Source organism: Salarias fasciatus, chromosome 11, assembly GCF_902148845.1.
Source record: "Salarias fasciatus chromosome 11, fSalaFa1.1, whole genome shotgun sequence".
Taxonomy (NCBI): Eukaryota; Metazoa; Chordata; class Actinopteri; order Blenniiformes; family Blenniidae; genus Salarias; species Salarias fasciatus.
The window spans coordinates 9,287,407-9,427,742 of NC_043755.1; the positions used below are offsets into that span (position 1 = coordinate 9,287,407).

The window sequence follows — 140,336 nt, forward strand, 5'->3', positions numbered from 1 at the left end:
AAATAACACCATTCAGATCCGTAACCGTAGCTGTACAGCAGTAGCTGTTTCAGGAGGAGTACTAGTTTAGTAATAGTAGTCATGGTGTGGTGGTGGGGTTTGACCTCAGCTGTGGAGGAGAGGTCGTGACCTCAGGGGAAGTCGCAGGAGAGGTCGGAGGGAACACCTAGTGATTACCTCTCCCTCTCTCGTAGTCTGCAGTGGACTAACAGGCTGGTGTGCTGGCTGGAGAGCAGCTTAGGAAGGCTCTTCAGCGTCTGTTTAGAGTTTTCTGACCAACAAAAGGTTAAACATATGATGGGCTGCCATGTCTGTACCCGAGGACTCATGTGGAGAGAAAGAGTCATTACAGTCTTGTAATAACAACCATTAGATTCAATTCTATTTAAATAACACCAAGTTTAACACAATCACCTCAAGGTACTTTTACAGAGAAAAGCTCAGCTATTTGAGTACGCACTGACGGCTGTGGATAAGAGAAACTCCCTTTTCACAAGAAGAAGCCTTTGCAGAACCAGACTCAGAGGTGGAGATTTTCTGCTGTTCTAGTTTGGGTTCGTGTACAGAAAAAAGGACAGGACAGGATGGAGAAGGAAAGGAAACAGCAACACGTTGTCATAACAAACTTATTGTCTTAAATCCACTGCAGGAGAGTCAGACCATGAACTTCCAGTTCTGTTAGTAATGATATTAATAATAATTCATGTTATTTTCTCAGCATTGAATATAGACATCAGTTTGACTTTCAAAACATAATAAAATCTTTAAAATATTGATCAAATGAGTTGCCACAATAAAAAACTACAGAATGTAGCAATCTCTGTATTGTAATTCACGCAATCCCTCTCTGGTGACAAATGGAGTTGTTTATTCCAAATTCAAAGTATGAGTTTCTGGCAGGAACCCCAACTCCTCCCTGAAGATACTCCCTTTTTGGAAGGAGCTTATGAAACGATTCCACCAGATTAAGATGTTCTCATTTCCAGAGGCCTCACAGTTGAAGTTTCAGGTCTGTATGTACTCTACCTTAAATGACATGTTCCACTCTCTGCACTAAGACGTTATGATCAATGGTATTAACTACAGCACTGAGGTCTCACAGGACTGGAACAGAAACTAGTCCCTTCAGGACATGAGAGGATCAGTCATACTGGTATAGTGGTAGTGTTAGGAGTTAGTAGTTAGTGTAATACTAATAGCAGTAACAGTAATAATGCTGTTTCAAACTATTATTTTGATTGAATAAATGCAGGATGACTGCAGGTCAGCTCCTCTACAGTCCGACTGCCTTCAGTGTTTTCATTATTTCTAATAACCCGTCTGCAGGTTTTGACTCTGACGTGTTTATGAGAAAAATAAACAGATATGTCCCGCTCGTGGAGTTTACTGTCCGTGTTTACCGCTGTGTTGAGCTCTGCCGCTGAAGAAGCGGCTGATATGATGATCACCGGGTTCACTCTTTTCTGTTCCGTTCGCATTAAGCCCAGCAGCACATGCAGAGCGGCCTGTGACCGCTAGACCTTGTGGTTTTTCTTTATTCAGCTCAGAGATTTCACCTCACTAACTTTATTATGTTCCGAGCAATCCCTAAGCATTTGCTCTCTGAACCTAAAGTCCAAAGAGAGCGCACTCCCAGAGGAGGCGGCGAGGACTCGAGAGAAACCCGAGGGCAGGCTACCAAAATCAAAAGCACTTTTAAATCCACAGCCTGAAAATAAGGCCTTAAAGGGCATTTTTATTAGACGGCGAGGTGGCTGTGATGAATGGGATGCACTGTAAACATTTTCACAGGGGAACACTATTAATGGCGGAGCATATGACACTGGGAAGCACATAGAGAGGAGGAGATTTTTGTGTTGAAGGGTTTTTTTTTTTCTTCTTCTTCTTGCTTTTGAAGGTGCAGTGTCAGCTCACTTCCTGTGATTTCTGCTTACAGAGCCAGAAAGACTCGGTCACCTGGTAGGTCACAGCAAGGCGCAGGCTTCCTCAGTTGCATAGCGACGGCTTTCAATGTCATTGTGACGCTTTTAGAAACTCAACTTTGTGTATCGCTGTAAACAAGACTCTCCGGCGATGACCTCAGGGATACAAAAGCAAATCATTTCATGCTACCGGAGGGACTCGAAATTGAAACAAGACTGTGATGTCTAAACCACAGCGCTTGTCTGTAAACAGATTGCTGCTGCACTTGATATGTGAGGTTAGTTGGTTCAAATACACACACACACACACACACACACACACACACATACACAAACACACACACAAACAAAGGCAAACATGTTGTTGCACATTAGAGGATCACATCTTACTGTCCGTTCCGTGTATTACAACATATCAGAGCTGCACTGGATGACCACAAATCCTTGGTGGCCCCTTCATTCAGGAAAGCACACTTCATTTGAAAGTGAAAAATCAGTTAATAGACAGAGAGATGAGACATGAGCGATGTTTAGTCGAAACATCTCCTCATTATTGTTATTTATATTGCCTGTAGGACTAAAGAGATGCCATCAGCAACGTGGCAGCAGCAGGCCCATGCAGAAATTGGAATTGAGATGCTGTTTCCAGGCAGGTCCGCTTCTCCTATAAGGAGGAAAGTGCAAATTCAATTACTTATATGTGCATGTATCTGGCCTGCAGGCCAGGTTTCACAATCTAAATGGTAATCTGGAGCCTATTTATTTTTGCAATAGTAGCGATGTATTGGTGCCTTGTGAGGATGCGCCTCCGCTAACATATCTTCATTACCTCTTGGGACACTCGACATAATGAGTGTGTTTAATCCCCCGTAAATCAGTCACCACTTTGTTAGCGACATAAATAGAGCGTCACGTGGGGAGAAAAAAAACAGAGAGATAGCTGATGGTAATACTCCTTTTCTAATTGTTGATTTATTACACATGGCATTAGTGTTTTACAGCATCAGCCGTCTTCTTGCATCATAAAATGCTCAGCTTAAGCCGTGCTCTGCGGCTCGTTCAGCGTTTGTCCTCACAGCCTGCCTGGAATGAATAGCAGCATTCGTAGAATGCTTCAAGATGGACAATTGGTTGGAGTGTTTGTTTGCCTCCAGCCTTATCCTGCCAGTCTGAATACGCCGAGACATTGTTTTGATTTCAGGCCGAGCTACACGACTACCTGTATCAGATTGTCTATGAAAGGGGAAGAAAACTACTACACCCTGCCCTGCAATCTTCACCGGGCTGAAGTAAATTGCTTTCATTTTGGCTAGCTCTCCTTTGTTATAATGTGACAAGGCTACTGATTAGACGAGAGGGAGATCAATAAACTGTCAGGATTGTGGCTCAAAAGCAGCACAGGGAAATCAAGAGAGACTTTCTCCACCCTGTCACCGACTGGAGTTCACATCGAGCCTCCAGTTTTGGTGGTTAACGCTCGCATCTGAATCGACGCTTGGGAGTTTAATCTCAACAACCAGCAAGTTAGCGGCTGGGAACGGTATGGCTCTGCTTATGCTACAGCAACGCTTTTTTCCATTCATTCAGCCACATTAGCCGACGTTCCCATGCATTACAGGAGGTAGTTATTGTCATTTGTCATGTGTGCAACAGATGCCCTCAGACGTTCCTCTCTCCCTCCATATCTACCTGTTTGGAAGTAACCATTGTGTTCCCATTACTCTCCACCTTCATCTGACCTTTCCTATCTCTTTCCATACCTGCTTCCAATTCCAGGACTTCTGTCAGTATTCATATTTTCACATTTCCATCAATCCACTGGCAGGATGTTTAATTTCCCTGCCATGTCTTAGGATGTGTTCGCACTCACGCGCTTTCCTCTTTTTTTTTTTTTTGCCCCAAAGTTGTTGTATGCCAGTCTGGATGTAAAGCATCACAACAAGGGATGTAAGCAAAACACATTGTAGAAAGGCGTGCAACAAATATTGTGCAGCTTATCTTCCACAACAATGCTGGATGCTGGATCCAAATGTAATGCAATCCCTGGGGAATAAACGTGATGCTAATTTTACCAGCTGACAACCCTCCACTCAGTTATGGTCGATTCTCTGGTAATATATAATAATCAAATCAGCATTTGGAATACCTCGTCAATGCACAAAAAATGTGCATTTGCAGCAAGGTTAAGGAGCTTCTGAAGTGTTCTGAATTGTACCTATGAGTGTGTACTTGGAAGCAAACCTGCTCTGAAAACAGTAAACATGTTTGGCGTTCATCTGGATCTGAATGGTCACGTTCAGACTAACGCAAAATAAAGAGCAAAAAAAATCCAGTTGCATCACAGTATTGAGGTATGTTCACTTTTTTTTTTTTTTAATAACAGATTTCTGGATTTATCTGCTGTAGCTGCTAAATGAGGATCAACTGTCTTCCTCCTTAGTTTTGACGTGCTGCGAAGGTTCAGCTCTTGGTCGACTCAGTAACTCACCAGCAGAAAGACTATGACCACTTTACAAGACCAGTCATCAGCTCCCATTCACACACGCTTGAACTCACACAACGGCGCAAACTGCTGACTTGTAAACGTCTGCCCTCCCATTGGGATTTAGTATCAGTGTCTTGCTGAAGGACAGATTTCAACACATGGATGTGAAGAGGGATTGACTGAACCAGATCTGAATCATATCTACCAAACTGAAGTGAATGCACCGTATGCACCGGGCTGTAATGACAATAATCACAAATAAGTGCTAAAAAATTTTTAAAAAAAGTAACAACTGCAACCATTGATCAATAAATTAAGAAATGTAACTTTAACAAAAACTAACAATATTTTAATAAGAGACTGGGCATAATTATAGTTTTTCTCATTCCCAGAAGTTTATGCAACCGTCCATCCATCCATCAGATCTAACTATCTACCTTCCAGCTTACCTATTTTGCAAATAAATTGCAGATTTCCTCACAGACATACGGTGCAGGACACTAGAACAAAGCTTGTGTTCGAGTGTGCTGACATTCGTGAGTGTTTTTTCTGTCTGTTGTTCGTCAGTCTGCAGCGAAACAAGTGGGCCTGCAGCCGTGAGGCACCTCCAGCCACCAGTGTTGCAGCGGAATATTTTTTTCTTTCTTTTCAGTAGCTGTAGGGGGCTGATGCTCAATGACAGTGACGCTGATGGGATGGGGCAGGTGTCCTTTTGATGTCCTCAGCGCAGTTATTAACAAGTCATATTGTATGTGAAAACCAATCATAAAGGATAACAGGCAGTAATAGCTGTTGTCTCAGCATAATTGTTTAGAACTCGGGATGCACGGAGAGATGGGAGTGTTGAACGGCGTGCGCGGCGGAGACACATTGGTTTTGATGATTGTCCTTATCCAATGAAGGGGAAATGGAGCAGTGGGTTTCCATTTGCCACCCAATTAGGATTATTCACAGAGTTCAACTAGCATACACCTGAAAACAGCTTTTCATCAAATTCCAATACCCGTCATTAATAGTAAAGATACGGGAGACGCTAATGAATGTCGCAGATTTAAGACACATCCCTCCAGGAAGCAACAGCCAATCGCGGCGCAGATCTGTTTATCTATTAATGACTAGATAAGAGTCTGAGCAGTGCCCACGGCTCACGCTGTAAGTTTCGCAGGAATTAATCGGCGTGTGTAGTTCATTAGGCCTGAAGTGTGGCGAAGCCCTTTTCACACAACTGACACCTTTCAACGCGATCCTGTTAAACGTGCGACAGCTGTGGGTTTATTGCATGGGGAGGTCACTCTTGCTGTTGATCAAGCACGGCGGGGATACTTTTATTAAAGCATATTACCCAGGGAACACCGCCTTGCATGGAAACGCACCGCGCTCACCGCGAGCGCTAGTTTACGCACACAAGCACATCGCGAGACGCACAGCTGATGAAAAATACATGGGCTCCCGTTTGTGCGCTCCTGTAGAACGCACAATGGTTTGTTACGTGGAGATCTTTGATTATGAGATTCACGTGTGGCGTCTTAAAGATTTTCACAGAAAATTACACCACAAGAGTGAAATGGATTTGCGTGCATAATACCCACCTTTCGGATTATCCCCCCCTTTGAGACTTAAAGAGTTGTTGATAGAAAGCCCGGGGGGCACAAGACAGAGCCACTTCACTTTGATCCTGACAGAAAGATGGCTGCCTCCCAAAAATATCATCTCCTCACAGCTTGACCCACTTGTTTGCTCTTATCTTCGGCATGTTGAGGGGGAGTGAAATGATATGCTGTTGCCGGGAGAAATTGATTCTCAACCTTTTTTTTTTTCACCCCCCTCTTCTCTGTTATTCCTGCGACAGGCTATTTAGTAGATCCTAAGTGAAACGTGATATATACCAATTTGCCAGTGCTTTTACACCGCGGTGACTCGGTGCGAGTGAACGGATTATTAGCATGAGTACACCGGGATAATGCATGAGCCGCGCGGGGAAGTAGGCAGACGACGTCATTCATGTTGAGAACTGGTGGCAGATAAGAACGCGTCAGGCGAAATCACTGAGCCGGACATGCTCAAGACCCGGACAAGGTGACTTTTCATACGTCCGCGGATCCTTACACGAAAACCAAATAAATCCCATGTCTCGAGATGCAGCATTCAGATCAGATGATTTAAAAAAATAATAATAAAAAAGACCTTTACTTTTGTTTACTACGACCAACTTTGTCACTGCCACTGTTCCAGCTGTGTTGTTGTCACCAGCACTGCTTCTTACCCCGGCGGGCTTAATGACCCACAGCACAAGGCTGTGAAATCCAGAGGACACCGTTATTAGTCTTCCCTAATAAAGTCAGATTGTTTTAGTAAGAAGTCAGAATGTGTTTCTAAATACGGGATCCATTCTTCCGTTTGTCTGCCTGATGCGGATGCTCTTATCATCAACTGCAGAAACACTTGGTTATGATCTCAGATAATTGATTTCGCAATGAGTGTTCGCCTTGAAAAGACGCAGGGGTGGGGTGTTTTGGGGTGGGGTGGGGGGGCATCATTAAAAAATATTAAAAATGTAAACGAGGAAATCTTTTCGCCCATTTTAGTAATCATCTTTGTCTAAGTGTTCTCTTTTCCAGCATTAACAGGATTCCCTGTATTGTTGCGATTCGCACAATAAGAAATTGCAATATTAATTAAAAAAGCAAGGGGGGAAAAAATATGTTTTGTTTTGTTTGGGTTTTTCTTCACGTACAGCAAGGAAGGAATCTGAGTGAACAAGGACTGTGCCAGCGAGATAAGGTGTAGAGTCTCTTTTGCCGTCTTATCAGTATCCTCTGCAGTCTTAGTACTGCCACAGCTCCACTGGGAATTGACAATAACAGCCGAAATGTTTTTTTACCCTTGCTTTTTCTGCAGATGGATTTGTGGGATCTTAAAGTGTGAAAGCTGTTGCCAAGTCCCAGTATTAAACACTATCTTACCTCATTTAGTCAGAGAGAACTCCAGGAAACTCTAATGCATTTACTCAACTTTACAGGTGTCGCTGACATGGACGCATGAGTGGTGCATTTTGAATTCCCATCATTCTTTACTCCTGCTTTTTTTATTTATTTATTTTTTTTACTAATCCGAAGACTTCAAATGAGAATAAATGCACAGCTGAGATTGAAAAATGTTCAACGGAAAGGAGAAAGGTGAATTAATTTGGACAGGAACAGGAGTGGGCAGAAGTGGTAAACATTTGTATATGTTTCACAGTGTTGTGTAATATTTTAACGTCACTCTGTGCATATTCTTATTTCTGGCACAGCCACACAGCAGTGCGAATGTGCAAATGGAAATGTGTGGTGAGATGATAATGTTAATAAGAAATGCATTGCTGATCCGGCAGGAAACTGTACTTTATTTTAGCAGGAAATATTGTTGGTTTTGTCTTCATACTGTCAGCTAGTTTGAATATTCAGAGCACAATTTGCCAAAAACTAACAACGTGACAATGCAGCATTGTGCAAAAAAGCAGACGTTTGAAAAAAATATGATCATAAAGAAAGTGGTGCTAATCTTTAGTAACACAACTATGCATCAGTAAACACACTGATGCATTTTTGTCGATATTGTTCCTTATGTACAAAATAGCTAATATCACTATTAAAATACTGTTTATTGAGTGAATTAAAATGTTGGACATCAGAGGCTGTTGAAGTTAATTAAATGTGTTTAAAGGAGTTTCAATATCTCCTGATGCAAAAGCTGAAAACTTTAATGATCCTGGATGGAATTATGAAATAATAAATAATAAAACACACTGATTTGAGTACATATGATTATCATCATCATTAACAATCTGCAGCTGCTCTTAGCTTTAATACTATGACATTGTAACACTTTCCAACAGATTTGTGTCCGTTCACTTTGTTCCTAAAACTTTTGTTCGTAATGGACAAAAAGCAACACCATACATCTAACAGACAGCACCACACAGGCTAAAAAACTCTTAACAAGCACCAGAGATATTAAATGATTAATATCACCAGCGCAGATAATACAGTGGCTCCGGCTTCCCACAGTCTGCTTGCATTGCTCCTTTTTGTCCTTTGCGTGACACAGAACGCAGGACAGAGGGGCTGCAGAGGGGTGACTAATGTATCCAGGTGGGTCATGTCTAGCTGCCTGTATAATAAGCAGAATGGGATCAAATTTTGAAAGTGGAAACAGATCAGGAACAGTGGCCCACCCCCTGTGAAACTAATGTAATGACCTTGACCAGACTTGGAGCTCAGCTTTGGATTTTTTGCCAGAGGTTTCAGCAAGGTTATTTAGCTTAAGCTTCTTTTTTTTCCCCCTCCCTTCTTCTTCTGGGATGTCTATCAGAATGTATGAAGTCCAGAGCCGCGATGGTGAAAATCAAACTCCAGTCATTACTACAGCAGCATGTGACGCTAAACTATTGAGAGGCTGAATTGATGCAGTTGAAAAATTCTTCTTCACGACGCTTTATCTATTATTGACCTACTGACTGACCAAAGTGGCATATTCTCTGAGCACAATTGCCTGTGAAAAACAAAAAAGAAAAAAAAAAGAACTCAAAAATAAGGGTAGCATAGAAGTGAAATGAGGCATTCAAATGCCCCTCAGTACACAGCAGTGGATGCAGCCAGACGAGTCACACAGACAGCAGCGGCACAGGAGCACTGCTGTGGGAAACATTTCACAAACAGCTGCACAGTGCCATCTAGAGGAGCCTCGGGTAACACATGTGAGACAGACTGAAGGAAAAAAAAAAAAGAGGGGGGGGGGAAAAAGCCCAAAGTTTAGTCTCATGCAGGTGTCACCCACATTTCTGCAGGTGTGCATTCTGGGTATCAGATGGTGAGAGGTGATATCCGTCTCTCGCTCATGCACACACTCACATCCTCTCCAGGTGGAAAAAGAGGCAACATGTCACTGTGATTGCTGATTCTGTAACTAATCCCTCACTGATCCTATTTAGGGGGGGAAAAAAATGTGATGCAACCAAAACTGGAGCAGGGTTGCCTTTACCAGGGCAGATCTGGTCTGTCGAGAGGCAATGGCAGTAATAAATAAATAAATAAATAAATAAAATAAAATTATAGAGTGCCATGAAATGTGTCGAAATTGGGAAGCTGTCAAAATATTAATTCCAAAAAGTGGATGATGGTGAATATAATTCTTTGTCCTTCTCTGTTTAATCAGGAGTGTCCCCAGAAGCAGTGTGACATCTTTACCACTGCAGGTATACACCCTTCAGATATACGCCGTCATCAATTTTCCTGCCCACTGAGCACACATTGTTCATGTTCTGCACACCCTTGTCAGAAAAGTCAAACCTCGCTGTTCTATGGAAAGCTCATGTTTTCTTGCAGTTAAAATGTATCAGTTCACTTGACCAGATATGCAAAACACAACCTGTCACTGTGCCGAGAAATTTGAGAATATAGTCCAGGAGTAAACACGGCTGTTTTTCCCCGTTGAGTGTTGAATCTCATGCAGGATGTCCCTTCTGCACTGAAATCGATTTTGCAACAAAGGAATTGTTCAAACTCTTTCACAATTTCACTCAAGTTGTTGCAACCGAGTAAGATAGTGACTTTAAAAACAACAGGATGATGTGAATGATACATTTTTCCTGATTATAGGAGCTTTAAATTGACAATAAACATTTGATCTTGGGTTGACTGTAGAGGAAAATGTTTTTATTTTGGCATGAAATGAAGTCGAACATGGGATGAAAGTTTTCCTATTAGACAGCATACTTAATCATAACCACATCTTCAATGCAAGAAAAAAGCTAAAAACTGTCTGATGTCTGAAAAAGTGGATGATCACTGTGTTTATTAGCAGTTTAATAATAATACTTCATTCTGAGACCACGGAAGCTGCAGATAGCGTTTCTTTCGTGTTTCCCTGCACTGTGTTTACAGATGCTGAACATGACATTGAGCAACAGATAAATGAGCACAAATTCAAATGACTGCGAACGATGGGTTTTGCGTTGTTTGTGAGGGTCTGCTGTGTTTGTGTGGAGAGCGAGTGGGCGGGCGGTGGGTGGACGAAGTGAGGCGACAGCTCCATATACTACAGAAAAAAAATAAAAGGGGACAAAAACCTGGAGTGGGCCCCGGTTTGAATTAATTGCCAACACCTAAAGCAAACGCAGCCTCAATTTCACCACCTGATGATTACAGAGGCCAGAGGAGCTCCAGGAGCTCTTGTCTTCACTTTGAGAAGTTACAAAAAAAAGTCTTTCCTTCAGGGTTTAATGTGACTTAACCAATGTCACCATCAAATTATTCCACATTTAGATCCTTTTAGGACTGTAGGACATCAGTTTCAAAATGATTATATATGCAAGCGAGCATGTTTTGGGGGCTTAAATGTAATTCTGTCTCTTGAATTGGACTGCAGTTACTTCCCGGCGTATAGCAATTCTCTGCAGACAATCATTGCTACAAGACAAGCGCAAAAGGTCACTTTTTTTTTACAAGCGACTACTTGTGACCAAGTTTCCCGTGGTGAGGATTTGTGTTTGATACTGACAGCCGTCTGGGCCTAAACTGAAATGACACACTTATATTATCAATAACATCTTATTTAACATGTGTGAATGAGTGAGAACGACATTGAACGCCACAGCAAGACAGATCCATTCATATCACAGCTCTGCTAATACACGGATTGAGGTGAAACTTGGCACAGGCCATCATGTCCTTTAAAGGAGGATTGCTGATAACTTGAGATTTCCCTTAAAGCTTTCCTCAAGCACCAGTTAGAAGGTACGCACTTCCAGCGACATACTTCTGAATTTCAACCAGTTTCAGTAGACTGTACTTCCCTGCCTTTTCTTTTATTACCACAAGGAGGTTGACTTTTTTTTTGTTACTTTGAGTGAAATATGCTCACAAATGTATGATTTGATTGCATAGAATTCATTACAAATCTGTTTTTCATGATGTGAGTGATCCAGTCAATACAACTGGAACTCTATAATTGTACAAAACACCCAAAATGTATTAAAAAATGAGTCAAGGAGTCTCATTACAATCAGACTGAATGGAGTACAGTTTTCCATGAGAGGACGGATTTTGTTACACAAACAAAACAAGAAAGAAAGGCAAATTATCTACAGAAAAAAATCCTTAGTCAAAGGAGTTGAGAAATTAAATCTGCTTGGCATGAATGTTTCTAATGTCACTGTGACCATGTTGGTGTGCTGACGTTAGCATCAACCGCACTTATCAAATGAGCTCGAATGACTGTGAACTTGCTTGCGCTGTCCTTTTTATATTGCAGGATTGTACAGATAGCTGGTAGTTAAAAGACTGGTTCCCACTGATGGGAAATATCTTCGATCAATAAACCTCAGAGTGATTAAAGCAGTTAAGTGTGTAGATGTTGTTTAGCAGTATGGCTGTTGTTGGAGGTTTTCAGGCTCCCTGTGTGTTTGTGTGCATCATGAGAACATTTGACTTTTGATGAAACGCTCTTTGATTGGTCCATCATTGCAGATCCATGGTTCCAGACGGCTGGACGTGCTTCTGCTTATATAATGCAGCCTGACTGTGGTCAACCTTGTGGTTTAATTGCCTGGACGGATGACCTGGATAATATCATGTCCCGCGTCAGCATTTTCTCCAAGCAAAGGGACAGAATCACTTCACAGCGAAGGTATAATACAGAATAAACTGCTTTTTCTGGTGCATTAGTTTGCTAATTGGTGCAATCTGTTGTTAATGGTGCAAATCTTGACAAACCAGTTCATAGATTATCATAGATAAATGGTTATTTCTGAAAATTCTTAAATTTTCGGCAACGCACTTCCATCTTCAGAAAATCAGTTGTCGACGAGGCAGGTGTGTTACTTTCATGGGATTAATTACCTCAATTTAATGATGTTGTTTTTCTTTTAGTGAAACTTCAGTGCAAGTCACTTTTCTCCCAAAAGAGAGACTGCTTTTGAGACATCACGCAGAAATGTGACGGCTGATTTACAATTTAGAATAGGAGTTGCTTTTGTGTGTACTATACACACCTCCAGGCAACTAAATAATTACCTTTTAACCCTTTTTTTTTCCTGAAGGGGTTGGAAAAAAGTTCAATCTCGGAAGCAAATGGAAAGTCGACAAGGTTTGTATGTAAGCCCTTCTCATGGGTATTCAATGGATAGCCCAGCATTTGCAGTGTGCACCTCCAGTCAAGATGTTTCCACTGATATTCTGTGTCAGGTATATGTTGTTGTTTCATTTGCAGCATGCTTCAGGCTGTCCTTAAGGGAATACCCTTGTTCCTTACCCCTTGTGTCACTATCCCAGCGTGCACACATGCGGCATACTGATCAAACCCGTAAATCCTTCATAGTAGAACTTCCCCTTACAAAGTGCAGGCTCACCGACGTTTGCTTAAAGACAATATTTCATTTGTGACGAGTAGATTTCATAACCATCCGTTATGAGGACGGTTAGCTGGTGGTTCAAAAAGCGTCCAGCCATCACACAAAAAACAGACACATTTATTATCAGATATATTAAAGCCTGAACGTCTCCTGAGGGAGAAAAAAAAAAAAAAATCTGTCTGATCTCTGGCGGTGTTGCAGCTCATTTCAGTTTAAAGTGCACATTAACAGAAAGTCAATCTCTCCAACGATCTGGTGCCGTGAGTCTTATCTCTGAGCTGTGATGAAGATGGTAAATATCTTGGCAGTTTTAGGAATGTGGTGGATTCTGTGGTGACAGTCAGGTGTAATGAATCTAATGGTCTTATGGAAATTTGTGTCCGATGGTTCAGGGGTCCAGTCAACAGCAAACTTACAAGAGAACCTATGGAAGGGTATCTATATGTTATCTGTGTTTAAAGAAACAGTAAAACTGATGGATGTGTGTGCAATATGGACGTGTACCAGAAAAAAATAGATGCGAACCTGATATTCTATGCATTCCTGTGAAGGGTGATCTAACAGGATGATGCTAATCGATTAATATGGAACACATCATGTGATTGACAACATCTGAACATGTCCCTGCTGTGTCACCAGGGCTTGTGCACAAAGCTATGTATCATGTGTGATGCACTTGAGTTTGCATGTTTTCCTACCTGATCCTACAATCGGACGATGTTTTGTTAATTGTTGGCAGTCCTGGTGTATTTGGTTTAAAAAGTAATACTCAACAAACTTTTCAACTGGCATTTGACCCCTGAAACCAGTCAGCCTCCTCTTCCAAAAAGTTAGATTTGAATACACTTCAGTTTGAGGCAGATTTGGCAAAAGACTGACTTTTCACACTCTGTGGTGGAATCATTTGGAAAATTAATAAATTCAAGGATGTCATTTGGAATATGCTGAAGGATTTTTCTGCTTATTGTGGTTACATGTTTTACTTTTTATTGATTTTTTTTTTCCTTTAATGACTGCTGCTTTGGCAAAATCACATGGTTTGAATCAGACTTGTCTTTGAATATTATCATTAAAAGCACTGTATGGATGGGATGTGCTATCATAATTATTAAGACTTTGAATAAGTACATAAAATGTGTTATATGTGCATGAGGGCTTGTTCATATCTTGGCGTTTGCCCCATGTCAGCCTCCTGTGGACAGAGTGGTCACAGGGTGGATGGATGGATGGGTGTGGCCGTCACACTCACGGAGGACACAGGGTTTATTACACTCCTCAGTCCACAAAGTCATGAATTACATCTCAGGCCTCATATTCAGCTACACATTTTCCTGTGTGGCATCAGTCCAATCAAATACTATAAATGTAGCTTTAGATGAACAATTTGAAATCACACATTTTGTCGCTCAAACCAAGAGAATATATGCTGATTTATTATAAACACCTCAGAAGTTTTCATAAAGGCTGATTAGTCTCAACTACTGTGGGGTATTTTTTTGGCTGTAAACTATGGTGTAGAATAAGAAGCACTGTCATCAACACTCAGTGTTCCTGGGTTTGTTTTGGATATGTGGAGAAGTGAGACAGAGAAAACTGTCTCCTTGATATGCCAGATGTTTCCTCAGGAGCTTCTCCCATCGCCTCGGGCGAGACAACAAAGAGGCACAGAGAAGAAGTTCATCGAATCATAATGTTTCTTTCTCCTCGGCAGGCTCCTGCGACTTCAAGCTCGTTGAAGAGTCTGAGATTCAGCTGGAGAGTTGGAAAGTCATTTTTTTTTCTCCAGCAAAATAAAATTAACATGTTGTACGACTCAATTACAGTCATGGACTTTATTCAGGTGAGCAAACCTCCACCTGGTACTCGGTGTTGCAGCCTGACTTATAACTGGCGCTGGAAGATGTAATTATTTTTCTCTCTGCATGCTTCTCTTCAGTGGCTGCTTTGTGAGATATCTGGCTGATTTCAAACAATGGATCCGCTCAACAGCTTTACGTCGCCATGACCCCGAGTGATTTTATGAACTATCGTACCTTTAAGATCAGTGGATTTGGATTTATTCCCACAGTTCATAAAATATGTATGAGTTTAATTGGTGACTTGAAATTGCTGGTAAGTGTACATGTGAGTCTGAATGAGGGGATGCTAGTCTCGCTGCGCTCGCCCTGTGATGGACGGCCCATCTGTTCGGGCTGCGCTCTGCACTCATTGGTTTCGGTGTAAAGAAAAAGACGGATGGCTCGAGCTGTCCGCCGCAGAGAAACACACTGTCACCCACACTCCTGAAGCCAATTCAAAATGTCCACCGAGCCTAACATCTTTACACTGTAGGAGGAAGTCAGAGGAAACGCAGAGCATGGGAAGAACATGCAGACTCCACAAAGTACTGAACCAGAGACAGACTTGTAGTGACGTGCAGCACAAAGCATTTTATTCTATTGTGTCTACTTTACTTTTTCGATTATGATCAAGAAAATAAACATAAATAAGGGACCACTTCTAGGAGGTCTCTGTTTATTTGTGTATGTCCATGAAAACTAACTAATTTGAATAAAAACCAAAGCTTTAAATGTGTTCGGGACGCCTGGAGTTAAACAATGAATTTAAAAGTTATTGTTCATGAAAGATGTCGTCTCTTTAAAAATGGCACAAAGTTTGGAACCAAATAAGTAAAGTCTTGGTATTTTTGCTTCACACGCTCTTTTATGGAGGAACAAGACGTTTTTTGATGCGGTTCCTTCTCTTCTGCACTAATGAGTAACAGTTTAGTGCTGATACGAGCAACTGAAAAACTTGAGTCGCAAAACTTCACATAATGATATGGCTTCACTTCAGGAATCCACAGAACACAGAGTAACATCTCTCACTGTAACTCTCAGCGAGTCCAGACGTTTTCACTCAACTTCAAGAGTTTCTTTCGTATCAGGTTTGTCATTGGACAACTACTGTGTGAAGTGCACTCGACTCTGCTACACTGCAAAATGCATCAGTTAAAAAAACAAAAGAGCAATCCTGACAGCAACATTACTTTTTTTTTTGTTTGTTTCATTTTCCCCCTTTTTTTTCAAGCTGAGAGACTGAAGTACACCATATGGTTTCTGCATGTTGCAATCTGTAATTATTATGCCACAGCAGCTTCAGCGTTAGAGAGGACAGATCGCTGGATGAATGCATGATACACTAAGGGTAGCACCTCATTTTTACTTGCGAATCTCTTCCCCCGGCATGCCTGCGACACCGGTTAACTCAAGGAAAAATCTCCCACCTGCGGGTTCAGGAAGTCAGATTTACAGGCGGCATGTGCGTGCATTCAAATCGCAAACAGCGGGCCCGGTGCGGACTTCTCTCGGCGGACCGTTAATATTGTATGTCACCCACGCCGGCGTTATCGACGCAGCACGCATGCTCTAACGTGAAGCATGTCTGAGGGAATCAAAGCCGCAGCTCACATCAGATAACCAGGAGTTCTTCTGCTTAGCTTAGGGGAACTTGTGGGTTGACACAGTGCAGGTAAGTAGAGCTGAGGCACATCGTTCCTTTTTTCCTCTGCAGCTACCTCCTTATAAATATAGCATCAATAGAGAGCCTGTCTGGTGTTTTGGGTTGAGGAGAATGAAGCAACTCCACCTGAAGACTCAGTGATCTTAGATGAATGGAGTGTCATTCAGGGAATAAGCAGGGCAGAGAGGGTGGATCTGATGCCAAGTGCTGCAGCTGCTGGTGAAGGCCGTTCCTCTCAGCCTCAGTCGCTTTCTAAAGCTTAACCAATCTTTGTGCTCCTTTCGCACAGCTCTGTGCAGGAGCCTTTCATGAGCTGCTCCACTCCTGCAGAAAAAAAAAAAAAAGTTTAACCTCACTTGCCCCATGTTCTGTTGCGAGTATTAATTTTTCAGTCTTTGATCATAAAAAAAAGAAACAATTACGCCAACTGAAAGTCTGCTTCAGTAAAAATCAGGTAAAAAAAGAATGGCACCCCTAAATTGTAGTTTTAACATGAGTGACAGGCAGAGATATCAAAAATCTTCACATCCTCCACTCAGATACTTGTGCACCAAACGGCTGATTAAAGTAAAAGCATCAACTCAAATTCACTTCAGTTATAGTAAGGAAATGCAACTTTTGTATAACAATCTAGTGCAAAAAGACAAAGTAAACAGTGATTTGACATTTGATAGATTCACGATGTGTTTTTTTCAAAGAAATTTTCTACTTTTTCCAGCATTGGTACAGCAGCCTAATCATTAGCAGTTATTCAGTACATTACATTTAAAAAAAATCCTGGCTGGAGTTTATAACAATATGGATTCCATTTAAAAAGTTTTATTTGAGGAGGATTTCTTGGTCTTGGGATATAACCATTATTGATCACTCGTGTAACGAGATATTTCTGAAGTTCCCTCAGTATGGATTACCGCTGCTTTCGGCTGCTTTGATCGTTAAACACCGAAGACAAGTGAGCAAGTTTAAAGAATGTAAGGAGAAGAAAGTACAGACATGTATTCAAATGTATCAAGTAAGAACTGGCCACCTCTGGTGACGTGATTCCCTTTGGTTTTATCATCATAAAGATCGTTATTAAACGGGCAGCCGAATGCAGACATTGTCAAACCAGGGAGCGTTGATGGTGCAAACGTTGTGGATGTATTACAGCATATGCCACGCCGGTTTGATTTTTTCTAAAAAGTTGAGAAACATTGATGCCAGATAGTTTTAGAGGAGAAGCTGTTGAAGCCGAACTTCAGCGGTCCCTGAGAGAATGGTTTCTGACTGTGCACAGGTGGACCTATCAATCTCACGTCTGTTTACGTCGCTGCCAGATGTTAGCCGGCGTGACCGAAGCTTAGCTGTTTTACTGCTGTTTTTACTGTTATTGAGAGAAAGCACTAGTCCTGCACATTATTAAATATTTTTAATGGGTAGTAGAAAGGTTGGGAGCGCAAAATAAACTCAACTGACAGATTTTTTTTTTCATATATTTTAACAAACATGATGTGATAACTCTGATCCTACAATGATTCTCCGACAAATGCTTCTTCTTGGTTGACAGAAAGTTAGAAATATGATGAATTTCTAACAAAACTGATCCTTTGTGTGGTGTATTCATCTTTTGTGCCCGCTTCATCCAGATTAAAGCTGCAGAAAGCTGGAGCCAATCTCATACATTCCAATCCATATAGAAACAAATGCAAGCCGTGGTACATCTTCATCCAACTCAACGGACAGACCAACCTTCTGTCTTTAGATTTTTGAAAGAATTAGAAGATTTTTGCTTCACTGATCCCTCTTGGGGAAATCATTTCTCCACATTGAACCCATCCTATTTCAAAGGAGCTGTGGGCTGTGACGGCGCGCTGCCCGGGGAGCTGCTGGAGTTCAAGGGCCTTGCTCAAAACCCCACAGGGTGACTTGTCAACTGTGGGGTTTGAACCTTAGACCCACAGATCCTGAGTCCACTTCTCTAAAATCTAGTCTTCCCTTATAAATAAAACTCCTAAAGTTGAAAGAGGACACGCAAGGAAAAACTCACTTCACTTTTTGTTTCTTGACCCACTTACTTTACAATTGATTTTAAATTTTTTCTGATAGTAGATAATATTTATTACTGAAGCAAGACTGAAAATATTTTCAGAGAACAGTGTTTACTTCAGAGATGTGGTTATTATTGCTGTGAGTCAACAGCAACAATGGATGGATGGAAAAAGACGATTTTTATCCGATGTTTCTACCATTGCTCAAGAAGACATCTGAGAAATTAGAAAATGTCCGTGCCTGTGAAGCAGTAATTTTAAATTCTGTAAACAGAATGTGTTACAGCACATTTTATAAGTGTCTGCTTATTTATTTTTTATTTCCGTTGCAAACGCGCTCATGTATTTGCATATTTTCATGTGAGAAAACAAAGACGAGTTCAGATTATCCACACAAAAAGAGAAAGAAACCCTGTCTGGCTTCTCCGGGGACATTATTTTAATGTAGGTCCAGCCAGACTGAAGACAGAGACAAGGCCACACGGGGCGGGAAGTCGCAGGGCACAACATGACCAGACAAGACAGGTGAGCAGCAGGTCAAAGCGCAGCACATCACTGAGCAGGACAGGAGCCGCCATGCTGGGATGTCACAAGACCCGACTGGGACAAACCAGACCAGCAGGCTTATCGCTTCTGATTGCTGACTACAGCTGTTCTATTAGTTGTGTCTGCCTCAGCGTGAATCCAAAAGATGACGTATTTAGCGTCCTGTGTTATCAATCTGCAGCAGAGTGAACAATATCAGTTTGAGAAAGAGAGACAGCAGCACTGCTGCGGTTTCAGTGGAGTGTGTACATCACTGTTTGTTACTTTCTGTGTACTTGTGTTGCCTTTTCTTTTGCGTTATGGGGGCCACTCTGCTCCCGCTTGGCGTAATTTAATTACAGCGGACCTTGGCACGCCCGGGCAGTGCCCACGCAGAGCGGCGGAGAACGCCAGCCGGGAACATCCTGTCTGAGGCGACAGGAACATCAGATGCAACAGATGGCTCATAAATCATGGAGGTGCGTGCGCGCCGTCGACGGGAGGCCTTCCTCTGGAGAGCGCGCTGCGAGCAGGTGGGCAGAGGGAACATCAGCTCAGCAACATGAGCCCTGGATCCATTACCGCTGCGACTTGGTAACCGCTCGGTGCCACAGAGGCCGAATCAGGAGGGAAAACACACACAAAGTGTTTCCACTGTGCTGCGCAGTTCGCTTTCAATCTGCTCCTGTCTCGAGGTTTCAAATAGAGATTTTGCTCGGTGTGTACAAACGTCATTTAGTGTCTTGAACAGGGTGAATCTGGTCAGAGCTTCGGGAGCTTTAAAAAAAAAAAGTTACAATCTGAGCTACAAGATGCACCATATGGTGGAGTTCTCACCTCACACGCTGAGGCTAATTGTCCAAGATCGACATTCATGTATTATTTCCTGCTGGTTTTTATCCAACTGTTTATTTGGCTTATCTCACAGGAGCTCAAACAATTATATTGTCCGCCTGTAATTAATAAAATCTCTTCAGATTTATTTAAACACCAGCTAAGAATTATACTTCAAAACTACTAAGACTATTTTGCCCAAACATCTACTTTTTTCCCTTTTCTTTTCAGAGCTTGACACATAATTTGTTTCTACTTTGTTTCCTATATTCAGCTTATTTACAGGAAACTGCTTCTTTTTCACACCCCATTTACCACATTGTGCTATTCCAATAAGCTACATATTTCTCATTCCATTTTCTCAAGGCGCTTATGTTGCTTAAAAACCCTCAAAACCAAAAATCATGAATTATTCACAGTGACTGATCTTATGTGGTTTACTTTGAAAGATTCAGAAACATGAATCTTGACATTTTCTATTTTCAAAACTCACCTACATTAAAATAAAACATGACTGAACAACTTTCTATTCTACAGTGATTTTCCACCCAAGTCTACTGAAAAGCTTGACTTCACGTATCAACTTTCCCCCCCTCACTGTAATTTATTTATTTCTCTTCCCTGAGTTAATTAAGACGCCGCAGCATTAATTGATACTGATGTGCAATTCATTCACAGGAAAAGTAATTTCCTTTTTGATTGCTAACTGCTTTGGCTTCTAATCAACGCTTTGCTTTGCATTCAGTCACACGCTCCTGCCAACAAAAGGAAGCCTGCAGCGGGTAACAATACGCCACATTGATAACTGACAATGCTGAATCTGTTTATTGCTCTTCAAGTCAACCTGAAAGGGAGCTGAGACCAACTCTGGACTCACAATGAGTCAAAATGCAATGTGACACACAAAAATACATATCACATGTATGTATATATACATGTGATATGCTTGTTTTCTAAATTGTTGAGTTTAAATAACTTTAAATGGGTTATTTTCTCTCATGTGGGCAGCGACAGTGAGACCGGGAGGGGGTTGACTGGGTCGCAAGGCCTCCCTGATCTGAACCCGAGTGGTGTTCTCTTATTGGCCTTCTGTGCGAGCCACAGCTTGTTCATAACAAACACCATGGTCGAGCACAGGGGCGTCCACAAGTGCACTTGGCACCAGGACACCGTAGGTCTGAGGTCGATGATCGACTTGCTGTCGTGTCATCTGACCTCTGGCCGCGTGTCTTGGACACTCGGGTGAAGAGAGGAGCGGAGCTGTCGACCGATCACCACCTGGTGGTGAGTTGGGTTTGCTGGAACATGTACAAATGAGGTGCAAAAAAATAAATAAAACCCCAGAAATAAATAAAGGAATATGCTTTATAAATAAACTTGACCCCACTATTATAGCATACTAATCAAGTGTTATATATGACTACGTATTTTAGTTGTTTTTGAAGGTCCACATTCATTTGTTGCTATGTAGGTCATACAGTTGCACCAAACACATCCTGGTCTCACGAGCAGCTGAAAATGTGAGAAATGTGTGAAATTATGTTTTTGTTCCAAAGCAAACAGGTTTTAAAAGCCAGACATCCCCAGCTGGCAGGGAACCAGCCCTGCAGATATATTACGGTCATTTTATTCTATCAGACAATAAATATCTTCGTTATTGTGCCTTTAAGCAAGGAAAAACATGAATATGTATGCAGCGCGGCATGTTAATTATACCCAGGTCAAATATCATTTGCATACCGCTGGTGTTTGGTAGTTTGACGATACTTAGAGTAGAGGCTTCTCAAATCACAACGTTTGTTCATCCAGAGTCAAATAAACTGAAACTACAAGAAGAATAAATTTGATAAATGTCACCATAATGTTTTGAGTATTTTTTGGTTGTAACTGTTCTGCTTATGTGGCAAAATGTCTTCCACTGAAGTATGTCATTTTAGCTGATAAAATATATAACAGAATTTTTATTCATAGATATGATGGAATCATTAATAAGAACACAAGCCAATAATGAAACACTTTTTCACTCAATAAGCAAAACTGTTTCACTTGTGCATTATCTTTTCAAACTTAGCACTAATAGCAACAAGGCAGATCAATATCTTGATAGGAACACTTTTCCAGAGGAAGACTTTAAGTGACACAATGAACACCATGTGTAACCTAATGGAAACATTATTTACAGCTCAGTGGTAATACTGTATTTAATGGGAAGAACAACAGTTCAACCAGATATGTTGCTTTCTATGTTTTTGTTCTGTGTGTCTCATATGTGGCACACGCCTTTGTTCTTTACATTATTATCTTCTGAATGTCTAAATCTATCATGCAGAGATTCCACTCAAAGCTCCACCGTCAAACATGAAGCAACAGTAAAGCTTTTCATCTGATAAAAACCAGCCAGTGCAGCAGGACGGTCGCTGTTGATGGCAGTGTGTCTTGCATGTTTTTGAGGTTTTCATGCTCCGACACACTCCACCTGATGAATCTGTCATCATTGAGCTCGAAAAAAATATTGCGAAAAAGACACTCAATACAGCCGGATGTGATGGACTTGACTCGGTGTGAAGAACGAGGACTGGACAACACTGCAGTCTACGCTGAAGACCACCAACACCTAAAACTCCTGCTGCTCTAACCGGTTTAAGAACACACAGTCAGAATGCTGATGGCACATTTTGACAAGGAATAAATTTACTGCCATCATTGTCTCAGAGCCACTGTAATTGACTTTTTCTACTCGGTGAGCTCAGGAAGGTTGCAGCTTCGCCTGACAATGAGGAAACGGGGCCTCGGCAAAAGGTTATCACGTCCCCTTGTTCCACCTACCTCATCATTTGGGTCGCCGGGCAAGAAAGGCAGTGGCAAATGAAAAATTAAATATGATTTTCAATTAGTGACAGGAGGGAAACCCTTTGATAGCCGGATATGTGGCCGGATAAACAGACTGACAGATGATCTGATGAATAATGCACTAACAGACTTTATGAGTGAGATTGATTCCTTCTCAGATCAATACAACTCATACTTACCTTGATGTGAAAGTGCAGGTATCGCCATTCTGAATCAGAGCACATCGCGGCGCTCCCCGGGGAAGCCCACACTTCAGCGTGAAAAGACGAACTGAAATATTCAACATTAACTCCACTTGAAGCCAATGTCACTTGTTCTTCCCTCTCTAGCTGGCTTGAAACAGACACACACACACACATAAATACACACACACAATCCTGTGTTTGCATGCTAATTCCTGTGTGCTAAACACCTTTCCATCATTCCTCTGATGAAATCTCTAGGCGGCCAGATCCACAGTTGTTTGAATTGTTTGTTTGGAGTTTGTTATTCACTTGTTAATGAAACACAAATGCACACAGCATCTTGAAGTGATGTGTGGCGTGCTGTCATTCTCAGCCTGTAACCCAGAATAGGAACATCAAAACTGCAAAAAATCTCCAATGACAGCTTATCGCTTTGAGAGACGAAGGAGGATTAAAACTCTGCAAAGTAAAGATGAATGAGGACCGATTCTCAGCTCCAGTTTTGAAAGAATACTACTTCAACAACTGGGCTGTACATGGTTGACAGAGACAGCTGGACTGTTTACCGGTCTGTCTGACAATCTAGTCCAAAGTGACGTTTTTCAAAAGCGACGGGATTCTCGACCCAGGAGGAAGTCATTTTCTCTGCAGTTTACTCCAACATGGTTAAATTTGTCATCAGCTTGTGTGGATTGTTGTGAAATATGGCACAGACACCCGTCGTTGAGGATGAATTGTTTCAACTGTGGTGGTCCCGTGATGCCCACAACAGTACAGGTGTTTTCACACGAAGACACATTAAGGTCGATCAATCAAGGCTTGATTGGGTTTTTGTCTGTTTACTTCATAAACATGCAGTAAAAAGGTAACAACATGGGAAATGATGGTGTAGAAAAGGAAAATGTGGTACAACGAGCTGCACAAACACACCACTGAAGGGAAATTTCAGTTGTAGCCATGTGAGCATGAGGCTTCCCATGTGGTCACGGTCGGTAACCATGGAAACATGACGCCCCGCCAACTGGCGAAGCCTTCAGACCAGAATTAATACACAAACATCAATTTATATTACATGGTGGTCACAACCAAATGGACCTCATGGTGTACAGCATTCCTGTTATTCCCCCCTGGACCAAGATTCAAACTCCAATACAAGGAAATGTGACAGTAAAGCCAGAATATCTCAACTGCCTCCTGGTGGTTTGATTTAATGGAGGTCAGGTGAACTGTGTTGTCTCTATTAGCAGAAGAGCATAAACCAAGCAAACATTGAAAAGTTCTGCCCGAAAAAAGTTTTTGCCATTGTTGGTTTCTGTAATCTTCGGGGATTGTTGATCAATCTTGCATTGCTCCGAGCCGTGTTTTTAATTAGATTTTGAAAGTAATGAAAACGGCTCGTGAATCACGATTGACAACTGTTCTGAAAGCTTTCGTCTCGACTGATTGGCTCAGCTGTCTGGGAATCACGCTCTGATATCAGCCCTCCACCAGTCAGTCACTGCTTGTCAAATCAGGTTGAAACTGACATCCCAGAGCAAAATAACAGCAACAAAACATCATGCTTTCACTTCTATATAAACTATCAGCTGTTCCCATACCATGCAACCACTGACTTCATGTTTAAAATTAGGGAAATTCAACCAACATGAATTTGTGGCTAGTTTTGAATTTGGGATAATTGGTCTCTGTCTTTGCATTGTGGGGGAAGCGGGGGGGGGGGGGGGGGGGGGGGGGGGGGGGGGGGGTGTATCCACAAGCACAGACAGAACATTCCACTCTTCAGCTTTAAACCTGGACCTGCTCGATGTGAAGTGCTAACCGTAATTTCACCGTGTCGATCCCAATCTTGAAACACTTAATCGATGTTTCCAATTTTTACTTTTCACATTATTTGAAGTAAGAAATCAAAACCTGCTCCTCAAACTTTACAGCAACCAAGTGTCGTCTTCTTTTCATTCTCAAGTATTTTAAACTACCCAGTGCAATTTTTTTTTTTTTTTTTTTTTTTTGCACAGCTGAAAATGTGTTGTACAGTTTGCAACACTGCTGAATGACTAACTGCACCAGACATCTTTTTCCAGCCATTTGGGGGTAATTTGAAATGCTTTATCATACAGTGGCTGCCAAAGTGGCAGCTGTGATTAGGCTCCACTTTAAGACATCATGTATGGTGTTCACTCCGCAATCAAGGTCTGCTCTCAGTCTTTGTCTGCCATGTGGTTTTTTTTCTTTTTTTTTTTTTTACCTCAGCTACTCTCTTTTGTTTGCTTCGACAAATACGGAGCCTGTACGCGAGTTGTTCCACCGAATCGTTGATTTGAAATGCTATTTTTTTCTCTTTTGTTTTTTTTTTTTTTTCCCAGATACATTGTAATTGTAAGGCTGAATCAATTTACCACAACAAACAACCTGATTACAAGTGAGAGACGTGGGTGTATTATATTAGAGCACCTTGTTTTAGCCATTTAGATTTTAATTAATGTTATTTATTTTTTTTGAAACAGATTGATTGGTTAGACTTGGTCATACAGTGTACATGCATTGCTGCTGGTAACCAAAGCCTTGTGTGTGTGTGTGTGTGTGTGTGCGTGCGTGTGTGTGTGTGTGTGTGTCACTTCTCTCTTTCAGATCACGCTTTATGTTCCCTGGCTGCATCTTTGCATATGCTAATTTCAAAGCGAGTCAATTAAACGCCTCAGTAAACAAGTCTGTATCATATTGGTTTTAAATTTCAGCCTGTGAAAGGAGGCTATAGGTAACGCATTGTAACCACAGCATTATGAGCACAGGCAGCATAAACTTGATCGATAAAACCATGATTGAACTTCACATTTATTTCACTCGCGCCGTGCCGTGCGCCTCACTGTGACGTGTTGTCGGAGCTCAAGTCTGTTTTAGTGGAAGAGTATCTGAAGTTAAATATTCCTTTGTTTCAGATTTCCAGTGCAGACCTTGCACGAGTAGAGAAGTATCTCACCCCTCAGCCGGAAGACATTATACCAAGGTGAGAGCTGAGCTGAACTCTGCCATGCCAGGCCAGAGGCGGCGAAAATTCAACAGAATAAGCCATTTATAATGCATCATCCATCCGGCTCCGAACGCCGCAGCACCACTGCTTCCTGATACATTTTTTTCTTTGACCTGTGGATCTGCACCGACCTAGCAGATGGATATTCGGTCCTTGTTTATGCTGAGTGATGTTTGTTAGGATGTTGTTGCTGTTAAGAACACTGGTCCGTCAGAGTGACTTTTCATGCAGGTCTTCCAGCTGCATCGACATTTCCTGTCAGCACAGATAAGGCGCTGCTCCCACCAAGCTGCAGCCTGCTCTTGGAGTACATTTCCGCTGCATTTGCAAGACTGTCTCACTTCACTGCGAGGATGCCGGCCAATTAGAGACTCCAAATCTGTGTTATTCAGCACAACCCAAATGACTGTTGACGGCTGTTCAGAAGCCTATGGAGTGCGGGATTGAACTTCCTCTGAAAAGTTTAGGGGTTGGCTTCCAGATGGTCGACAGATCTGTTTAATGCACCGAAGAGAACCATGTGAATAGAATCACTCTCGCTACATGTAACACTAAGTATTACAAGAACAGTTTGACTGAAAATTCACTATCACATACAGTTGACGATTAATTTTTTAAAATCTATGTGTAAAATGTTGTGTAGGATTTATTTTGTTTGTCAGTAATGCATTTGCTTCAATAACCATTTACAATATCAGAGAGTACTGATAAATGCATGATTTGACTTTTGGATGTCACAGAATTTTTTTTTTTTTTTTTTGTGCAATCAAAATCATATATAAAGGTGGGATTTCAAGGTGCATGGGGAATGTGTTCAGTGGGTTAATTCTGGTTTTCTAATAACCCCATTTTCAAATTCCTTACATACTTCCAATGTAAAAACACACAACTTGTGATGTAATTATTCCATTAGAGGAGCCTATAAACCAAAGAAAGACGGGAGGTTCATTTCCATCGTTTAATAGGAGTTTATATAAAATGTTTTTCTGACTGTTTAATTGAACAAAAGAAACAAACAAATTAGTTGTTTACATTTTATTCAGGTCTTCAATCTACAGGAGTAAGACAAAACATGGACTGAAACTTTTTTACAAAACGTTATATAAACTACTACATCATGAACACTATGTTATTTGAGGTCATGCTGAAAATTTCAGGTCTCAAAAAAGTTAAAATGAAAAAAATCGTTATCTGGAGTTAAAAGATGTGGAATTAACCTTGTTGGAGGCTCGCAGTCTCAGTCTGAATCAGTAATCCAGCTTTCAGCATAGAAGCAGCCTTCTGGGTAGTGCTTTTATAAGAAAATCTGCATGAATTTAAATAAATATGATATTGTCTTTTGGTGGAATTATCCATTTTAAAGCCATGGACTTGTAAAGAATTAAGTGATAATTCAAAGTGAATTAAAAACAAAATAGCAAACACTAGATTTCTAAACAACTAGGTTGCATTAAAACAGAATCAGATGTGTGCTTTCATTGGGAATTTCTGCTCCCTGCACGTTCATGGTGTCTGAGCGGTAAAGCAGCACGCTGTGCCAGGTCTGGAGGCAGAAGGGCAGGTGGGTGCTGACAGAAACGGGTGCACAGACACTGTGAACAGAGGAAGGGAGCCAAGACCTGCCAAGCACACACAGACACCGGCAAGCCCCCAAATGACTTAACATATGGAGTACAGCTGAAAAATCCCCTCCACCCTTCTCCACCCGCCATCATCTCCTCCTTTTTTATTTTTTTTCCTGCCACACAGCAGCTCCATGAAAAACAGGCGCTGTGTGTTTGTGATAGCGAGTAGTACAATTTGAATATCTATTTTTGTAACAATGGCAAGTGTGTTCGGTATTCTCTGCAGACGTGCTAAATCATGCACCGATTCAAACTGAGCTCCTTTGTTGACGACACCTAATTCTGTATAATAAGTGAATCGGTGAAGCTTGTTCGCGATACCATTCTTTCCTGCATTATTAAAGACAGTCAAGTGATACCTGAGTTCTCGTTTCATAAGAGAGGCGCCATCCGGTTTACCTGGGATGCATGTTTCTCACGATGCGATCAATCCAGTCGAGTCGATGTGTTGCCCTCCGCAGCAGCTGTCCACCTCACATTAATGAAGCAGAGACCAATTACCACCCGGACCATCTCCCACCCCGTTCACTACAGGCGCACCACGTCTCCGCAGGCCAAATAAAGGAGACTCTGGGAGGAGTGCTTGACCTTGACTTGCCGTTACTCCACTTTTGTCAAGGCAGATTTCAAAGAGAGAGAGGAAAAAAAATACTTTCAGCAGCCCTTCTTTGCAGGCGAAAGTATTATTCGTCAGGTTTTCAGTGAGATAGAGATGATGGAGGAATCAAGGGACGGCAGCAATCTCGCAGATCAGCCATCAGGGCCTAAGCGCTGTCTGCCTATTTCATTTTTCTCTCTTTCTTTCAAGGCATTTTCCATCTCCTCCCCCCACCCACTCCCCCGTCTCCTCTCATTCCGCTACAGCGCCACTTGGTTCGGCTCGAATATAAGAGCCTCCAGAACTTTACCAACAACCATATCGGCGTCAGACGTGGCCTGAAGGACACATCCAGATGTGCAACGACATTCCCCACCGACTCTATATGCGCCGACATGCAGCTGATTCACAGCCAGCGGCGGGAAGCAAACACACACTCCTGGCTCCCTTTTTTATGAGGCATTCAAGGTCCAGGTGCAGGTCTCTCCCTCCCCTGCTGATTTGCTCTGGAGAGTTCATCCCTTTCTCTGCACAAACAAACATCACATTCAGTCCGATATCTCACCAGAACTTAACATGAGTTACATGAGGTGAGCCGAGGAGGAGACACGACAGGATCCTCCACCGGCAGATGATGCATTCGGCAGCAATGTGTGGCATCACCGTGACCAACTACAGTATTCATCACTGGTTGTGCTTTTGTGAAAACGAAATGCCTGCCACCATCTGTCACCTCCCACAAGTGCACGGCTCATGGTGGGGACATGCAGAAAGACAGTGAAATCTAAAGCGCCGGCGGACCGGCCGTGGATAACCCTTTAAGGACCGCATTAGTCCTGGAAGGGAGAAGAAGACGCTCAGTATCCGCAGAGGTATCACGGCCAAGCCTTTTGTTGCTTCTGCTGTTTTTATCTAATTTAATGCTGATTATATTCTCTTAAAGTGGTGCAGTTACTCTGGGCTGCTGACCTTTAATTTTAAAAGATGGCTTGGAATCATGTTAATCGTGTTTATCCTGTTAAGATTTAACCGATTCACCCGGGTGAACAGTAGCATTCACGGTACAGGCACTAAGAGGCAGCAGAAATAACCGAAAAATGACTGCAAGGAGCAGACAATACAAAAAAAATAACAACAACAACAACAACAACAAATGCTGCAAATGCAGCAGGTGTCTGAAGGCACCATTCAATCAAAAGAGAGCGTTGCTGCTCGCTTTAAGAGCTGAATCCCGGAACATTGCACCACATGCAAAACTGAAGGTTGAAGTATTTGGTGCCTTTCTGGTTTCTAACATAAACTAAGGGGTTGCAATGAAACTGTGCATCCATTTAAGTGTTAGCAACCCTAACAGGGAAAGCAGAAGCTAATAAATCAAAGGGCAAACTCATTCTTTTAATCGTCAAACATTTCTAGATAATCGCAGGGAATTTTGAATCGGAGCACATTCCGATACACATCTAGGACAAAGATGTGTTCAAAGTCACACAAAAAAGGTGGTAATTAAATGATAAGCCAGATATATTATCATACTGTCAATCCTTAAAGGTATGGGTGGAGGCAGATGAAAATATAGTGATATACTATGGAAAATAAATCCCACTCTTGAAAGAATTAATTGCGCTGTTCCATGACTGACATGAAGACAATGGTAAAGTCGGTTATACAATCCCGTCACTGTCTATAACCCTTTAAGTTCATTTTGACCTCTTAGATTTTTTTTAAAAAAGTGGTCTTTAAATAATAGTGTCAGAAATATTGTCTGTACATACACAAACTAGTAGGTTCCTGTAATACTGAAGGTTCCATTAAACAACAAACGAAAAAGAGGAAGCAGGCCGGAGTCAGTGTTTGTGTGAATATAGAGGAAGCAACAGACTGAAGCTGATGCACTTTATCATCATGTATTTGTACATTTTGTTCAGATGGCATTTCTGCCACTTTGCCATAATCGGCATCACGACCACCAACAGTTTAGGAAGGTCAAATCAAACCCCCATCATAAAGTTTTGTAAAAACTCGCATCTGCTGAGCGCTACGGGGACAGTTTGCTTAGAAAGCAGAAACACTGAAGAAGACAACATTGTTGATTCATCATTATTCTCTCCTGCCTTTCTCTTGACTAGCCTGTTTGGGTTTCTTGGCCCGTGTTGAAGCAGACATAGCTAATTAATCCCCAACAATGAGGCGAGCATGGTTTGGGACAGCGCCACGCAGAGTGAAATCCACCGCACTGACACGAAGCCTGACAGGTGACGCTGTCCCCAGCAAAAGCCGCCGCATGCACGCTGGAATCAGACGCAAGAGGGAATCTGTTTGTGAAATCACAGGGAATATTTGCTGACTGCTCCCTTTTGCTGTAATTGGTATGGAAGTTAAAGGAGGCATGCCTGTGGTGTCATTTTTAATTATGCTTTGGGCCTTACATTTCCTTGTTGTTGTATTTCTCTCATTTTGGAAAGCCTGCAGAGAGGGACAGATTGCGAGCGACCGTCTATGTTCAGTTAGTTAAAAGATGAGAGAGCCGAGCTCCAAAAAAGCCTGAATTAATTGTTGAGTGAAATCGCAGCCTCAGCATGTCTGGTGCAGGCACGGCTCGATAATGAATGTTGTATGAACAGGAGATGAATTGGAGGGCTTGCTAATGTGGTAATGTAGCAGCAAATGCTTTGCTTCCACTTGTACACACTCCTTCTCAGGCATTCTGCAGACATCTCACTCCGTTTGTATTTTGACTATTTCTTTCTTCTCTCTTTCTTTTTTAAGGAAACTGTTGCTTTTTGCGTGTGAGTTCCTCCAGGTTTTTCCCTTGCTCCCTTTGCTGATTACTATTCGTGTTTGGGAGGTAGCCTGAGCCCGACAGCTCAAACAGTTCAGCATCTGTTGTCCACAGTTGTGGGTGAAAGAATGGGGGAACTGCAATGAAGACAGGCAATCTGAAACAGAAGCCTGAACCTATAATTAAGACACTGAGTTTCTATGTGTGAATTTACAGTATATTAAAAATAAATTGTACTTAAAGCTTATGTTACGTTCAAACTGAGGTTTTCTGTGTAACTGGCAACAGTCAGCTCACAAAACATTAATGCATTCATCTTCTACACCCTGTTTGGAGGGACTGGAGCCAATCCCAGCTTAAAACGGCCAAAAAAGTAGGAAACACCCCAAACATGTCACCAGTTCATCAGAGGGCCAACATGGAGAAACAGCTAACCCCTAAATTCCACAGCGTCCGTCTGCGCTCCGCTCAGCTCAGCTCTGTTTTATTAAAACCCACAGCATGCGCTTTGCTCCACTGCGTCTCTGTTCCGTCCGGCCGGAGAAGCAGACAAGCGCATGCGCTATTTACCATCGACCTCCAACAGTTGAGCAATCTGGGCCCGCACTTGGATCTTTCTCTGTACATCCTTGTAGAAAGGATGACTGGGGTCATATAAAATGTTATGATTCTCCACTTCCAAAATCAGTGTCTCTTCATCCATGGTTGTTGTGCTTCAAGACGCTGAATTTCGTGCGACAGGATGTTGACATTCGGGCCATTCAGAATAAAATGCATACATGGTCCTGAATATGTATTTTGTAGAAAACACGAAATTTATGGACAATACCCTAAAAATAGGCCATATATGCAGCTGTGTAAACATTCAGAAACGTTCGACTATAGCTTGATTACAGGCAAAATAGAAGTTTGTCATACAAAACTTGATAGTGTGTTTTAATTTTTGTTTGCCTGCTTTTTAAAGTGTATATTTTAATCAGCATGGTATGTCTATTCGTGATATATCTGAAAATTAATGTGAGGACAAATAAAACGCCTTTAAACAGTTTAAAGTTTTTAATAAAAATGATTTTATTTTGTATAAAGCCGGAGGTTGTTGGAGTTCTCTTTCCTGTTTGGTGCGATCTGAACTGTGGAAATTTATGCGTACGGAGACCTGGACGAACCGGACCGGAGAGAAAAATAGACCTTGGCTCTATTTCGGACTGACAGAGCGGAGCAGAGCGGAGCAGAGCGGACCCAGACGGAGCCGAACGGAGGCTGTGGAATCAGCTACAGTCATTAAAATAGCAACGTATTTGTTGCGGCGGTCGGACCGGAACGGAGCGGAGCGCAGACGGACGCTGTGGAATTTGGGGGCAACTCATGCACACAATCAAACCGACAAGCAAATCTGTGACAGAATGTGTTCAAAGCGTCTGCAAAGTCTGATGATAATATGAGATAGAGGCATTGTATCAAATAATGATTAATATGATACACGTGAGCCTTTGGAGCTCAAGTATCAGAATGAGAATGTGTGCCATACAAAGATCTAGGGTCTTCTTGCTGTCGACTGATGGTTGTAGCATGACATCGTTTCATTTATATAGGATCTGTGTCATTTATAGTCTGAATGCATAACAATAAGCTGTGACCAAGCCATCAGCAAAATCTTGCACCTGTTAAAAAGAATGTGACTCAAAAACTTGTGAAAGTCAAAAAAAAAAAAAAAAAAAAAAAAAAAAAGGCTGTTGCTGTGCCCTCGTGTTAAGAATGACAAACACACTTTAATATTAATGCTCTTACTTTGCCCTCAGCCGTTCTTCTCAACAGGAAAAAAAAAAATCACTGTAACTGTATCACACATTTCAAAATAATAAAAGGTCTGTAATTCCTGGCTACCGGTCTCGTTGGGGTCTGCCATCTTGTCGTGAGGGACGGATTCTTTAAGATGTACTGACATGCAAAATAAATGCACTAAACCATATTAAAGATTACAAGCCTGCATATATTCTCATTTGTTATCTCTCCGTTGACTTGCACATATGAGCACGCGCGCACACACACACACACACACACACACACACACACACACACACAAATATGCCCACACACCACCACTGGAAAGACACTCTGGCAAGCACTGTTTACTGATATGCGGATTGGGTTTAAGAGCGGAACAGTGAGCATTTCAATCTACACAGTAAACACTCTTAATTGGATTGTGTGCTTATGTGCTTTGATGTGAATCCTCTAAGGACTGTATATTATTAGGCCTAATTGATTCTGATACATATTTACACGAGTTTGGAAAATTAGCCCAAAACAAATGGAGTTATTTCATCATGAATGGAACTGCGGGGCACTGCACGCCACAGTTTGGTCACAGCGACCATCTCCGGGACATTTTGTCACCGAGGGGTCAGAGTTGGCTTGGCAGCCCGGCGACGCCGCTCTGTCTGTGTCAACATCTTGCGGAAATGAGACCGCATGCCTCCCGCTACTTGCAAATGAGGCCCCGAGGAAATAGTGGCAGCCAAGTGAGGGTCCTCACCGTCACCCCGAGGTTGAGAGGTGGAGCTCTGACCTTGTATTCCATCACCTGCCTCTAGAGGGACGAATTCAAGTCATTTAACCTCATTTACACAAGATATCATGCAGCTTTAATGTTGCTTGATGTGTTCGCCAGCACAAGGTAAATGCAGCCACCATGCACCATCACCTCAGGGTGTATCAGACTGCTTAAATCTGTGTGCTTATCCACAGTTGCAAAGGACTGCAAGAGTCTAATAGCAAAGTTCAGGTCTAATTCACAACAAACAGATGGTCTTAAAATTGCAGGAGCACTTTAGGTCTGTAGGTTGATTGAAGGTTGGTGCCACTTTTTGCCGTTGCACTCCCCCGGGTGAGACTGGTGGCCAAAAAAGCAACAAAAAAAAAAAAACATACACACACCAGCTCTTTGGCCAAACAGGCATTCACACATTTGGTTTCACATCACCTGCAATTCAAATTCTATTACTTGCCATGTCACACTTCAAATAAAGCTCAGGCCTATTAATTACCAAAGTACGGGTTCAGGGTAAAGGTGAACGTGCAATTACAGAATTAAATCAAGCCTCTGTTTAGCTTGTCAGCCCTGACAGAAATAATTTGGGTGAATTATTAAACGTTTCCACTGCACTCAGCTGCACACACGCAAACATGGACGACTTTGTTGTGACTCATTTTCAAGAAACAGGAACTGAAATCTTGCACAATTTTCTCAGAAAAAACCTTTTTTTTTAAATGTACTTCAATTTTTCTTCAATTATTCATAAGATTATTCAATAATTATTATAACAAACAGTTAATTTGGACCATTCCTGCTGAATAAACTGCTCCGGTTGCTCCAGGTATAATACTTCCCAGTAATGCATGTTTCAATTTCCATAAATATTCTATAAGATTCCGCTCCGGGCCCATAAGAAGAGACTTCTTCTCTGGTGTTTTGTTCTTCGCTATTTTTGGATGCTTTCCAGCTGTCTTCGATCATTAACCTGCACGAGAATGCATAACCTACGACTGAGCCTGAGCTTTGTGACACTGGGCAGTATATTTCACCACAGGATGCTTTAATATTCTCATATTCTCACGATTTCACTGCGCTCCTCACGAATTTAAAGCACTTCATAGCAGCCTTGGTAAACCAAGGCTTACCCGTGCTTCATGACAGGTATGATGTGTTCTTTTCTTGAAAAGCTTAATTTTCACCTTGAGCAAAAAAAAAAAGCTTCGGTTTTGTCTAATTTATTTCCATGTTCTGGCCAGTCAGCATGCATTATTAAAAAGCCTTTTAATGTTGCAGGTTTACATATGTTTGCTATGTTCTTTGAACCTTTTCATAAAAAAGGTCAAACCTAATAAATTTAATTATTTGTTGTAATTATGGTAATCACCCATATATTTTTTTTTTCTGCAGTGAATTATGTGTTTTAATTATCAAGCTGTTCACACCCCACAGGTCTGATGTGATGATAAAATTATACTGAGAAAACAATGTAGATAATACTATGATTCACACTGCCATCTTTAAATGTGTTTTGCATCTCTGAAAGTAAAAAATATGCCGATGTCTTGTTTTTTTGTTGTTTTCTGCTGGAAGCAGGCTTTTAGCTAATTTCTTATAATGAAGCAATTTGCCAGTGGCTGACTTGACTCAGTAGTGGTTGGGTTTTTGGTTGCTAAGACAACAGCTGTCTTCAATTAGTAAACGAAGCTGAGGTGGGGTCTGACTGTTCACTTCATCTGCTGTCCAAGGCGCTGTGAGCCAACTTCAGCGTCATATCAGGAGGTTTACCCTGGCCTGACTGCAGAAATGTGTGTATTTCCAGTGGTTTTTCTCAGGTATTTTAAATCTGCGGCTAAAAAAACTCTCATTTTTGCTCAGAGTTGTGCTGTTTGGTTTACAGTCTTATTGTTTTTTTCTCCCACTTCTTTTGCAGCACTATTGTGCTCCACTCTGTGTCAGCTGGAGGTGTGTATTGTGCTAAAACAGCAAGAGGTAAGTAGTGTTCTTTGATTGATGACACTGCTCTCTCATAATTACCAATTAGTGAGTATATTTGACATTTCAAAACAATGAAACAACAAACAGTGCACAGCTACCACTTATTAATTGCTGCTCTGCTGCAGCCCGTGCAGCTGCCTTGGGTTTGGACTATCCTGGAGACCATGGAGCACCTGACCTGCTGGGACCATCTCATTATGGAGTGAATCATCAACATTTCGACACCAGTTCCTCTGCGCTGCATGAAAATCGGATGAACACGGCTTACTACAGTCCGAATCAACCAGGAAGAAGCCCCATTGGATATGCAGTACATGACCATGAAGACTCCAGGGGATTTGACAGATTTCCAACAAAGAAAATTCCATACATTCCAAATCAAAGTAAGTACGCCACCAACCAAATGCAAAGCTTTCCAACAGGACCGTCGTTCAGCAACTACAGACCACCAGCACCGGCTGAAGCCCCCAGCCAATCTGATCTTATATATGGCAATCCTCAAGATCACAGCAAGCCACTGCCATTTGTCTACGGTGATCCTGGCCTCCCTGTTTATGATTCTACCCCACAAATTCATGGCACTGCTTTCAAAGGACTTCCCCCGCCCCAAGGTACGAATCAGGACACTTACCAGAGAGGTCTGACGGGGTACGGCCCAGGAGAAGCAGCAATCCCTTTCTACGGTTCGTCTCACTGGTCGGCGGGTATTAGTCCAGTTCCAGGTGGTTGGGAATTCCCCACATTTCCATCTCATTCTGCTCAGTATCTGCAAAGAAGCCTCAATGTCAGACCCGTTGCCCAAGGAAATCCTATTTACAGGCATCTGGTTCAACCAAAATCAGGTCCAGTGAGAAGAACATGGTGATTTGTCATGTTGTGTCCCTCTGAGAAGTTAACAAGCAACAAGCATGTGGTACAAAAAATACAAAGTTTAGTAACTTATCTGCGAACAAGCTTTTGCACTCTTGTATCCTTGCCTGTAACTTTAAAATATGTCTCAATATGCATTTACTCTTGAATATAAAATTCAGAAATGGTTAAATTTCTCAGTGCCTCTTTTTTTCTTCCCAACCTTTCCTCAACATAAATGACTGACTGGGGTCTGGATGTTACCAGACTGCCATCTGTTGGTTCCTTTGCTCAGATACCCTTTTGGCTCTCACTGCCTCACACAGGTGCTGCTTAACAGAAGGTCAGCCTTTGACAAATCTCATAATCTGTTTACAATCTGTTGTTTGCAAGTACTACTTGTGGCTATGCTAATTTTCCAAATAGCTTTGTTCCTTCGGTAATTGCTTGTTTTACTGGCACGCTGGCGTTTGCAGTAAAGGCAATTAGTTGTCAATATGGTGTTTTAAAATTAGAATTTTGGATAACTGATTCATTTGACTAAAACATATACATACAGGTCCACTTTCTACATTCTGTTCAAGGAAACCTTTACCTCTCAGCTTTGACTTTCTGCCTGAAAGAGACTTTTGAATGTGTGAAATGGTGAGCGGATAAGGTTCTCCATTGATCGACCCATAAATCAATCAATCAATCAGGAGTGTGAAAGCAAGCCTGACACGAGCATTCACCCAGAACATGAATAAGGAAATAAGTGACAGATCAAAGTAAAGCAATCAACTATTTATGGGGTGTAGAATGGAACCCAACCATGCCATACATCATAAAAATGAGCTTTTAGAAGTAGTGGCATTGAGTTTGAGGCCTACCGCCACGTTTAATGTTGTCATGCGATATTTAGTCCTGTGAATAATGTCTGTGCTCTTCAGAGTATAGAAAATACATTTAATCCAAGTTTCAGTTTCTACTGATCTTTTCACACACATCATGCAACTCTTCTTTGCCCCCTTACCCTCAATCAATGGCTTAATGGCCCTCTTGCACTGTTTTTAAAAGGAGAGCAAAATTGAGTGTGGGTAATAAAATTAACTGTGCATAAACAAGTGAGCTTTGGTCAAATCAATTCAATAGAGAACAGTGGGGTTTTTTTTTTGTCGAACCGAAACTATCATTTTAACCCTAAATCACTGTGGATGTATTTTATTAAAATTAAACATTTTAGTATCATCAGAAAGCGTGGAAAGACGGCATCTTTAATTCACTCAGTATTCTACCATAAACACTCAGTTCAGCTCTCCCACACCTCCGAGTTGTCACCGGGTTAAATGATGTTAAGTTACTGTGTGTAAGTTCTTAGTTCTCAATTTATTTTAAGAAATAAACAAAATCTGTAAGCAGTACTTGACTTAAGACCTAGTTTCAAGATGTTACAGAATTTTATTCACCATTAAATTGATACATGAATAAATTCTTGTTTTTCACCACCTGAGCTATTTCGGCTTGTTTTGAGTAGTTTGCAGTGAAAATGCAGATGTTAAACAAATCCAACCTCCTATTATCAGTGAAGTCAGATGCACCCTCTTTTACAAAGAGCAGCATGATTATAGTCTAAATATGAATGACAGATGTCAGTAGCTTTATTTACTGGGTAATAGTCTTGGATGCCAGTGGAAAAATTCTCTGAATCACATGAATCTAACAGATGTTCGGCCATTTCAAGAATGATTTTTGGTGATTTTTGTCACTGATACAGTAATACTGTTGGACTGTTTAATTACTGACATTGTGAAGTGTTCAGGAGACTAAAATAGGCCTCGCTTCTAAAGTCACGACAACTGATCGGTTGCCCTTTGTTTTGCATTCCTTCCTTTTTTTTTTGGTGCACTTGATTTGCACTAATGAACTCCTGTAGCCTTTTAGAGTTTACCATCATGTATTCTGCAGGAGTTTGAGTCTGCAAACCAGAATATTCATGCTTTGGGAGGAAGAGCAATGTGCACAGCATTTTACCTTACTGTCCTCAGCAATGTCAATCTTTTGTGACTTTTTTTTTTTTTTTTAATGTGGCAAATGGAACAAAGAACTGAATTTAGCAGTTCTCCTGGGCACATTTAGCAATGAGCAGCAGCAAACAACACTGTCAACAAACACGATGAGCAGTTGTTCCCCTTGGGGTCCTGTTGGTCGTTTTGTTTTATCGTTGACTGAAGTCCTCTGGTTTCAGACGCCGGTGCGGGCATCTTCAAGTGAGTCTACCAAAATGGTCAAAGGACTCATTTAGTTTTTATTTCAGCTGGTCCACAGACTGACACACCGTAAAAGTTTATTGAGCCTTTCGAGAAAGTTGTACAGCTCAACTTTACTGCTCATGTTGTTGGCTCTGGGCTACTGAGCTTTACAAGTATTCTCTAAAAAGAAAAGTCTTAAAAAAAAAAATCCTGAGGTATGGATATGAACTGTTATCTCATGCATATCGCTGAGGTATGGTGATACAGCCGAAAGCCAATTCCAGTTTGAGCATCGTTCTGTTCTGGTGCAAACAGATGTTTGTATGTTTATTGGATTTTTTTTTTTTCTTTCTTTTTTTTTTTTTTTTTTCCTATTAGCCATTTTCTACTGAGCGGCCTGCTGAGGAAGCAGCATCTCCACTGCAGAGAGAAAGAGATCATCAACAAGGCCATACCTCGGTCCTGGGATTCCCTCTTGACCCCTTGGAGGTGGTGGGAGGGAGTATAATGATGGCTCGTCTTTAAAAAAATGGGGAAACTCATCAGTACGTGTGTTTACAGCAGGGCAGGGCCCCATATTTCCTTGTAGATGTCTTGCCTTTCTCTTGGCTCACAGCATAATCTTTCAAAGGAGGAGATTTTAGCCATTTCATCAAACCACCCCTCAGCTGATATAGTTCCTTCGGTTTGCCAGTTTTGCAACACTATCCTGCAACCATACATCAGTACTGTTCTGTTTGTTTAGTCTGTCAACTTTAAGCCCAACCTTCACCAGCTTTATCAAAAAATATGCTCACTGTATTGTGTTATTAAGTTTTTTTTATATTGTTTCTATTTTTTCTTTTTTTACTGTCTTGTGCTGTTGCAACATTGAAATTTTCCCCACGGTGAGACACAAAGGATTATCTCTTTTTGTGCTTCAGAGGAAAACACACGTCATGGCCACCAAACAAGATCGATATTCATGTAAAAGCAACTGATCAGAGTGCAGGTTACTTTTTAACTGCATTTCTTTCACTGTCATCTACTCTACTGAAGTCCATATATCTTTATATTTTCCCTTTGAAATTATGTAACATTTTAAATCCCTCTCTGCAGTTACATACATAGTGATTTCCATTATTTTAACCTTGTGAATAACAAAAACCCAGTGCTTTTCATGACATTCGCCACAATTCAGTTACCAGCTGTGATTAATAATGATGTGTCTGTCAATCATTAAAACTTTTAATGTGAAAAATCCTATATTTCTTTCTGTTAAATGCTTCAAACATATTGCACCATGATCAAGCATATAGGTGGAAATCCCCTGGGGGAAAGACAGGCCTGGACCTCTCATTCTTTGGAGGAAAAAATGAAAAGCGCAGTAACTTCAGACACAAATAAAATGGCTCTTCATAAAATGTTTTCTTTACCATAACTCTCAGCCACGACTGTTGGCTTTCTTCACATGAAATCCTGCTCAGTTTCACTTCTCCATCCTGACACCCACTGTGGTCCACGCCTCTGTTACAGTTGATCTGAATCATACGTGACTTTAAGTGTGCTTGTTCCGACTTCACCACGGATAATAAATCCCACTGTGGTTTTGCTTGGTCACAAGTGTGTTAGACTGCCAAATGGTGTCACACACGGTTTTCCTTTAAAGCCGATTGCATTTCTTTAACACGAGCCTGGAGAATATGGTGGCTCATAATGTGTGTATTTCCTCCCGGTGTTTCTTTTCCCCTCCTCTTGTTGTCCCAGACGATGGTCTCGGTGAGCCCTCTATAGCCTGCCAGCGCAGCTGACCTGTGGTAAGGGGGAAATCAATAGTCAATTCCATTTTGCAGCCAGCGTGTGACAGGTACTAGATAGGAGTGGATTGGGTGCATGTAAGGAGCAGGAGCGTGAGTCAGAAGTTGTCTCTCTCGCTCCCCCCCTTTTGTGCACACGGCGTTTCACAAGCTCCACTGACCCCCATCCTCTCGGTGGACGCAGCGGTGAAACACACGAAGGCCGCGATCTTTAGTGTACAACAGCTTAGGGATATGTAGATGCATTAGGTAACATCAATACGATTGTGTTTATATGGAACAGTCTTGCAGTGCACTCAGGAAAACGCACGGTGCATTTGCAGTTAATCCTTCATAGGATCCAGTGGTAAAACACTTCAATCTTGATTTTAGTGGCCCATTTATCCATCCTTTTTTCCTACAACTTCATCCAACTCAGGGCGCTGGAATGAATTCCTGCTGACTGGAGGTGGGCTGCACCCTGGATAGTTTGCCAATGCATCTAACAGCTCATCATGTATCTAATTGTTCAGTACAAATATGGACAGGAACAATTTTGACCAGCGAGGTCGTGCATTGCTTTCATCCAGCTGAAGGCATAATGATACCGTATGAAACAACCTCCCTGAGAATTTGGTTTTTCAATCAGTTATCCAGTCTGAGGCTGAATGGATTGGGTCAGGGTTAAAATTTGGTGCAGGTATCAATTAACAGCATTGAAGCTAATGCTAATAGGAAGTTAGTGAGCAACTGCAGTTACTAGCCATTTATTTGAAGACTAGTGGATGTGGTTCACCAGCTAATGCAAATAAACTCCTTACTATTTCAATTATTTCGAATTCTTCATGTCTCAGTTATGTGGACACAGCTGTGATCAAACATGCTGCTGTGACTCAACCACCAATTTGGTGTGTGATTTTAAGGATTTCTTATTTGGGAGGATGAAACGCTATAATGTGGAAAGAAATGGATTCAGAAACTACAACTAGAAGAAACAACAATTAAACAAATGAGATAAACAACAAATAATGAAAAGGTAAAACAGTATTTTAATAAATCAGCATAATTACTCAGGGACCAGGCTGTATAGTGAGGGTGAAATGTGTTTTGCACATAATATTCAGGTACTTTATTATGTGGCTGCCTTGTGAGCGGCTCTGCTCATTGAGAACAGATAGAGCTAATCAGTTCCTGAATCACTGAGGTTCATGATGTGACTCTCTGAACTTAATCAGATCCTTTCAGTCCTCTGAGTGGCCGTTGTTAAACTCCACAAAGTATATTGTGCTTTATTATTTTTCATTTATTTGTCCAGTAAGACCTTAAAAGGAGACCCATCAGTTTATGGTGACATTTTGATTTCCTGGACACAGAAGAGGAATAGTTCCCGTCATTATTCAGTATCAGGGACTGAGTAGCTGGTGGTAATGTAGGGTTAGCATAGGTTTGAATCTGTGTGGAACTTGCATGTTCTCCCTGAGGTAACTAATAATGCTGGATTTGCTTTGAAAGTGAGTGTGTGTAGTGGTCTGTATGTCCTGTGAAGGACCGGTGGCCATTCCAGGGTGTATTCTGCCTTCTCCCAGAGACAGCTGTGATTGGCTGCAGTGGAGAGTTGGAAAGATGGATTCTCAAGTTAGTTTGTACCATTGATTGTTGAGGAAGGTTTATTTATGAATAATAAAGCATGCTGACTGTTTTGAGAAGCCCATTTGAATTTGTCTTTAGCTAGATGAAGGTATTATTGTTGTACAAATTGATTTTCTATCGATACAGAGAATAAACACCCTGAATATATTAAAATTATAGAGCACAACTGAGTAGACTATAATTATCATGTCAGAATGTGAAAGTCAGCCAAGTGTCCACTTATTGGAAATCAACATATAATCACCCAGGCTACATTTAATGTTACTTATATTCAGTGTTGGAAATAAAGTAATGCAATACTGTAATGCCAGTATTCTGCAGTGACATGCTAGTTATTGATCAGAGCCAGAGATGCATCAGCAGTCACTAAATCAACATTATCTGACTTTATAAGAGCTGTGTGCTGTTGGGAGTTTATCTCAGCTGTTTACTTGCTTCTTTTTGGTTTTATAAATCTGTTAAAATAAAAAACAAGTGTAATGCATGACTGCTGAAAATGACACACCTCGTTTGAGGGGACAGGTCCAGTTGAGAATATCAGATCTCAGTAGAGAACTTGTTAACGCCAAAAGACCAGAATATCCACAGTTTGACTTCCAGCTCACTCGTTTGACTCATGCAGCTGATTTTAATGAATCACTTATGAGACAGACAGACCCACCAACTAATGGCTGCACAGCTATTGTTTCACATTATGTGCAGATTGTTGAAACACTGTGTATAAGAGAGATTCAATTAAAAGTGACGCTTGAGTGATTTTTCTGAGTGACGAGTTTTTTTTTTTTTTTTTATTGTAGCAAGTAAAGAGACTCCAAAACTTTCTGATGAAGAAGGCAAAGAGGATGAATGCTCCTAATTTTCTCACCGGGGACTGCACTGTTTTAATTAAAGAGAGGAGTAGAACTGGTAAATGATGAATGTCTTTCCTCATACGGCACACTTCTACTGCTTCAGCAGTCTGACGCTTTCACCCAGACGGTGCTCTATGTGTCCCAATAAATAAAGTGGTTTGACTCACTAGTCCTATGATCTAACTACAGGTTTGAATGGCATTTGATGAAAATTGTTCTCTGTCCATGACTCTACAATGCACCTTTTAGAAGTTTGTCTAGCCATACACTTCAACGCCGCAAGGAAAAGAAGCTTTTGCAATCAGTTATTAAAAAATATCAGTGTATAGAATGATCTGTGGCCTCTGAAGCTATTAATGCCCTCTTTAACAAAAATAAGTCCTTGTAGGCGTTTTACATAATCATTGTCTGTGTCTGGCAGTGGCTTTCTTAATTTTTTACGAAATTCCTTTACAGTTGCAGAGATGTTAGAGGCTTTTTTTCTTGCATGCATTGCCAGGTTCTGCCCCCCGCCGAATTTTAATTAAAATCTGGGCTTTTGACTGGGTCATTGCATAACCTTCCATTTCTTCCTTTTTTTGAGCCGCTCCTTAGTGGATTTTCTCATGTGCCCTGGATCATTATCCCATTGAAAGGTCCTCCTCTTGTTCAACGTTTCAACAGATGGCCTTATCTTCAAGAGCTCCTTGAATTGGATGCCGAATTCCGAGCTGAATCGGCGAGCGAGCGCGGGCTGGCCGGCCCTGAGGCGGCGAAGCAACTCCACAACCATAACATTTCCTCTGTCATGCTTCACAGTTGCTGCTTCACAGTTGGTATGAGGTTCTTCTCCTGAAAAAAAACACTCCTTCAGTCTGTGCCAAGCATATCTCCTCTAGCCAAGCAACTTTATCTTTGATTTATTCATCCGGAGCATATTATTTTCAAAAGGCTCGGTCTTTTTCTGTGCGTCTAAATGTAAATTGGTCTTTTGGTCTGACATCCGTGCGATTCTGTTTTAAGTAAAGTACAAATCCAACAAGTATTTTCCTTCAGTATTTAATCATAAGCATGCTGTATTGATATTTGATTCACAGGAGAGAGAGGCAGCAGGGGAGGTTTGCTCAACGTCACAGACCTGAATGTATCCGTGAGCAGGAGTCATGATTGCGGCGTGTTTGACTGCAGTTAGCCACAGCGGCTCTCCGATACGAGATGATATATCCGGCGGTGGCTAATTTGAGGTTCGTCACATCTCTAATGTGAGTAAAAATCTAAAGCGGAGACAGTGTTCTATTAAGTACAGTACAAGAAGCGTAATCAAACCCGGCAAAGCTTCATCAGTTCGACTTAGCTTCGGGGCTCTCAGCTAATTTTACTGCTCACTGAAACGTAGCATGTAATACCCAGTGGATGGAGAACGCTTCGTTCATTACTGCTGATTAGGAAAAAAAGATCAAGCAAAATATGTCAACTCATGATAACCAGTTAATGTATTTTTAATTAGTGCCGGCTTTTCTTCTCTCCTGCTGATTCCCATTCAAAACCCCACCACTGCGCACGTTTAATTCCTCCTCCAGCGGCCTCTTGATTAACAGTTAGCTTCCATTATGCTTTTGAGGGCGGCGGAGTGACCGAGCGGGGATGCAGCTGTTAGATTAAAAGTTGAGTGTTTGAGCTGGCTGGCTCGCCTCGCACGCCAGCCGAAACAAGGCCTCGGCCGCAGAATCATTTTACCATTTAATAAGCTAATAAACGTGATATAGCAACTAGTTTTTGAGTGCCCTTGGCGGGGGGGGGGGGGGGGGGGGGGGGGGGGGGGGGGGGGGGTCAAGGCGCGGTTTACAATCCCATTTAAGAGCTTGTTCTATTACCATGCTGACAAAGGCTTAGACAGGCTCAGGAAGGGATATGAAGAATTTCTCAAGCAGCCTTGGTGATACAGCAGATCAGCAGATTTGCTACTTGAGAGGTCAAACTCAGCATAGGATGGGGTCAGCGTGAGTGGGAATCATCCCATTCTCATGGAGAAAAGGATCCCTCCAGTCACATTGTTCGGTGTTTGACAGCTGCCATGATAACTCTTTGTGGTGAAACTGGTGAATATTACTGATACCTTCACACGCCACCAAGTGTAGAAGTAACAAATTATCAACATATTACTGTACATACGCAGTATTCTTTTGTTTTTTAAGGTCAATTCTTGTTTTTTTTTCCTCCTCCAAGTATGGTATTGCCCTCATGTGTGAGTACAATTTACACATCACAGTAACTACAATTCCAGTTTTATGTTTTATGCAGGGAGTGGCACACATTGGTGTATTGGTGAAGCACTCTTACTGAGTGAAAAGCTGTGTTCTCCCTCGGCATGCATGAGCTTCCCCCAGGTACTCTGGTTTCCTCCTGCAGTGAGTAAAACGTGTTTGTGGGCATTCAGTGACTCTCAAGTGTTTGCAGGTTTCAGAGTGAATGTTTTTGGACTGGTGACTTGTCCCTAGTGTACCCTGCCAATCTGGTGGATTTTATACAGGGAAGTTGAGTCGATGGCCTGATAATGCACTTTAAAAGTAAATTACATTTTGTAAGGTTACAATACTAAATTTTCTTGTGATTTTGTTCAGTTCAATCAAAGACGGTAGTTTCACTTTCGTGCAAATTTCCTGTAACATTTAAACCTCAGTCTTGTGCTACTTCAGCATTCACAACATAAATGACTGGTTGTTTCTTTCTCTTTCAGAATATAAGATTTAAATCAACTTTTCAATTATATTCCAAAAAAACAACTCTGAATTCAAACAGTCCTCTGTTTCTCTCCCACGACTGGGCCCCATCAGTCATGTGTTTCTTCCTGAAAATTAGTGAAGTTTCACAAATCCAAAACAAGGATGTTGCTGCTGCCGCGGCTGCTTGGCGAGCGCACGCAGGAGTCCTCCAATCTGAGCTGCTTTGAGCCACACTGTCTCATCTGGCACTATGAGGGCCGATGAGAGCCTCTTGTCTTTCTAGGTCTGCTGCAGCTGCTGTGCGGTGAGTGGCAAGCCTCTCTGATGGCTCTCCTTTATCTTCACATCAAGCGATTTGCTGCTCCTTTCATTTTGATACTTGTGCTAGATTGAAAAGGAAAACTTCACAAAAGTTTTTTTTTTTTTTTCTTTTCTGAATGACACCAATTCAAGTTGGGTAGGTGCATCCTTGTATGCGGGACTGAGCCCTCATAATTTTATGAAAACATAGACCTCCTGTGGTTTTTCTGACCATTGCAAATGAGCATGTTATTTGCAGGATTTAGATTATACATCTGTTGAATTGATACAGACAGTTTCGTGTTATACTTAAGAAAGGATTCAAAATCATTTCAACCCTTAATGACACTCACTAAAATACATGTAAATGGGAAATTTTAATGCAAATCTGATCTAGGATATTTCTATATCAAAAAATTTTAAGTCAGTATTGAAAATTGAAAATTACGTGCCAACTGTGATATTGAATGTCTTGTAAAATTATATCGAATTGAACAAAATCATACTTTTCCTAAAATATTTAGTTAAAGAATTCCCAAAATGTGCTTTAGTTCAGGAGTAAATTACTTCTGATCTACAATGCTGTCTTATTTACAACAGTAAATTCTGATAGACTACACTAGATATAGCTTTCTAGACATATTTTGTGTATTTTTAGACTATATATACTTCAGTTGCTGTCGTTTTCTCTGTACAGTTGTTTCCAATGTATATGTACAAGCAGAGTTTTTTTTTTCCATTTAAGTAATCAAGTATGCACTAGCTTGTGAATAGGAGATGCTTTCCAAAGGGAATTTTTAAGGTAGTTTCTTATAAACCCTACAGTGTTTATAAGAAATGCCACAAAACAACTATTTCAATATGCAGCTCAGCATGTTTCCGATCTTCTGATATTTGCTTTCACTTTGCCATTGTCATTTCAGAAGAGAAAAAAACAAATGTATGTATTGGGTTGTATTCTATGTGCTGTGTTGAATGAAACATGTATGGAACGTCTAAAAAGTTATGATTTCTCATGTTTTTTCTGCTCAAAATGACCCATTTGGGTGAAAGGATCAAGTCTTTGAGATCACTTGAGAATTCGTTTTAGGCTGTTTTAGAAAAACTTTTTTAAGTTCTGACAAGGAAAAGAGGATGTGAAAATGATTGCACTGCTCTTTTTGGATTTTGGGAGTTTTATAAATGCTGACCGAAATGTCAGTTTGTCTGAGTTCTAGGGAACTATTAGCATTATTGAAAGTCCAGGTAGCAAAAAGAAAGTATTTTATCTCCTTTGAAAAATGTTTGTCTAAAGAAAAACCTTGGTATGAGAGCCGAAAAAGGGGAAACGGTGGTGAGTGTGTCATTACATTGTGTGTGAAGGATATTGCTAAATCCTGAAAGGGGACGTTTTGTAACCCCCCCAACAGCAACGGGAAAGGAAATATACCAGCCTCGAGCAAAAACATTTCCTTACACACAGTGATGTGACTCACTGTGGCACAACACACACACACACACACGCCCACAAATGATTCCAGCTCCAATGTAATATTTACATCTGGGTGGCAGGAATATAATTAGCCAACAGACAAAGACAAACCAAACTTCGTGTGTGTTGTTGTCATTTTAAGTATGTCATTTTGCCTTTGTTGACAAAATACACTCCAAGTTTAATTCTCCTTCCTGTTCTCCCCTCTCTCTCTCTCTTTTTCCCCCCCTTTTGTCAGAGCCACTGGCAATTACCTATTAGTTGTAAGCAGAAAGTCTAAAAAGGAAAGTCGGGGAATGGAGGCCTTTTTGCACATCGCTGATAAGAAACAGGGAGAAATTCCATTTCTCTCTCTCATTAAAAAGCGCAGACTTCACCAAATTGCCAGTTTTGTGGACTGAGGACAAGGATCTGACAGTTTGAGTGATGGTTGCAAATTATTCAAATTATAAGAAATACTTCCTCATCTTTGGAGGCTGTTGCAATTTGTCAGTCTAGACCTTAATTTTCTGCCCGTAGGTGAAATTTTTAATCGACACCGGACCGGACCGTGAGACTGGGCTGCTAGAAATCTAATTTAAAAAACATCTAAATGTATGTCTTTAGCCAAAACAATAAACTGACACGCGCTCAGGAATGCGTTTGTACCTGTAGAAGTCTTATCGGGACAACGGACTCATCGACAAAATCAGGCAGAAGACAGAATTTTTCCACAGACCACAGGAAGTTTCTCAATGCCGTGGTCTCACTTGCTTATTCCAGTGTATGTGCTTATACGTGCATGTGTGGGCGTGACGTGTGTGCGAGTGAACGTGGCAGTGTGAAATGTATCGCTGATGGAGAAATCAATAAGGGTCATCTCCCACACTGTCAGATAACACACGCAAGCGGTCCTCCCCCGCTGAGTTTTTAGTCGCATTTAATGATTATACATTTAGCCGCTAATGATGTTATCTGTTAGAGATATCAGTGTCACAAAGCAATGCATTGTGAGATTGATCTGCCGCAGTAATAAAAAAAAGATTTATAATACTTGATGCTACACTTGATTGCAGGTGGATTGTGGGGTATTTTGCAATCTTATTGTCTGTTCATTAGCTGCCATTGTGGAGCGCCATTTAAAAGGTGGAATATTTGTGGAGAAGGCAATGTCTTTTAATATTCAACAGTGGTCTATAAATCAAATGTGCATTCATCCATCGATGACGTAGGACAAAATGGTCTTGCCCAAGATTCATTGAATCCTCTCAATGATCCCATCAAAACTTCCAAAAACCTGGTTTAATACTCTTGATTCTTGTGACCAAGATGGATTAGAACTACCATATTTTTACCATTGTAACTGGAGCTAGACCAAAAAGAGCTAACCATTACTGTGGTTATTTGTAAATATCCACCTATTTCAACTGATAAACCTAGTGTACTGTGTTATGGCAATTTTATTTAATAAAGGGCTTCCGCCGGTGAGTTCGTTTTGGTATCTTTTATTATGCTGTACAGCTGAAGTCACGCAGTCAACAGAGTAACAGAGTGAGTTCTGCCCTCGCAGGGGCGTGCAAGCCTCTAATAACTAGGGATGTGCGATACCACTTTTTTTCAGACCGATACCAAGTACGAGTACTTCATCTTCAGTACTCACCGATACCGATACTTGCATACCGATACTTTATACACATAAAATTTAAAATAATGCAATGAGATTATTTTTGAAAATGAATTTTATTTCCAACAAAAAGGCAGCCCAGCCACTATGTTTAAGTCCAAAATAATAGTCTGAAAAATAAAACAAGCAACTGAGTTTGCACTTATTTAAATGAAATTAAGTGCAAGATAAAACAATTTCTCTGAGTTTTACACTTTACATAAACTAAGGTTTTTAAATGTACTAATTTGAATGATTTTTTTATGAACTAAAGTCAAAGATAGAAAAACCCCTGAGTTTAAAGAGTTGCTCGTGTTATTTGTGCTGCTCTCGGATCTCTGCTCTTCAGTTTCTCGGTCTTCTGCAGAGTCTGCCGTCGAGTTGCTGCCGGAGTTTTCTTTTTTTCCAGCACAACAGCATCAGACTCTCGTCCACAAGCTTCGCCATGAGGTGTTTAAACAAATTACTAGTGGTAAATGAACAACATCGCGCACCTCCTTTAGCAATTTTAGCATTGCAGAGTTTGCATTCTGCAAAGCTCGGCTCGTTTTCACTTATATAACAGAATTTCCACACCGGCGGTTCTGGTGAGACGAGCAGCCGTTCTGGATTCATTCCTGTTGTCTCTGCTCTGGATGAGACCCATGGAGAAGTCAGCCCGCTGCAGTGTAGCCCTGCGCCTGTCAGCGCTCCAGAGAGGAACTTCTTCCTCTTTCATGTTTGTCGGCAGCTTGCATCCCATTCGGTTGCACTACCGCCAACTGCTGGTGAGGAGGGCTTACTACGCGTGGGGTTTTCTTGCCGTGAGTATCGGCGGCTGGTATCAGTAGCCTTCACGAGTACCCGATACCTTGAAATAAGGCCAGTATCGGCCCGATACCGATACCTGGTATCGGTACTCGCACATCCCTACTAATAACTATCTGCTACGTTCACTCCCAGGGGCCTTGACTGCACCCAGCCATAGGCTGGACACAGGAAGACTCCCACGAGTGCCCGCAGCTGCTACGCTAAGATTATCAGGAAAAGTAAATTCTAGACAAAGCATTCGCGGTTCCCCACACATCTGAGTGTGTGAGAGCTACGGGTATTTATAACAAATAAATCTAAGCACTGCAAAACAGTTAAGCATGCACTCAATAGAAATTTCCACCACAACTGCAATGTTGTTCAGTCATCTTTATCCAAACATAGCATTGTTACAGGGCAGGGTGAAGGAAGAGCCCACCTTCAATAGGTCACAATCACGTCAAATTGGCATCAGTTAACTATCTCGCCAGATCTCTTTTATGAGACTATTTCATGTTGTTCTTCGCTGTACCGCATTCAAACTGGTCAGTGTTGATTTAAAATGTATCTCCCCTGCATTACAAATAAAGCTTTCAGCACCAGCAGATCAGACATTATAAAAACAAGATAAAATGGGTCTGCCAATTTCTATACATCAATAATAAAACTCACTCAAATAATTCTGAACTCACATGCGACTCATGATTAGAAATGTGTCTTTCCACAGTGAAATAAAAAAGTAATAAACAGTTAGCAGCTGTTAGGGTGAATAGAATGAAGAGTATGAAGCCTGTTAGAGGTTTCAGATTGTTCAGATTTATCTCGGTGTAAGCTGTGTACATGGATGGTTTTGTACCACAGCTCATTTTGTCACAGTGATCATGATCGCCATCATCTTTCAGCAGCTCCTTTTTTTTGGGTAGATCATAAACAGAACATCACACCAGTTCTGCTTTCCCTCCACTTCCTGTTCCTGCTAAAATACAAGACAAAATCTGTCTCCTCACCCATTAGTACCTCCATGGAAACGTCCCTCATCGTTTCAGTGAGTTTCTAGCTCCACATAAGACCACCTGAGGGTCCATTTAAAAAAAAAAAAATCACTATTTATTGACATGTAAATGTGAAGTACACTACTACTACTACTACTATCCTCATTTTATCATGCTTTACATTTGATTTGACAAGTTTTAAGCAGGATGCAAATCAATCCTCTGGCTTTAAGTCACATTCTTATTACTTCACTTGTGATTTTTCTTAATCATTCCACTTATTCTATTCCTATCGTCCATCCATCTTTACAGTTACATCCATTTTAGAATTATGGAGGGTTAGAGTCTGATCCCAGCCAACATAAATCACAAAAAGGCAAACACTGATATTCATTCTTACAGTGAAACTTTAGCTTTGGCGCACAGATTCCTCACAAAAGGCCCCCAAGCCTGGACTTGAACTATGGACATTCTCACTGTGAGGCGGTGGTGCAAACCACTACATCACAACAACACTCCCAGGTTTACTCACAGTTTTTCCTAAAGAATTATGAAGAGTAGCTCGTAACTCCAACGCAAAGCCCAGAACATTTTCCATATTAAATGTTTCATGCTTCCTCTACACTCACTTTATTCAAGTTGATAGAAAATACTCCTGCCGACTCAAAAGTCAGAATACCCCTAGGACAAGCGTTAGAAAAACAAAATTACATTTTTTGTTTAATGTGTTTTATTGTGCATGACCCTCAATTTATTTACTGTTACTGAACAAATCAATTGTTTCAACATCTTTTAAACTGTTGTGTCTTTGTTTCCGCACAGCACTGAGAGAGAGAGACACACACTCCTGCTCTGAAGGCATGTCAACATTTTGTTGATGGTGCTTCGTGTCGCAAGCGGCCTGAATTGTGTGATTTTTTTAAACTCCCATGCTCGTGTAATGGTGAGTATTCTCCAAACCCCAGCCTTCAAAACTCATTTTGAGTTTCCTCACACCTGTGTTGGTAATGTGAAATCCCGATTGAGTCTGAAATTTAAGTAGCAGGTTGTTGACTTAATATCAGAAGTACAATATGTCTGAGAATTGCTTCCATCTGTTAGGCCTACGAGCTCCCATCCACTGCTCATTATACACGGCCAATCAGCGATGGGGCGCGTGCCCAGCAAGGCTAGCTGCCGTCAAACAACTGGCAATCGCAATTTCCCTGCCTCCTCAGAGGAGTTCTCCTCTACTAATTGAAAAAAACGTAAAAACAAAAACAAAACACCTGATTATGGTCCGTCTAAAGAGAATTCTCTTTCATTTTCCGTCAGCTTGCGTCGCTATGTGCTGACACATCCCTCTGTGTGATCTTGCTACATAAAATATGGAGCCAAGCTGCTGTAGATGGGGAGTTTTATTATTCCTGAGTGTGCCCTGCGTCAGTTTTTGGATCTGTTATCCCTGTATTCTACAAACACTGACAGCATTGCAAGTTTCAGCATCAAATACATACTGTTTATCCTGAAATATTATGTACATCTCATACAGACACTTGAAACAATCCATGCTGATGATGTCTTTTGAAACAACAGACATCAGAATTCTAAATTCCTTCATCACACAAAACTGTCGAGTTTCTTGGAAAAGGAATCGCAATTCAAATGCTGTTCTGATTGTGCATCAAAGCTTGTAATTTAGGAATAATCCAGTGTGTTTTGGCTGTCTAACAGGTTGTGTCATCATGATATCCTCATGGGTGCCTGTGATTGTCATGCTGGGGATCTTTGTGAATGGAGCAAGGAGTGGTGAGGAGGAAGTCATAAGACTGATGGAAATACCTGCACACTTCTCGTTACACCTTGTTTCCTTTGGATTAGAGACTTGGGAAAATGAAAAATAGGTTACATAGAAGTAGGATACTTTTCAACACTGTTTCAGAGGATTTCATGGTGTTGGAAGATGAGCCATGCAGCAATTTTTTAATGTTCAGTGTCAGACTTTTTAAAGTTTTTCACATTGTAGGTTATTATTGTCAATGAATAGTATAACTTTTCTTGTGCCAGTTTTGCCAGTGTATTGCTTTTGATGTGAAATTTGAGGGAAATCTTTACATACAGTCTATAAATTGTCATAATTTTTGCATTAAATCTTGGTTAAACTAAATAATTGTCAGCTTCTTTTCCAGTTTAATCCTGTTAATGAAGATGTCTTCTTATGAATTAACTTCAGGACAAAACTTAACAACTCTTTCCGCCTTTATGTTTCATCCATACATCCCTCCACCCATTCGTTCCTTCACAGAGAATGTCACACGGCCATGTGCGACGCTCCAGACGTCCAGCTCGGTGGTGCCCATTGGATCGCCTGTGACAGCCACCTGTGTTATTAGTGAGGATTGCCCTCTGGCCGTTGGACAAGCTGTCCATACAGAGTGGCGCCTTGGTGATCGCTTAGTTCCCAGCAGCCCCGTGGCCAATACGAGCGGCAGGGTGTCCGAGGCTGTCATACCAAGCTTCAATCACAGCAGGGCTTTTCTCACCTGCAGCATCCAGGGCTCTCCTCCTCAAGTGGTCGCCGGCGTTGAGATCCGAGCTGGATGTGAGAACCACTAAAACTACTTCTGCATGTTTGCCTGTTAATTTACTACACTGTGTTTTCACCAGTTATTCAGTAGAATGTGAGAATGTTTGGACACTTCCGTTCTAAATAGCAAATGACTAAATAACAATGGCTGCAACATTAGTGTGAAGAACATGAAAAGAAATACAAGCAATAATCGTATTTTCTTAATATTGAAGTGTATGTTTGTTTATATTTAAAGTGTCTAAATTGGGTTGAAGATTATTAAATAAAATCATGTTAACTCGAATGAGAGATCTTATGTGCTGAAAGTAGCACTTTCAGGAACACTATTTTTCACTTTTTTTATCCAAATGTGGAGATCTATAGAATTGTTTTTGTTTTTTAATCAGATTAGTTTAGATTTATCACAAATATTTGATTATCATGTAAATAAAAATATAAGTTTGCATTTGCTAAGATGCGATTTTTGACCGATTTGGCAACTTGAGTCAATATTTATGAACTCAAATTTTACTAAATATATTAATTACAATAATTTATATAATTTAATCAAACACACAATACTGTGCAGTATAAAGTCTAAAGAATATTTTATTCAGATTAGGGCTGCCAATCGATAAAAATATTTAATCGCAATTATTCGCATGATTATCCATACTTAAAGCAGAACTATGCAACTTTTTACCTCAATAAATGTTTTCAGAATCCCTGTGGGGGTAAACAAAGACTTGGCACGGTGATTCGCCGGTCCCTCCACTCCCCGCGGTCTGTGTCCTGAAAACAGTGCTTGCAACTTTCAGAGGATCCGACCCGACTACATCTCGCGAGAACAAACCTGCTTTATGGCACTCATATGGGAGTACAAGGATAAAAGCACGTAAAACCCCCTTAGGTGCTCACGGATGGCAGAACCAAAAGAAAGAAAAAACTTTGTCTAACGAGCGGAAAAAAAGGAAACGGGAGTGGGACACTCTCTGCAAGCGGGGGTGGGGGTGGGAGTGGCGGCGGGTGATGCGGAGAATGTTTACGACAGTGAGCTTTCACAGGAGACCAGTAGGGGGAGCGCTAAAGCAAATCTTGCATAGTTCTCCTTTAAAGCTCGTGTCCAGAGTTTCCGTTCATTTCCAATGTATGTATCATTTTTTAACAGAGCTTAAATGTGTTAGTCTGGTTCAATACTATAATATAATATTAGCATAAAGCAATATAAAAATTTATTTTTGAGCCCCGCCTTTGTCTCATAGACCCCCATGTTATCCGAAAAAGCGCCGGTCAGCTTCAGCCAATAGATTTTGAGCTTCCACTTTGACATGCTGTCAATCAACCAGTGTGGCAGCCAGAGAGCACGCGCACTCGCCCAGGCAGAGGTGAGTTAGCTACGCAGCAGCCGGCCCCGCTGACCTCGGATATATCCATTGTCGGCTAAACATGCACTGCAAATAGCTAAACATGTATGATGCTTGCAAACTCGGAGGCACTCATTTTCACCCGACAGATAATGCGCGTGCACAATTAAAGGGGCGTGGCTTAGTCACTCAGAAAGCAGAGGAAGGCGGAACTTCGAGACGTTGGATTAAAAAAACTCATTCTTTCTAAACTACAGACATGAGCTATAACTCTCGATTATTCGCAAATTGATCACACATTTTTATAACTACTCTAAATGTACATTGAAGGGAATTTTTTCAAGTTCTTAATACTCTCATCAACATGGAAGAGGACAAATATGCTTGCCTTATGGAAAGGCATATTTACTGTTGTTGCTACAATCCAGAACAATATCAAATACTGTCCAGAATAATCTCCACATAACCTCAAACATTCTGCAAGCTCAAAAAATTGGCTGGAAGGACATTTTGACCTGAATGGAACATCATTTAGTAATAATGTGACCATGTAGTTTCCAACCAGCTAAATTTCCAGTTCTCCCAACATTTTTCAACACAGACTAATTGAGCTTATGCGTCATAATATCAGACTCCTGAACCAGCAGCAGGTCCTTTTAGTCAGTAATAGAAGAGAATTACCTGGAGCCTTCATTAAAGAAAAGAATGACACGGCCTCCTTCTTCTCTGCTCCTCATCCAAAGTGTTGTCACCACAGACAGAAGACTCTGCATTCACGCCGCGGCGGCCATCTTTTGGAGGTGCCGCAAGATTACGCCTGAATTTTTTCACCACCCCCAAACTGCTTCTTCTTCTTCTTCTTTTGTTTTGGCGAATCACAAACAGCTTTAAGGTGCATTAGCGCCACCTACTGTAAAAGAGTGTGCTGTATCACATTACATGCCTCTCATTTTCCCAAACTACGGTGCGTGACGAAGGTCACACAATGTGCGCGAGTTAATCGTGCGTCAAATTAATTAGTGGCGTCAATAGGATTTTGGATTAACTCGTTATTATCGCGCTAATTTTGACAGCCCTAATCCAGATACAACAGACTGAACCTTTTTGAGTAAGTTTCAATGTGACTAAATATCCCTCTTGAGGTGCCGATCGGCAAATCCATAAACCCACTGGAATAATGTGGGAATGGATAGAACCTCCCACAACAGATACGTCAGGAAAAATAAACCTTGTTGTGTTTTATTTAAATAGATCCACCAGAAGCGCCACAAAACCTCAGCTGTCAGACAAACCTCACCACTCCCAAGAGGTTGACCTGTAGCTGGGATGCTGGGCAACGGGAAACACACCTGCTCACAAAGTACACCCTTCACACGCAGATACGGTAACGCTGCAGCTGGGAAACAATCGCAATCACAGCATTTCAGTGTGGGAAGTGTCATTTACAAAATATGTCTTTCAAAGTTGTGAAACAGTGTGATTTCATCATTTCAGTTATTCAAAGAAGAACTATACTTACCAAATGCCACCAGGAGTCTGCAGCTTCAGCATCCCTCGCTTGGACTTCGGCCTCTTCTCTGAAATGATCATATACGTCAGGGCTGTGAACGACCTTGGAGAGGCAACCTCATCCCCGATTACTCTGGAGCCTATCAGTGCAGGTGAGACGTCACTAATTGTTTCTGTTGACATTTATTTGGTCTTTAAATTCCTGACCTGTTCCTGATCATTCAGAGTTTTCTTTCACAGCTCGATTTAACTGTAATCCTTGCTTCTCATCTTCTTCTCATGAATCCTGAGTCACGGGGCTGATCGTCATGCTTTTGAAAAAGTAACAGATTCCTCAGACTGACTCATCAGCAGTTGGTGCTGGAATATTTAGACTCTTCATAAACTGTTGAATCATTTTTCAAGACAAATTAACCTTTTGTGTGTTTTTTGAAAACTGAAAGAAAATAACTGAGTTTTCAAACTTATTTCATGATGACATTGTGATGTTTCATTAACTGTTTTATTAAATATGCATATTGATTTATTTTCCCAGTGATATAGACAACAAAATATGAATTAATTATCGGTAACATGGCTTTCATTGACATTAAACCATTTCGCCTTTCCATGGGGTAACTAGGTATGTCAAACAACCATCACAACAGTTATAATTAGTATAAGAACAAAAAGCTGGTATCTGTTGATCATGCCTTCTGTTTCTCATCTATATGACAGACAAAAAAAAAGCAATCATTCATATCCCCGAGTACAGAGACATTTTGTTCCATTCATTTCAGCCAAGTTTGACCCACCTGAGATTGTGAAGATCGAAGTGCCTAGAAAGTACGGCTGCCTGACGCTGCGCTGGTGTTTGTCGCGGCACCAGGCCTGGATGAGCAATCAGCGTATGAACATTGAAGTCCGACTCAAAACCGCTGACAGCAACGAGTGGAGTGAAGCAGTGAGTGTCAGCCATCCCCCTGCCTAATGGTGTATATCAGGCCTAGAGCTTACAGAGATAATAAAATGTATATTGAATAAAACTCTCATTTTATGTGTCAGATCCCTGTAAATAATATCAAACCATCGAGACCTGTGGACCAATGTCGACTCCTTCACTGGACCCGGTATTTTGCTCAGATTAGAGTCAGATTCCAGCAGAGCCCCTGGAGTGAGTGGAGCAGCAGCCAGTCTGGAGTCACCTTGGAGAGCGGTAGGGCCCAGATCAATTAAAAGTGACACAATCAGTCACTCCAACATTTTCCAATCTATCGCCTTTTCTTCCATTTCCTGGTCTTTTCAATATATGCTAATGTCATGTTCTGCATCTCCCAGTGCTTTGCTCTATAGCGCAGGCTGAATTGATGTATTGAGTTTGGTCGTGCACTCTGGCAGCGAATCCATAGACCTGTCTTGTATAGAAAAGTTTTACTCTGTGAGGAGTGAGAAGAGCAGGCGTTTGACAAGCGGCCATGCCATCGCTTTCTTTTCAGCTCCCACTGGACACCTTGACTCATGGATGAAGGTATCGCAGGATGACGTGACCAAACAGCTTAACATCCACTTGTTTTGGAAGGTACACACGCACCGGTCATACACTGATGTACTTCCTCTTGTAGCTCCGTTACAGTGCATGAGTGAGGTCTGCCGTCTCACATTTTTTTTTTCCTGTTTTAGGCGTCAAAACAATTCCGTGCCAACAGCCAAAGTGTGTCATATATGGTCTCAGCACTGAAAGAGGGAAAGGGAAAGGTGTGCTCCACAAGAGAAAATAACTGCACATTTCAGCTTCCCAGGAGAGCAAAGAAAGTATATTTGACTGCAGTAAATTCAGTAGGAAAATCCTCCCCCACTGAAGTCCGGATTCTCCATCATAAAGGTAAATCAGCATCAGTGAAAGAGTTTGGGAACTTGAAGGAGTGTTTAATATCGAGCTCTGATAAACATGCGCGATGCGCTTTTGTGTCTGCAGATCGTGAAGCAGTATCTCATCTCAAAGCTGTTCCTCGGGATAACAGTTCATTTCTGGTAGAGTGGGAAGGTGCAGTCACTCCTGACCTCGTGGACTACGTAGCTGAATGGAGACCTTTGCTGGAAACAGGCCTCTCACACATCCGGTTTGACACTGCTGAGAAAAACCGGTCTAGCCTGGTCTTAACAGGTGTGTTTTCCACTGTTTGTATTACATAATATAGGATCTGTGCACTTCCTATTTTACTTATGTTTTTTAATATTTTGGTTTTCCTAAATCATCTCATCATCCCGTACAACAGAAATTCAAACCGTCACCTTCGTGCAACAATGTGTGTTTCCTTGTGCGCATCCCTCTGGTACACACTGTTTGGAGCTTGTGGGCCCTGATCCACTCTAACCTCTTCACTCTCATCAATAGGCAGCTTTGAGCCCGACAAGCCCTACGGGATCTCGGTATATCCTAGGTTTAAGGATGGGATAGGCCTTCCTCAGACTGTTAATGCCTACTTGAGACAAAAGGGTAAGTCACCAAAGACAAGAGGAGGATCACACAAAGAGCAAGCAGAGGTGTGAGAGTCAGGCCGCCTTAACTTTAAAGAAGTGAGGAAAGATGTGGAACATGAGGAAAAAATACTGTGCAGACTAACAGGAAGCAGCTGATACGTGATGGAATAATGCCCTCTTGTGGACGGAATAAAAACATGTTTTTGCCATGTAGAGAGCAGAAGACTTGAGCTTGAATATATATGTAGATGAGTCTCTAAAAATGAGAATATCATTAAAAATTTGCCTATTTATGAGTTATTTACACACTCATAAGATACAACCTAAAATATTTTACACATTTTCTGATACTTATTCCCTCTGGTTGACAGAAAATAGTAAAAAAAAAATAAAAAATAATTTTTTTTTTTATGACATTGTGTCCTATTTTTGATTTTCATTATTCATGCTATAAGTAATGAAAATAAAATACAAGATACAATAAGTATTTAAGTCTTATAAGCTACATTAATAAAGAACAAAACTGAAAGTAGTTGAGTATTTTAGTCTTAGATAAATAATAAATAAAATATAACAATGAATGTGGCAATCTCACCATATAAATGGAATAATGAGGGAAATAAACTTTCCATTGTATTATTATCCTTTGAGATGACCTTTTATTTTGTCATTTTATCATACCTATTGTGTAGTTATAGATATAATGATAATGATCCATGGTCTTTTCTCCTCTTAATACAGCTCCGTCGATGGTTCCTGAAATGAAAATAAAGAAGACATGGAAGTCTCAAGTTGAGCTTACCTGGGGTGAAATCCCATTGGCCGAAAGGAATGGGATCATCCAGAGCTACAAAATCTTCTACTGGAATGAAAAAGGACCTATTAATAGTATGCTAAATAACCTGATTTCATACTCACGAAACATGCTGTGCATTATGCTCTTTAATTTCTCCCTCTTCTTGAAGTTGTAAATGTGGATCCTGCTGAGAGGAAGGTCGTCCTTCAGAACCTCAAACCACTGTCCCGGTATGAAGTGTTCATGATGGTTAGCACGTTTGGTGGGAGCAAGAATGGAACAACGACTGATTTTAAAACGGAGCCCTTTGGTTAGTATGAGTTTAAGCATTATATGTTATTATAATACCACGTATTCCCACAACATATATGACATTCTGTCAATGTTTCTTCTTTTCTTAGATGCAGTCGCCATTTTCATGATTTTAACTGGAATAGGTGTTACCCTATCTTTGCTGGTCATTTTCGTCTTCCTGAAGTGTCTCTCTAAACACAAAAGGTAAAATTATGGTTACACTGTCTAAAGGTGAGGAGTTTTCATGTTGCCTCTTCTCAACATGTTTCCTGTTGTTTTACTTCAAGGCTGAAGAGACGTTTGTGGCCAAGTGTCCCGGATCCTGCAAACAGCAGCATCAAACGGTGGACATCGGAGTCAACGCAGGTTTGCAAAACGTTCATGTTTGAAAACGTTGCCCAGGTTTTAGGTTAAATGTCATTATTTTAATATTTCAAGCATCCTGGGACTGTGTGCACTTTAAAGAGGATTTTCCCAAACTGATCCCACAAATGAAGGATTCAGGTGGTTTGTCTCAGCACCAAATTAGCATTTTTTTTTTTTTTTGTAGGACTTTCAGCACATTTTACATTTATATCCCATTCCCTTATTGTTTTGGTTCAATCTCAGGGGATCTGACACAGAGTTAGGAGCTATCTGATGTTGGTTTTAAAGGGTTTGGCAAAGAGAAGCAACTGTTTTCCCCAGGAGCTAATGAATGGCAAATCAGGATATCAGGAGTCTCAATGTAGGGCAGCAAGTAAAATGTAGTTTCCTTCTGCAAGAAAGTAAAGAATCAGCAATATTTTTGTCCAAATTGGATGTTTACTCATCATGTCACTACACCAAAATGATTTTATGGTAAATGAAAGAAGCAGAACATGTATTTGTTCCCTAAACATGAATAGAAAGCATTTAAAACATTTGCTCTTTTGTTTTCAGGATACCTATCTTGGCTGTGACAGTGAGGAGCCCAACTTAGTCTACTTGTCCCACCTCAGCTTTCTGGATCTTCCAATGAAGCTGTCCAAAGAGGAGGACCTTTGGTCAAACAACGCCGAGGACACCAGTGACCTGGGAGAGTCTATCTGTGGTTCGCCCTTCATTCCTGGATACTCCGGCTCGAACAGCGACTCCGTCCCATACGCCACAGTCATCTTCTCCGGTCCGTGCAGCAGCCCGTCGCCCAAAAAGCCTCATGTGTACCTGCGCTCTGAATCCACACAGCCTCTGTTAGAGAGAGAGGAATCCTTCAGTCCAAAGTGTTACCAGAACATGGTGACAGACGAGGTGTCGAGGGAGCAGTGTTTTTTTGGACCAAGCCACAACTGCGGCCCTGGAGAAGAGACAGGCCCTGACATTCTCTGGGATGACTTTCCCTTTCTGCGAGCGCTAGCCATGAATGATATTCAAAACGACTGAAAGTTCATTGTTGATTGTAAGAGCAACTGCTTTTTGTGGTGTTTCAATGACGACTGTATTGTGATAAGATGAAGCATGCAGCTGTAAATGTCAGAAAGATTTAGTGCTGAAATCAGGTTGAAATGTAATTTTTATGATACCTATGCTTTTTCCATGTAAGGTATGTACCTCATGTTTTTAAACAAAATAAACTTTTTTTTTACAAATTTGCAAAAAAGACTTTACTTTGCTTGTCTTTGAAGTGAACACTTAGGCAATTTTCACAGTCAGCTGAGTTCAATGTTAACAGAGTTATCGGTGATGTTGTCGGTTAAGTGCCTGAAGAACACTGGTTACGATTCAAAAAGAAAACAAACTTTCATGTGATGCTAATACAAACAACAACAACAACAACAACGACAACAAAAACACCCTACACTCCCATGGTGCATTGCAGTCCAGTAAAAGCAATTGGCGCCATAATTGTGCAGTCATTGGAGGCAGGTGAGGCAGAGCCTCAGATGTTTTTAAATTTGAAAATATGTGCAAGTTACTTCTAAAAAGTAATAAGTTTGCTAGTTACTTCTTCAAAAAAGTCACAGAGTTAGAAACTGAGAAATATTTCAAAATTACTAAGCAACGGAACTATTGTGTTACTTTAAAAAAAATATATTTAGATATGTCAAAGAATTTGGATCCCCTCTCAATAGAACTTTAAGGAACATGTTCAATTATTTATTATAAGAATGAATGTATGATTAATTAATTAAATGGACATTTGACAAAATAAGTTATAAATAGGAAATGCTACATTAATCTACATTCATAGACATGAAGGGGGATGTTGTTTCTGTCTAAACAAATACCTTGACAGAATTCCCCCAAAAGCGCATTATCAAAAAGTGCTTTTGTCTATTTTCACTTGTCTCATCGATGTGATCTGGGATCGTTTAATCGGCCTTGTGCAATCCGTTTCTCCTTCCTCAACTGGTTTGGTCTGCTCAAAATGGCGTTCCTCCCGTAGGGGTCGTATGTGATCCATCTGTTACATTTTCAGTCCTCTGAGCTCTTTTCTTCTCCCCTGTGTCGTCTCACCCTGGCCGCCATGTTCGCCACCGTCGGCCTGAGGACGGTTCTGAGGTCGTCGTGCTGTCTGCTGCGGGAAAGCTCCGCTCCGTGCTCGGCGGTGTCAGTCAAACCTCTGCTGACTGGACCGTCGGTGAGCCGCGGTGAGTGTAAGGAGGACACGATGTGAAGCTCTGTGAACAAAATGCCAATCTAACCTTCTTCTCAGGGCGAAATGTCCTGCTAACACCAGGTATCTGTCTGAACACCAGTGGGCACTGTTGCTGAATTTTAGGATAATACAGCTGTGATGTGTAAAGCTTCCTCCTGACATCGTCAGTACTTTTCCCCCTGATGACTGCGATCTGGGGTTTGATAAGAATCTGGCTAATGCGGAAACGTGTTGCTTCAAGATTGTCTTCTTTGATTTTTTTTATTTAATCTTCTTTTTTCTGCTCGATTTGAAGCACCGTCACGTGAAGAGCATCATGTCAGCGCACTGAATAGTTTCTCTTTAAAGTATACTAGATTTATCAGACCTGAATTGCAACTGCCACATTAAGACAATAAAATAATCAAGAAACAAACTTGCTACCATCTGGAAGATAAAGCAAGAATTCAACTATTTCTTACCCTACAACATGATTCAGAGAAACTTGTAATAGTGTGTTTATGTTCTGCACTTCTCCAAGCTCAAATAATGGACCTTTATTCTGTTTAGGGGAAATTTCATTTAAAGTTATCAAACGTGCGATCAGTAGATTGTGACCATTGCATGATAATCCAGAGTGAAGCAGCTTTCACTTCCTACTTTGCTCACCTGTGGAACAAACTTCCTGAGAACTGTTGACACACTCATTTCTTTTAAATCAGACCTTAAAACGCTAATGCTTGCTCAGGATTTCTACTGAATGAGAGTTTTCCTTATTTTCAATGTCTTCCTTTATTTCCTTGAAAAGCGCTGTGGATTGCCTTGAATGATGCCGTTTGAATGAATTTGCCTTGCCTTGGCTACGTTTGATGTAATACACATTTACTTGTTGTAGCATCCTGTTTGTTGACAGTCACGTATGTGCCAGTTCTACCTTGAAACGACTTAGTCATTAGTCATTTCTTTTAACATCACCACAACAAATGCTTAAATATAAACTTCAAAGTCCGAAAGTTATCAATGCATAGTCATAGCACACTTTTCTATCCCCAGAACCTGAGACGTATTGTGCAGGAAGTAATTTGCAATTAGTGACCAAGAGAAAATCCCACAGCCTTCAATTATTCAATAATTTTAAGGTTGTTATTAAATAACTTGAAGCATTGAACATAGGTATGAGTTGATTTCATGTGAATCGTCGAATTGTGACAACTGACTTCACTTATGATGGAACTACGCATCAGTTTTGTCTCGAGGAAGTGATCATATGCTGATTTCTTGATACTGAAAACCACCATCCTCTCACCCTGTGATATCTGTGTTGTTTTTCTGAGTTTGAGACCAACCTATCTTACAGATAATCTCACGGTCGTTCTTCAAATCTACAGACTGAATCTTTTGATCAGTTACATCTGTGCTTTAGAAAATTCCCATCAAGAGAACAAACATTGGTGTTCTTGATTGACTGACAAGAGAGTTTTCTTCAGAATTAAGAAGTGTTGGGCTTCGAGACCTTTCTGTGTTGAGTTTGCTTGTTGTCTCTGTGTATGCATGAGTTTTCTCTATGTGTTTGGCTTTCCACCTACAGTCCAAAAATATGCATTTAAGAATTATTGGTGATTCTAAATTGATCATCTGTGTGAACATGACTCTGAGTTTCTGTGTTTTTGTTTATCCCACCCCCTGTTGCCTTCCATAATCGGCTGGATATGAGTTGGATAAACTATAATTTGAGGGTATAGTTAGAAATGAATTTCCTCAGTAAAACAGTTATTTGTTATTGTCATTCATTCTTGTAAATATGAAAGTATGCATTGTTTTTCAGTTGCAGGGAGTTTCACCATTCCACCACCAGTCAGGCATTATGCTCGAGTTGCAAAGAAGAAGAAGACAGGTACTTTATGAATCACTGTCAATACCTGCTTATATTTCAGTATTTTATAAAAGTTTTACAAGACATTTTCCTCCAGGCCCTGAAAGCCAGCTCAGTGATCTTCCACCAACGTTGCTGAAATTGGATTATGCAGCTGTACCTCTTGCTCAAACGTAAATCCACATCATGTATATTCTGCATTAAACTAGATGAAATTCACATTTATTTTCTCAATGAGTCGTGGAATGTTTACACATCAGCATATCCATCTGTTTTTCTTTTCCTGCTGTGCAGAACGGATGATGTTGTTAAGCGACTGCTTTCACTGGAGCTGGCGAGTCATGTAAGACATCTTACCTTTTTTATTTTCATTTTCAACCGTCAAAATCTTTTATAAATGTCTGTCTGTATGAGAAAGTGTCTTAACACACATTCTACTCACCGTACCTGTCACTAGACTGAAAAGCTTCAGCTGAAAAAGGAACAGCTGATTGCGAAAGTTCAGAGGGATGAGAGCGATCGCAGCTCAGTGGAGGTTCAAGGTGAGGTGCCACTCTTTGGTTGTTTTTTTTTTTGTTTGTTTTTTTGCACAGATTGTGGTCGTTCATACAAACAGACGACACAGCTTATTCGTTTTCTGCGATGAGTAATAAATCGGCCTTTTAACTCTCTTCATCTCAGTGGCTGCTCTGACTGCAAGAATTCGGAATCTTCAGGAGCATCTGCAAAAACATCACAAGGTGAGCAAGGGGAGCTCTGTTAGATGGACATGCTGGATTTAAAAGGACAAAACTATGCTTTTAGGTCAGTGTCATGAAAAAGCTGACGTTTGAATATATATCTTCACATCATCTCATTTCCTGTGGCGTAAAGCATCTGAAATGCATTCAGGATATCCTGTTTAGTCATTCACCACCTTAATGGAAAAAATGCGTAGAGTGTGGCCACATTCTGACGTTTCCGTCTCACGTCACATCTGAAGAATTTAATTTTTTTTTAAGCTGTGAGAGTGGGCGGCTGTGGCTCTGTCGATATCCCAGGGTCTGTGGTTTAATCCCGTATTTCACCCTGACGGTGTGTTAATGTGTCCTTGAGCAAGACATTGAAGTCCAAGTTGCTCCCAGTGAAAGTCAAATACTAACAGTATAAAACACTTCGAAACTGCTGAAGTGGTGAAAACACACTCTGATACTGAAGGCCAGTAAATTATTCAAGGTTTTAACTTTTACAGTTGGTCTTTTCGCCGTATGTTTTCATTCTCTCCCCCTTTTGAATCCAATATGTCAGTTTAAGTGTGTGTTGTTTTGTCTCTTCGCAGGACAAGGCGAACAAGAGGCGGATGCTCATGGCCATCGACAAACGGAAAAAGCTTTTGAAAAATCTCCGGCTGGTTCGATTTGATGCCTTCGAGAAAGTGTGTGAGGAGCTAGGCATCACCTACACCTTTCCCCCGGAGTACTACAGACGGGCCACCCGACGCTGGCTGGCCAAGAAGGAATTCTGTATCAAGGTAGCAAAGGACGAATTCTACTAATTTTATAGATTAAACTGTACACTTTTTTTTTAATTATTATTATTTGCACTTCACTGCATGATGCCAGTTAGAGAAGTTTTTAAACGATCATTGCACAGTAGTAGGGTAGGTCAGAGGGTCTGTTTCTCAGACTAGGTGGAAATTTATCTCACAGTTTTAAAGGTGTTGTTTGGTGCCACCACTAACACTTAGTCACGGGTGTCTCTCCTCTCAGGTCTTCAAAGCCGTGCAGAAGCAGAAAGCAGAGCAGAAGCTGAAAATGGCCTCCACTGGAACACAAGTGGCCAAGTCGAGAGCAGCTGAGACCCCATGAAAGACAATAAACGCTCTGTTGTTCATTCTACGTACTTGTCTTGACAAAAAGCTTTACTTTTATGCTTTTCACAGGTATACTATGTGGTTTTAGTTTCAGGTTGTCAGAAGTTGCTGAAAATGTTTGAACTGAATGAAAATAAACTGTCCTGTGCAAAATGTAGCTAAGTTGTTGTTCATGAGTGTCACCATCATGCAGATCTTGCTTCAGAAGGCAACAGGACAGATCCAAAGCTTGCGCAACAGTGTAGTGATTCACACTCTGGCCTAATCTTAACAATACTCTGATTTTATTCCAGGCTTTGATTCCACCGTGCAGAGTTTGCATGTTTTCCCTGTGTTTGCATGGAATTCCTCGGAGTACTCTTCCTCGCTGCTTTAAACACATGCATGTTAGGTCAGGACAGAGTCTGAAAGTTTAGTTTGTCTGTAGTGGCTCACTCTATTTTTTTCAGAAAAAAGGCATTCAAATGGGTGAACAATCCAAGGCTTGGTGAATTCTGCTTCAGTGATAAAAAGAGCCGACATCGAAGGTATCCCTGTGGTAACTTTTCTGACACCTCCTGCTTAAAACCCAAAAAGTCAGAAGGATCGTGAGGCCCCGCTTTCACAGTCTGTACTCATACTGAAAATCAAGATCAAGCGAGCTTTGGCCCTTCTTCCGACATTCTTGTCGGTGAACAGCTCAGGTTATGTGAGCAGTTATGCTTCTGTGGGTGTCATGAAATGCGGTCTCAACAGCTCACGCAAATGCACAACTTCCTGAAGCCGTATTGCTGTAATCTGTAACTTACAAATACAAAGCCATACAAATCACTTTTTTTTGCATCTGTCATCGACCTGAAGCTGTTGCTGATTTTCAACACTATTTGCCTCAAAGCAAAGCAGCTGTTCTTTTTGATGGACCCAGTCTGTGTGTTGCAACACTTTGTCACCCTCAGAAAAACCGTTTGTTTGCAAACCATCGTTCACATTCCTCACAGCTTCCTGTGTGGTGTGCGCAGCTCGTCAGATTGGTCAGGTAGAGTTCAGTTGCACAGACTCTTCTGGTAAGTGACAGCTTTTTTTCCTCTCTCACAGGAACACAAGAATAAATGATTAGTTTGGTTAAACTGAATTTCTTTTTTTTTTAATGTTTGCAAGTTTTTCATATTTTGTGTGCTTACAGTTCTGACAATATGATATTTATGTTACAAGTGCTGTCATACTATTTTCATTTTTTGGTTTTGGTTGAGGCTTACACGCACAGCTCCATTACGTTCTATATTTATTCAGCCGTCATTCGTCAGTCTTTGTCGACATCACATCTTTCCTGCCTGAAGCAAATACCAAATCGCTATTTTGATGAGGTTGAAATGCACAGTAGTTGATCAGGCTGCAATTCGTTCGTGACACATGTGGGCGCTTTCATGACTGCTGATTGAGCAGTGGTGAATATATTCCATTCTAGACCATTTTCCAATTCACACCCTCTTCTCTGTCTACTCTGCACATACATGGTGCAGTATTAATGTACTGAAATAATCTAATGTGGAAATAATTGTCATACACAAATCAATCATTTTGTGTACAGATTGAAACTGTTGAATGTGTTTTCAGCTGAAATTGTTTAGGAAACAAAAAAAGTTCCAGACATCCAGATGTCGAACCCAGTGGTCACACATCAACCTGGTGCCGGCGGCTATGGGACTAATGTCCAGACAGGGGAGTGGAGCACAGGCTTGTGCTCGTGTTGCAGTGACTTACTCGTCTGTGAGTACAGTTTTCATCACATGTACATGCACAGTATAAGAGATGTTTTTTTACCCCCAATCTCAACAAACACTTGTGTTTCAGGTGCCATCGGCTGCATTTGCCCACTGGCACTGAGCTGCTATACAGCAAACAAGTATGGGGAGAACTGCTGTTTGGGCTGTTTGCCAGGAGGCTTGACAGCCATGCGAACTCACATGAGACTGACCTACGGCATTGAGGTATGTTCTTCTCACAAATGGACTCAGTTGACTGATTGCATACTGAAGACTTTATAGTTTTTTCATGGCCTGTATGATTATTGGGGTCTCTTTCTGGGGAAGATGAAAGGTAGAGATTTCACAAAACTTGTGAAATGTTGGATGTTCATAGCTTTTGAGGAACCATAGTTGCAGCACATTTCCTCATAAACGGTTAACATGTCCACATGTAATTTTGTTGTTCCTTTTCTTTTAATCACAGGGAACAGTATGTAATGATGCCCTGATGTCCTGCTTCTGTGGACTTTGTGAGCTGTGCAGGATGGCTCGAGAAATCCGCATCAGGAGTGGAGAGATAACGCTGTAACGAGAGATCCCGATGAAGTCCTCCTATTTCGAAGGCCTATTGCTTTGAGCGAGCCTCCATCCCTGCCCGCTCCTCATCCACATTTTGATTTTGAAGTTGGTTTAGTAGCAGTATTTGCAAACAAAAATGAAAGAGTTAGAAGCTTGAATGTTGATTGTATGGATTGTGTCTACGTTTCTGTGGAAAAAAAAATGCTGCTTCCTAAAACGCAGCATTTATTGTGTAACCAATCAAAACAAAACGATTCTGAAATCATTCAAAAATATTTCAGTTGATGTCATTGAATATACTGTACATATATATTGCAAACTGTTACACTGTTTGATATTCCCTTTTTCTCAACCTTATAATTTCAAATATTTAGAGGCCATGAATAGTAAGAGCTCAACATGTGGTTCAATGCTGTTATGGAAGTGGCAAAGCCATAAGACATGCATTACGTTTACATGCAGCTAAAATTCGGGTTCAGGTCAATATCTGGGTTTCTGAAACATTAGGAAAACCCCGTTTACATGCTTTAACAGACAGAGTTACCCCGTTTACAAGTCAGCGCATTCAATCGGTGCTTTCTACGAGTTTCAGATGTTTTTACGGTCTAGATAGACAGATCTGGCAACCTCCTCCACTGGTCTGCAGAGGCAGACTGCTGCGGTGACTCCGTTCTGTGGACGGAACACAGACAGAACGGTTGTTCTGTTGTTCATGATTTTTCTGCAGGCCGTACAAATCGCCAACTTTCAGAAGGAAGCATGTGCAACATGCGCGCTCAGAATAACAGTTTCTATCGTGCGTCACGGAAGCCTCACACGGACAAAAGTGTGGTGAGTTTCGCGCCTACTCGTTGCTGGACTCAAAAGACCATGATTCATTGCGGATGGGAGCATGCGCAGAACCAAAAACAATATCCCTTAAAGGTGCTGTAGGCAGGATTTTGCTAGTCATTGCTAATTTTTCTGTGTTTTCTTTGGATTAAATGTTAGAGTATCCATTGATAAACCTTTAGGAGTGTAGCATAACTGCACTACCGCGAGGGCGCAGCGTTTCCATCTGTCTCTGTTCTGAGCTGAAAAGGAATCTCGACAGCTCCAGGTATCTTTGACCAATCAGAAGAGCCCTGAGGCTCTAACCGTGATTGGTCGAGGGGCGTTCGTCGCACGTTCTTGTGGGAGGGGCTTAACTTGCGTAAGGGCGTGATGTCAGAGAAAACAGGACAGGATTGGCTGTGCTGGGTTTCAAATCGCCATATTAGATGGGTCAAATCGCTATCTTGCTTAGGTAAACCTAAGCAAGATCGTGGAGATGCTGAATCCTGCCTACAGCACCTTTAACTCGTTATCTGTTTACACGGCGGCACTTTCGAGTTTGAAAAGGAGTAACCCAGCGGTCTTTATCAGGTTTTACAAATCTCGAAAATGAGCTTTTCCGGGTTTTGGCGGCGGTTTACATGGCCACACGCTACTGAGTTTCGAGTTTGAAAAGGGTTTGAAAAGGGTTATTGGCTGCATGTAAACGTACTAATGGATGAATTCAGCACATATCGTTCACGCCCTGTGCCCCTGCGGCCATATGGGGGCGCTCGGGGCCCGTTTTGTCCTTGGTTCTTGCCCTGCCTCGCCTGTGTCTCTCTGCTCCTCATGTGCGCCTCCCTCGTTAGCGCCCTAATGTGCCTCACCTGTGTCCGTCCTACTTCCGGCTCCCCTGGTGTGTCTTGTTGGCTCCTTGTGGGTCTGTCCGCGTGTTCCTGTTTCCTGTGCCTGCACCAGCCCTGCTCAACCCTGCTCATTCCCCTGATCCTCGTGTTCCGGAAATAAAGGACTTTTCGAACTCAACCTGGCTGCCTGCGCGTGGGTCCTTCCACCTCGCACCCATGACATTATCAGTGTGCAACAGGGTTGCAGTGTATGCGTTTTTTTTCTTTTTCTTTTACAACAAAAAACAAGTTGAATACCTGTACTGTAGGAGCTATAGCAGGGGTGTCAAACTTGAGGCTTGTGGGCCAAAACCGGCTTATACGTTACAAACCAGTATGCAAATAATTTCAAAGTGAACTTTTTTTTTTTCAGACAAATTTCCTAAGAATAGTGGACACCACACAACACTGACACTTGGACTTAAATTTCAGTGATGCTGCCATAAAAGCGAGATCCCCCTTTGCAAGCAAACTAACATTAGTCTCAAAGCTAGGGTATCAGTTCCATTTGTTAAAACGGCATAATGCACAACGCAACACTTACAGATTTTTAGTGGGTGTGTTTTTCTAAAAAAATACCTTCAAGATTGACTTTATGTTGATTGCCATTTTCAGGAATTCAAATCAAGCTTTGTCATTTTGCTGTGTACAACAGTCGTGGAGGAAAAATGAGAGGGCTTTCTCCAAGATCCAATCAAAAGCAATTAACATGAACACATATGTAATCACACACCCAACCAACGTAAGCTTTGTTTTCAACAATATAAAATTTGTTTTCAAAATTGGCAGTGAATTCTAATGTTATTGGTGTCCACAGCTGCTTCCTGTGATGAAAAGTGCACAACAGTTAAAGTGACCTTTTGGAATAATACATTATTAAAATGCTGAAGTTAAACAGTTTAAATACTGATGTATTAAAATTAGATGAAGATGCAGAAGTGCATGGGTAACCAGATCCGCAGTTCAACGTTTTGACAGTTTGTGGAATGAAGCTGTTGACCAGTTCACTGGTTATGCCTGCAGTGTTCTGGACACATTTGCCTGATGGCAGCAGTTCAAAGAGTTTATGGAGAGGATGTGAGGAGACCATATAACCTGCTCCTGCAGCGGCACTGGAAGAGTCCTTACACAGAGAGGATGAAACCTCTGATGACCTTCTCAGCCCCCTGACTGTCCTCTGCAGGCCTTTTCTGACATTCTACAGCTGGAGTGACAAGTAGAGATGCAGTATGTCTGAACACTCTTGACCATACCTCTGTCGAAAATCCTGAGGATGCTGGTGGGGAAAATGGCTTGTTGCAGCCTCACCAGGAAATGCAGTCACACTGCCGGGACCATGGTGATCGCTGAAGTTTCTTCACTCCAGCTCAGGTCCTGCGAGATCTGCACTCTGGGGAACTTGATATTTTCCACTCTCTCCACCATGCAGCCTCTCATGCTGAGGGGAGCATGTTCAGATCATGTCCCCTGGAGGAAGATGATCATCTCTTTCATCTCTCAGGATGTTCTGCCTACACCAGTTCCTTTAGGTGTTTAACTTCATCCCTGCACATTGATTCATGGCTCTTATAAATGAGTCTCACCGCCGTGGTGTTTTGCATTAACTTGATTCCCGTCTTGTATGTTAGCAGTGTAAGCAACAGTGGACTGAGCATAGAGCCTTGAGGAGTTCCAGTGCTCAACGTTATGTTGTTTTAAATATTCTTTCCATCCCAGACAGACTGGGGTCTCTCAGTTAGGCAGTCCAAGTCCAGGTGGAAAAAAAGTATTCTCTGTTGGGATGGTAAAGGAACTGAAGAGAGTCAAGTGATGCGAGGAGGCCAGCTGGGATTTGTGGTTTGACGAGCCATTTAACACTTCATCACATATTGGTGTCAGTGCGACAGGGTGGGAGCCATTCGGACACACCTGATTTCTTTGCCACTGGTTTTTTTTTTGGTGCTACATCAACAAAAACATGACAGTTGAAATTAAAAGGTTATTATATCACAATTTTACTGTTCCAAATCATGCAAGATTAAACAGAGCTGTTTGTGGCCCCGAACTGAAATGTGTTTGACACCCTTGATCAATAACAATAAAGACAGCACGCAATGATGTGAAAACAAACATTTTAGTGTTTAGCATTTGATGGCTGAAATCAAAGCAGTTGTATACGTCTATTAATATTGGTATACTGTATATATGTACACTCCAGTCATTTTGTCTTTCAGCTAATCATTAGTATTTTGTAATTAAAACATTTATTGTTGTTTATATAATTGTTTTATGACTGATAAGGTTTTAGTAACAGTTTGAACTGAGACAAATACAAAATCGGGGATTATTTTGGGTGCTTTTTTATAATCTGCTGGAAATGGCAGAATTTTTGGATCATGTGTCTTTAAATTGTCACATCTTGGCCCCGCCCCCTTTATATGTCATAGAAATACGATGCTGTGATTGGCTGATATCTCCGTGGCCTGGCAACCAGAAGAGGCTTTATCAAACAGACAGATTCCCATCAGCAACGACCTAGCCGGCTACAGTCGCTAGCCTGCTACCTTTCCAGGAATAAACCAACCCATCTGAATAACATCATGTCTTCAAGGACTTTGCCCCTGCTTTTTATTAATCTCGGCGGGGAAATGCTGTACATCCTGGACCAGAGGCTTCGGGCTCAGAATATACCTGCCGACAAAGCTAAGAAAGGTAGCTAGCTTAGCAGCCGGCCATCAAATGCTCCAGCATAATCCCGTTGTAAAGAAACCAAACTATAAGAGGTTAGGTGTCCCCAAATACTGCAGCCTCAGTTGGTTCATTTTATTTATTTGTTTCTTATTTAGTATTTATTGCGCTGGTGAGTTTTGGTGATTGTGAGAATGTCACGTTAAACATAGAAAATCATATATTAAATAAATGATCCATCTAATCTACAAGGATAATAGTCATAATTAAATAACTGTCTTTACACTGTCATGATCATGATAGTGTAATTACGTGCTTAGGCCATGTTTCATTGCTCCAGTTATCTGGATCCGTAAAGAGGAAACTTTATCTTTTTAAATCCTAAATCCCTCGAAATGTTAGTGAATGCTATATGAGCTTGTTGATATGTAAATTACATCCTAGTCTATTGTGCGGCTACTTTAGTCTTTTGGTGTCATTCAGATATGTCATTTTCCGAATACCATTTTATTTATCTGTCTGCTTTTAATTCACGAAGTCTCCACAATACCTGGCTGGATAGAGAACGACAGAAAGAGAGGTATCATTACAAGATTTGATTTAATCATGCACCAGTGCATTAGTAGCTCTTTGCTCTGCTTTTGCCAAGCCGGAACTCATGTGCTGCACAAGAAAAAAAAAACAGGTTTTACGTAAATATATAATAGAAGAAACTTGTTGTGTATATTTTTATTAAAAAGTAGTACATGTACAGGAGGTCAGAGAATCCAGAATCACATATGAGCCTGGATTTTTAGCAAAAGAGGATTACAAGCTACACAGTAGTCTCTTAAACAGAAGCCTCTGTCTGTGAAACAGCATGCACTTGACATTTTATGAACCAGTGTGATTTCATCTGTTCATGTGCATTTGATCAACTTGTTTAGGATTACTCTATCTCTCTTGCTCTGTCAATACTAGGATCTTTATTTCCCATTACCTTATGTTTTGTGACTTGAATTTTGGATTTCTTTATTGGTAAGTAGGGCTGATGGCAATCTTACAAATTTAAGAGGGTGTATTTCACTAGTGATCTAATAAAGTGAGTTATAACTTTGATCCAGTGTAGCATTTTCATATCAAACTATTTTTAATGACCTGCTTTCAATTATGATAACTTGCTGTTTGCTTGCAATGCTGCTGCCTAGTTTGGACTTTTTGGGATTGAGTTAGCTCGGGATGGATTCATTTCGGCCAGCCTGTAGAGTAGAAAGCTTATCTGCTTGTCTCTGAGATTACTATTGCACAAGCGTCATTGACTAACCATAATGAAATATTTGTGCACTCTTCTGTTGTGCTCTTTGCCTGATTAGTTATGAATGACATCATCACTACTATGTTCCACAAAAAGTTCCTGGAGGAGCTTTTCAAGCCACAGGAGCTTTATTCCAAGAAGACCCTGAGGACCGTGTTCGACAGGTTGGCCCATGCATCTATAATGAGACTCAATCAAGCCAGCATGGACAAGGTGAGTGGAAAAAAAAAATCCACAAAAACTAATGATTTACATATCCTGAGATCACATGTGTGGAACTCTAGTCCTCGGGGGTCGGTGGCCCTGCATTTAGGTCTGTCCTCAGTTGTAAGACAGCAGATTGCAATGCGAGCCTCCTGATTGGCCTTTTCTCCAAGCTTGAGGATTTTTTTTTTTAACCTTTATTTATACAGGTTATCCCATTGAGACCCAGGGTCTCATTTGTAAGAGAGACCTGTGCAGGATGCCATCAACATGGGATTGATGTGTGCTGCAGCAGCGACAGAGTGAAAACATGCAGGGTGCTGGCTCTTTTGGGATTCAGTATGACACCCCTGCCTTAGATTATGTTTTGTGAAACTCTTGATCTCCGCTGAATAACTGTCAACAAGTTACAGTTCAAAATACACAATTTCCCCTGATAAATCCACATCATAAGAGTTTGTTCAATTCTGTGGCCTCAGTGCCCTGATAACACCCTGAAACTTTCAAATATGCTATATGTGGCTCCCTCTACTGTTTATTCTGCACATACAGCATGCTTGTGTTTTTGATCGACTGAATGGCAGCAGCCCTGACCATGTGTTCTTTTTCACAGCTCTACGACTTGATGACCATGGCTTTCAAATATCAGGTGCTTCTCTGTCCCCGACCTAAGGACATCCTCCTCGTGTCCTTCAACCACATGGACGCAATTAAAGACTTTGCAAGAGAGAGTCCCAGCATTCTCGCTCAGGTTGATGAGACTTACCAACAGCTCATAGAGGTACAGCAGGCAAACCCCAGTGGCTTCACTTGGGAACAAGAACTGTAAAGAATATTGCAACCAAAATGTTAGTGTGTTTGTTTTTAATCACTTGATCTGGAATCAAAGAAGCAAGTCTATTAATATTCTTCCAAAAATTGCCCGCATTTAAATATAAAAACAACTGTTTTAATTTGCTTTTGACTCTCAGTATGTTAGTATTACCTTGTTTTTTTTTATTCTCATTACTAGATGTTGCCTTATATCTTGCTCAATTTTAGAAACTTCAGTGCAGCATCATAGCTGGAAGGAAAGAAAACCTAAATGTATCTTGTATTCTCATAAGTTAAACTCCACAAATGAATGAGACACTAAAACAAGGTCATGATAACATATTTTAAGTAACTAAAGCATTTTAAGCAACAGGCTCAGAGATTAATACACTTCTACAATAGATTCCTTTTGTTGACAGAAAAGTCATTGAAGATGTCATATTTGCAAAAACTTTATCCCAAATGAATAAATTCCATCACAATTTTTGCTTTTGTTGTGATTCAGTGAGTCCATTTGCAGAATAAAAACTTTGTGCTTTGTTCAGTTTTCAGTTTCAGTTTTTGACTAGGAAAGTTGTACCATGTCTTGCTTTACACCCATTTTCTTCTGCTTGTTAGATGTATACACCTTTATCCAGTGGTGAATTCCAGCTGATTAGACAAACTCTTCTTATCTTCTTTCAAGACATGCACATAAGAGTAAGTCAATTTACTTGTTTTTTTTTTGTGTTTTAAAAAAAAGGATAGTAAATTGGAGAATATAAATCTTTGCAGTCCCAATTGTTTATGTCGGTTTTCTGTGTTTTTCTCTGCTAGGTTTCCATTTTTCTTAAAGATAAAGTGCAGAATTCAAACGGTCGTTTTGTACTGCCCACCAGTGGTCCAGTGCCTTATGGAACACAAGTCCCTGGCTTGATACGGTACCGCAGCATGCAGCTCTTATCCATCCAACTCACACTCTCCTCATTTGGAAATAAGACGACATAGTGACAAAACAAAAAGTCAAGCATTAAGGATCACTATAGTCACTAATCTTAAGTTAAGTAGGCCTCTCTTCAGCTAATTGCATTACGGAGGTTTTGTTGAATGAGTATTTGCTTTCTAATTTTAGTCACGTCTTTTTTTGTTGGGTCAGTTCTTCTCAAGTGTTTTATTGGGTCACTGAAATATTTAAACATCTGAGTTCAAACATGTGACTTGAGACTATGTAGATGTTACGTATGCAAAACATTCTGAGTGCATGCTTTTCTCCTGATTTTCAGGATGTTTAGCTGTGGTGGGGACGAGATGAGCCGGCTGCAGTTCACCAATGGAGGGAATTACACTTCTGCGCTGCGAGAAGGCTGTTTTGACATCTGTGGAGACAGAGTCACCAAACTAGGAACAAACATGTAAAACACTGCAATCTTCTCATTTATGAACAATAGTCAATGTGATGTTATTTTGTAAACTCCAAAACAAAAGCGAGCCGGGTCGACTTTACAGTAATGCAATATCCTCTTTTAAGAAGTGTGGTTACCTCTGCTGACTTCTGAGATGCTTTAAGCATGTAAGCACATGTGGTTTCATTTTACATGACTTCCTGATACAGTAGTTTTAATAACTCAGATTATTAGACTCTACCTTTTACTTAGTCAATTTGTTAGTTCAGTTATTCTCTCTCATTTTATTCTTTGAAATATAATCAAGTGGATAATAGCAAAAGACTAATGCATTTTATTTGGTGATTGTAATTATTGCAGGTTGCATAGACTTGTATATTGTATTTAGCACTTGCAGAGCATCTTGGCTTATAGAATTATCAGTATGTTCATTCTCTGTGTTTTATTTTCTCCTCCAGGTACAGTGTGAGCCGCCCAGTGGAGACTCATATGTCTGGCACATCTAAAAGTTCTGCTCAGCACACAAAGGTTACACTCCAATGGAAAAAAACCAAACAATTTAAACAATAGGCTTGGTGTGAATATACTGTAGTGATCAAGCTATTGCATGTCGACAGGTCAACACGGCCCCCAACCCGCTGGCCAAAGAGGAACTGAACCTGCTGGCCAGGCTGATGGGGGGATTAGAAGTTCAGAAGCCGGGAAACGCAGACAGTGGCTTCAGGGTTAATCTGTTTGCTACAGATGAGGAAGAGGAGTGAGTTCTAGCATGTGCTAATGTGAAAACGTACTGATGACTGTATGTCATAAGACTCAAACTGACATTTTGATTCCTTTTTGACATAGAGAGGCACTAATATCAAGGCCTGACGAGCTCTCCTATGGTGTCATCAACATCCAAGCAACAAAGGTAAAGCATAACTATTCATCTTCAGACTTTTTATGGACCAAGTCATTGTTCAGTCATTTCACATTTATTGAGGTTAAAGTCTGACATATTTCATGTCACTGCAGATTACAAGAGTCTAAAAATCTCAGTTGCAGTCTGCCTTAACTGCAGGAGACTTTAATGTTACTGATCACACCTGATCTCAGATATCAAGATGATCATCTCTTTTCAGTCTGTACTCACCGAACCCGTTAGCCTCTTTACTGCAGGGCTGTTTTAACCACACGGCTGGACGAAAGGCCAAATGTTACTTATCTCAGTAATAAGCTTAGAGTCATTCTGTCAATGATCAGGGATGGAGGGCTTTGTTAGTCTAACTGGATTTACCAGAAAGAGCTATAAGTTCCCGTGATGACCACTAGAGGACTCTGATTGGTGGATCATGTTGTCTTTCAGGACAAGCAGGCCAATGCCGAGCTGGCTAAGATCATGGGCGAGTTCAGTGAGCCTGGGGATCAGTCTCCCGGCACCAGCAGCAAAGGTGACGACCTTCTGGCCATGATGGACAGCCTGTGACACGCTCAGGCTGGAAGACATACCTCGAGGGTGGAGCGCAGTGCTTCATCAACAGCATGTACTCCCGAAGACCTGTCCGCTGTCTATACTGGCAAATACACTGCAACAACCTCACATGCAGCCTCAAGACTTTCTACTTAGGATGTCTTTTTTTTTTAATGCAGCTGCGAGCCTTTGTTTCCACCGGTTGTCTAATTAACTGCCTGCATATTTGCATTTCCCATCAAAGAATCTGTGGTGAGATAAACTTTACGACGTGACATGCTGAAATCGTATGTTTGCTGTAGAATGACAGAAGTTTCAGTGCAACAAAGTATACAGTAGGCCTATACCGATGTCTGTTATGTGCTAGCACAACATGTTTACAAGTTCCATTTTTAGAAGCCTGCTGTGTGTAAAGCACATTCCTTTAATCTCATCTAACCTAAAACGTCAGTTACGGTTGTATTACAAGTGTAGTTTATTTCCAGAAACACGGCCCATAATTGTATACAATCATAGTCACGGTTGTTTATTTTATTACAAATACCTTATATTTATACAGTGTTTATGAAAAGGTACTTTGCTACCCTCTCTTGTATTCCAAGGAAACGGTGATTCAAAGATATTGTGGACGAATTGGAGGAAACCTAAGTGCTCTTGCTACTGTGATTACCAATCCCTCAGATCTTTATTTTGGTAATAATTTACCCGACATCATGCTGTTGTACCTTTAAAAGCATATGAGGTGCAACCTGTAAACTGTTTTCCACCACTTTGTGATGTCTTTGAATGTTTCAAAAGGCCTAGAAGTGTGCTCCTTCATGACGATGTTACAATATACAGCAATGCAATATGTAAATATGATTCTTGCATTCTTTTATTTATTGAATGTATAATGTTGTCTGTATAGCAAATTACATATTGCTGCAAGTGTTGAATGTGCAATGTTGTATTTTTAATAAATAGATGGCAAAACCGTGCACACATTATTGAATTCAGTGTGCTGCAGGGCTGCAAGATGATGTAATGGTTAGACCTCTTGAATTCACAGCTAGAATATATCTGATTCTAGTCCAACTGGAGCCTTTTGGGCTTTAGGATTGCATGTTCTGACTGTATTAGTAGCTTTTCTTCCACAGTCCACAAAAATTCATTGATTTGTTAATAATAATTAAAATTTTAATGTAGGTGTCTCTGTTTGGCCTTTAAAGGACTGACTGTCCAGTGCACCTCACCTTCACCCACAGCAGGTGGGATTGACTCCAGGCTCTCTGAAATCCTGAATTGAGTAGAAGGATCGATAATACTGATGCAACACATTGTTGATGGCATGAACCTTTTAACACCCTGGTGTAGTTTGTAACATCCAGCAGTAGGTGGTGCTGGTCGACTTCACACTACATGGCGTGAAGCTTGCATTTAAACTGAATGCCTCAAACTGCAACAATATGTTTTGTTGTCCCGCTTAGTTTATTTTCTGGTAGCAGAGGGTGCATCATGCATCATGATTATATTCAAAAAGACACTAAACTACCTTGTTAGAGCACCTGAAGCATTGTGTCTAAATGTCATCAACAGTAAGCCGCCCCTTTTCCAGACAATAATTCAAAAGATAATTATTATAGCAACATTTTATTGTGCATATGATATCTGTGTGCAGTCTGCAGAAAAGTCAAAGTGGGGGTGTGATCTGCACTCCTACCACACACACACACACACACACACACACACACACACAGAAGCAGAGCACATACCATGCAGACAAAACATGCTGAGACAATTCTCTAAAATTGATCTAGGGGAGGAGAATTCTAGTGAGGTCTTCCAATAATCTTGGCAAAAAAGAGAGATGAGAAACACCGTGTGCCCTGAGGATACAGCCTACTTGCAAAACAGACAGATAGAAGAGCTTCGTGCCAGTCAATGAAGACAGCACACCTTGCTACTCGATAGCCATTGATGCTGCAAATTTCCCCCCTACAGCTATTTTGCGGTATTTATGTTTATCTTCAAACTGTGCACATGAAGAAAAACTAATTGTGATTAATCATCACTGCATTTTAAGAATTATATTGTTCATGTTAGTTTCCAAAAACTGAGATGTAAAACACAAAAAAACATGTTATCCACACCTGCTCGAAAGGCATGAGAAAGGAACCTCTAAAATGTGTTTCTCTGACAGACCCCGCATTCGAGTTATGATTCAGTTTCCTCTTTAGAAACTGCGGGCATGACACTGTAAACCCACAGACTGACATGTGTTTCATGTGGCTGGGGGCGTATGATGTGCTGAGTCAAAGCAGGAAGACTTGTGCAACTCAAACTAGCCTCTGCCATTTAGGTTGCCCTCTCAGTGACTGTCACATCTGCCCACCACTTTGAAAGTGGTAGGTGTGGGTGGAATTTAAGATTAATCAGTCCATCTAAATTGGGAGCATAGATGCACTCCCCTAAATGTCAGTGTCATTTAGAACTGCTCTTCTGTTACTGACTCTTTTCGGAGCTTGTGTCAATTAATTGAAACCTTGTGAAATGGCACTTTCACCACACTTTGCAAGCACATAATGAACATCCATCTCAGGGTAATCATATTCACATCTTTGAGCAATTTTAGTCATCAAATTCACTTCAAATTGATGTTTATGGAGTGTGGAAGGATGGGTTCATGTAGTTGAAATATCCAATGCTGACAAATGTGAAGAAGCATTGTAATATACATTTTTGCATTTTTGACTCATAACAAAAAAAGGTTTGCTTTTGTAAGAAATCCATTCATCTTCTATACAGGGCAGGGTGCAACCTGGACATGTCACCTGTCCATTCCAGTACTAACACAGAGAGCTTTAGGGTCAAAATTAACCTGCTATGCATGTTTTTTAACTGTGAGAAGAGACATGAGTACCGGAGCAGTGCTTTTTTGTGTTGGTTTTTATAGTAGTTTTTATTTCGTTTCAGATTTTTTAACATGTGCTTTGGGGGGGAAATGATGGCTGAGCATTCTTGAGCTGAGTGCTGAGAAAAATGTGCAAAGTTACAAGAAAATGTCCGGGTACGAGTTTATTTGTACACCAGCTAACGTGCGTGCGATTGTTCATTCATTTGCACTTCACTCCGATAAACTTGCAGACAACTATGATGTAATGTGTCTCATTTTGAAACTTTTATTATGCAGAGAATTTCATCACCAGCGTGCGGCCGTCCGCCAGCGGAGCGCCGCTCTGATTGGTCCGCGGCGGCTGTCAATCAAACGAGCGTGTGCGTCATTTCCGTTGTCAGGTGGTGCTGTCGCTGTGGAAAGATGCGATCAGCGAAGAGCGGAGGCTTTTCCTTAATTGCTCATTTCAGTAACAGAGGCTAAACAACCCGAAACCAAACCTCTGTGGTCTCTCCCGGCAGAGCGAGAGGCTCCGCGCACCCACCGCAACGTTTACCCCGAGAAATGTCCGTGTTTTAAGGAGACAACGCAGACTTAAACCCGGCGGTTTTGGCTCGAGGTAAGCGAGGTGGTGGACTACGTTGCTATCTAGCTCCCTGGCTCTGCTAGCCAGCTGTAATGTTACCTACTTTGTTTAAATGGCCTCCCAGCTGCTCCGTAGCCTCCAGCTTGTCGTTAGGCAGCACCGCTTGCCAGCAACCATATTTAAACTGCTTCGGTACGCGAGAATCGGCGCTGAAGAGGTCGCAGCCGGGGCTAACAGCTGCTCCGTGTAGTTTGCACGGAAAGCCCAACTCCCTGCTACTGCTGTGCGCCTTTGTGTGGCCGGTGAGCCCCGATCCGGAGCAGCGCGTTCAGCCGGGCGATCCAAGCACGCTTCGCTCCCGTTAACCAAGTTTCTGTATGCACCCAAGCTAGTTTTTAACTCCTTAACATAGATAAACATCGTGGATTCTTATGATGTGTAGTCGCTTCTATTTACGCCGTGTACGCCACCCCACTCGTGATATTTACGCACGCCGTCCAGTGAAAACTATCGCGTGTTAATAAATGCCTTAAGCCTACGAATCGGTTTAACCCAGGGATGAAAAGACACTGTCGTGTGGGTGCAGAAGTTGTGAGCTGCCCGTGGAGTTGCTTCATTTAAGTTGCAAGCCACAGCTTCAGGTTTTCACTTCGCGACAGGTCTCATTCACGCTCCCGGCTGCCAAATCTCAACACTGTCCAAAGACCTTGTGGTCGCAAAATGGCACCAAACAATGTGCAGCAGTCTGTGAGCGTTTGTAATTGTTTTGGTTAAGTGATCTACAGCATGACCTTGTGTCCACAGTCCTGTTGTCTTGGGTTATCAGTTGGACAGTGTGTATGAGCTGACATAAGTGGCATTTCATTCAAGCAGAGGGACTGAAATCAGTTTGACCTTCGAGTTTACCTCCCACCCACTGACTTTTGCGTTTGATCTCTGAATGCATTGATGTGGATCATGCCATTTCCATGGCTTTTTTTTTTTGTGTTTACTACCTTCTCACAAGCAATTTTGCTGTTTATACTACTTATTTTTCCCTGTATTTATGTATTTTTATTTTTTTTGCCATCAAGCTTGTCTTGCAGAGCCAGACAAGTGGCATGGAGTCTGGGTGGGCTGAGCTTGAGACACCTACGTGGTTGTTTTGTTCTGATACTATTTAAGGAGCCCACATTTCTCGTGGGCACAGGCAAGCGTGTCTCTCCTCCTTTTGTGTGATATGATTCAGAGGTTGTATCTGTTCTCGTCCTCCCTCTGGTACAGTCAGAGGCAGAGGCAGTCTTGCTTGCCAGATCGCTGGCTGTGCAGAGAGGCACGGCACTGTCAGAAAAGGATCGCTGTGTGCTGTCATCGCGCTGATGTCATTTAGGTCAGTGTGCATTAGTTGGTTACATTGACCTTTGCATTTAAAATGTGTCTAGGGTTGGCTCTACGGCACTGCAGCTGTTTTTTTTTAGTAGTTAGATGAATCGCCCCAAGTGCGTTTGCTGTGTTGTGTGGCAGTTTTTGTCAATGACTCAGTATAGTGTTGCAAGCCCAAGGTGCGTGGATTGCCCTGTTTTTGTAAAATGAATATGTAGACAAAAATAAATGCACATGAGGCACTGTGCCTGTAACTTCTGACTCAATCTGCTTATTTAACTCCATCTTGCAGCTTTTCTAGCACTCGCAGTGGTTTGAAATGCATTTGTCAGACAGCATTGGGAACACTTTGCACATTGTTTACTTTACTGGCTGCTGGATGATAATAAAAGTTAGATAATTTTCCACCCAGGAGTTTCATGAATTGCTGATTATCCATTGCTGTCCTCTGGAGTAAGATGCTCTCTTACTATTGGCAGCGTGACTTGGTGTCACTCTGGCTTGTGCCATAAATGCTGTCAGAAAACCTCAGCTCATCAGACACAGTGGGTGATGACTAGTGGAGATGGAGACAGATGGGCGAGAGACATGATGATGACACTGTCTGCTGTCTGGGATCACAAAAAGCCTCATGGAAGTGAGAATTCATACCAGCCCATACTGACTGCCAACTGTCCTGCCTCCTCTCTGCCCAAAAACGCCAACTGGCGAGCAGCGTACAATTAGTTTTTCTAACAGGAGAATTTCCCAATTCATTTAAGAAAAAAAAAAAAAAAAAAAATCACATTTTCTGGGGTTAGTTGCTCTAGCAAGACTGATCATATATTCTAAATATTTTGTGTTGTTTGTCAGCTCTCCACTCAGCCTCTAGTTTGCAGTTTATGAGGCGCTTTGGATTTCATTAGTCTGAGTCACTTCTCTTGCGTCGTTGGCTAAAATATACACAGCGCAACTATCTGTGATATTTTAAATTAAGACATGTGGCTTTATACTGCTCTGTCTGTCACGCATAGTTTCTGAGGGCTGTGTTCTCTCAGTTGGTATGATGCACATGTAAGAACCTTGGAGGCACTTTCTTATCGGTGTCATCACCTGGACATTTAAGGATATCTGCCCATTGGAAACTCGGGACGACCGCAGGGTGAATCACTCTCGGCTCAGGGCACTACTTCCCTGTTACGGGAAACAGACGGGGTTTCATCACACAGGAACTCGGTAAACAAGCCCTGTGAATTCTGGGAGTTAGATTTGATCTGTCACAGTGGTTAAAGCAGTTTGTTTAATGATGATGTGTCACACTGTGTCGCAGGTTCCTCTGGCATGTAAATCTGGTTTCTTATCATAGTGTGAGAGCTTCTTTTTTTTTTTTTTTTTTCCAGCCTTGTTCGAACACGTATGTAACTTCAGAGAAAGGTCTGCTCAGATAAGCTGGCTATACAGATTCTCAGATGAAATGTGCAGATTAAGAGCGGAAGGATTTTCTCAACCCGTGGCCACCGCAACAGGAAAAGCTAAAGATTAGTGAATTAAATTCAAATGCATCTGTTTGCAGAGGCCTCTGTTGCCTGGCGCAGTGCATTTGCATGGGAGTGCTGGCCATAAATTGCAATTCGTGGCACATGCATGTTGCCTGTTGGGAAGATTGAATCTGAGGTGTTACCCCTGACACCAGCAGTCATTATTCTGAATGGACTTGTAATGGCCTCACATTCACACTGAGGTGATGCTAAAAGTGACAGAGCGATATTTAAAACAGGCTGGGTGGAGCTAACCTGAAGTCGACTTTTCGCCACCTCTTCACTAATCGCTGTTCTCTTAATCACGCTGCAGGACCACTGTTAAAGCCCCGGGTAGCCTTTATTCTAAGTCCTGTTAATGCCTATTTATACTGTCGTGGTGTGGGTGGCCAGTTACTGATGTTATTTATTGACATCGATTGAGAGTTTGCATCTTGAAACTCATGCGCTTTCCCTTTAACTTGACTATCTTTATCCCTGGTACTAATCAGATTTATGCCCCCATAGAGCTCCAGTATGTCCAAGCGGCGTTCGTCGGAGAGGGGGGCTGGAGAGACATCAGGCAGGGCCAGCAAGCTGCAATGTCCTGGGATATCCGGCAGTAATGCCAAGAGAGCTGGGCCCTTCATCCTCGGTAAGGGAGCTACAAATGTTTGCTGAACCCTGAACATTTGAAAATGGAAGTCCGTCAAAAAACACATCTGTTCTGACGAATTGCATGAATGTACATTGCGAGTGTGTGTGTAACCTCTATGTGTGTGTGTGTATGTCCGCCTGAGACAAGAATGTGAAGAATTTCGCTGATCCCCATGACACTGGTCAGAAAGGTCTGCGTGTGAGCCACGTTATTTGTCTCCCATACTCCGAAACATCAATGTTTGCTGCTATGCAAACTCCTACATCGTTTGCAATGCAGAGTGCCAAAGAAAACATTACACTTGGGGGTGTTAATGGGTAGATGCACATGCAGCCTTTAATGAGTTGCAGTGAGAGCACACACTCCAGCATGTAGCCTGCCTTTTGGTCATGCAGCTGTTACTTTTCTTATCCTTGCAGGGCCTCGCCTGGGCAACTCACCAGTACCAAGCATAGTGCAATGTCTGGCCAGGAAAGACGGCACCGACGATTTTTATCAACTCAAAGTAAGTCTGTCACAGTTCAAAAAAAAAAAAACAAAGGGAAGAAAAGTTGCTTTATGTAATTTTTTTAAACTCAAGGTCAGAAGAAACATGATTATATTATTCCAAACAAAGCCATGATGTCGGCATAGACCTCTGAACCTTTGACCCGCCGTTATTTGTGTTCATTTTATTGCCCCTGTTTCAGTCTGGCACAAATAACAAAACGTCAGCCAAGCTGTGTGTTTACTGGGGGCTGTCCTGCGTGTGTTAAACCAGCGAGATGGCTATAGAGCTGTAGAAGGGGGATAAAGGGAAGGAGGAAGGCAGTTCCCCACCTGGAATGTCAACTTTTAACCCCCGGGAACATGTTTAGTGAGTCGGTGTTCGACCCTCTCCTCAAACTCGTGACTGCAGCCACTCAGTATCTTCAGCACAGCTTGTTTGCTTCACAGAAGGACATGAAACTGTTACAAAGCTGCTCAGTCACTCACGTGACAGAATGTAATTCTTTCTTCAAGTCTATGAATATTCAAGTTAGCGCAGAATCAGAACTGGACTTTCGTCTCACACTCGCTCATTCTCTTTTGAGAGCCGCTGTCTTGTGACCGCCAACATTTGCTTTGTTCTCGTCTGTGGTTCCGATAGATCCTGACGCTGGAGGAACGAGTGGACTCTGCTGGGGAGACCCAGGAGGAGCGGCAAGGGAAGATGCTTCTTCACACAGAATACTCCCTGCTCTCCCTGCTGCATAACCAGGATGGTGTGGTTCACCACCACGGCCTCTTCCAGGTACAGCCACCTGCACGGTTCCTCTCTTTGCAATAAATTTCTCTCTAAACAATTAATATAATTGACAAAAGAGAAAACCATTTCATGTTTATGGCATGTAATTCGGCTCTGTGTGGGCGAGCAAGCCGTATAATTGTGCTGGATGGAAACTTCTCCATGGTGACACTGCTGTTTGTCATTTTAGAATATGGTTTCACCATGCCAGCAAAAGCAACTAGCCGCTCTTATCAGTTTGGTAATAGCGGCAGTGAGCTCGTCATTAGTCCAGCCAGCTGCCCGTATTTTTTTCTTATCAAGGTTGTTTCAATAGAGAAGTGGGAGTACCAATAAAAGCTATATTTATCTACAGTCATTTTCTTTTCACAGCCTCATCCATTCACAATGAACCCCTCCCCCTCACCTGTCTTCCCGTCTGCCTCCTCCTCTAACTTTGTTATTGTTCCATCTGCCCTCACGCTCTCTGTTTTCCTTCTTTGTCTCCCTTTCCAGCCTGTCTGTTCCACTCTGCCAGCGTTCTCAGAATAGCAACATTGAACCATGTACTCTGATTCATTTAGGCTTGCAATATTGATTGGATTATTATAGCGCATATCCACTGGAAGAGAACCAGTTAATAATATGCTCTTTCAGAGGTGCTGACGGCCTGTAAAAAAAAAAAAGAACGAAAGAAAACAACACATGGTTATCTGATGCAGAAATCAATATAGGAGAAGTGGTGACTCTGCTTTGGCTGAATCTAAATGGAGAGGAATGACCTTTTGTCATTCATCCTCCACCACCTGGTGTGGAGTGTCCTATCGGCTCCATGCCGGCTGTTGACTGATGGGCTCTTTAAATCGGTCTTTGCAAGCTGAATGAACACGGCACAGAGATTCATTCTGTTTGATGCATGTTTGACTGCTTCAACTTGTATTGATTGGATGATTTTTGGAAAGTGCTTCTGAAAGTCTGCCCACTTCAACAGAAATGCCCCCGCTTTAGAAGTTGTGCCTCACGCTCTTCTCTGGTGCTCTTGTCAAGGATCGAGCTTACGAAATCGTGGAGGACATGGAGGCGAACAAAGTGCGCAAGATGAAGAAGCGGATCTGCCTCGTGCTGGACTGCCTGTGTGCACACGACTTCAGCGACAAAACGGCAGATCTAATAAACCTCCAGCATTATGTTATCAAGGAGAAGCGGCTGAGTGAGCGCGAGGCCATCGTCATCTTCTACGATGTGGTGCGTGTGGTGGAGGCTCTCCATAAGGTGAGTCAAGAACGAAGCTTAATGAAAAGCAGAATGTCTCAGAAAGAATGTTTTCTTCTGTGCTGCCCAGCAGTGTACTTTCAAAACACAGAAAAATGCGCTGCACACATTCATCTATTATGAAAGTTACAAAGTCTCTGTGAACAGTAGGAGAATTTGTTTTGCTTTTTCTCGAGCGTTGCACATCCTTCTGATTACTCATTTCCCCGTGCCCGTGTGCCACTCCCAGAAACAAACTGATTGTTATGATACAAATGATTCACTAAGCACAACATGACCAAACTTTTCTCTCTTTTTTTTTTTTTTTTCTACTGTTACTTCTGCCTGCAGAAAAACATTGTGCACAGAGACCTAAAGCTGGGAAACATGGTGCTGAATAAACGGTAAGACAGTTCTCAGTCACTTATTGGGCCTTGTCAGTGAGCAATAATAAGCTCAATCATTACACTCGGTCACTCATTTTGTCCTACCAGCCAGACATTCTGTTTCAGCTCACACGTGATGGAGGTTTCAGCCGGCCCCAGCAGCCTGCATCTAGTGTGCATTTGGCCGTAAACTCAAACAGAGGTCACATTCTTAGACGAAGAGTGAGATCAGTCACAGGAACTTGAAGCACCGCTCTTTTGTGCCTGACTCTGGCTTTGTCTATGTGTGTGTGTGTGTGTGTGTGTGTTGAGTATGGCTGATGATTCATTCCCTGTGGTTGGACTTTTGGATTGGAGGGCAAACTGGACTCTGTTGGGGAAGAAGAAAAAAAAAAAACCAGAATATCCCAGTGCTTTGTTCTCAGCAGGACTGTGTTCTGGGCCAGAGGGTGTATGAGCAATGTTGCGGCGCACAGAGGACCCTGTTGAGTACACCTCAGGTCAAAGCGCTACAGTTCAGAAGGGTCAAGCAGAATAAAAAAACAAACGGTTTTGCGAACCGTCTTACCTCCTTACCCGCAGAATATATGTAAATGTCTTGTGTATTCATGAAGCGAAAACTCAGTCATTTCTCCTCAAAACTGAATAACTTAGAAATGGCGAAAACTTGCATCAGCTTTACCCCTGAAAAAGTGCATTTATGGAGAATGATCTCGCAGAGTTATCGAGAAGGGCTGAATGACTACATCTGACATGTCCTCTCTGCTCCTACGCTCACTTACACATGCACTTGCATCATGCACAAGTGAGAAAAATCAGAAGATCCGTTCCACGTCATGAACGTGAGCCGCAGTTTTAGATCAGTGCACAGCGATGTCCCAGGCTCACGTTTTCTGCTTCACAGGTGCATGTGTGCCCATAGCTCCCAGTTGCAGCAGAGGTAGTAGTCGTGGTGGTGGTGGTGATGAAACGGAGGAGAGTTTTGGCCAGGGGAGGAGGGTAGCGAGAGTAGAAGCAGACGAGCGGAACACTCCGTCCCAGCTGGAGACAAAAGAGAGGCCTGCCAAAGGCCCCATAGCTCTGAGCTGACTCACACCACAATACACTTCACACACATACACATTCGCGTGCCCGCTCGGTAGTTATTTACCTTGTACATTTTTTTTTTCCTGTTTCCTTCAATACCACAACCCTTTTCTGCTTCTATTGTTTTTCTGATGCATCCCATTTGTCACATCCTTTAGTTTTGTTTTTGTACTTTGAGCCTCTCTTGTATGCGACATACTCATCTTCTCACACACTTCCTCACAGCCTCACCCCTCATGTGCATGAATGCACAGCCAGAGAGGGAAGAAAATGGTTCATTTTGAGGCAGACTCATTCTAAAATCCCCTCTCCTCCCATGCTACTTGTCGTCATTCCGGGAAAATGCTCCGATAGCCTCAAAACAGCTCAGCAGTTTATGCAAGAACGATGCAATTTCCTCTCGCAGAGGCAGAACCAGTTATGAAAGCCAGGATGTCATAAATCAATCTGCAGGGTCACTGCCGACATATGGGAGAGATGTATTTACTTCCTAAACACAATAGGTTCAAGACCACACGTAGACGTGCACTTCATAAGGGTGTACCTGTACCTGCCCGTATTTATGTAGTCATTTAAAACAATCACAGGGACACAAAGTACAGTTGTACTGGTAAACAGTATAATAGTCTGTTGGAGGATCTGTTAGCATATGAAATAGTGGTTTTCACATGCAGTCACCTTAATAAGCCATACAGCATTGGCCTAATAGTTATTAAAACCTTTAAATAGTTGGTTCTTCCACACTTCCGAGAAACTGAATTGACTCTGGATGCAGAAGTTGCCCCGTGTTTAACCTCTGTTCTCATCAGCTGGCATATTTTCCCCAGAATGCTGCAGGGAAGTCATGGGGGGGGGGGGGGGGTGTTGTGTTTAGGTTTCTGGTTTCCTGACTTTGCTCGCAGCCACATGACCAGGAAGCAGCGATGGTGTGGTCTCTCTTCAGTCCTCAGGGACCCTTGCCTCACGAGGCAAACATGAAATTTCATTTAGCCAATCTCCGGTGCAAGAATAGAAATCCTGGGTCGTGATGCACACAGACAAAGGAACAGACTCCTCCATAAAGGAAGCTTTTATGTCGAGGGTCCTTGAAGCATCACGCTCTGTTCCTCTCGCCCCTCCTTGTGCATATCACAAGGCCACTGTATGCTTATGGAGACTTGAACGACAAAAGCCGGTGATGGGGTCGGATCACATAAGAAGCTGGAAATTATGTGGAGTGAATGTTCTGGGAGGCAGCTCCAGATTAGAGCTTTTTGGTTGAAAATTGACTGTTTAACAGGAATTGGCTCCAGACACTCTAATGGGAGCAGTGAGTGTGTCTCTGCGTGTGGGTGTGTGTATGATGGAGCAGGGTGTGAAAGTGAGAGAGAATAGGGGAAGCTTTTGACCTCGGGCCTTTCAGAAAGCGGATGTGGGTGAAGAGCGTGATCCAAAGAGGATCCAGGCTGTGGACCACGGCTGCTGTCTTTTTTTTTTTTTTATTGTTCTCACGGCGCATGTACTTCAGCTGGGTGGGTGCGTGATCGTGTGGGCGCTCTTGAAGTTGCGTGTTTGTGTATATATTTTAAGTCTTCCCGAGCTTCATATATTCGTTTGCCAGCCCATCACCATGCCGGCTTAGTCATCGAGACAATTATCCTCAGCCACACGTTGACTCCTGTTTGTCAAAGTGTGGCTTTTGCTATTTCTCCTGCTTCCCCGCAAGAACTCCGTCCGTAGACCCTCAGCTTCAATACAGTTGAGTCAGAAGCAAGCTAAATATATTACAATGATTATTAAAATGCATGAACACTGAAAATAAATTAATCAAAAACTCCTCCTAAACAAAGCAGCTTTCATATTTAGAATCACCTGGTCTGTTCATAGTGTTTGCAGGCCACTGGCTTAAACCTTGATGTTGATGTGTATGGTACTTTTTTATGTAATATAATACAATAAAGGAGGAAATGAAATGCAAACATGAAGGCTAATTAAGTTATTGTAAATTTATATAATGCTATGTGTAATGCAATAGTTCTTTAGTGCAGCAAAGTCAGAAGTTTAATGGTCCTCATGGGGGGAGGACCTGTGGTTGGAAATACAATTATGTTTAGAAGCGGTCTGGTTGCAATACTGTGTTTGAAATTAGGACTATTAATTCGTTGTGGTGTACTGGTTACGACCCTGTCTTCATAGCAAGAACATCTCCAATTTGAATACTGAGTTTTCATGCTATCTCTTTTCATGTGTGGGGTTTCTCCAGGTGCTCCAGTTTCCTCCCAAAGTCCCAAAACATTTGTTTGAGCTCATTTGGAGACTATAAATTTCATGATCCATGATCTACTGCACAGCTCATCCTTAATGAAAGTAGAGGGAAGTGTAATGAGACGCTCTGTTGAGATAACAATGCATAGTTTTAAGGCCCACTAAACCATAACATTATTAAAACAACATGGCATACTGGCCAGTCCTCCCTGTGTCTGTCAGTCTGTGTTTACTTCATGCTTTGAGCTGCGAGTGTGCACTGCAGTGTTTCACATTCTCAGCTTAGATTTTTAAATGATGAGCAAGAACTGCTGGATCCAGTGAAAGTGGAGAAATACTATCTGGTCTGCTTAGTAGCTGTGGAGGTATTTGAGTGCGTAACCGCTGGCTTTTTTCAGTTGGGAGATGTTTTTGGCTTCTCTGTGCAAAGTTATTGTTTTTCAGTCTGTCGGCTTTTTGGTTTTCATTTTCTTTTCACTCTTGATATGAAACTTTTTTTTTTTTTTTAATCAGAGATGAATAAAATAAAAGCACTGCGAAGCCAAGCAAGGAAGGCGACCGTTGGGAAAATTATTTGACTCTTTCTAAAACCCAAACATAGTTCTTTCATAAAACTATATCAAATTTTAATGGTGTTTTTGATGGGTTTAGATCAGGTAAGACCAGAATTATGAGACATGTATTTGTGTGTGTGTTCAGGACTCATAGAATCACTATCACCAACTTCTGTCTGGGAAAGCACCTGGTGAGCGAGGACGACCTGCTGAAAGACCAGAGAGGAAGTCCGGCCTACATCAGCCCTGATGTATTGAGTGGTGAGTGAAAACACATGTTATCAGCTGGTTTTTGTCACTTTGCAGGAGTAATCCCAGCAGTCACACTTTTGTTTGTGCTTTTCTCAGTTGCCGACCATGTGTCCGCAGGTGTAAAAACCAACGACACAGCTTTACAGTTATCACCGCCTGCTGTTAAAAGCGCGGCCCCATTGTGACCTGTATTAACTGTACAGCTGTCTGTATCTCCAGAAATGTCAGACAGAGATCTGGTGAGAAGTGGGACCCGGGATCCGGGCCAGATTCCAGACGGGATCCTGTCCTTCTCGTAATTGTGTTGCATAACGTTCAGCCATCGGTCTTCTGTTTGATTTCCCAGTTATTAAGCAACCTGAAACTGGCGATGTTGCAATCCCAGACTAGCAAAAGCAAGAAATGGCTTTTTTTTTTTTCCTGTTTTTGTTGGTGTAATCGCAGTGATGTTGCATTTTCTCATATATGGCATGTGTTTACAGAGACAGCAGCTTCCCCTTATGTGAAACATTATCTCTGTATGAAGAAAACACACATTCTTTGATGTTACTCAGTTTCACCTGCACATTGCACCCCAGCAATATTAAAGCTTGAGAATTGATTCATTCATACAATCAGGGATTTCCAAAGCAACAAGCTGAAGATGGAAAGAAAGAAATGGAAAATATTTCACAGCCAACCAGGCGAACGCTGTAGATACAACCACAGTGTGTATATCAGCATAACGTGACAGGCACACAATTAAACAGAGCTTCTGTGACTCATGCACTGATGACTCACTGGAGGGAAACTACTCCCATCTACCCCTTCCCCTCCCATCCCCCATGCGCGTGTGTGTGTGCGTGCGCGTGTGTGTGTCACAAGCTTTAACGTAATTGCCTGCTGCTGTTGCTGCCGCCTCCCTGGCTGTAACAACACCGCCTATGGTCATGCACAGCCAGGATGCTCCACCCTCCCCAGCTCCTCCTCCATCCACCGTGTCAGGGTTATCATTTTATTTATTTATTTTTTTTAAAGGCAGTTCTACCGAAACAAAATTCAGGCATGCGGCGGGATTTTCTTGGAAATACAATGGATGAGGAGTCATCGCTTGTTTGTGTTTACTCATGTTGTTAATCATTACACCTGGTGGCTCAACAGGATCTGAGTGTGTTCAAGGGTTGAGCAGCTGAGTCACACAGGGCAAACTCTGTCACCTCCGAACTCCGCTATGCAGCCATCGACTGGCGTCGGGCTCGGATCCTGACCCGCTCTCCGTCCTCCCTCCAGGTCGACCGTATCGCGGCAAACCCAGCGACATGTGGGCTCTCGGTGTGGTCCTGTTCACCATGCTCTACGGCCAGTTCCCCTTCTATGACAGCATACCTCAAGAACTCTTCCGCAAGATTAAGGCTGCAGAGTACTCCATCCCCGAGTGAGTGTTTGTTCTGCCGCAGACTGAATCAAAGAAGTGGAATCACGCTGCTCTGACGTCACAACACTTAACAGAGGATGTGGCTTGAACTCTGTTCTTTCAGTCTGAATTTGTGACACTGGATGGACATAATTGTAGGCGTGACTATTCTGACAGCAAGCTTCTTTTACACAAAGTTAATCGTTTGCAGTGTTGCTTATATTTTACCTGCCTTTGGGTTTTTGCTTCTGCTTTAACAGTTTTATCTAATGTAGCAGAATAAACTTGGAGCATTTGATCCACTGATTTTCTGAATTAAGCTCGTGCCTCTGTGTCTCTCACCGTCTCACAGGGACGGCCGTGTGTCAGAAAACACGGTGTGTCTCATTCGAAAGCTGCTGGTGCTGGACCCTCAGCAGAGACTGACTGCAGGAGAGGTGCTGGAGTCTCTCAGCGCCATCATTGCTTCATGGTAACTCCTCCCTCTGCTGCTTGACTGCAGAACTGCAGCTTATTTGTAGTGCAGATTAATATTTTTTTTAAAGATGACTTGTTTTCATTCCTCTGTAGGTCACACAGTATTTGCATATGATTTTGACTTGTGCATGTGTAATTCCAGGCAGTCGGTTTCATCGATGAGCGGCCCTCTGCAGGTAGTTCCAGATATTGACGATCAGGTCAATCATCCAGAACATTTGCAAGAGGTAAGGTCATGGAGAGAGACAAAGAAATAACACCTCAGATCTGCTCTTGCACACCTTTACATTAAGTTAAGAACGTCAGCATGCATATTGGTGACTTTTAAACTAATTTAATCTAGTACTTAGCGTTGAATTCCTACTATTTTTACTCGATTTTATTTTGGTAACACAATAACTGCAGCACATTGAGTTGAATATGTTTTCTTTCCCCAGGCCAAAGTGATAGAAGAGTCTTCACAGTACGAGTTTGAGAACTACATGCGCCAGCAGCTGCTGCTGGCTGAAGAGAAGAACACTATCCATGAAGCCAAGAGCTTTTTCACCAAGCGCCAGTTTGGCAGCCTCCCACCTGTAAGGCGTCTGGGCCATGATGCCCAGCCTGTCAGCCCACTAGATGCTGCCATACTGGCACAGCGATTTCTCCGGAAGTAGTCCCCAGCCACCAATGCCAGCCTCTCTGGTCTCCCCAGGATGAAAGAAAAAAGAAAAAAAAGAATACACAAAAGCAAAACCCTGCAGAGTCCAGAGGGGGCTTGCCAGTATAAGCCCCAAAAACCTGAACTTGCATACACGAGGTCCTGCTCGAGCTGGGTTGCAGGCGCTCCCATGTGTAGGTGGGTGGTAGGCGGTGGGTCAGACACCAGGTGGGCACGAAGACACACTGTCAACCCAGAACTTCACTCCTTGTGTCTGGATCCACTCGTGAACGATGGATCGGCCTGCAGGCAGACCTGAACCAAAGGCTCCTCGCCCTCAGGTTGGCCACCGTCAGATCTCACTGTGCTACAAACCTGATGGCATGGGCACACACAGCGCTAACACAAGGCGTAGCCTGCAGTGTTGAAGAAACTATTAAACCCTTCCTCCTCCTCCTCCTCCTCCTTTAAGATTTCCCCAGTGTAACACTTCCCCCTGTCAGTTCTGGGTCCTTCGAGCAATACAGGACCGGAGTCATGTAGCACCCCCTCTCTCCCTTGTAGTGATTGGTATTGCCTCAAGTCAGATCACTCGATCACAGATGTCACTTCTGTATACCTCCACCTCCATTCCACTCTCCTCCTGTCACTCCTTCCTTTTCCTTTCGACCGTTTTCTTATACTGAAAATAATCCTGGTCCTGTTAGTTACTCTGACTTCAAATCAATCTACCTCTCTGTCTCTCTTCTCTGTTGGTAAACCATGCTCACTGTTCTGAGACAAGGGATTGTAACAATTGAGTCTTGATGCCACCAGTGACATAAAGCATTAATGTTTTCTGTCAGAGTGATAATGCTTTGAAACCTTTTTGGTGGTTTCGAAAAATCTGAATAAGCTTTTTATCATATTTACCTTAATAAGTAGCATTTTATCCCTATATTTGCATTGAAGAAAGACCCGAATATCAAAGTGTGTGTTTGTACAGGCGATCTTTGATATTTGCGGAATGACTCGTCTCCTGCTTTTTGCTCATCCCTGTGGAAAATCTATTTTTAGCATCTAGGCAGCTAGTGTGAGGTACCTGGAAGTCACAACGCCAAGAACTGAATGAGGGAAAACCTGTTGGATCCTCCCTGCCAAGGCATGTTCATGGTAACGCTTCCCTCAGTGCCACTACGGTCAAGATCAGGCACTGTCACGTTTCTCTTGCCAAAAATCTTGTCTTAAATTCACTCTTCAGCCAAGGAAACTGGTACCCACAGGCTCATTCAGAATCACATGGCTTCCAGGTACTCCAACTTCCCTGTTTCTCCTCATCAAGACAGATCATGGGACAAGTGTTTTTCAGTATGAATGTGAACTGTCGTCCTCCGCTTTGATACTCCAGCAGTATCACACAAAGTGTGCGTGCCGTGTCTTTATGGCCAGGCGAAATAGGTCTGCGGCGCCGTCGAGCCGTTAACCCCTCGACGTCCTCAGACACCCGTAAGCTATCCTCCAGTCATTGTGTTCTGTTATCTGGCCTGCCTCGGTGGCAGACACTGTGAAAACTCGAGCGGGCTTTGCTAAGACGGGGCTTGACCAAATCTTTCAGGGGATAACACAAATGCTTTAAGATTTCCAGGGGGGGGAAAAAATTGCATCTCCTGTCGTTCTCAAGCCCTTTCTTCAGCTCAACTTGTACATGCTTGTATTATCTCACCGTGCAGGCTCCGTAGGAGCCCGGTGGCTGGTAATCAATACTGTAATATTTCATAGAAAACTGATAATACTCCGATTTTTAAGTTAAGCTCTTGATGCATTCTTCTCTGTTATCAAAGTGTTTCTTCAAACCATGGCGAAGCTACTAACCAGTGACTGTTAGGCATCTGTACACTGCGACTTGCCTTTGCGTATTGGTACCTGCTTTCGGCTCTTTAGACTTCTTCCTATTTATATCCAAACTGATTGCATGGACATAGGCTCGGGAACATGTTCCTTTTGTGATTTCATGTTGATTTATTTATTCACTTGTGTAGACTCTCCCCTCTCCCAAACCACTGGGGCTCGTGTCACAGACATCGATTGTAGACAGTTAAGCCAATGTCCTGGAAAGTGTCGTGGTGTAACTTCTGCCAGTGAAACGAGCCCCAAAAATCTCTCAGCTTTAAGTGTTGTTAATTCCAACAGTGGTTCTACTCTAGCCATCTGATTTTGATCCTCCTCAGTCACATTTGTGAAAGAGTAGCATCCCCACTCTCCTCTTAGGATTTATTTGATTATCTTCTTGCCATTGTGCCACAAGATCTGTGGTCACCTTAAGCTACACTAATAACAAGACTGACTTTTGCATAGCTCTATTTTTTAAAGAAAAACGAGAAAAGATACTCGCACGTTATCTTGATTTTATGGGAGGGGTTTTGTAGTTTGTTTTTTGTTATTTTGTCATTGCCCCTCAGCACCCTCACACAAGGCTGCACTCTCTGGTCAGTATGTAAATAATCTACCATCATGACTGCACCAGTCATATTGTATGTAGTTCCACCCATTAAGACGCCAACTCCGTTTCAACACATGCCGATTGACGTGTATCTTAGGCCACGTTGGCCACCAAACCACCACATCCGGAGGCTAAAATAATATGTAAAGAGAGCCACGGGCTTTCTCCCACCTCAATGTGAATTCCATGGGTATACAGCAGTATTGTAGTAGTCTTAGGTTCATCAGAGAAGGGTGCCTTCGAGCACCGTAGCCATCACCGAATGCTGACGTGAAGTGACCGTCTGTGGGAAGTGTCGAGCACCATCTTCTAGGAGACACAGCTGCAGATTAGGAGCTAGAAGTTTAACGTAGGTGTTATCTGTCCCCCACTAATCGAAAAGTGTTTCACTTCCTAGCTAGTGGATTGTACCACATTCAATGTTTGTTTAACGGAGTTGTATTGGTAGACTGCATTGTGGACTGAAAAGCATGGATATAGTGTGAGGTGAAACTCTGTGTTAAACATGTGACTGTTGCATGATTTTGAACTTGCAAGGTGTGCCAGAGCTACAGGAAAAAAACAGAAAAGATTGACGAATGATTGCCTCTTCTGGTCCTGAAAAGGTCAAACTAAATTAAGAATTAGTTATCCCCCTACTGGATGAGTAGTTTTAGTTGTTTTTGTTTAGTTTTTTTTTTTTCCTTCCTCTTCTTGATTTTTCACTCAGAACTTAAACTTGTCAGTATATAACTGATATATTGCTGACTGTTTCAACTGGAAACTTGGTGTAGGATGTGAAATGTGGTGTAGTTTAAACCCAATGGGACAATGTGTTGTAAGCTGCTTGGTTGGACATGGGCATCAAAATACAGAGGAAAAAAAAAACTGCGGAATTGTACAGATGAAAAACACGTTTGTATAAAAAACATATTTTTCTACTTCATCAGATCTCTACATGCATGTCAGCAATAAACTTTGATATGGAAACAGTTGAACTTTGTCGCTTCTTGAATTTCAATGCTTCCCCAGCAGGTGGAGCACTTTCTTCATAAAGCCAACTGGAAGTAGCCCGAGATTTGATGGAGACTTTTACAAGACATGACTGAATGTTTCTCTGTTTTGGACTAACGTCTCCACCAGATGTGAATAACCAGTCTTACATCTGTGCCAGTCCTGTTTGTGTGTGTGTGTGTGTGTGTGTGTGCGCTGCTATGAGGGATGAACAGAATAAGTGAGTCTTTGTGTATCTGTGCTGCCCCAGTCTTGTGGTGAGCTGGGTTTTGGACCTGGCTGAGGTGAACATGCTCTAACAGGAAGCCTCCTGTTGACCCGACAGCACTGCGGGACCCTCTGGGCCGCTCTGCCCACCTCAGGTCTTTGAGCGCACCCACGACCACCTGAGCTGAGTGTTAAATCCATTAGAAATAACGCTGAACCGGCCAGAAAAAACACATGGAAGCCCCATCAGACACATTGGATTAATTCACAAAGTATTTGAAAGAGCTCTGTTGAAACAGTTGCATACTGTTACCACTGCTGCCAGCTTTTGACTTGCAGCTTAGAAAAAGATTTGTATTTGATTGTGGTCCGGATGTTCAATGGCAGTGAATTTAAGTCAAAGCAAAACACGGTGAGCAAGTTTTAGAACTGTTCTTTTATTGCAACAAGAACGAGCTGAAATATATGAAATAAACATAATTCATCAATTGGTTTGTTTTGGGATTCTCAACAGAACCAAAATCATCATTGAATGACATTATCAGGCGTAGAACTTACAAAATAACATAGATTCCCCCTCCCCATGAACTGTAACTTGTCTTGCTTATTGACTGGGGCTTTGTGTTTCAGTAAGACTCTCAATTACTCATATCTTTCTTTCATTCAGATATGAAATAAACTTTTTCTAGTGATGTATCCCTCCCTATTGGCAGCAAAATAAAAAGAAGTCTCATTGTTTCCATTGCTTCCATTTTATTGGGTGTAAATTTGACTCAAGATCAACTTTAGCGTCTTGTGGTGCCTGGTTTCAGGAGTTGGAAGCTCTGTTAAAATTGCACACCTCTGTGTTGAGATTGTTTGCAATTTATTGAGACTAATTTGGAGCATAGAAGCAGAAGAAGAATAAAACCCTCTGCTGACTCAGGGAAATTGCTCCCCTCCACTCCCTTCTCCGTGTTGGACCCTCTTTACCAGAACATCATTCAAGCTGGGAGGAAAAGTCCAGAAATCTCAGGGGTCAAAGTTCCATCGGTGCTTTGTCCTCATAAACTACAACCAGCTGGCCTCGAGGAGGTCCATCCTGCATTCTTGTGTTTTTCAAACAAACAAGAGTTCATTAAAGACGTCAGACATCTGCGATGCTCTTGCCTAATTACCTTAGAGAGCATTACGTCTTCAGTTTCACAAGGAACCAGCATTATTAATGCAGCTGGATATGGATAACAGGGATACATAAGGGTCCACTTTTCCAGATGTGTGTGTGTGTGTGTGTGTGTGCATAGCACCATTGTTACGGCTTTGTGTGTATTTCACTGGTAGCTGTGTGTATTTAGTTGGTAAAAAAAAAGTGTATTAGGACTAACAGAAGTGCACAGCTGCATCAGCACTGCGGCGATAACTCCTGTGTTTACGTCTGCTGGAGCGTGTGAATGTGAGACTCCAGCTGCATCAAGTATTTCGAGGCTTTATGGCCGATCCAGCCCAGACACACACCAAATCCAATTTATGATACATTCCTGTTAATAACACAACGTGTGACTTTACAACACGAGTAACAACCTCGTGAAAAAGGCCACCTACACCTGCGACAAGCCGATAAATCACCACTCAGAGCTATGTGAATGCTGTCTGGTGGACATCTGCAACTCTGCAAATGTCTTTCCTGGAACTTTTTCAACCAGAGGCTGCGAGAAAATAAGTATTTGATGCTGTACAATTTTTTTTTTTTGAAGAATCTGAATTTTATTTTATTACCTTTTTCGGATTACTTTTCATTGTTACTTCAAATATCTGTACTGAGCAGCAAAGTTTTGAATGGAATTTGTAATTCATAATTTTTTTTTTTTTGTTATTTAGAAAGATAACATAACAGTTGAGTCGTAATGTTTAACCAGGTCACTGCAAAGCATAATTTATTCTGACAACATTGTTGTTGAACATATATAACTACTTCTCAATAGCTTACAGTCTGCATACATGGCTGTTTCTCATCTACAGACTTATTTCTCTTTGAGTAATTATGATTCAAAGTGAAAATGATCTCATAAGTTGGTCACCTAAAGAACTAATTCATCAGTATTGAATAAAAAATAAAATAAAACATCATCAGCATAGCAGCAGGTATATTATAGTCCACTCTTAACATTTTGCAAAGGCACACAGATGAAGGCAGAATTTAAACATTTCATCTTGGACTTCCTGAGTGTGGATAATAATGGCCTTTCAGTGTTTTCTGCTGTTTCTGCGTGTGTAAGTGTGCATGCCTCAGACAAGTGTAAAGGTAAACTCAATACTTTTACGAAATTATTTTAGTTTATTTTTTACACAAGTACAGAACATTTGTACCTTGAAAGACTGTGAGCACTTTTACCACCATGGTTTCTTCTCATCATTCAAAAGTAAAGAATAGACCAATGTCCTCGGACCTCTCAGCTACAGTTGTGTTTACTGTTCAGTTTCATTGCAAATAATATTAAATCCTGCAGAAATAAAGTGATGAAATGAAGTTGGTCACTTTGCTTCCAAGGACAGAAAAGAGAAGAATAAACCTCAGAAGTGAAGTTAGTGTGCAAAGTTATGAATTTGATTTCCCAAGTAAGCTCCTGATTATTATTCAAATGTTAAGCAGATGATCCTTTAGATCGTTAGTTTTGTGGCTTTTCTGCATGGAGTTTTCAGCTTAGAATGTTCTTTTGTGTGTGTTTGGGGGGAAGCAGTCCTAAACTGACATTTGAAGCCAGATGGTGACTCTAAACTTGCCTGTTGATGTGAAGATGAGTCTTTCTGTGTTTGGCCTGTGATTGACTGTTGACCTCTTTGCCCAGCTCCAGCCCCCAGTGACCCTGACCGAAATAAATGTGTGTGGAGGATGTATGGATTGGATTTATAGATTATTCACTCACCAATAGAGAGTATGACTGAGACTTAAACTGTTGTGAGACACAGTCATTTCACCCTGATGATGATGAGTTTCTGAAATTGAAGTAATGTGTGTCCATTTTGCAGTAAACATGAGCATTTCTTCCCAGCTGATTCCTCTTTGACTCTTCATGGAGATGAGAAGATGAGCGGAATTAGTGATTTGCACGACAGATATTCTGAAGTTTTTGTTGACGAGCTACAGCCCTGAAAGCAGCGGATGCAAACGGTCCCCATCTGAGTATTGAAGAAGAGGAACATCTGAAAGAGGTTTTCCTTTAATTATTTTATCTTCAGTCTTATATTGCCTTAAAAACAGATGAGAAAACATGACAAACCTATTTACAGGGCGGCCTAGAGCACACTGTCACAGTGGCCACAAAAAACAATTTAATTGTCACGTTGTCGCTCTTTTCTTGTTTTTCCGTCACTGCAGTGACTTTCAGTTCATCTCCCATGCCGTACTGCGCCAGAAGAGGCCTTTTAATGCAACATTCAGTGAGCACAATAAAACAAACGAGGTAACAAAACCGCTCCTTCTAATATTCCCGCCACAAGAAAGCGAGGCACCGAGTTCAGTCGCAGACAGCTGCTTGGATGTGGCTGCAGCGCTGGAGCCGGCGGGAGGAGACTCTGTTGTGGCCGGAGACACATGGTGCAGCGATGTGATCACAAAAACTCCCGTCAAATCTAATGGGGAGACAGAATTTATTTATTATGACGGCCAATTGATTATTGAAATACAGTTACCGGTATGCTGTCAAATTGAACTTATCCTCTTTTTAACTAAATTACAGTCCAAAACAAGATTCCAGTAGTTTTAATAGAGGCCATAAAGTTTGACTAAATTGAATTTTTGAGTCAAAGCGGTTGTTAAACTTCAGGGAAACATGTTGACTCACTGTTCGGAGAATGAGAAGATTGGTGGTTTTTAAATGAGACCTTAAACCTGCAGCTCAGGTAACTCAGTCCTCTGTGAATCAGTGATGTATTAGGATTACTTCTTTCTTTGTATTGAAGAAGTACTCACATTTGATTAATTCCTAGGTTTTCAGTGACATCAGGACTCTCAATTTATTGTTGAATGCCAGATTTGTTTTAAAAAAAAAACATGATTCAAAAAGTACTACAAATGTTGGACCTGCTTGGATCCAAAAAATAAATACCGGTATATATATTTAAATGTTAGCTTCATCATGAAAGAAACAAGAGAGAGTAAAAAAATGTTGAATTCTTCAGTTTTTTATTCAGTAAACATATTTTTCTTGGTGAAATTCAAAGTTTCTGCAATGCAAATTTTGCTGTTGTCAGCAGTACAGAAAGCACCACCGGGGATGTTTAATGCTGAACTGAATTAATATCTGACTGATGTTCTGCTCAACAGATTTCTCAGGTTTCCTAAAATCACAGTTAAATCCAATAATTGAAATGTGACATAGGTGATTTTTTTTATTTCCCGATTCACCAGATTTTTTTGCTTTTTTGTGATTCCCACTCATCTCTCTGGCATGTAACCTGGGCGTTGATGCTAAAGGAGGAATCTTTCCTGAAGCTTCATGTGGTCCCATGGCGGGCACAGCCCCTCTTACTCATAATCATCTGAAACCCATCTGCCCTGCAGATTGTTTACAGCTGCTCTGTTCCTCTCTGTGACCTTGTCCTGCTTTCTGAGAGAAAAAAGCCTCTGTTTCTTGTCTCTTTTAGGACATCGTCTTGGGACTTCATACATTCTCTAATTAGCCTTTGCTGTGTTGGAGTTTGACGGGAAGCAGAAGGCTCGTGAGCGTCTCCTCGGCCCGACGCATGGGAGGCATGTTTTTCTTAATCTTGAGAGTCAAGAGGCTGAGAGGAGCCAGGACAGCTGATGGAGCAGCATTATGAAGACTTTAACAGCTTTTTTTGTACCATTTATAAACAATTCTTGGGCCGGCCTCCAGCACGCCTCCATCAGTCTGTCTACTTTTCCTCAGCGTCCATCAGGCGCTGAGTGGGACGTCCAGCGCGTTGCCACGCCGGGTGTGTCGTTTTCAAACTGCCCGCTAACTCCGAACATCTGGTCCCACGGCGAAGAGGGCGACCCCGTCAATGGGGGCTCTTGTCTCCTCTGTCAACGCCGCTCGCTCGCCCCGCCACTGGGTGAACAAGGACGCAAGTGTTGTGAGGGTCTGCCTGTCCACAGACACAGCTCCGTCTGGAATGATCTGCAACAGGCCTCCTTTAGATTCATGGATCGGTGGATTTGTGGATGGAGTATGACTGATAATTTCCTGAGCTACATTCCCTCCTCCTCCTCCTCACCTCTAATTTAAAAGCTTTTCACATTTCTTATTGTGAAGTAATGATTTATAAGCGTCTTCCTTCATAGTGAACATGCAGATGTATATTCAAACAAACACCAGTAATTTAGTATTTCAATCTATTAGAGAGTCCAAAATCAGAATCCAGATCAAATTTCCAGTTAAACTTACAGCACATCTGAATACAGGAAGAAAGTTATGTGACTTAATACTTTCAAAAATCTACCGATAATCATTTTTATGGATTTTACTTTTCTCAAAAATGAACTGTTGGATTGTAAATATGTAGACTTTGAGTTGCAATTTTGGTTTTAGTACCATTTACAAGCCAACTGAAGTCCTGGGTGGGATTTCCTCTGTGGAGATTGCACATTTTTCCTGTGCACTGAGTTTCTTTCTGCAGTTCAGAAGAATGCGTTTCAGGTTAATTAGTGAGTTTATAATATCAAAAAGCTGTGAATGTTTTGAGCGCTTGTCCGTGGCCAAATCATCAACATTTTTACTAAATAAGTATTTAAGTTTAATCCATCCATTTTGTGTAAACACTGCAAATTAGGAAATATGTCAGTAATCTACAAGTGAAAATGACTTTCCTGAGATTTTCATTTTCAAATATGAGATGAAAAAGAAGGAAGAGGGGAGTATTAGGAGTTGCAGAGTCCCTCCTCTGGTTTGGCATCATGTTTAGTGGTTTTATGTGAGCTCTTTTTAATTTGATCCGTCTGTTTGTACACTTCATGCAGCGGCTTGGCTCCTCAGTATCTCATCTCAGGTGCGTCCTCCTCTGTGGTCCTTCACCCTCCTTCAGCTGTTCCTTTTTAACTCTCCACTCCCTCAGAGAAGATGTGTGCCAGCTCAGTTTTGTCGGTTGCCAGTTTGTCTCACCAAGGGAAGGTTAGAGCTGGTTTACACAATGTTTTCAAGTGAAAATATTAAGCCTTTTGAGTTTTTTTTTCTCCACAACAAAACTGTGAAAGCAACGGCTTCCACAGTACAATGTTTTCTCATTGCTCTATCTCCATCTCAACATGGAAACTGTAAATCAAAGTGAGTATTTGCAAATGGGCTCCCAAGTTGCAGTCAATAGCTTTTCGCATATGTGCAAGCAGATCGACAGCAATAATACCAAACAGCTGTTTGAGCTCCTCATGCTTTGGGAATTAAAGCTGAATTTTCCCACAAAATGTACATTTACTGTAGTTTACCTCATCATCATGTTATGGCCTGCATATATACATGTTGTTGAATCCCCAAAAACATGAAAAGTACTGCAGAGTAGTTTTCCATCATCATTATTGTACAACATTGCTATCTGTGCAAGTTACTGTTCCAAAACAAAATGGGGAACAACAAAACATATTCTAGCAGAGTGTTTTCATGTTAACAGAGCTTGAAATTACTAAAGGTGAACTTGAGCTACAATTGCTCATGTTTTTTTTCTCCATTTTTTTAATCAATTAGCAAAATCTAATTGTTATTTTTAATTTATCTAAGTTAACAAAACGTACTGTTGCATTGTATTTGAGTTATTAGCCTGAACTGCTTGAACTCAATGAATTTCCTATAAAGTGGTTTAAAGATTAGGCTTCACATTGCTCATGTAGAGCACCATTAAGTTAAATGGTTCTCTTATCATTCTGATCACAGCTGATGACTTAATGCATTTCTTTATATTAAATAAACAAGAGGTAATCAATGTGAAATCAAATCAGTGTAACAGACTCCTGTGAGAGCAAATTCCACCAGTTGAGTTATGACAGATTCAGGTCCGGGCCTCTGGGATTTTTTTTAAACAGGAAAACTGTACAAGTTTTAAAAATGGAAGAAGCGAATGTGAAGAAATCCTCCAAAATGAACTTGTTTTGACCAGTTGTGGTAGATTGTTTGGTTCTCTGGGGAGTGCCGTTGCTCTGCACTGCCGGTGATTCCGACGCTCGCAGCTGTCCCCACTCAGCTCAGCAGCACAGAGACAGCACTGCAGCTCTGCTGATGCTGAGCTCAAGAAAACCCAGCTGACTGTCTGCACCTCTTCGTGCTGTTTTGGATTCAGACCACATTTTCTCTCAGACCCAGTCGGGACACATTATTAAATCAGATGCTGAGGTTTCCTGAGAATGACATTAGTCACACTGTGTCTGCATGCCGTTCTTTGGGTTATTCTAATGTGATTCATTTATTCATTTGCTCCACAGTTGATGTTTTATGTTCTTCAGAACACAAGAAGAATGTGTTTCATTGATCTGCGAGGCGTAAGTGAGGTCCATCAAATAAAACAATTGAACTTTTCTTCAAGTTTCCCAACACTTGTGGCACACACACACACACACACACACACACACACACACACACACACACACACACACAAACACACACACACCAGCACCACCAGCAGCTGGTGACCAGAGACACGGATCCTCTCCTTTTCAACAGAAACATGTCTGTATTTGCTCCAATTCTTACAGGGATCACCATATTGAGTTATTATTAATTCTCCTATGGACTTGGCTCGTTTAGACCCTGGAATCTTGCAGAAACCAGCTCTGCCTCTCTCCATTTCAGTGGGATATGTCTTCAGTCCATCCATCCATCTTCTTCACCTGCTTTCTCCGGCTTCGTGCCGCAGACATGCTGGACAGATGCATCAAGTCTTCACAGTGAAACCACAGAGAAATAGACCTCAGAGCTTTCATGTTCGCCATGATTCCAGCAAACATGCAAGATTTACCAAAAACACTGAACAAATTCTTCATTGCCTCCCACTCTGTCATGGTCTTCACTGGTGATGCCTTGCAGCCCCTGGATTTCCTCCGTGCCCATTCAAGAGCGAGCTTTGGTGTGGGCGGCCAGCGCTCATCTCTCTGTCTCTTTTTGTGTGCTGTAAATATTTTCTCCTATCCAAGAGCCCAACTTCAGAGCTGAGTTTAATCTGTGGAAGTTCATCACCGAGGCTCACTTCAAAGGACAGGATGAAGGAAGAGTAACGGCCTGTCTTCGTTGTTTGCAGTGGTGATTATTGCAGCCGGGGTGGCGTTTTATGGGAGTATTTCTATATTAATGCAAAATAACAGACCCAACAGATGATAACTTTGAAAGGTCCCTTATTCTATTCATTTTCGGTACAAAAGAAATAAACCACTTCATTGCCACACTTTGGGTTTTGCCACCATCACTGTTTAATGTGTATTGTTTCTTCTACAGGCAAAACACCCCAGAAAAAACAAACTATTTGCATTGAGTCACCATCTGCATCAGACTGGACCAGGATGGCAACTTGTATAAAACGTAACAGTGGAATTTGTGGTGAAAATGCTCTTGTTTATCATTTAGCAAAGGGTCCATGACCCATCTGTCTTCTACACTGATTAATCCTCTTCAGGGTCATGGGGCACTGGAGCCAAGCTCAGCGAACTCTGGGCCGAGTCAGAGGACAGCCTGGACAAGTCACCTGTCCACCACAAGACAAACACAGAGAGACAGACAGCCACACACACACTCACATGAAGCACACGAGAAATGTGGAAACTGGAGTACCTGGAGAAAACCCACAGCCATGGAGAGAACATGGTTTCTTTTCCAATTGTAAAAGGAATAAATCCTGCTGGAAAAGCTCTCTGGTGCCTCCTGAAGGCAGAGACCCAGTGGCACAAATGCATCATAGTCCGCAATTAATTAATTCATTTTGTGTTGAAATGCATGTTCGGTCCTGCAGGTGGCGCTAGCAGAGGTGCATTTATACAGGCGCTAATGAGCTCAGGTGTGCTTGATTGGAGAGCAGACAGCTTTTGACCAAGTTGCATGCATTAGAAAGGGGAGCTGAAGAAACGCACTGTTAGAAATGAACACCTTTGTACATTTGGTGGACAACAGAAAAATAGATTAAGCATCAGCCAAAGGAGTCGCTGGACATTGTTTGATCGAGCTGAGCCTTGGTTGTGTCAATTAACTGCGCCTTCATGCACCAGAGTAAGTGGAATTTATTCTTTACGTAAAGCAGAACTTATAACCTTACTTGTTTAATAAATTCAATGTTTTGTTCCCATTTTTTAAGACTGTGCAGAAACTGCTCTTGAGGACTGTGTCAGTTTAAATGTTTTACTAAATGGAAATATAAATATTGCCTTTAAGCTGTACTTCTTTAGCGACTTGATGTATTATCGTGTGGATGGAAGACATATTGCTAGATTTGACTATGTGCCTGCTGTCAGATCGTATCGATCTCTGTAAATGATCACCTCGGTCAGACTCTCTACGTCCTGGCTTTGCCTTTGTTTGAATGAGGAAAAACTGTCAGACAAGGAAAAAGCAAAAACAGAAATCAATGACCCAGTTACTGCAGTAGCACAGATCATTTTGGTAACCTGCTCTTTTCCTTCCCCTCAGAGTGATCATGCTTCCCACAGAAGGCCAAAAGGAGTCTGAGGCGGTCATTACAGTCTTCCCATGTGATGCTTGACTGGGCGCTCAGGTTTATTCTCTCTCAGCAGGGAGAAGCGGCTGCACGGCGGTTCCTGCAGCAGACACTGGGTGACAAACACTCCCAATGCAGCGTAACTCTGGTGGTTTCTGTCTTCAGCCCCAGTGAGCCATGGGGTGGAGTGCCACTTACTAAAACCAAACCAAAGTTTCCCGAGTGGTGCCGGGCGCCCAGGGAGAAGAAACATGTCTAGACCAGACTGGTCACGTCCTGGTCCAGATGTACATTCTTCCGGGGTTTGGTTTGGGATCCGTTCCATCCTGACTGCAGGTTTGTGGTGCAGTTCTATAGCAGGAGGGTATAGAAAACAGGACCTAAAGCCATGGGAGCTCTGTCACCAGCAGAAACTGTGAACTCTGCCTGGTGGACGGTTCTGACTCCGTTTGGACTGTTGCTCGTTGGGTTGCTGTGAGATTTGGTGTTTGAAGGCCTTGGTCTGGATTTTTGCTGAATATTGATATTGTTGCTGCTGCTTTATCTAAAAATGTGAAGTTTCCTGTTAAACGTTGCTCGCAGCCATTTATCATCACAGCACAATTGTTGCGCTGTTATCACAGTTGTGTTAACACTTCCTGTTCAGATTGTTAAATGCATTATTTATGAACAATACACACCGCCTCTGATATTTCACAGCAAAGATTTGATTTCTGCACGCACTGTGTACTCCGGCTCTGTTTAGACTGAAGAAATTAGGACCTGTTTTATATAAAAAATACACTTCTTTCTCCCACATGCTGCTTTTAGAAGGCTGAAGGTCCTGACAGGCTATCATTTCCCCTGAGAAAATGAATATATTTGAAAAATGTGGCGAAACGGCTGTATCATTTTTCTCCCCCTAGATTGTGACGCACGTTCTGAGTGAAGTACACTGAAATAACATGGATAAAGAACAGTTTCAGAAGCCTGAATATTACAGAGATACAATCTCTTCCTGTGTTAATTAAATTCAGATACTGAGGCATTCACCTCATCTGGGAACACTTTGAACTTTTGCCCTTTTGTCAAACTCAGTTGGTTAAAAATCCTTTTTTTTTTGTTTGTTCTTATTCTTAAATTATCGCTGTACGATCATTAGCTTACGGCTGTTCCATGTGGTTATCAAACCACTGTCTGTAATGCCTTAAGATAAATTATTATGAAGCAGAAATATTTGTATTATGTTCCAAACCTCAGCCGGAAATTACTGACTTTCATTACAATCACTAATGTTAAGATCAGTTTAAAACTGGACATCATGAAAGAGCAAGCCTTGATTCTGACTTGATTTTAAAGGGCATTTATGAAGTGAATACAATTCTGCAAATGTTTCTGCATAATTGGTGCAATTACTAATCTAATGATCTGTTGGTTTGTTGTTGTTGGTTTCCGGAGTCACACCTACTGAGTGTTTTTCAGCACAAATCCCAGAGATCAGGCTTTAGCCGTTTCCTTTCTGTCACTGCTCTGTGTCAAATTTTGAACAGAATTCATGAGTGTTTTAATATGATCTCAGAACGGTTCAATAAGTTCAGAAATTCCTAGCTTGAGCTGCAGAGCTTTGCAAATGTGTCACTTAAATTATGAATAAGTTGACAAAACTTCCACAAAATAGGCTCATAATGTCCCTCAAACTGTCAGTCTGGTCTTTGTGCAGGCTGATGTCCTCCTCCAGAAGCTTCCACACTTCCTGTGCGCTTCACTTTGCTCGACTGATGACAAAATGATAGATCAGGAGCGTTCCTGTATGTCCATTGTTATAAATTCTGTATGTTGCTTGACTGCTGTGCAGGTCTTACACATCATCTGTGTGTCAGTTGCAAGACGGTTTCAACTCGTTCATCTGGTGAATCAGGGTCAAGCGAGACAACACAATCTCCAGTAAATTCTTCAGCAAAGTTTACTTGGGAGATCGTGCAACATTCACACAAAATATATACAACATACACACAGTCCCAATTCATTGAAAATATTCACAAATTCTCAGGCTTTTTGTTGTTGACATTTTTGAGTTTCCAAACAAGGTTGCAGTAATTCTATCCAAATTCCAATCATCAGATCAGGAAGGAAAAAAACACCAAGAGAATATGGAGAGGAGAGAGAACTAAACTCCATGAGAAAAAGACACAGCGTCAATAGAAATAAGAGCTTTCAAATACTGTAAATGCCTGTAACGGAGAGGAAAATACTTCCATAATTCCATCAAGATTTGTTATATTGTCCATTTTTTTTAAGAGTGAAAAGTTCGAAGGCATCAGTGAAACAGACACTGAGCAGAGTTCCAGTGCAGCTGCAGGTGATGGTTTTACCAGAGGAGTGAGGGATTAAAGTGAGCTCTGAGCTATTATTTATTATGCTCCCACAATCACAGTCTCCACACCTCAGCAGCAGGTCAAGACACTTTATTTCAAACACCTGGTCTGTCCCCCGCAGCAGCTGGGATTTCACGCAGCGGGCAGGAACAGGGAGAGATTAATGTCCGGGGAGAGCGGCTAGAGTTCACTGACAGAGAGGGATCAAGTGTTTCAGGGTTTTTTTTTTTTTTTTTTTTGTCTGTTTTCTGTTTTTTAGATGAGATGAATAGTGCAAATATTTACATGATAATATTTCTGAAATGGTGCCATGTTCGAACTGCGTGTTTCAGATGCAACAAAGCGCTGGCAGTTCAGTGGATTTATTCTCTACTTTGACAGGTGGTCTGCTGTGTTTACGCTCGAGTATGAAACAAAACTGGCACTCTCTCGCTCGCTCACTTTTCTTTCTCTCTCTCACACACACACACACACAATGGTCCAGTGAGTAGTTTGTAAAGCTGTAATGGTTTATTTTCTCTGCTTGCGGTGTCCTGGGGTGAACCCAGCAGTGAAGCTCTTCAGAATGCCCGTCTGGCCTCCCTCAGCCTCCAGGCCAAACGTCGCTCCTCTCAGCCAAACTGAGCACTTGCTTCTATTTCTGGATGCTGAAAGTTACACAACAACGAGTCAACCTCAGCTAAAAATGTTGAAAATAAATCCTAATGTTGTCGAAAAAAACCCAAACTTTAGTTTTAAGCCTGCGTGAAACATGTTTTGGGATCCATGAATAGAAAATTCGGACGTGGAAAAGCCAAGTGAAACACCAGGTTTTCTGCAAACGCTGCATAAAATGACTGATCTTTACATCTAATTACCCCTTAGTCTTGAATCCAAATCAGACTCGGGTATTTGTCTTGGAATCTGTGCAGAGGATGGATCGACCTATGTGCATTATTCTTGGACGGAGAAGCTTTCACTCAAACTATTTAATTTCCCCTTCATGGAAGTGCTCCATCCTCACGTTACAGCCCAACGCCGCGGCTCTGGAGATGCCGTCCAGGAGAGCTGGGGTTTAATAGCGCCTGTCGGAGGCTGCGTGCTGCGTGAGAGGTGAGCCGTCTCCAGGGGGGAACCGGGCAGTCGTGCCCTGCTTGCTTTGTAGTCGGACCCACAGCTGCAGCCCTGGAATTTCATTCTCTGAGGAGATGTTTATTACTGTTTGCCCAATGGAGCTTAAAGAAGAAAAAACAAGATATTTCTGGAGATAGCGTGGATAATAGAGGTCCAGGATTCTTTTAAGGGGGCATGAAATGATTGTTTTGAGCGATTTCGCTCTTTGTAGGACTGGAGGGGCGACGCCTGATTTACAGGTCATAAATGTCTCTGTGCCTTTTTTATTTTATCAAAATGCTCATCACTGAAAGATGGCTTTCCTCTGATTGGCCTGTTGCACAATCAACAAATTTGTCTAGAGCGTTATAATCACACAAAAGGTTTTTCCTCATAACTTGGCAGGGGATGGGGAAAATATCTACACTTTGAGTAATTTTTGCAGTGGAACACATGCAGCAGTCACATCTGGACTGTCACTTTCCTTCTCTGCAGTGTGATTAAAAACACCTACGCTTGGATGACGGCAAATCCCCTCCTCGATCGTGATAGTGTGATATGTTTACACAAGGTATCGCTTCCAGGTTGTTTTGCAGTAACGTTATCTGGCCGAAGGCAATGTCAATATTTCAATAGATTTTTTCCATCATCATTGGGTGGTCGTTATAAAGCCTGATTTTAAAAAAATGAGACAAAATTTTTGGATGGTTACATTTTTGCAATATTTGACAATTGTGATAAAAGAAACGACAAAATAATTGGACAAATGTTTGTTGATATCAGGTGTTGCTATAGCAACACAAACACACCGCTGTCTTCAGTGGCGCTCAAGTTCCTTTAAAGATGCAAATCTTAGAATGGCAGTCATCCTCCAGAGATCTTTTAGACATTAGATAACTACAAAAAAAGTCCCTGATTAAATGTTTTGGAAGCATTTGATGTATCTTAGCCAAAATCCAAACATCTGGAATCCCATCAGTGCCGGAGAACAACTACAATGCAGCTTCTCGCAAATATTGCATGTGGGCAAACTGTTTGGGTCGTTTCCCAGATTGCAGGTCACTCATCGGTGATAAGCATCACTTTAGGCTGAGACCGCAGAAACTCTGGGGGCTTGAGCAGGAAGCTGATTTATGAAGTCTTGCCTGTTTTTTTCTTTCTTCCTCCCGAGCATGCAGCTTCAGTGTAAACAGCCTGACACTGCGAGAGGCGATTGCAAGCGAGGCAGATGGTTTCCCCTCCGAGGGAGTCGTGTTTTTACATTCCCCTGTCTGGGGATAGCTGAAGAATGTAGAAGTACGCATACATGTAGGGTTCATTTACGATATTCCCTGACCTCTCAGGTGTTGATATGGACTGGATGCTGAAGGGAAGACTCCATCAGAAAGTACTGACTGTGAAAAGTATTCAGCAGAGTGTCAGGGTGGATTACTTGGCTGTACTTTGATGGCAGATTGCAATCCTTGGACCACTTAGCAGGAGCAAGTTCTACATTTCATAAATCACTGAAGTTCATATTTGAGCCTTGGAGCTGAGTCTGTTTTGTCTATGACTATCTGAATGTTTCTCTAACTGTCTGTGTGACAGACTGCTACTGTCTTTGGATGAGAATGAATTCAGCGGCTCCAATTTTAAGCCGACGTAAATATATTCTCACGTCTGCCTGAAAAACGAAGACGGATAAAAGTGAGCTGATGCTTTGATTTAATTTGACGGTGCCTGAACTGAGGTCTGCACGGTGCATGTCTGCTCTTGCTCCAGCGTCTCACAGGGAGGAGTAAATCATTAAGTGCTTGAGTTGTGAACTCGGAAGGTGTGAATGCATGCACTGAGGAGATATGATCATTTTTTTTTTAACTCCTGTGCTCTGGCATGCAGTCGCTGGCTTGCAACCAAACAAATTTCCTGCTGTTCTTTGTATTTCTGTTTAGGGGAAAAAAAGGAAAAAAAAAAAAAAAAAGCAAGGTCACACTGGTCTCCAGGCAAGAGAAATTTTGTGAGAGGACATGGAAACACGGACAACTCGTGACAAACTTGTTCTGGCATAATCACAAGCTGTTCATTCACTTTTTGACACCGTATTTCTCAGCCGACTGCGCGCTGGTGCCAAAGTGTTTGTCTCCAAATGAAATGCGGCTCAGCTTGTTATCGCAAGTGTCACTGTGTGCCGACTGGAGCTGCAGGGGTTTGTTCCGGTAAAGAGGTAAATGACCAGCAGGCCTCGGCAGTGACCGCGGTCCAGATGGATGCGTCTGTTCCAAACGCTGTTGATTTAGTCAACCATGAGTCAACAGTTCCCAGCAGAGGGGGGGACAGCAGGATGGAGGGACGGCGGAGAGGAAGTGCAGTGGTGTTGAACGATTACATGGGGCTTAGGCTTCTGGGGTGGGGGCAAACAGGAAGCAGATGCCTGAATGTTTCACGGGCTAAAAAGTAAGTGATGAGTACCAGCGGATGCGGGCGTGGACTGCTGTAATTGTGCTGCTGGTGTGTGTCCAAGTGTGCGTTTGTGTGAGTACGTGGGCACAGATGCCCTTCAGCCACAGCAGCAGGATCATCTGGCTTATATTGTGTAACCCCTTTCTGCCACCAAAAGCCTCTGACTCTCTGAAGCACAGACACCACTGCACCACCAAACTGTCCAGTATCAAGCATGCTGATTGGCCATTAAGACATCTAACCTCCTGAATGTCTGATTTCCTAGGATTCTTTCAAATAATGAAAATTAAAAGCTGTACGGGTAATATAGATGACCAGTGTTTTCACCATCTTATGACACATTTATAGAACGTTTAATCAATGTGTCTGTCGTCTTTCACTCGGTATTATTGGAGGGTTTGAGAGCGGAGTTTTATTAGTTTATGCAGTCCCAACAGGCATCATCTGCAGAGGTGCCGCCTCCTGCTTCACATCTGCTGGCTCCTGACCTGTCGAGTCCTGTCTGCAGAATGTGCTGTCAGGTAACGCTGCACTCTGACTCTCAGCACAGCCTGGCTCGGGTCCACAGTCCCCATCAGAAGCCGTGAAACCGTGTTATTATCTCGATTACACTGTTCCAACACACTCCTCTGGGCCCCACTGTAATGAGAGGGAGAGAAAAAAAAGACAGTAATGACTTTGTGTGCATCATTTACACATAAATAAACTCTCATGTTGGCTTAAATGAATTCTGTTGTCTTCATCCATATTCTTGTGTGTAACTTACACAGTGGCTTGGAAAAAGTTAAGTAAAAGCAGAATGTTGACATCTGACTGATGGCAGTTTTATGCCATTGCAGACTTTTGACATAGTGTCTTCCAAAGGCTGCAGATTGCTCTTGGATTACACCAGAATAATGACCACATGTCTGCTTGATGTTTTGATCCAACTTGTTCGCATCTGCCCCGAATACCAATGAGGGCTTGTCCTTTTCTTTTTAATAAGTTTCTGTGGAATAGTTCCAGCTTGGTCTTTCCCTTACTGTGAGTGTCTGTGCAAACGTGCATCACGGTTGGAGAGGCAGTGTTTGCACGAACCAGGAGAAAATTAATGCTCATCCTTTTTTACACAAAGGTTTACTCCTACAGTAAATCCTACAGTAAATGAAATTTTTATGATAAGAAAATGTTTTCTATTTGTGATAACCTACATCTTAGTGACTTGAATTCTTGTGCACATCAAAAATGAATGGAGAAAATCTCGGTCCTGATCCCAACGCAAGAAATTCAGAATCCAACTTATTTGGACTCTATTTGTTCCATCAGCTCTACTTCATCATGGGACCTCAACAACTTCACAGCAATTTTCCAGACTGAGCTGATGACACACTTCAGTGCTTTCAGGCCAGAGGCCGGTGGAGGATCATTGCACTCAAACAAGTGACCCATTAATTTAGAAAGCAAACAGTTTTTTTTTTTCCTTTTGCAAAGAACAAGACGCACTGTTCCTCCATTGGACCATGTGAAACTCAAAATGCTTTGATTTTGTTTTGATTAATTGGGACATGATCTCATGGAAGCCTCAGAACGGGATGTGACTGAGCAGTCAACAGCTAAATGATGCGATGTGGACAAAGCATAACTGTTTGTGCAAGAAATAAAAAAAAAAAAAAAAACCAGATGATCACAGGCAGTAAACGGTTTATGTTTGCTTTTCATTTGTTTTTTGAAGGGCCAGTTTTAATACCGTCTCACGTTATGGCATTTTAAATTCAGTCTAGACTGCCAGAGACAACACCAATTGGTTCCTTGCCTTAAGTGAAAGCACCATGAACAAAGAACTTTAAGGATGTTCCTCATCTAGCTGCTCCATCGCACATTCATAAGGTCATAATTTCAATAATACAACAGAAAGTTTGCAAATATTTGTATAAATTCATCTATTTACAGCATATGTGTTTTTGGACCTGATTCAATTTGCTTTAAAATACTACCAGGAAAAATGGGAATAGACATTAAGTTAGTTATTTCATCTTAAATCTTTGGTCCATTACAATAAATAGTAAATCAAATATGAAAGACAAATGTTATGAGTAGAAAAAACACACCTCAGTTAAGAGGAAACTTATTACAGTTGAATGAGATGAACTGCTCCACTGCAGATGTTTAGCAGATGGGACAGAAATGTGTTTCTGCTTACTTATAATTGATTGATGCAAGGTGTATAAAGCAGTTCTGTGCTCTATAGCTTCACAATCAGAGAAGGCCATTTTGCAGAAAATGTTGAAGAGTCTTTAAGTATTACTTGACAGCATTAACATTGCTTTTCCATTTCATAGCGCTCCAGACTGCTCTGGCTCCTACTTTCCTTTACATGAGTTCTCAATCTTCTTGTCCGCAAAGGACCAGAAATAGTTTTAAAGTGAGCTGAAATTGCAGTCTTGTAAGTTGGCCCAAATTGTTTATGTGTAAATCAAATTGGTACCTGTGAAAAGCCCTGCAGCACCTACACGGGTGTCTGGAGTCTCTATTTGTAATGTGAGTGGAGCTGAACAGTGTTCTTGAGTATAAGAATTATCTAAGACAAGTAAAGTCGACGCATATTGAAGCTGAACTCTTCTTTCTTTCTCTCTTTCTTCCTTTTTATTTGTGATCAACCCCACTGTAACATGGACACAGCTTTGGTTAGGGTTTGATGAACAACATAAATAATTCCAAAGGATTACTGAAAGATTTTGAACCTTAAAAAAAAAAAAAAAAAAAAAGTCCCTTCCCAATTACGACGTAGGAAGAAAATTCTGCCACAAACATCCTGAAAAATTTCATCAGTGACATAAATATAGAGTGATGTTGCAAAGTTAAAGCTGATTGCACGGACACACTCACTCGCTCACTCTCTCACAAACACACACACAAACTTTGCACCGAATGAAAGCAGACATGCTGCAGATCATATGAACATAGAAGCAGATTTTTGGGTGGAATCCTCACCAGTCGTTTAGATTTCAAAGACTTCACACTTTCATACTAGATTTATTCAGTAGATTTAATATATTGCAGTATCTAATGTAACATTTAATACTCAAAAAACCAAAACACTTGTTTTTGTAATCATAATTTTTCAATTAAGGAAAACAATGTGTTTTTTAATTAGTATTTATTAGAAAATACTACAGCAGGACATGGTGTTGTGATAAAAAGTTATAAGTCAGCAAAGTATTCAGCAAAAAATCAGAATCTTTCAACGAAAAATAGACACAAAAACACAGAATGATTGTTGACCGTTTCTCTGTTGCTGCGTCTATTTCTATCTCTGTATGTTTTGTGTGTGTGTGGGACAGACGAGGGAACTGGCTCCAGCTTTTTCTGGAACCTTTTCTTTATCAAACCATAATCACTACTCTTACTGTTTTTAGTGTCAGCCTCAAATGTGATGCTGTGTAAGTGTTAGTGGCCGTGGTTATGCCCCGTAATATTCCCTGCTCTTCTGCTAAAGCAGCTGTAATCTTTGAAATGTGTCGGCTGCAATTTTCCTGCCTCGGCCGCTCGGCGTTTCATTACCGAGATGCTGAACAGAGCTGCTGAAAAGTGTCGTGTGTCACATGAAATGTTGGGGAAAAAGAAGTAAAGTTCTGCGATGAATATGGTGAGTGCCTTTGAATTGAAGTATACAGTTTCTGCACTCTCACTCATTTTGAAACCTTTGACAAGAATGGCATACTTCAACCATGAAACACGACAGCAAAGTTTTCCACTTCTTGTTGGCGTAATTGACGAAGCCGATGTTTAAACCATTAGCTGGTTACATAGCAAACAGCATAACAAATGGAATTTGAAAAGCTCCAGCTCTTCCTTATGAAAGAGAAAACCACGGTTTCAGTGAGTGAGCACTTCAGTAACTTTATAAGGGAAGCCATAAACACAGTGCAGCATTGTTCAGACTTATTTTGGGGTGTATATTTAGCATCTTTTACAGTTCCCTGCTGAAGAAAGCCCGTCATTATGTCTCATGCATAAACACATGGGGGAGTTTTGGTGTTGCTGGGAGGGGTGCCGTCGGCAGACAAGTGGAAATAATTCTTCATTATCTTGGCCTGCAGCTGGACGCTTTCCTCTCTGCTCGATGTGACTCTGAGAGCTCGGGGAAGTCAGGCCGTGAATTTATGTGAGTGGCGGTTAATGGACATGCTGTTTTTTTAAGTGAATCTGAATTTGCAGAGGACTTTACTGTGTCCGGCATGGCCGCCTGAGGAGGCTGGGCTGCCACATATTAACACGCACACAAAGAGCTATTCTCAAACATGCGAAGGAAGGCGGCTTCATAAAAGAGCTGCTCCAGCCGCCTCTTTGTGACGCTCTTCAGATCTGCATAGTTTTGCCAGTGGAAACATTGTTTAAGAGGAATAACAGTTCTGTTTTAAGTCAAAGCGCGTGTTCATGTAATTCACCGCAGTGTATTTATGTTTCACTTCATTACCTATTCAGAAGGAAAACTGCATGAAGCAGCACATGGGGCTGTGTCGACAGAACAGGGCACGCATCGCTGGAAATAATGTAGGCTGCAGGGGGGCTGGGGAGCCCGCCCTTTTCAGGAAAACAACAGATATTTGTCCTACCGATTATTATTTTCTTTCTGGAACTTTCTGGCCTTGGATATATGTAACCGCAAAGTACAGTTGGAGCAGGATAATAAGGTGTTTTATGGTACTTGTGAAACAAAAACATAATACTCCGATGTGACATGAAACAGGCGGACTTTTGTCAAATGAGTCAGACCTAAACTACTATTAGTCAGTCAGTCAGTGAGATGTAAGCTCACACATTCTAACACTTAACTCTTTATGAAGCAAGTAACCAGATATGGTCACTGCCAGATTTTTACTTGTTTTTGTACCTATATTTTTTACATGCATGTAAGTTAAATAGATGTCTTTAAATCTCCTGTTTCCAACATATGTGATCTGTGTAACGTGACCTTTATTTCTTTCTCTCTAGTAATTCCAGAAAAGCCTAAATATAACGGAGATTAACCATTTCTGCCTCATCTGAGGAGTCAGTCGTGTAGGTGAGTGCGTGAGTCAAGAAGTGTGTGGGTGCTGCAAGCTTGCTTCCACAAGAATGCGAGGCATTTTCTTCACAAAGCTGCTTTAATAACAAAGATTGTACAGTCAGATATTCTATATTTATGGGTTTAATAACAGATCAAACCTTCTTGTGTTTCTCTGGAGGACAGTCACCTGCAGGTTGACTAAACAGCGTAAATCATGTGAAAAAATGAATCCATTTGAATTGGTTTTAGATTCAATTACTGGCGATGGTGGCGTTTCTTCATGCGTACATGTCTGCCTATGATGAAATAGTTTCAGTGCGCTTCACACTGTTGGCAGATGAAATGCTAATGCAACATGACTAAACAGTGTAGTGTTTTAAACGCTCGCATTCCTCCATTATCAGCAGCACAGGCAGATGATGATAAATAGCATAAACACTTACTGGAGTTTCATCATCATATGTGCTGCAACATTCTTCACTGACGGATGAAGCGCAGCAAGGAATGCTCTCAAAATGTTAAATAGGCGCCAAACTTGAGCTTTTTTTTAGGTTTATTTTACAAGCAGCTCGCTTGACATGGAGTTCACCAGCACGATAAGCTGAGCAGCAGGAATGTGCGGAGTTCAGCTGGTTCGCTTGGATCCTCTCCTCCTGGCTGTCATGACCTGATAGATCGACAGCGGAAAAGCTGGAGCGGAGGAAGAGGGACTGAGAAGCGGGACGAGCCGCCAAGGTGTTCAGATGTTTATGTAATTTCACCCCTTTGACTTTTTGCGTTCCCTCTGCTTCTCCTCCGCTCGGTGAATCACCGTCCAACCTCTGCATAGTGACAAAGAGGAGGGACGGCTGCGAGGGAGCACAACACTGGAGGCCTTGTTTGAGTCCTGCTGGAAGCGGGACTGCCGCCTGTTGCTGGATGGAATCTCTGCTGTGCAGCGCCGGACCGCTTCCTGTCCCCGAATCCCCGCCTGATACCAGACAGACCTTTCCCTTCAGCCGCTCTCTGTGCAGGGCAGCATGGGTGTGCCGGAAGTGAGGTATTACATCCTCTTCGTGACATGTTTCTAAACATGAAGGTATTGGTCAAGAGGGCATTCTGGTACAATAGTTTCAGAAGTCCAACAGCAGCATAATGTTCAGTATTCATGTGTCTTTGGACATTTGTCCGTGATATCGTTAGTTCAGGAAAAAGACAAAGGATTGAAAAGATTTTAATCGGAGAACTTCTGACCAAAACCTTTAAACACGCTGCAAATCAAAGTTTTATGGCTGACATGTCATGCAGCAGGTCTGTTCAGACATTCGTCACAACACTGTGAGTAGGGATGAATGAGATGATGAAGTTATTCTGGAGGAATTTTCAACTCCCGAGAGCTCAAGAGGATCAGTTATGCATCTGTCGCATAAATCAATCAAGACCTGCCGCAAGAAAACTGCTGTTTTTGTCACAAATCACATCATTATTTGTTCAGGTTAGTCATTTTAGAAGCAATGCCACAACTGAGCTTTTTTTCTATTATTTGAAGTGCATCAATATTTGCAAGGTATAGTTTAGTGTACTTTTACAAATAAATAACACAATCAGCCCCATCAAATCTGATCAGTATGAACACACTCTTGGTAATTTTCAAACGTGAATGAGAAAGTCAGTAGTTTCTGAAGACCCATATGGTTTTAGAATTTTAGTATGTTGAACTTTGTGTTTGTTATTATGCAACAAAGAGTCTCCAGGTCATGCTATACACCTGGAATTGGCAGCTTTGATCATGGTGGGAGCCACAAAAAATGACTCCTCTTTACCAGAGGGTGAAACTCTAATTATGTAATTACAATATATTAGTATTATAACCATTAATTGATGCAAAAAATATAACTGAATATAAAAAATCAAAATGCATGCAAATAATTTGAAAAGTTCAGACGTGTTTGACTGATTTTGTCTGAATGTCAGGGATACAGCAGGACGATCTTTAACCCGTTTTTTTTCTAGTGAGTAGACGTGCAGGTGATTTATTATTCATGCATATGGAGTGAAAAAAAAAAACAATGAGTGCAGGAAGAGGATCAGACCTATGATCAACAGACGTGGAGCACAGGAGTCCCATCTGTCCCATAAAGAAGCTCCTGCTGGCAGAGGCCTCCAGTGCACGTTTTACGGGGGGGCACAGGGGCCACAGACACAGACATGTGTTTTCATGCACTAGAAAGAAGGTGTGGAGAATACCTGCAGGAACAGACCCAGACTAAATCCATCTACAGGATTGCCAAGACGGTCTTAATGAGCAGTTTGTGAATGCCAAAGTGTTTATATGTCAACAAGCTTGATGATAACCTACACGAAAAAAGACGAGAACGAAAATGTTCTCCCTTTGTCTCTTTCTGCCCTCTAATTTTCCTCTCGGCTGTTATCGGCGGTCAAGCCTGACATTGTCCTTAGCAACACATTTTTTGCAGCTTAACATGTCCGTGTGTTTTAGATTTACAGAGCGATGATGTTATTTCTCTTGAGGCAGCCTTTTCGGATATTGATTTCAGTTTTCAGTGGATAGATGACTCGTCTTTGGGAGGTGTTTCTCTGCGACTTCTCTCTTTCTGAGGCTACACAGGAAAACAAAACCTAATAGTTACACCTCTAGGGCAATTATCAGATTATTGCCTTTCCTGATGAAAACAATCCTGTTTTTCTGGAAACTGATTATGCTGCATTTTTAGAATATAGTGTTTGATTTCTTTCTTATCTACATTTTCTATTCCCTATGGTGTGCCCAGCCCATCCTTTCATCAAAGGTTTTCGTTGACCCTTCAGCCTCCCTGAGAGCAGACACTAACAATGGCAACCTTTGGAAAATGAGTGGGTGAGGCACTGCAAATATTAATCTAGGCTAAATACTGTCCTTAGCCTTTGTTGGTATGAAACCGACTTTGCACACTCTGCCTCACATCACCGCTCAGATGAACGAGTGCTATCTTGTTTAAATCTCCCCCTCGCCACACACACACTCGCACACACACACGCACCTTTTCATCCTGGTCCCACCTGCATACAGACCCTCCCCAGTCATCAGCCACATATCTCTCTGCGTTTCCGCCTCCACAACAGGTTATCATGAGACACCGTGTATTTACATTGAACGCCACACAGACAGGCTTGGGTTTGTCTGACATGATCCAGGAAAAGTCTGCTCTGATAGCTGCGGCTGCCCTGTAATTACGCCGCTTTCATTTCACTTTGAGGCTCATTTTCACCTCCTGTCTCCGTGGATGCATTTCCTTTCTTCTTCTTGCGTCTCTCTTTTGCTACCTCTAACTTATCCACTCTCTTCAAACCAACCCAATTTCTGGAAAATAAATCAGCCCCAGGGACAGGTGGACATCTGCCAGCCGTGAGGAGATCCAGGCAAGAATGTGATCACTGATGCAGCTCAGAGAAGCATTGAACTCCTGGCATGAAGGGACATTGCTTTTTCCTCAAAACCTCTGCTGCACCTCCTCTTCATCGTTGGAGCCGACTGGGTGGGATACTGGAGGGATACCTTCTGTCTGTTTTCAGTTATTTTTCATCCAAGAGTTTGTTTTATAAGACGGTAGGGGAAAGCAGTGTCTTCAGGGAGTGCAGAGATGTTGGATTTGGAGTGATGACTCTGAAAAGCCAATCTGTTCAGTATGCAGTGTAACTTCAATTGAAAAAGCCAATCTCTTCACACAATGCTACAGTGCGAACTAACAAATAGGTCAACAATACAAATTAAATACAATTTAAAAAGCCCTCGGTGGGCCCAAAGTACAGCTTAATTCAGCAAAAAGGGTAATGGTGCATTATTCACTGCAGGTTATCTGAAAGGCCCGGGGAGGAACTGCATAATGCAACTGAACCCTGAAGTCAATGTGTGCAATATATGCAATGCAATTTCAACAAGGGAGCCACTCTATCCAGTACGAAGTTCAACTAACACACTGATGGGTGCTATAAACCAGTACTATGCCATGCATATTTCCATGAGAAACCAGCGGATGCCTACAACTTCAGCTGAAGAGAGCTTATCCCATCCCCCCACCAGACCCAGCCTCTCGAATCTGTTGCTTTTGTTACTAATTGTTAGCATTCTGCTCAGGTTATTCAGCAGGTTAATGAGTGAAACGTGTGAGATCCAGACCAACAATTTCTTTCAAATCCCCACCGAGTGTAGCTCAGTGAAGGCTGTGGATTTACACTAACCCACATGGAAGAATTAAGTGAACACTTGATTTCACTGTTTGCAGTATTTCTCTCCTATTGTTCCCATCAATAGTTTGGGCAACACGAATGGAAGCTGTCACTGTGCCCCGTGAGAGTATGGATTTGATTAAATCTGGTCAAAACAGATCTTGGTGGCCGGGAACATTTACAACTAAGCCCAGTGAGATGGATTATACAGCTGAGGAAATGTTGGGAGTGAAACCATTGGAAAAACTTGACAAGCGCAAGTTCACTGTGTGCCATCATGACGTGAAGCATATGTGCCGGATTCCAACCAGAGTCCCTGAGACGTGTAATCAATTGTTCATACAGTGTGTTGTGATGATAGATAGATAGGTTTCTTTTTTTTTATTCACTTAGCGCTATCTATCAGCAATCAGTATGTCGACTCAGCTCCTCCAGCATATGGCTGACATATTTTTATGATTACATGCTTGCTTATGTGTTGTGTGGCTGTTTTTACCATAAACTACACAGTCTCACCATTAAAGCTACATATTAAGGAAAAGGACTGTAATAGGTTGCAAATGTGTTTAATTTAAAACTGAAATATGAATCGAGAAAATATAGTAGATGCTTCATCTTAGTTTAACCATGGCAGCAATACAACAGTAACTTTTCGGACTACAAATCGTGTTTCTTAATTATCGTACTTCAGACTCCACATGGAATCCAAAGTGTTCATTACTATGGGGGGGGGGGCTATGATTGTCTGCTTCAAGGATACAATTTTGAATATACAAAGAGGATTTTGAGACGTGTAATTATTTACTTCCTTAGCTCTTTTTTTCTTAAAGGAAGTCATTGCAAATTACAACTATACAGGGGCATTCACTGTGCTACATTTTAGCTGAACATGAGGACAACAAACAAGGGGAATCGACAAATGTTGGCTTCTTTGAACTCACAGCTTCGTAATTCAATTCAGTGTTGTGTCAAGTTAATTTTAATTATGTAAAGCAAACGACAACATGGTTTCTCTTAGAGGTCTTACAGAGAAAAACACAACACCATCAGTAAGCATACTGTAAGTAATGATGGAAAGAAAAAAAAAACTCTGGTTTTGAATGAAATCTCTGCAGATCCGGGCTTGGAGGTGGAGGCTTTCTGTCATTCTGGTTGGCGCTGGGGCACACACAAAAGAAGAAAAGGACAGGACAGAGGCAGAGAGCGATAAGTAAACAAACAGACTGACATCAGACTACACAGTAATTCACCCGCTGCAGACTTGATGGAGGCAGGAGGTTTAGATCACCAACTCCCGGGAATCCTGCAGGAAGGTAGACGGAGAGACAGCAGAGAGGGACGGGAGCACAGACTTTAGGAGAGGGACAAAATGGTAGTAATAGTAATGTCTGAATTTATGGAGCGTGACAAGTGGGAGAAGAGACATCCAGTGCAGTAAAGGTCCACTTAGTCGAAACCGGGAGCAGCTGACCGAGAAAATGGTCCAGGATCTCCAGAACCAGTCCCAACTGTAAGGTTTATTGAATTAAACCGTTTTAAATCTGATTAGGGAGGCTAACACAGACTCGACTTTCAAGTAAAGATGATTGTGTTAGCCTTCCTAACAGACACTCAGAAAATTGGTTAATATTTGCATACTTTGCAAAAGGAGACTTTAAAATTAAATTATAGACTTCACAGGAAAACAATATGATGCCTCCTGCTAGGACCTGTCAGCACTCAGCTTGAGACTTTTGAAGATGTATTTCGACCCCCTTATGATAGTCGACTACAATCTCCATCTAAAAGTAAGAAATAGATACATTTCTTAACATCATGCTTGCTTATGCTTATCTGCTGGTGCAAAAAAACAACAACAAACAAACAAACAAAAACACTGTCAGAAAGCAGTTGTGCACTATTTTAATGTGGGAGTGATGAGATAAATCCTGCCTTAAAACATAACTTCAGAACTGGTGGTCAAAGGAATACAATCCAGAGTGACACTGAACTTAGATCATTTGTGGCCACACAGAATAACTCGAGTTTTATCTCAGTCCAGGAGCAGAAAATCATTAATCCTCCACTCTTTTATGTCTTTAAGACAAGCTTCTATTTTGACAAGTTCAACAATATCATCTGGTTCATCAATTCCTGATAATATAATAGTATTGATCCCAGCACAGAACCCTGCAGATCTCTATGGGTGACCTTCGTCTGATCTGAAGAGTCACCATTAGCATCATTGCCCTGAACAAAGTATATTCTGCAAATTCTACAAATGTGATTTAATCCAGTTTATGGCTTTTTCTTTAATCCCAATGAGGATTTCATGTCTCTATAGAAACATGTCATGAAGGTATTGAATGGAGCTCTGAAATCTAACAGGACTGAAACAGAGATGAATCCTTTGTCTGTGGTCATTTAAATGGACGTTTTGTTACTCAAACAAGATAAGAGTAGATGATCTTTACGGATCTTTCTAGAGACCATTGTCTTGTAGATAAAAGCACTGAGAGATCAAATAAAGTTGCAAAGTAAGACATCAGTCAAACACAACATATCTTTGTTCTTGTTGGGTTTTTTTTCTCCATGTGATACTGGACTGTGCACAGGGGGAAAAACTCCAGTTAATTTGCCTAGAGTTGCTATTTTTTGCCTTTTCCTCAACAGGAGAGGGAAAGCACCCCCCACACTCACACACACACACACACACACACACACACACACACACACACACACACACACACACACACACACTCCACAGTTTTCCTCCCTCCCTCTTCCTTCTGCTTGCCCATTTTAGGCTGTTCCTCTTTTTTTTTTTCCATCTGAAAGGGGGATAGAATGACAGCTTTTCCTGCTTCTCGTGCGATGGGGCTGGGAGAGAGAAAACTCTGTTACTCACCCCGTCTCCAACTTTGAGAGGAAGTTACCACCTCTTCCCCAGACTCTGTACACACACGCTCGGGCAGACACACACACGCTCTTCAGGACTTGACCACAGCTGCAACAGTGAGACAGTCAGTGCCGCTTGTAATGCCGTGTTTGTTTTTAAAAATTTGGAGGGAAAGAAGACGAAGATTTGCAGTTTGCCTGAAGCTTTCTGAGAGAACCGAGCAGCCTCTTAAGGACGTTTTCTCTCATCAGTGACCGGTGAGTTTGACAGCTTGTTTCAGTTTGTGTGCCACTGCCACTGCGCTGGTACAATGGGTGAACTTTGTGTGTAGCACACTCTCAGCCTCGAATACTTTGCTAATCTAAAAGCTGCTGGGATGAATGCGTTTTGGACAGTCTCCATCCACTATAAAATTCGGTGTCTGGTTTTCATTACTGCTGCTCTCCAGTGTTTTTTGCTTTACTTGGATTATTTTCTGTTTAAGCAAAACAAAGAGTTTGATAGGAAAGTTTTATAACGAGTGACTAAGCACTGACGCTGACCTGAGCTCTACATGCACATCCATCCAAATGGTGTCAGTGCCTGAGACTGTAGTCATGCTAAATATGTGTTTTCCAAATGTATAATAAATGAAGTGGTGCAAGAGAGGAGCTGATGAAGTCCTAGATAGGACAAGACAGCAGAGTCCAGATCTGGCTTTCCTGTGTAGCTGCACGTTATTATCTTACATTGTGGTGAGTTGTCGCTCTTCTATACTCAAAACAAACATCCTGTCACTTTTTGTGTTTTTTGAGGCCAGAAAGACGTGGCGTCAGATAACCACAGAGGTGAGGCACGTCACCGACTTTTAAAAGGATCAACTGAAGGTGCGCACATGCAGCATATGGCTCTGTTTCTCTTTTTTAAAACAAGTTTATAGAAACTCACAGGCTCAACAGCAGCTGACCATATGCCGTCAGCTCCCTGAGGCTTTCTCTCCTCTCTCTCTTGGCTGGACATTTGTGGTTAGCACCTCTTATCAGAAAGAGAGTGAGGTTGGGAGGTGAAGGGAGGTGATGGGTGGAGGCTGGACAGGGCTGGGTTTGCTCTCCAGGGTCTCCTTTCATTTCTGCTATCGGCGTGGGCACGCAGCGCTTGAGCCATGCCTCCTCCAGTCGATCAGATAAACCTCCAAAGGATGAGTGTGAAGGGTAGTTAAATAACCCCTTCAAGGCTGACTGGGAAGAGTTGACTTCTGTTTGACCCCTCCTGCCAATTCCAGCTCGCAGACTTTCCTTTTTCCAAAACTCCATTGACTCACTTATCAAGCGCCATGTCTTATCTGTCCTAAGGATGGCTTTTAACGTACTTTATTTACCTGGAGGTGAAAGGTCGGGCTCTGATTTGAATTGCTTGCCTCGATCACAATGGTGCCAATCTTGTTTGCAAGGTGATACAGAAAGTGTCAAAGCTGCACGGAGCCTAGATAACAGTAAGGACTCCCAGGCAGACGTCGTTGCACAATGAGAAGAAATCCAAGAAAATCCTTGCAAGAAAATGGGTGAAATGTGAATTTCAACTGTATTTCATGGTTTGGTATTTCTGCAGTTTCCTCTGAAAGTAATGTCATAATCTTCCAGTAAGGTGTCAGTTCAGGAGCTTAGATAGAATTCTAATGCATATTACTTGTCTCCTTTATTCCAGTATTGCTGGAATATGGGTAGGAATCTAGATTAGGAGTTAGTTTACCAGGTTTTCTCCTGCTTTACCATGCAACTATACTGATAGAAACCAAAACAAAGTCATGGAGAAACTCCTGTATCAGTTATTCCCTCAACAGGCTTTTTGCTATCATGTAGGTTTTCCTGATGTTTTGGAAGTTTCATCATCATTTATTTTTGTCAGAACAACGGTAACACTTTAAATTGTTTTACATTTGTGTGAATCATACAGTTGTGTTGCATATAGTATGCGTCCAACAGGAAACAAGGAATGATTACTGCTGAGATGCCTTGAGTTTAGTTTTATGGACTGTTTTAGGACATGAAGTCATATCGCATCAGATGATCATCAGCAGATTTCTTTGAACACTAGGTATGAAATCAGTTTGGGAACAGAGTGGCTCTTTCAAACTCCGGCTAATCTGTGTCAAATTGTTGCTGGAAGTGTCTCAGCTTTGCTGTTGCATTCTGTCGGATTTCAGCCAGCGCTTATCTTATTAGCAAAGACAGACCTGCTTTGCTCATTGCACCACTTCTCATCATAAAGAGGCCAGATTTGACCTAATACTGTTTTATACACTTGTTAGTCCATTGAATTTGTTATAAATACATTAGGCCTCAACATTGATTCTCTTTAACATTATCCGTCTCCTGTTTATGAACCTTTTGAATGTGAAGTGACCGCAGGAGATTCCACCTCAGTGCCATCAATCTGAAGGATATATGGAGGAAAAAAAAAATGATGAGGCGTCTCACATACAAGGTTTATCCACTGATGACTTACAGGAATCAGGGCTTATAGCAGCTTCGCTGATACAGACACTCCCCTGTTTTAGTCTGGATGGATGTTTGACATGTTAAGTTCAGCGGGTTTATGGTGCTTATGCTCCCATGTTTGATTCACACATTGGTGAAAAATGTGCACATGTATGAAATGAAGCGTGCGGAATTGGCCACACATCAAAATGCATGTAAATACGTGCAGATGGGTCGACTTTGTTTTGTTTAAATGGTAAAATGTTCCAGCACATGCATTTCATCCGTGTGATGTTTAAAATGATATTAGACAAACCGAGTAGATCCGAGTGTTGTAGACCATGTCTGGAGCTAATACTCAACAGATGCAGCACTTGGTAATAAACGAGAAGTATTGTTTTGTACAAAGACGTGTGTGATGTTCTTTACGATAAATAGAAATAACAACACCACAAAGACATTTCCTTCTTTTCTTTCTATTCTGTTATCGTCAGACAAGCTGAATGCCGCCAACAGACATTCATAGTCTTGAAACAATATTTGCAACAATATCCTTTTTGAGAGTAACTGAGACAGTGCTTTGCTTGTTTTCCACCTGTATTTCTGATTCACAATGCATCTCATCATTCAGAACAATGAATAGACTCACATTGCATTAAGAACTGTACTCTATCTGTTCACATCTTGAAAGGATCCTCAATAAAAGCACGGGCTCTAGAAATCCTGTGTTGCGACAAATTATCAAGTTTGAACGATGCAGAGTTTATACTGAAAAAATATGATCTGAACCACTGACTGTTCAACACTTAAATATCTGAAACTTTGCAATCAGTCGTCACTTTCACCACTGAAGCATAATCCTGTCCCAACACTTCTGGACTTCCTAAATCTAAAGGAACTGCCCTGAGTTCAGAATATGGAACAAATTCTCGGGATGCAATCATGGCGATGGCCAGCACGTGTTTTGCGTCATCCTATAATCTGGAGGGTCCGTGTAATTGAGACAGTATGTGGTGTTGGCGTGCAGCTGGATGGCGGCCCGTATCGATGAGAAGAGTGAGATCATGCTTCTATTTTTGGATCTTTAGATTAGCTGTGAGGCTCCTTGTGTTTCAGAGAATCACTGAGGAGAGATTGTATGAATCGCTTTCATATTATGGGATAAAATGGAGAAAATTCCCAGTGGCCACCATTCAGAGAAACACTATACACACACATGAATGCACAAACATATCTGATCACCACTGCACATGCTTCTGCTCCTCTGAGCTTGATTTTCTCCAAATATACCTCGATAGCGTCAGTATGAAGATGGGACACAGGATATCTCGTCTTGATTTACATAGTAAAGCATTCTGCCTCTGCTTCACATCAGGAGCACATCTGGGCGCCATTAACCACTTGCCCTAACCCCGGGCCCTGTCCCGCATCTCTATTACCCTCCGATTACCTGCCATGGCTCTTCACAGAGCGCCCAGTGGGCTGCGGTTCACGTTTTATGACGTGAAGATACAGAGGGATTCATTGGTGTAAGAGCTGGTGAACTCTGAGCCAAGCCGGCGTCACGTCGGTGCAGCGACGCTGTTAAATTTATAACCCAAACCATGGCTTGGAAGTTGTATGTCTATATTCACGCACTGCCAAGCCAGCAACGCCTGACTGGACGGATTCCGTGTTTACTCTCGGAAAAGTTTATGTCCCTGAAAGAAAAGCTGTTGTTCATTGAGTCTAAGTCAAATAAAGTGCATGCCCAAAGCCAACACACGTCAACGCTCCAACAAAACAGAGCGCTCTTTCAGCCTCATATCAAATAGGAAAACATACCGAGGACGTTGGAATTGATGAAATGGAATACAAAATGCGGAGCTGCCGGTGCTGTACAGGCAGGGTAAGTTTAGATAGTTTAATTCAGTCCAAATCGCTCAGAAGTGAGCTTGATAAAAGTTATATAACTCACAACTCCATGAACTGATACTGTTGGTCTTTGAAGCTGACAGCACACTGAAGTTCAGACAGGGTCAACGGTGGTTCGGTTTGCTCATTTTCACCTGCAGAGGGAGTTAGAAGAATCCCAGAAAACACCAATGAGCACATCAGTATTTTTCTTTTAGCCTCTATTTCCAAGGTCAAGGCTCAGCGCGCCAGCTCTCCTAAAGTATTTAAACAGGCAGCATTTTCAGTTCCATATGTTTTAGTGTTTAAAGAGTGGAGCATTGCTACTGTGTTTGGATCTGCTTAAGTACAAAAATGAAATCAAGCCAGATTAGAGACTTGAAATAAAAATCTACTTTTCCACGATAAGAGCACAAAATTCAACAAATGGAATGTGTCACCTACCATTGGGGGCAATTTGTTTTGCACAAGAACTCTGGAAGACATACCGTCAAGCGAACCCGCAGACACCCCCGGTTGAGAAATAATCCAGCCTGGTGTCCATTTCGACAATCTTCTGCATGATCGGAGTTGCAGTGCATCCTCATGCTGAAACAATAGGACAGCCTGATGTCTCCAAATACATGAACCCGACCTCGCTGTCACACAGTTGGCAGGACGCAGAAATACCAGCAGCTTGATATCGAAACTCCTACTTTCTGTGGAAATCGACCACTCTGCAATCTCCCCGGAGCTGAAAACCTTCCACCTGTGGACATTCCTGAACGCTTCCACAGATGTTGAACACAGAGATGTCAGTTTGGACGGTGTTCATCCAATGGAAAGCAATCACCAGCACCTCCGCTGTTCGGGGGATAACTCGAGCTGCCATCATGTTTTAGTACTTAGAGATATTCCCTGGCTTGTTTTCCAGTGTGTGATAAATGACGAGTCAGGATATCCAGGAGATATTTCTGTGATCCAGTTTCACTTTTTTTTTTCTTTTACCATTTCATCAGTCACTGAAGCTGTTGAGCTATGCTGGAGTATATTTATTTAAGCGAAAGTTGTTGAGTTTGTGAATCTAGAGATGAAATTACCCATCGTGCTGTGTTTGATGCTGTGCATCATTAACTGCAGACTGATTTCTTTTTTCTTTTTTTTTTATCAGCAGCAACCACTGGGTCAAAGCAACAACGTTTTAATGAACATAATCAACAGCACGACTTGATACCATAAATCCTGCTGGAATCGAGAGTGTGTGAACTTGTGTGGCACGTCATTAAATCTAAATCTGGCTGCTTTTATTCTGTGAGGCTTTGACCGACGCAAACCACAGAAACAGTCTGCTGTAGCAGAAATTGGTACCATACAGAAATCCCAAGCATTAAAAATATTTCTCTCGCTCTGCGGTTTAACGTGTGTTATAACAACGAGGAAATAAAACAGACGGGCTCCCATGTGTAATCTGACCTTTTTTGTATGAATCGAATGTGGCTTGACTTTCTGTGTAAATTCCAACGAAGGGTTATTATGACTTTGATTCCTTCTTCGTGGAGAAGCAAGCGCCGTGGTCGGATGGTTTATGAAGGAAGCGACGCTGGTGAAGCATCCAGAGACGAGTCCTTCTGCTGATTAATCACCCGGCTGACGTCAGCGTACAGTCCGCCGCTCCGGCTCTTCACTCGGTCCCGACACACTTATCTCAGACAATGGCGGTGATGCTGCAGGAAGGATTTGACCTGGATGTTGATCAGGAGGGAAGGGACCGCCTTGGTGGGAAGGAAGGGCATTTGCAGTTGTCTCCAGACAACAACAGCATCACACAAGATTATAGTTTTGGACAGATTCTTGGAATGGGCTCGTCCATCCAAAAAAAAAAAAAAAGAGGAAACAATGCATGACCAAAAATAGTGCTCGTCCTCCTCTGAGCCCACGGAGCCATGGCAGACTGTGTTTATGTGACCTTTTGCTGAAGCTCATTAAAAATAGATCCAAAAATAAGAACTTGTTTGATCCAGTACATTCACTTAAACTTATTTTAACCCTTTAACTGGCAGGAGACCATAAACTATAGCTTCTGCGTGTCTTTGTTTCTGTGGGCCTGCTTCACTAAGACCCTCTATAAAGCATGAGATAATGCAAAGAGATAGAGCTTTTGATTTGCATGTGTTTTTCATCAACTCCAGTAATACAATAAGTGGCATTATGTGCAGGAATATGCAAATGAGGGTTTCATGTGTATTAGGTTCCATTTACATGAGAATGGTGCACGAGAAATTCAATCTTGTTTGTTTGAGTTGACCATGATTCAGTGGACGGACTGCTGAGCCCAGAGTGCAAAATGAACTGGGATATCATGACATTTTACATTTACATTCCTGCTTTACACAAAGTATGTACAAATTAAATTCTGAAAAAGTAAAACAGAGAATGGGAGATGATCTGTCACAAAGTCAGAAAAAATAAAAGCAGCAGTGAAAAAGAAAAGACAAATGAAGGAGTGCAATACTGAAAATATCTTGTCTTGAGTCAGTGCCTTTCATCACGATAACAGCAGCATCTCTGCTAAATGCTGAACAAGGCTTTTTTTTTTCTTTAAACCATAAACTCCTCCCACTGGTATCAGACAAGAGCAGGTCTGAATATGGGAATATGGATTTTTGCTCATTTCTGAAGTGTAATTCTGGTCAGTTTAACTCTTTCATCGTCCCTATACAGCACTTTTAGTAACTTCATTTAATAAAAAAATTGTTGTTTTTTTTAATTTTCATTCAGAAAGTATTTCCTTAGTACCCAACAAAGACTTGTTGGCTCATTTTGGAGTAGAATTCACCCAGAGTTGGATTGTTCACCCACTAATAGCGTGAGCTGGGTTTAGCCCGTCGCGAGGCAGGTTAGCTTTACCCTGCTCATGATGTGTTGTTGCAATTGTACTTTTACAACTACAAAGATTATTTTCCAGCAGTTTGGAAAGGACTCAGGAAGGGAAGGCCTGAAGGTTTGACGTGAGGATATGAAACCAGGAAAAAGCAAATGATAAGCAAGTCAAAAAATAGGACCAAACAGGAGCTTGGGCGTGGTACGAAGGCTCAGGCTGCAGCACGTTCGCACTAAATCCCGGTAAACCTTTGTTCCAGCTTTCTTATATCTTGTCCGTTCATGCTTTCCTGTGAGGATACATGATCTGTTTTTGCAAAAAGTGTGTAATATTTTAATGAGAGACAATCATGACCTCACTGAGTCATTTTAAAGATGCAATTTGCAACTTAAAGCTGTTTTTTTTTTTTTTTTGCAGCTTTTCTACAGACATGATTGCTCACACAACACAATGCTTTTGTTCATTTGGTTTCATCACATGTATAGCTACATGACTTTGGTTTGTTGCTGGCTGCTTTATTTAATTGCTGTGTGGTAATGTGTGGCTGTGTCAGTTTTCTGTTTGAGTAAAACACGTGAACACCTCCAGCACACCTCCACACGTGCTTCACGATTTGTTATGATGAAAAACCACTTGGAGAAAAGGACCGAGGGATAAGTCGTGGGATAGTATCCAGGGAAGTGAGGGTCTGCTAATAATTTCCTTGTTTGGGTAAAACAAAAACACAACAAAACAACGGGGCGAGGTAATTAGAGTTTAGGTAGACTTTAAAAAGGTCTCATGTTGTCATTAGCAGACGCCGGGGTGCTGCAGCTCAGGTTCACTGCATTCCAGATCCTGGTTCCTGCAGCGTAGGTGTGCGGTCATTAGCTTTGACCTTGGCTCGAGGAGTGACTGCAGTCATTCGAGCCGCTCGCTTTATTACCCCCGAGACAAAAACAAAATAAGGCAATGAGCGGGGATGTTCTTCAGCTCGGCTTAGATAATGACAAACAGTGGAAAGAGATTAGACTCTGCAGGAGATAGGAGATGAGCTTGTTCGTTATTTAACTTCTTCCCAAAGAAATGTGTTGAGGCAAATAAGTTCATCCCTGCTGAGTGGAGCAGAAACAAAAGGCTCATCGTCTCCTCTCCCTCCCATGGGGAACCCGGGGGCAGGAGGGGTTTGGCCCTGGAAAGCATGTGACCACACTGTCAACTTGGTCCCCCTGAGCACGGTCTCTCTCAGGCGCTCGGGATCTGCCAAGAGTCAGCAAGATCAGAATCTGCCCTGGAAAGCACGGGGGCTCAGCTAAACCAACTGCAGCTGGTAGAGGAGCTTTTCCTAAACAGGGCAACAAGTTGGAAAACTTGACAGCTCAGCATATTCCACAGCACTCCACCTGGCATGTGGAGCAAGCACCCCCCAGCAAGCTGTCCAGGGGCTTTTCTGGAGCTTTTGTTGCAGTTTGGAGAGATTTTTGTGGTATGAGCAGTTCGTCTTTTTTCACATTGCGCCATATAGAAGTGACACTGATGTGTTTCCATTTTTTAAAGCGAAGGGAATAAATATTGTAGAGGGCTTTAAAGTTTGTAGAAACATTTACGGTTATTTTTACATTTCAAGATGTCTTCATTAGATGTTACATTTATTATGTCTGTTTTTACAGGAAATATCGCAAAGAAGGATTAAATGGAGTTTGAAATTAATGGTTATTTTATTTTGAAAAAAAAAACATATTTTAGAGCTGAGTGTTATGTTAATGTAAAAAAGACAAAACTAAATGATGAACTACAGTGAACAGTCATGTGAGCAGCAGGTTTCAGATGAATACCTGACTTTCACTCACCAAATAAAAGCCTAAAACTACTCCTCCAATAATATTTTTCTGGCATTACTTTGCCTATGGATCCCAACAGCTGTTGCCAACAATTTCTTTTGACATAAAATTCTATAGAAAGTTGGACATCAACCACAATTTGCCACTTAGAATTGAATTATATGATCTTGACTCTCAGCCAATCTGTGAGATTTAGTGGATCTGTTTAGCTTTTACTTTAAAATACTATAATTTACTGTTCTTTCTTCACTCTGCAGGTAAAGCAGCTTTAATAACTGTGTGAGGAGGATAGATTTTATCCTCTGTGATAAAAGTGAGAAAGCAGAAAAGGGAATATCTTCACCAGAGGGGGAGTAGATCCCCCCTTCTCAACCTGCAATTTACACCCTGTTTATATCTTCTGAACGTTTTTCCCCCTTTTTCAAAAAGTCCACAGAGGTTTAGCATTTTACTGTCAGTAGTTTATCTGTCAGGTCTGGTGTGTTTTGAAGATGAAATTGCTTCCAAAAAACTGATCCCATGTGTATTTGCATATTGGGTTCAGTTTCAGTGAAGGCGAATATGCTGACGGGACAACTTTCAGCTCTTTGTCGACGCTTTCATGACAAGAAAAAACTATTTTTGCAGGGATAATGCTCCATCCGGTTTATAAAGTTTGAAAGGTGATTTCATTGCTTCAGTCTTGGTCCCCACAAGCACAGATCTAACCTAGTGAATGTGAAAGCAGCGTTATGAGCAACTGTGACTCCTACAAAAGAAGGCTCGCTATGAAAGAACTGCTTGCTTTGCCTCTTTACACAGTGTTGTAGAGTGTCGGCATTCTTGTGCTTTTGCAAACTGTGCGTTTTGCCCCCGTGTGGGCACCGCCGAAGCGCTGAGAACTGAAAGGCCTGCCTCTAGTCTCCTGCTGAACCGTGTATCCTGCAATGGGCTTGCTGCTGTTTGCACTGCAGACGCCTCAGTGAGTTTGGATTTAATGTAGCTTGACGTGTGTGTGTGTGTGTCTGTCTGTCTGTCTGTGTGTGTGTGTGTGTGTGTGTGTGTGTGTGTGTGTGTTTGCTCTTGTCTCAGGGTGGCCAAATGAACTGCTAAACTGAGGACCAAAGATCACAGGCCTGGATCCAATTTCAAGAGAGAAAACGGGAGAGAGGAGTTTGAGGATTTTGCATCCAGTTGTAAAGTTTTCAATATGAGTATGAGCTCGGACTGAAGGCGGCTTCACAGCTACACTCTGTGGTAAGTTTTGACTGTCTTCCGCTTTGTGTTTACATCTGCTCGTACAGTCAGACGTTAGTTGTGTTTTGAAGTTCATTAACAGGCCGCATTATGCATATGGCTTACACGTGTGTGGTTTTATGCTTGGATTTTACTAAAAGCTGCACCAACAAATAAACATTTCTGCTTATTTGCTCCATAAATGACTGAAGTATTTACATCGTGATAAACATCAAGCACTGGGTTTATCAGTAAATGGAGTTTAGGGGGTGAATGTAAATGTAAACATGTGGTTTGTGCAATTTTAGGATATCTGTACGATCGGCACTGTGGCACGTGGTTTGATTCAGGGACAAATGTGCACACTGCTTGTTCACCAGCCTCTTACATGACAGCTCTTCAGCCACATGTGGTTCTTTTGCCCCTTCGGAGTAGCTTCCTTGAACTTGAATGTAATTAACATATAATAATATTTTATTCTAGTCAGGTTTGGCTGTCATGACCTGGTTAAAGGATGAAATGTCTTACAACATGACCAAGTCCAGCTGACCTGATTTAAGAGGCTTTCTACCAGGACAAATGACGACATGCCTTGACATACTACTATTTGATTTTTTTTTTTTTTTTTTTAAATTTTACTTGATTACCAGACCTACTTTTCAAAAAGATTTTTTGGTATAACAGCTGAAAAGGAGTCCCTAAAACCTCTCTCTCTGTCTGTCTTAAAAAAAAAAAAAAAAGTGAACTGAAACCTTTAAAAAAGCCCACATGCCGAATGGTGCTACGCAATAATATCATCATGACTAGAAGGTGGAAACTGTTGACAAAAGCAGTGGATCGCAGCCAGACTAAACACAAAAAGTGTGCAGGGTGAAGGAGAAAAGGAGGGGAAGCTAATAAAAGAATTAGAGAAAACCCAGCAGCACAACGTGACCCTTGTACGGCGTTCCATACAGGCAAATCCAATAAATGCTCGCCTTCAGTTGAGAAACAGCCTCGTCCAAAGACAAAAGCCACAACGAGGAACTTGTACAAGGGTTACACCTTGGGGACTTGCTCGAGAAAACCAGAGCGAACCTGAAATTCTCTCATGTCTCATCTGATGCATGGCTTCAGTCTTTCCCGACATCACGAGTCGTGACTGCACAGAAGAACAGACACAGATACAATAGTATCAGACCGGCAGGACGTCAGCGGGAAAGACGGTTTAAATGTCAGGGACACGAGCTTCAAACGATACAAATGAGTCATCTGTGCGCTGACTTGTCTTCTGGAGCTCACACATCAATACGGAAGTGTGGAAGAGGTCCTCTGCGGCTCCTTGCAGAATCGGCTCTTGACCTCATCCATACGGAGCTGTCATGGCTCAGAGCGATCGGCACAGGCAAAGCGCCATGTGCCAAACGCATTATGAAGACCCCAGCTGAAGCCAGTGCTTAGGAGGGACACAGAGGAGCTATTGTTGGAGTCTTGAAGGCCATTTCCCACACACCCGGAGGCTCATGAAGAAGTGCCGCGGTCAGTGGGTTTGACAGCCAGGCGCTGCAGAGAAAGGCACACTGGAACTGAAGATTTGGGAAATATCTTAAAAACCTTCAGCACCTGGAGGAGGATTGATTGGGTGTTTACTTTTTATTACAATTGAAGAAACTGAGATTGAATGAAGTCTGACATGTTTGCTGCAGGTGGGGAAAAATCGTACGTCGCCATGGATGTGAAGAAGAAAGAAATGGACCTCCTGAGCAACAGCATAGCAGCATATGCACACATCAAGGGTAAGCGACTCTGCAGCCCGTCAAACAAACACAACCATGTAGCGTCTGAATTTATCCCTTCTTGTCTTCTCCCCAGCGAACCCGGAGAGCTTCGGCCTGTACTTTGTGCTGGGAGTGTGTTTCGGACTGGTGCTGACACTCTGCCTCCTCGTCATCCGCATCTCCTGCAAGCCGCGGACCGCCATCGCTCCCCCCACGCCCGAGAAAAAAGCCTTGAAGGACATCAGCGAGGAAGACGAGGAGAGCGACGAGGACGAGGACGAGGAGGCGGAGAACACGGAGGTGCCTGTCCTCCTGCCCAGCACCGAGATCCCGGTGGGGAACCACGTCAGCCAGTCGGACGGGGCGCTGAGCGTGAACGTGTTCACCTCGGCCGAGGAGCTGGAGCGCGCTCAGCGGCTGGAGGAGAGGGAACGCATCATCCGAGAGATCTGGAGAAACGGCCAGCCCGACATCCTGGGGACGGGGACGGGGACCATCGGAAGAGTGCACTACTACTAACCATGGAGGGGCCTGTGAAGGAGAAACACGGACCTCTGGGAGAAAAATGACTCGTGGAACAGAGAGACGTTGGTGGTGCCTCACGTAATGCACTCGGCTCCAGCAGAGCAGAACTCTGAGATATTGCACTTCTTTTGTAGCGACGTTATTTCTACATGTAAAGAAACCGAGAGGCGACTGATTATGACTGAGAGGAAAAAATGTGGTGTGAATGTTTAAACTGTTGGACATGTGACAGTCATGGTGCTCAATGATAGGAACAAATACCAAGTTTGTTTGTGTAACAAGTGAAAAATGAAAGTATTATTCAGATTCTTGTATTGTTTGTTGCAATGAGGACTATTTGTTTGCGAAGGGAATCCTTTTCCTTCAGTCTGGCAAGTTTAAGAAGGAAACTTGAAGCTTTTTTTTTTTTTTTGGAAGAAAATTCAATAAGGAAAGGAAATTACATAGTTCAAACAAACACCTATCAGTTAATGTGGAGGTTCAGATACACAAGACACACAGCCTAATGTCAGAACAACCACAAACAGCGTCTTTAATTTATGAGAACATTACACCCATGTCTATGTTTTCAGGGATAATTCCACCAGAGGAAATGAGTGAATTAAAGGATTAAGACTGAAAATTACCGTTGTTTGTCTTTTTAATGTCAGACAAATATACCAGAAATCAAATGTACCCTCTGGGCTGTGGAGTTATGTGCAAGACGTTTTAAAGGATGGAGCCACAGTCTAAAAGAAATATTGTTTTATTGAAAAAACTAATTTATTAACATAAACACAGTTTGTTTTTACAAGTCTGGTTGAGTTTAACAAGTGCTGAAAGGGACGATGTATAAATAGAAAAACATAATTTGATGTTCTTTATCTTTCCCTTTACACACAATAAATAGACTAATTAAATAAATGGACTGGATACTGTGTTTCTCTCCAAACCAAATCAATGTTTTCCATCCTTTTTTTTATTTTAACAATGTAAATTATTCAGGAATACAATTGCAATACTGGCTGCTTTCTGTTTAAAGAGTAATTTCAGAATGGTGCTTTTTAACCATGACATGCTCAAAATTGTGTTTTTCTCATAGATGTCAATGATTCAAAGAAGCAGAGCCACACCTACATCATTTGCTGTGGACTGAAAACTGAAAACTGTACCAGAGGTTTGAACACAGTCAGTTCACAGACGTGTTAACAACAAGCAGTCTGGATGAAAAAAGTCTCAATTTGTTGATAAACCTCAGGTATCTATGTATTGCATTTGTTTGAAAACCATTAGAAAAAGAAGGAAAGTAGCTCCATTCCACTGCATTTGGTGTGCTTTGAATTCTGGATCATATTTCCCACACATCAATCGGGGGTGTCTGTGCCGCAAAACAAGCGCACCTTAATGAGGAGGCGGGGCGTTGGCACCTGTGCACGAGACACAAACCAAATCACGAGACAAAGCGTGGCTTCAGGATCTAAACTCGACCCCTGTCGATATGATGAATGGCTGTTAACTCGCTCTGAGAGTTCTTCTACTTGCTGCTGAGGGTTTGGGATCCCCCCCGACCCCCCCTCCCTCAGTGATCCACCCACCAAGACCAGGAGCAGTCTGGATGCAGGTAGGTCACGTGGAATATGGATCTCATGGGTCGTTGAAGATGTGTGGAGTTGATCCCCTGATTTACCTGCTCTATCTTTTACGTATGAGGCTTAATTTGTGTTCTTGGATTTGATTCATATATTCAGTTTGATAAGAGGCACTTTTCTCAGAGAGGAGGGAACAGAAGTGACACTGAAAACAACGTTTCAGTATTTCACTGACTGGAATACCTAATAAATGGTAATTATCATATTTCTGACCCAGAATAACCCAAGATCATCTAGAGGCACAAAAGGAGATACGGTAAAGTGCACAGCACTTCAGACTCAGCATACTGAAGACAACTCTGAAGGTTTTCAGTGGTGACTGTTAAGTGTTTTCAGATTGTGTAGTGAATCATCAGCTCATCAATACAGATTTGTCCCCAGAGTTTCTCCTCAGACAGTAAGTGTTCTCTGTAGGCCTGTGATCCACTACCTGCAGGACTTTTTAATTCTCCTCCAATCAAACCAGCCAGCATTAACAGGCTGAATGTCTGCAGTGACTGTGATGGAACACTGCCAGTTGTTTGCACTGGCTCCATGTGTGTGTTCCTCGCTGACTTTAGCACTCAAGCATTACTGAGAGTGTTTTTAAGGCATCGGGCTGCTGATCCTGCTGTCTCCTTGACATGTTTTGACATTGTAGAAGTCTGCAGCTCATACCGGCTGCTAATTTCTGCTCAGATTCATCTTTACGCAGTGCCTCATTTTGATTTGTGATCCCAAATAAAATGCTGCTGAATGCCTG

The 140,336-nt window shown here is 41.8% G+C and overlaps 6 protein-coding genes and 1 long non-coding RNA gene across 7 annotated transcripts; all 7 read left to right on the plus strand.

Moving 5' to 3' along the window:
* The first annotated feature begins 34,965 nt into the window (after positions 1-34,965).
* Positions 34,966-35,519, plus strand: LOC115396207 (uncharacterized). The gene is made up of 3 exons (XR_003932360.1): positions 34,966-35,119; positions 35,218-35,276; positions 35,408-35,519. It is a non-coding gene; the product is annotated as an uncharacterized LOC115396207 (long non-coding RNA).
* Positions 35,520-45,504: 9,985 nt separating this feature from the next.
* Positions 45,505-61,114, plus strand: LOC115397146 (colony stimulating factor 3 receptor). The gene is made up of 17 exons (XM_030103344.1): positions 45,505-45,641; positions 51,354-51,474; positions 52,245-52,319; positions 52,816-53,112; positions 55,695-55,827; positions 55,938-56,104; positions 56,732-56,895; positions 56,997-57,147; positions 57,428-57,510; positions 57,612-57,813; positions 57,907-58,095; positions 58,327-58,428; positions 59,154-59,300; positions 59,378-59,518; positions 59,610-59,706; positions 59,790-59,868; positions 60,424-61,114. Exons 3-17 carry the CDS (start codon positions 52,256-52,258, stop codon positions 60,901-60,903), a joined length of 2,496 nt encoding a protein of 831 aa, XP_029959204.1. The 5' UTR covers positions 45,505-45,641; positions 51,354-51,474; positions 52,245-52,255; the 3' UTR covers positions 60,904-61,114.
* Positions 61,115-61,823: 709 nt separating this feature from the next.
* Positions 61,824-65,980, plus strand: mrps15 (mitochondrial ribosomal protein S15). Its single transcript, XM_030102708.1, has 8 exons — positions 61,824-62,111; positions 63,924-63,992; positions 64,069-64,144; positions 64,266-64,314; positions 64,429-64,513; positions 64,653-64,711; positions 65,290-65,481; positions 65,720-65,980. The coding sequence occupies exons 1-8, from the start codon at positions 61,988-61,990 to the stop codon at positions 65,816-65,818; spliced, it is 753 nt and encodes a 250-aa protein (XP_029958568.1). The 5' UTR covers positions 61,824-61,987; the 3' UTR covers positions 65,819-65,980.
* Positions 65,981-66,742: 762 nt separating this feature from the next.
* On the plus strand, positions 66,743-68,699 carry LOC115396821 (cornifelin homolog). The gene is made up of 4 exons (XM_030102865.1): positions 66,743-66,866; positions 67,417-67,569; positions 67,654-67,790; positions 68,032-68,699. The coding sequence occupies exons 2-4, from the start codon at positions 67,458-67,460 to the stop codon at positions 68,134-68,136; spliced, it is 354 nt and encodes a 117-aa protein (XP_029958725.1). The 5' UTR covers positions 66,743-66,866; positions 67,417-67,457; the 3' UTR covers positions 68,137-68,699.
* A 3,608-nt stretch (positions 68,700-72,307) lies between these two features.
* On the plus strand, positions 72,308-78,613 carry oscp1b (organic solute carrier partner 1b). The gene is made up of 10 exons (XM_030103448.1): positions 72,308-72,517; positions 73,846-74,000; positions 74,605-74,772; positions 75,423-75,503; positions 75,621-75,724; positions 76,067-76,195; positions 76,645-76,714; positions 76,804-76,943; positions 77,033-77,096; positions 77,532-78,613. Exons 1-10 carry the CDS (start codon positions 72,406-72,408, stop codon positions 77,649-77,651), a joined length of 1,143 nt encoding a protein of 380 aa, XP_029959308.1. The 5' UTR covers positions 72,308-72,405; the 3' UTR covers positions 77,652-78,613.
* A 2,271-nt stretch (positions 78,614-80,884) lies between these two features.
* Positions 80,885-97,592, plus strand: stk40 (serine/threonine kinase 40). The gene is made up of 11 exons (XM_030102224.1): positions 80,885-81,127; positions 84,481-84,607; positions 85,030-85,115; positions 85,740-85,883; positions 86,904-87,128; positions 87,459-87,511; positions 91,523-91,638; positions 92,899-93,043; positions 93,375-93,494; positions 93,642-93,726; positions 93,937-97,592. Exons 2-11 carry the CDS (start codon positions 84,490-84,492, stop codon positions 94,153-94,155), a joined length of 1,311 nt encoding a protein of 436 aa, XP_029958084.1. The 5' UTR covers positions 80,885-81,127; positions 84,481-84,489; the 3' UTR covers positions 94,156-97,592.
* A 27,838-nt stretch (positions 97,593-125,430) lies between these two features.
* Positions 125,431-138,892, plus strand: eva1ba (eva-1 homolog Ba (C. elegans)). The gene is made up of 4 exons (XM_030102715.1): positions 125,431-125,697; positions 135,541-135,705; positions 137,370-137,459; positions 137,536-138,892. Exons 3-4 carry the CDS (start codon positions 137,393-137,395, stop codon positions 137,958-137,960), a joined length of 492 nt encoding a protein of 163 aa, XP_029958575.1. The 5' UTR covers positions 125,431-125,697; positions 135,541-135,705; positions 137,370-137,392; the 3' UTR covers positions 137,961-138,892.
* Positions 138,893-140,336: the final 1,444 nt, after the last annotated feature.

Excerpts from the sequence above, each read along its gene's own strand:
- LOC115397146 (XM_030103344.1), top strand. The coding sequence starts at position 52,256 with ATGATATCCTCATGGGTGCCTGTGATTGTCATGCTGGGGATCTTTGTG. Across the intron at positions 57,148-57,427 it reads TGGAGTCACCTTGGAGAGCG|CTCCCACTGGACACCTTGAC; the intron begins GTAGGGCCCAGA and ends CTTTCTTTTCAG. Across the intron at positions 59,869-60,423 it reads GGACATCGGAGTCAACGCAG|GATACCTATCTTGGCTGTGA; the intron begins GTTTGCAAAACG and ends TTTTGTTTTCAG.
- LOC115396821 (XM_030102865.1), top strand. The coding sequence starts at position 67,458 with ATGTCGAACCCAGTGGTCACACATCAACCTGGTGCCGGCGGCTATGGG. Across the intron at positions 67,570-67,653 it reads TTGCAGTGACTTACTCGTCT|GTGCCATCGGCTGCATTTGC; the intron begins GTGAGTACAGTT and ends CTTGTGTTTCAG. Across the intron at positions 67,791-68,031 it reads GACTGACCTACGGCATTGAG|GGAACAGTATGTAATGATGC; the intron begins GTATGTTCTTCT and ends TTTTAATCACAG.
- oscp1b (XM_030103448.1), top strand. The coding sequence starts at position 72,406 with ATGTCTTCAAGGACTTTGCCCCTGCTTTTTATTAATCTCGGCGGGGAA. Across the intron at positions 75,504-75,620 it reads TTCAAGACATGCACATAAGA|GTTTCCATTTTTCTTAAAGA; the intron begins GTAAGTCAATTT and ends TTTCTCTGCTAG. Across the intron at positions 75,725-76,066 it reads CAAGTCCCTGGCTTGATACG|GATGTTTAGCTGTGGTGGGG; the intron begins GTACCGCAGCAT and ends CCTGATTTTCAG.
- stk40 (XM_030102224.1), top strand. The coding sequence starts at position 84,490 with ATGTCCAAGCGGCGTTCGTCGGAGAGGGGGGCTGGAGAGACATCAGGC. Across the intron at positions 91,639-92,898 it reads CAGCCCTGATGTATTGAGTG|GTCGACCGTATCGCGGCAAA; the intron begins GTGAGTGAAAAC and ends TCCTCCCTCCAG. Across the intron at positions 93,727-93,936 it reads ATCCAGAACATTTGCAAGAG|GCCAAAGTGATAGAAGAGTC; the intron begins GTAAGGTCATGG and ends TTCTTTCCCCAG.
- mrps15 (XM_030102708.1), top strand. The coding sequence starts at position 61,988 with ATGTTCGCCACCGTCGGCCTGAGGACGGTTCTGAGGTCGTCGTGCTGT. Across the intron at positions 63,993-64,068 it reads TGCAAAGAAGAAGAAGACAG|GCCCTGAAAGCCAGCTCAGT; the intron begins GTACTTTATGAA and ends ATTTTCCTCCAG. Across the intron at positions 64,712-65,289 it reads ATCTGCAAAAACATCACAAG|GACAAGGCGAACAAGAGGCG; the intron begins GTGAGCAAGGGG and ends GTCTCTTCGCAG.
- eva1ba (XM_030102715.1), top strand. The coding sequence starts at position 137,393 with ATGGATGTGAAGAAGAAAGAAATGGACCTCCTGAGCAACAGCATAGCA. Across the intron at positions 137,460-137,535 it reads AGCATATGCACACATCAAGG|CGAACCCGGAGAGCTTCGGC; the intron begins GTAAGCGACTCT and ends TCTTCTCCCCAG.